The sequence below is a fragment of the Stenella coeruleoalba genome (genome assembly GCF_951394435.1).
Source record: "Stenella coeruleoalba genome assembly, chromosome: 12".
Classification (NCBI taxonomy): Eukaryota; Metazoa; Chordata; class Mammalia; order Artiodactyla; family Delphinidae; genus Stenella; species Stenella coeruleoalba.
Window position 1 is genome coordinate 5,872,762 of NC_137158.1, and position 144,179 is coordinate 6,016,940.

Below are 144,179 nucleotides of genomic sequence, written 5' to 3' on the forward strand. Positions count from 1 at the left end.
CAGTCATTATTATGTTACCAAGCACTTGCCTGGCAAAGTCTAAAATCCTAATTTAAAATTGTTAACATTTTTGTTGCCTCAAGGGAATCATGTTGTAGTCATGTTTACTTAAAGATTCATATAAAGTATTTATCTGCCATGTTTCTTATAGATTCTAGCCAACCAAAAACTAAAATATGTTCCTTGATGAGAAGAAACATGATGCATATTGAATTCATCTAAGTATAATGAGCTAAGATATCAATAATCTAGTTAAAACTGATTTTTAACTAGATAATCTAGTTAAATAATTGTAAATGTTGACATTGTAAAATATTAGTGATACTGTTTGTGTGTGTGTGATAGAAAATATGAAGAATTGTATATGTGCTAATTTAATCATGTTTATTCTTAATATTATGTCAACATATTATGTGTAAATTAGATGAAACAGGACATGGAAGTATGCACATATTCTTGTTATAAAGCTATGTAGGAGACAATATTATTACCAATTCTTCATGAAAAGTTCAGGAAGATAAGATGGGTATGAGATTGGATATGGGAGGAATTGGCTAGCTTTTTTCTTTTTTTATTGTATGTAAAGTTAAGACATAAGACACAGAGGTTTTAAATCAAAAAATCAAGTAGAACTCACACATTTAAAAAAATTGTTAAAGCACTTAAAAACAATTACTATACGCCATTAATTGTTCTAAATGCTTTTCAAATATTGGTCATCTCACTTATGAAAATGAGCAGACATTTTAAGTAAAATACTAACAAATAGAATTTAATGTTGTTGTAGCAGACTATAACTCCACAACCATTTGCAGTTGCTAACATGAATGCAATTTTGCTCATTTTTAATAAAGAACCAAGTAAATTTAAAAAGAAATATTAAGAAATAATCTTGAGTTGCCAAATAAATATTTAACAAAATTCAACATCTATATATATATTGTCAATGTAATCTATCTGTATAATATATATAATATATCAGATATACAACATACAATTTTTACTACATGTATATAGAATAAATTGCATTACCTTAACAAGATTGGTTAACACAAAATGGTAAAAAATGTATGTACTTTAAAGACCTGAACAAATTATGAATGTCAAAAATTTTTAATAAATTTATGAAGGAATAAGCCAATAGAAGATAAATTATTAATATAAACATAATTAAAAATTAAATTATCATTATTTGCAGATGATATATTTGTACATCTGAACTGAAGATAACTGCCTGAAAACTGTGAAATAAAATTCATATTTTATGACAAGATGAGAATCATTTAAAAAGAAAATTTTTTCTGGCTTTTGGCCTCCTCTCTCCTCGCAGTGTACATTGTGTACCTGCATTATGCATCAACCAAACCTCTCCCATCAGCAGAAATATCTGCTTAACCATGAGGAGGAACATTCTCCTAGCATCAATGGAACAACTCCTTAAAAGATAGCTTTCCTTCTTGATCTCACGAGGGGTACATGGTGCTTAGATCTGCATTATGTACACTGCCAAATGTCATTTGATGTATAGCCCTCTGTCTCAAGAAACTTGTATAAACTGTGTCTTGACTTCTAATGAGTGGAACACTTCTCAGAGCTCTCAGAGATGCTCTTCCAGGTTATAGTCCTCAAATTTGACCCAAATAAAATTTTCCAGTTCTTTCTTAAATCAACTGTTTAATTTTTTGTGGACAAAATCTATTAGAAGCAATGAAAGTACTCAGATTTTTCTAAGGTTCAAACATGTTCTTACATCAATTTTGATCTTTGCAAATGTAAGAGCAATCAAAGTGTCCATCAATAGGCAACAAATAAAATAAATAATGGTATACTTAAATTAGGAGATTAATTTTTAAGAATTTTGTGCTAGTGTGAATTTTATTTATTTTTAATAAATTCATTTATTTTATTTTATTTATTTTTGCTGCATTGGGTCTTCGCTGCTGTGCACGAGTTTTTTTCTAGTTGTGGCCATTGTGCATTTGAAATACTATATGATTTGAAGAAAAATGTTTTTATCACCAGAAATTTTAATCTCACTTTTCCAATATCAAATTGAAAAAATGTCTAAATTTTCCTATTTCTTGCCATATTTTTCACTTTTTTCATATATGGTTACTTGAGAAAACAAGTAAATAATCAAATATATTAATTTATTTTATTTTCAGGTATGTTACCAGAAAACTGGGTTTGCCTCTTGTTGGGTGTTGAGACAAAAGACACAGCCAAGCCAAAGAGCAGGAGAAGGAAGTATTGATTACTTGCAGCAAGTAAGGAAAGCACGTGGGATCTTTCCCAAAGCAGTGTCTCCCTTAAGAGAAAAACTGGGGAATTTTTAATCTAAGAGCGTGTGCATATTCATGAGGGGGGGGTTGGGGGTTGGACAGTGGACTGAGTCCTGGCTTTAGCTGATTGAAGTCAGAAGGGTTAGCAAAGGTCAACAGCATCATCCATTAGCTTCCAGGTGATCTGGTGGTTGAACTTCAGGCTAATATTTACCATTGAAACAGAACTGGGAGTCTTTACAACTGATTTGTTATCTTTGCTATTGTTACTTCTCTTGTCTGATAACAGTGTTCCTGTATTCTTTTGTTTCCTTACGATCATTAAGTACTGAGACCTGTTCAAGGGCAAACATTGGAGCCAGGCTTAGATCACAAAATGGCTTAAGCCAAAAATGGTTTCTCTCTTTCTTTCTTTTTTTTTTTTTAATAAATTTACTTATTTATTTGTTTTTTTGTTTGTTTGTTTGTTTGGCTCTGTTGGGTCTTTGCTGCTGCACGTGGGCTTTCTCTAGTTGCAGCGAGCGGGGGCTACTCTTAGTTGCGGTGCACGGGCTTCTCATTGTGGTGGCTTCTCTTGTTGTGGAGCATGGGCTCCAGGCGTGTGGGCTTCAGTAGTTGTGGCATGCAGGCTCAGTAGTTTTTCCTCATGGGCTCTAAAGCACAGGCTCAGTAGTTGTGGTTCACAAGCTTAGTTGCTCCGTGGCATGTGGGATCTCCCCAGACCAGCACTTGAACCTGTGTTCCCTAAATTGGCAGGTGGATTCTTAACCACTGAGCCCCCAGGGAAGCCCCAAAATGACTTCTCTTGTGTGAAGAAAGCCATGCATTGTTCTCTTTCTCCCTGGACTCCCTACCCTATCTGCTTACAAAACAGTCACTTTTTTTTTTTTACAACAGTTAAAATGTATAACAAATGTACAACTTAGACAATGATTCCCAAATTATTTAATTATTCAAGGGAAAATGGAAATCTGCAATTTAGGTGAAAAGCCTTGTTTTTTAAAGAATATAAACTTGGTGCTGGCCAGTAAACCCTTGTTACCACACATACACTTTGTCCCCACTTGTAAAGGGACTGTTATGGAGGTTCAGACCTCAGGTTGTAATTGGCTATGTTATGGGACGTTAGAAGTAATGGAGGCTTAAGAGCAAAATTTTCAAAAGAAGAAAGAGGGGAATGAAGTAGAAGTAAAGGTTAAAGGGAAGCAGAATATGCCACCCCAAAATATACCTCCTTGCCATAAAGATTATTTTGAAAAACTGCAGATTCAGGAGAAGCTCTAAAAACAGAGTAAAATTTACCTTTTTTGAGAGAAATCTACTCTTACAAAGAAAATTTACATTAGAAAGGGGGCCTGTTCCAGGAAGAGAGGTATCACCAGAGATAATATTTTTTTTTCCTGAGAGACTTACCTTCACGGCAGGACAACATTTGTTTATCAAACTTTTCCTCTTCTCATCTTCCTGGGAATTGTCCCCCCACCCCCAAACACACACACCACACACACACACACACACCATACCACACACCACACACGCACCACACACACACCACACACACACACCACACAGATACCACAAACACACCACACACACAGATACCACACACACACACATCACACACCACACACCTACACACACCACACACACACCACACACACACACACACACCCCACACACACCATACACACAGACACCACACACACACACCACACTAACACCATACACACACAACACACCACACACACAGACACTGCACACACACACACCACACACAGATACCACCTACACACAACACACAGACACATACCACACACAAACACACCACATACATATCACCTACACACACACACCACACACACACATACCACACACACACCACACACACACCACACACACATACCACCTACACACACCACACACACTACACACACACATACCACACACATACCACCTACACACAAACACCACACAGACACCACACAAACACCACACAAACACACACACACCACACCACTCACTCACCTCTCAGATACCACACACACACCACAGACACCACACACACACACATACATGCACCACACACAACACACACACAACACAAACACGTACCACCTACACACACACCACATAGACACATACCATACACACACACACCACACACACACATGCACCACACACAACACATACACAACACACACACCACAGACACACCACACAGACACATATCACACACACCACACACATACCACACAGCCACATGCACACCAGACACACACACATACCACCTACACACACCACACACACACATACCACACACACACCACACACACCACACCACACACAAATACCACACACACACCTCACAGATACCACGCACACACCACATACACCACACACCACACACACACACCACACACACACACACCACACACCACACACACACACCACACACCACACACACACACCACACACACACACACCACACACACACACACCACATACCACACACACAACATACGCACACACATACACACACACACACACACACACACCACACACACACCTCATACACACCTCTCTTTAGTCAGTTATATGAAGCTAGTATTCAAGGTAGAGGTTTGGGCCATCTCAGACAGTTTGCTCATTTTCCTTGAGGATCTTCCATATATACATGAGGTAAACATGGATAATAAATCTGTTTGTTTTTCTCTTGTTAATTTGACTTTTATCACAGAGGGTGTCAGCCAGTAATATAGAGGGTGGAGGGAAAATTATTTTCCTCTGCTACAAGGTCAAGGTAAGGAAAACCACATTCTGACATAAAATCCATTCCTACCACCACAGATTTGCACTGTAACCGTTAAAATTGATTATCTCTTGGAATCTCAAGGAAAAGAAATTATCTCTTAAAGTTAAGCCCTTGCCAGTCAAAACAGACTGTGTGGGTTAGTTAGGACTGTGTCCTTCAAGCTTGGGGAATTATCATTAGATTAAAATAAAATAGATAGATCTTTCTCTTTCAGTCTCAACACAAGGTAAAAAAAAAAAAAAAGAACCTGTTCCGGAACTTCCCTTTTCTCTCTCAGTCTCAACATAAGGTAAAATTAAAGAGATCTTGTTCTGGAACTTCCCAATATTAGTTTAGTACATAAGAGCATCTATTTGAGGCTAACAAAACTTGAAATGTGTCTTAACTATTTTAAGTTATTCATTAATTAGAACAATTTCAAAACCCTTACTTTTATACTGGCTTATTTCAATATTATCCTGAATGGAGAAATTCTATTTAAGTTTTACATGAATAAGAAAGGCTTCTGTCTTTTCTCCATACTCCTTCCCATTCTATTTCACTAGCACATTACTCTTGTGAATAATTTATAGATTTTAGTATTCAACACTCTTCCTTTTCATTATCTTCAATGAAAGTGATTACTATTCATGCCAGAACTGAAGCTTAAAGTTTTCTACATTGAAATATATCCTTGGATCTTTATTATGAATTTGTTTTCTTTCATTTATACTATTATCCTCTCACTTTTACTCAGGTGAAAATAGTGACTGAAGCTGAAAACATGTGGTTTTTTAACATATTTTTTATATTTCATGTATTTTAAAATTTCTCAGATTTTGAAGATAAGACTTCTTATAAGACCTCATTTAATGCATCTTAGGAAATGCTTTTGTTTTTTTAAAAAAAATCACAAGTAAAACATATAATTGTCAAACAAATTTCTCTCTATGACAACATGATAGGCTTTGTTGATAGCAAGAAAGAGCAAATATGATACATCTTGTCTCCAATAAAGCAGCTCCGTCTCTTCCAAATGTCACTTTTTAAAAAATTATCAGCACTGAATATGTTTTACATAATATGGTTGTGTAGGTATTCTACTGGTCAGGAACTTAAATTCAGTGATTAGCAATCTGTAATTAGTATTGGTTCAGGGGAAGTTTTCCAGTTCTTCTGCCAATCTTTGCCTGATACAATCTAACATTTTTAGCAATAACTTATAAAGTAGAACTGCAACTTAGTTGGCTAAAATTTGAGAAATTACAAAATAGTGTTGGAATAAAAACAATTTTGAGAAGTCCCTTTCATAATCAATGCAGCCACAATCTCCCCTGATGATCTATTTTGACCTACAATTCTAGATGAGGGGCCTCTCCTAATGTGTTCATCAGAAACCATGTGTTACCCTCTATCTCAGTATTTTATTTAATTTTTTTGAAGGAAACAATCTCAAATTTTTATTGTCTTAATAATAAAACAAAATATGAAGCTCAGAACTGGATCACTTGGTGCTTTCTCTTCTTATCTCCTCCCAGCTCAAAATGCTTGCATCTCTTAATAGCCAGCATTCTCTTAGGTCTGCAGTTGGGTTCAACACATTCAAACCTCAGCACAGTCTTCTTTGTAGTTTTAGCCTTTTTCTGGAAAATCGGCTTAGTCTGCCCACCATAGTCACTCTGCTTCCTGTCATAAAGCCGCTTTCCCTGGGCATACAGAGACTCCTTGCCCTTCTTGTATTGTGTCACTTTGTGGGGTTGGTGCTTGCCCTACTAAGTCTCGTTTACAAATCAGAGGCACGAAGGAACAGCACAGAAGTGGGCTGTAACAGGTTCATTTCTGTCTGAGCTCAGGGAGTTTTAAGTTCCTTAAGCTCCTTACAGAAAGTCCAGCAGGTTTTAGGAATATTCACCGTGTTTGTGAGAGCGCCATCAACACGGAAAGAGAGAGGCCTGGAGGTAAACTGAAGTACCTCAGTATTTTATACACTAGCAGTTCACTTGTCTGTCCCCTTCTTTTGAGTGACAGCTCCTGGAAAGTGGGTAATGTCTTACATATCTGAATCTCCAACAACTTATATGTTTTAACTTAATAATTTTATATTGAATTAATGAAACATACCAAATTTTCATATAATGTTTACCAAGAGGTGTTTATTAGTTTCAGCGGAGGAAGTAATTTAATGAAGGTTAAAGTTTGGAACACTTATGATTTTTATCAGGTCATTAAAAATGAGGTTTCATAGAAATGCAGAGCAATAGGTAGGTGGATATGAATTTTCTGAGTTAGAAATCTCTAAAAAGTGAGGGTACATTATCCATTTATATAGTTGACAAATATTTATTAGACACCTTCCTATGCCAGCCTCTTTCCAAAATGGTAGGGGACAATGTAGAGAACAACAGTTGTCCTGTGATCACAATTTTTATCTTTGAATAGGCAAGAAAGACAATAACAATGTAAAGCACTAAATGGATAGTACTCCAGAAAGTGTTAGAAACTCAAAAAAAACTTGATTTTATTTTAGATTGAGTAGTCAGGGTATTCTCTATATCACTGACATCTAAGAAGAAATATAAATCAAAGAGAAAGTTGTGCAAACATCTCACGAGAGAACATTCTAAGAAGAGGAAACAGAAAATACCAAAAACTTGAGGTGAGAGAATGCCTCACATATTTAAAAAAGAGTAAGGCATCTGACACAGCAAGGAATGGTGACCTCAGAAAAAGTGGGAAGACATTTGATTAGAGATAGCAGGCTCTACAGTAGTTGACCTCTTACAGGGATGGGGGAGGAAAACATTTTCTTCAACTCTTTTATGGTCCTTGTCTGGGACTGAAGATTAAACTGACAAAGACAGAACAAGAGAAAAGCATAAAAATTTAACTGAAGTTTTACATGTACATGGGAAACTTCACAGGAGAATAAGGACTTGGGAAAATGACCAGAACAAGAAGTGTTTATTCCTTTTAGACAAATAAACAACAAAAAAAAACACATTAGTTTGTGCAGAACTGAAAGGCAAAGGGGTAGTAAATGGTGAAGAAGTAACTGGGAGGATAAGGGTTATTTAACAAAATTTGTTTGTATAGATTTCTCATCCCCAAATTCCCTTTCCCTGGTGGCAGAATATATTCCTCCTCAGTATAGGGAAGGTTCTATGACCTGTTTCTCAGAAAAAGTGTGAGGGGAGGGAAGTCAGCGACCTTCCTGCTTCTGGCATTTTCTGAAATTCCTTCCACTCAAGATATTCCACTCAAGATATATTCAAGATATTCAACATGCCATATTTTAAGGAAGTGTGTTCCGAACCCTATCATAGATCATGTAAGCATTTGGGTTTGAATCTAAGCACAGTGTGAAATTTGTCATTGAGGTTTCTGAGCAACAGTTTGACATGCTCTACCTTATGATTTTGAAAAATCTTTACTGTTTTGTGGGAAATGTACATCTCCAAGAGAGGAATCAGAGAGACCAATCAGGAGATGTTTGCCAGAGTCCAGGTGGCTGGACATGAATAGCAAAGTTGAAAGGGATGGGAAACAACCAGATTCTATATGGTTTATGTTGGTAGAGCTGAATAAATTCTGATTGATTGGATAAGAATGTAAACAAGTAAATCACCGATGCTCCCAGATACCTCGGGCTGAAACAACTGGAAACTGTTGTTTCCATTCCCTTTATTAGTCTCATTCTGACTAATAAAGTTACAAACTTAGAGCTGAAGACAAAAATTTATTTAGTTTAATAACAGGAAATGTTTATTTTAATTTCTTACTCTAATTTTGATATCTAGAAATAAATTATATTATTAACTTCCTGTGGAAAGTTATTATGTGATAAATCTAAATTTTAAAACTTGGCAAATTTTAATACTGCAAATGATTTACAGAAAAGTGTCTATCTAATATTTTATAATGCAATAAATAAACTAACACTATTTATCTTTGAATCTTATGATTTGTGATAACTATATATATATATATATATATATATATATATATATATATATATATATTTGATCTTTGCCCACAGTTTCTGACACACAGCTCCAAAAACTTTTGTCATTTTCTATATAAGAGACATAGGGCATCATTTGTTAGAATATTAATTTTTCTTCTCAGTCCTGAAATAGCTCCAGATCAGGCTGATTTTTATACCTATTTTTATTTTTATCAAAATTTCTGATTTTCTTTGCTCACAGTTCAGTGATGAAATTAGACTCATTTCTTATTTTTGTGGTGAACTTTCTTCCTTACTGTATTATTCTTCCTATTCATAATCATGTACTGTTTAGGGAGCCAAATTTTACCTAGAATCCCACCTCCAACTTCCCAGGTTTCAGTGCTCTGTACTTTGAGTTAAGAAGCTTTTAAAGTGAAAACAATTATCTGTGATACCTTATGGTATCAGTAAAATTTGTATTTAAATTACTTTGGTTTTAGTTGTGGATGATAAACACACACCTGCACCTACACACATGTATGCACACATGAACACATGCACACAGAAACGTAGGTAAGAAAGTGGAGGTACAATATGATTTTACTATTAGACTTAAAGATTATCTAGTTTGTACCACTTAAATATGTATACATCATATATTAAATATATATATGTATATAAAACATAAAGTAAATGTATATTTTGTAATGTATTTTTAACAATCAAAGTAATTTTTCACCTTGAAATCTCTTTTTAACTCCAGACAGTAACATTTGTCAGGAATTTGGGGTACTTGTTTAATAAAGATTCTGTATGTTTCAAAGATCTTACTTTCATGAGTAAGATATTTTCCTGAGGGAGTATTTTATCTAAGTTATATACACTGCTACCTTTATTAGGTTGGTCTTACCTTAGGTAGGGTTAGGGAATCATTTCTGTGCAAATAGCAAGGATTTCCCTCTAGGTCTATGTTTTTATCGGTGTATAAGAAGGATTCATTTCCAAAATTAATACACTGCTATGGTATACCTGAAACCCTAGAGAAGGTGAAGTGTCTGTTATAGCACAGAAGTGGTATTCAAACAGAACCTTACTTGACTGATAACAAGCCTAGATTTCTGCTTTGCCTTCCAGAAAGTTCAGAATTCCATTAAATTCTGAAATGCAATAACAAACTCAGGCAGATGTGCCATACACCTAATTCTTCTCTTTGTTCTTTAGATTTGGGTCTCTGTAATTTTTTAAAAATATTCTTATTTTTAAAAAAATTAGTATTGAAAGATGTTTCAAATTGAAACTTGGTAGAATATAAATCATAGTTTTTTAATGATAAAAATATTATTTTACTTTCAGCAAAAAATCTTTCATGTTGTTTTGGCCTTGATTAAGTACTAATAAACATTATTTTGGACTGTTAATACCATTATCTAGTCACAGGCTAATATTTGTGCATTATTTAATAAGAAAGCAAAAGACTATTGAAGCCCATGGTTTCCACCTCATGCTGTAGAGAACTATTAAGTAGCATCATTCTATCATTATCACTAAAAGAAGCTTGGCTAACTTCAAATTCACACCTTTTTGTGAATGCATTAGAACACTGTGGTCACAGAGCACAAGTAATGCTCCCAAATCTAAAGAGAGACACTGCTTTCAGGGAGAGAGGAGCCAAGATCTTGCACTTTTCTTTGAATATAAAATATGTATACATATAGCTGACTCACTTTGTTGTACAACAGAAACTAACACAACATTGTAAATCAATTATACTCCAGTAAAGATATAAAAAAAAGAATATGTAGAAATATAACTTAATTAATTAATTAAATTAAATGAGGCACCAATATGAACAGTTTAAGTAGAATAGTCAACAAACTGGTGAAGGCTCTGTGTGGACTGGTGAGATAGTGTGAAAGTTGGAGGAATCTACCATCTTGCAGTCTCTTTCTCCAGAAACCCTACAAGGCATTCAGAGAAGGAATCTAATAGAGCCCTAAGAAGTGTCTATTATGGTGCAGACCTGAGGAGAAGAGCAGCACCCATGCAGGATGGGTGAGAAACACTGCCTAAATTCTTATCTGCAATCTCCACTGTGGAATAAAAGTTTTAACCTGACATAGGACATGCAATGGCACTCATGCTCTTAAACATTGTTAAACATTTGTTACAAGTGGAAGGAAAAAGAAAGGTTCTAAAAATCCATTCTTGACAGAGGAACAGTGTTACATGATAAGCCTATAACTGTAACCAGGTAGGGGCAAACAAACCGAGGAAGGCATACCTCCAAGTCCCAGATACATGGTACAGGTCTAAGATTGAGCCAGAATAACTGATTGCACATACTAAGAAGCCTCCCATAATAAGTAACAACAGAATACTGATGAGGGAGGGATGGGAGAGGAATAATAGTATGCAGGGAGACTGATTCTGAGGCATAGAAGAAAGGAAAATCCTAAAACTAAGAATTCAACAGGAATTGATCCAATAAGCCTCACTCCACTGTAGAAACAAAGTAATTCTACAGGAATTTGAAAACTTTGGCACACTGTGGGTAACCATAGCAACAACAAATCTTAAGATTAGTTCAACTCTTAACCAGATTAATCATAACCTCCAAGAGTAAAATTTTAGTCAAAGGAAAATGTGCTTATTTTCAGGCAAAAACTCTGTTTTACTGTTCTACAGAAAATATTAAGAAGTATATGAAAAGAAAAGAAAAATGGCCACAACTTCAAGAAAAAAGGCAATCATTATTAAGATCAGTACAAATTGAGATAGGACACAGAACTTGGAACTTTTTAACAGGGCATTTAAAACAAATGTGGTGAGGAATGAAGTCAGTGATATGGCAGACTAGGAGATTTCAGCACTTGTCCTGTTGCAGAAACATCAATTAGAACAACTATCCACAAGTGATGATATCATTACAAAAGCTACAGAATCCAGGTGAGTGATTACAGCAACTAGGTAGAGAACAGAAGTAAGAAAAGATGCACTGAAGAGGGTGGAAAGGATAGTTTCACTATCTCCCAATCCTGGGGAGGGTAGAACTAAGATATTCTTGGCATTTGTGGTAAAAGACTGAAGTGAGTACCTGACTTCACTGTGAACCATGGCATCTTGTCTGGTCTGGTGAACTCCAGTCACAGGCCAGCATCCATAGCCCCAGTTCAGCAAACTGGAAGACAGAATAGTGGAGATTCCCTAAACTGAACAGAAAAAAAAAAGTGAATTTAAAAATTTAGGAGACCACAGGGGCAACATCATGTGTACTAACATTTGCATTTTAAGGGTTCCAGAGGAGACAAGCCATAGAAAGAGGTGGAGAACTTAACTGAAGAAATAATAGCTGAAAACTTTCCTAACACTGGAAAGAAAACAGACATCTAGGTCCAGGAAGCATAGAAACTGCCAAACAAAATCAATCAAAGAGGTCCACATAAAGACATACTGTAATTAAAATGGCAAAATATAAAGATCAACAGAGAATCTTAAAAGCATCAAGGAAAAAGCATCTAGTTATGTACAAGGGAACTCCCATAAGATTATCAGCTGACATTTTCAGCAAAAACTTTGCAGGTCAGAAGAGAGTGGCTCAGTATATTCAAAGCGATGAAAGGAAAAAACCTACAACCAAGAATACCCTACACAACCAGGCTATGATTCAGATCTGAAGAAGAAATAAAGATAAACAATTTTACAGACTATAGAAAATAGTAGAAAATATAGAAAAAATATAGAAGTGTACAGCACCACAAAACCAGCTTTACAATAGATGTTAAAAGGACTTCTTTAAGGGGAAAAGAAGAGACCAAAACTAGAAATATAAAAATTAAAAAGGAAAAATATAATTAATGAAGGCAAACATGCAGTAAAGATTGTGGATCAACCACTTATAAATGTAGTTGGAAAGTTAAATGACAAAAGTATTAAAACCATCTCTATATATATATAATAAGTAGTTAAGGTACACACATGTAAAATATCATGCCCAAAACATTAAATAACAAGGGGAGTCAAAATGCAGCGTTGTTAGAATGCATTTGAACTTAAGAGATCATCATCTTAAAGTAATAATTTTACACACACAAACACACACACACACACACACACACATACTCCACAGATAGAGAGCGAGCGAGTTATATATGAACCTCACAAACCAAAACCTTTTAATAGATACACCCATCATAAAAGAGAAAGGAATCCAAACATGATACCAAACCACAAGGGAAGACAAGAAGGAAGAAAAATGAAAAAAAAAGAAAAAAAGAACTACAAAACTAATTCACAAAGTGTCAATAAAAAGATACCTATCAATAATTACTTTTAATGTAACTGAACTAAATGTTCCAATAAAAAAAATGGAGTAGCTGAATAGGTAAAGAAAATAAGATCTGCATATGTTGTCTGTAAGAGACTCACAAAGACTGAAAGTGAGGGGATAGGAAAAAAGCTTCCTTGCAACTGGAAACAAAAAGAAAGCTGAGGTAGCAATAACTATACAGACAAAACAGACTTTAAAATGGAGAGTATAACAAGGGATAAAGAACGACATTACATAATGATAAAGGGATCAATCCAAGAAGAAAATATAACATTTGTAAATATATATGCACCCAAAATAAGAGCAACTAGATACATAAAGCAAACATTTACAGATATAAAGGGAGAAATTGAAAGTAACACAATAATAGAGTGGGGCTTTAATAGACCACTGATATCCATAGACAGATAATTCAGACAGAAAATCAAAAAGTATACGAGAGCCATAAATGACACAGTAGATCAGAAGGAATTAACAGATAATAGAATTTAATCCAAAAGCAGCAAAATACACCTTTTCAAGTATACATGGAATGTTCCCCAGGATAGATCACAAGCTAGAACACAAAACAAGGTTCAATAAATTTTAGGTTGAATTCATGTCAAGCATCTTTTCTGACTACAGTGCTATATAATACTAGAAATAAACTACAAGAAAAAAACTGCAAAAAACAAAAACATGTGGAGGCTAAACAATATGCTGTTGAACAACCAATGGGTCACTCAGGAAATCTAAGAAGAAAGAAAAAATAATAACTGGAGAAAAATGAAAACAGAAGCACAATGATCCAAAATCTATGGAACACAGTAAAATCAGTTCTAAGAGGCAAGGTTATAGAATTACAAGCCTACCTCAGGAAACAAGAAAAATCTCAAATAAATAACCTAACCTTACACCTAAAGGAACTAGAGAAAGAAGTCCAAATTAAACACAAATTTAGTAGAAAGAAAGACATAATAAAAAACAGAGCAGAAATAAATGAAACAGAGACAAAAAAAACAACAGAAAGTATCAATAAAACTAAGAAATTTTTCTTTGAAAAGATAAACAAAATTGATAAAACCTGAGCCAGATTCATCAGTAAAAGAGAGGACATAATTATATAGAATCAGAAATGTAAGAGAAGTTACAACTGACACCACAGAACTACAAAGGATCATAAGAGATCACTAAAAACAATATATGTCAATAAAACGGACAACCTAGGAAATGGATAAATTCCTAGGAATGTCCAATCTCACATGACTGCATCAGGAAAAAATAGAAAATATGAACAGACCATTTATGACTAATGAAATTAAATCAGTACTAAACAAACCCCCAACAAACAAAAGTCCTAGACCTGATGACTTCACAGGTGAATTCCACCAAATATTTAAAGAAGAGTTAACAACTATCCTTCTCAAACTATCCCACCTCCAAAAAAAAAAAAAAAAAGAAAAGAAAAGAAAGGGAAGGAACACTTCCAGACTTATTCTGCAAGGCCAGCATCATCTTGAATACCAAAACCAGAAAATTATGCCTCAAAAAATGAAAAAAAAAAATATAGGCCAATATCACAGATGCCAATAGGTACAAAAATCCTCAACAAAATATTAACAAATTAAATTCAACAATTACTAAAGTATGATCCATCATAATCAAATAGAATATTTCCTATGGATGCAAGGATAGTTCATTACACACAAATCAATTTGATACACCACATGAACAAAATGAAGACCAAAAATGATATGATCTTTTCATGGATGCAGAAAAAGCTATTGACAAGTTCGATATCCATTTATTATAAAATCTTTTAACAAAGTAGTGGTAGAGAGAACATACCACAACACAATAAAGGACATATATGAGAAACCTATAGCCAACATCATACTCAACAGTGAAAAGCTGAAAGCACTTCCTCTAATATCAAGTATAAGACAAGTTTGCCCACTCATGCCACTTCTATTCAACATCATATTAGAAGTCCTAGCCACAACAATCAGACAAGAAAAAGAAATGAAAGTAATTGGAAAGGAAGATTTAAAACTGTCACTGTTTGTAGATGACATGATACTATATAGAGAAAATCTTAAAGACACCATCAAAAGTCTGTTAGAACTAATAAATGAATTCAGTAGAGTTACAGAGCAAGAGAAATTTAGAAAATGGTCCCATTTACAAATGCATCAAAAAGAATAAAATACCTAGGAATAAATCTAACCAAGAAGGTAAAACAGATGTACTTGGAAAATTATAAGACAGTGATGAAAGAAATAGAAGATGACACAAAAATGAAGAGATATATTGTGCCTCATGTATAAAAAGAATTAACATTGTTAAAATGAGTATATTACCTAAGGTAATCTAGAGATTCTATGCAATGCCTATCAAAATAACAATGGTGTTTTTCACAAAGCTAGTACAAAAATTCTAAAATTTGTATGGGACCACAAATACCATAAATAGTCAAAACAGTCTTGAGAAAGAATAAAGCTGGAGAAATCATGCTCCCTGCTTTGAAACTATACTACAGTTACAGTAATCCAAACAACTTGTTAATGGCACAAAAAAAAGACACATAGATCAATAGAACAGAATGGAAAGCCTACCCACACTTATATGGTCAATTAATCTCCCAGTAAGATAGGCAAGAATGTACAATAGGGAGAAAACAGCCTCTTCAACAAATAGTGTTGGGAAAACTTAAGAGCTACATGTAAACGAATCAAACTGGTCTACTTTCTCACACTGTATACAAAAATAACTCAAAATGACTTAAAGACTTAAATGTAATACCTGAAACCATAAAACTCCCAGAAGAATCCTAAGTAGCATGCTCTTTGACATTGGTTTTAGCAATATTTTTTTGGCTATGTCTCTTCAGACAAGGGAAACAAAGTTAAAAGTAAACAAATGAGACTACAGCAAAGATTTATGCAGCAAAGGAAACTATCAATGAAACAAGAAAGTGACCTACTGAATGGCAAAATACATTTACAAATGATATGTCTGATAAGGAAATATTCAAAATATACAAAGAACTCATACAATTCAACATCAAAACAAACAACCTGATTAAAAAATGGAGAACTTGAATATACATTTTTTCAAAGAAGACAAACAGGTTGTCAACAGACATATGAAAAGATGGTAAACATCATGAATCATCAGGGATTTTAAAACCAAAACTACAATGAGATATCACCTTACACCTGTCAGAATGTCTATTATCAAAAATACAAGAAATTACAAGTGTTGGCAGGGATGTGAAGAAAAGTTTACCCTGTGCACTGTTTGTAGGAATGTAAATTTGTGCAACCACTGTGGAAAACAATACAGAGGTTCCTCAAAAAGTTAAAAATAGAACTACTATATGTTCCACTTCTGAGTATTTTTCTGAAGAAAACAAAAATACTAAATTGAAAACATATCTACATCCCTATGTTCATTGCAGCATTATTTACAATACTCAAGATATGGAAGAAGCCAAAGTTTCCACTGATATTGAGTAGATAAATATGATAAGGTATATAAATAAAATATAATATTACTCAGCTGTAAAAAGAATGAAAATGCCATGGATGGCCCTAGAGGATACTACACTAAATGAAATAAGCCAGACAGAGAATGAAGAGTACCATATGATTTCACATATATGTAGAATCTAAATACAAGACAAATGTACAAATATAACAAAACAGAAACAGATTCATAGATACAGAGAACAAACTGGTGGATTTCAAAGGGAGGCAGGTGGGGATATGAATAAATTAGGTGACGGAGATTAAAAGGTACAAACTTCTAGTTATAAAATAAATAATTCATGGTGACGTAACATACAACACAGTGAATATAGTCAATAATATTATAATAATTTTGTATGGTAACAGATTGTATGTAGACTTATTTGGTGATTATTTTGTAATATAGAAAAATATTGAATCACTATGCTATATACCTGAAATGAATATGATATTGTAGGTCACTTACATGTCAATTAAAAGAGGACAGAAGCTACTTAAAAAAAGAAATTGAGATCTATGAACACTCTGATGAAGATTTTAAAATAATCACTCAGCAACCTTTAATTTTCAACCTTTTGTAGCTCTCTTGACTCAATTAATATAGGTGTTGGTGGTGTTTTTGAAGTGTCTTGCTGGAGTCGTGGCAAGTCTAGGGATACTGTGGTGGAAGAGGCCATGAAAGTGTTGGAAATAGTCATTATACATGGGATTGTAGTTGTGTTGTAGTGGAAGAACTTCAGGTGAGTACAGTGGATGTGTGACCAAAAATGTTAACTGAAACCACCAGTGTAACCAGAAAAGCAGATGTCCAGCAGAAGTCATGGGTGGACATGTAAGTACACAAAATCAGAAAGTCATAGGGAATAGGCAAGGGCGAGCAATATAATTGGGGAGTATTTCTAAGCAGGGTTGCTGTCTGGTTCTGACTGCACATTTTGCCTGCTGTAGTGGGGAAACACGATGCAAAACTGCAGTCAGCAGAGGACATACAGTTTGACAGACATCTTGGTATAGGAAATATCAGCAGAAAAACAGAGGATTCCAGTGGAATCTCGTATTCCATTAAGGCAGTACATTTAATCCATTGTTCCTGGGTAGTCTCAGTCCCCATTGTGTTGTCTCACTGAGTTTGCTGTGAACTCAGTAGTAAGGCTATCTGGGTGAGTGGCTAGGTCTCTGACTGGTGATATGTCTCTGGGGAGTCATCTCTGGTGTAGGGACATAAGTCACCTTCATTGATGAACTCTTGGGCTGGGGTGATGCTGTCTGGAAGAGCATTCTCTCCAGTGATGAGTCCATCTCACTCAGGGGTGAGGATCTCTAGAGCATTGGCCCCTTAGGGGGTGGGGTCCTCTCATGTAGCTATCCAGTTGGGGTAGTGGTCATGGGCTGAGGGTAAGCTTGTCTTATGTAACTTGAAGTCACCTCTGAGGACAGAAATTTTTTAGAGCTTCCTGTAGTCATCAGCGGCAAATTTATCAAAGGAATGGGTGACTGCCCTTTCACCCTCCAATGAGCTCATTACAAGCATATATTCAGATTCTGGGTACATGTATCCAGGCTAAGGGAGACCTCATGGATGCTATTTAGACATCTCTTGGACCAGACTGTGAGGACGATGGATAAATCATGGGAACAAAGTACCTGTAACTAGCTGAGTTTTAGGTATGGGCAATCAGAGGGCCAGTTAGTTTGTAGAAATATTTGATGTAAAGAAATTGGGGGGTGCCAAGTATCATTTAAATAGCATGTCCAGAAGAAGCCCTGTGTGTGAAGTGATTTAATCCTTTTGCCACTCAGATTTAGTGGCACACCTTCCTGAGCCCTTCCAAAAGGGCTTGCCAACATTTCCTGCTTTTCTACCCTATAGTGCAATTGCATTCTGAAGTGGCATTGTTCCAACGTTGATCCTGGGTGATGATTAGTCCCAAGGAATCTACCAGTAACCCAATCACCCAGGCAGCACACATCAGTAAGAATAGCCATAGCTGTACAGAGCACTGCCATTAGATGAGCTTAGGCCAGGCTCCTTCTAGATGAGTTACGTGTAAGTTGACTAGTGACTGAGTGTGATTGTTCCTGGCAAGAAAGTCATGGATTACCTCATCCAGCATGCGGTAAGGATAAGACTTGTACTTTTCTTGCCATGCTCTCATCTTCAATATGGCTCATGTCTACCAATAGTTTCTTTCCCTCTTTTAGACACCCAAACTGTGCAACTGGTTGGTCTTGAGGCAATGGTTTCCACTTCCCATACATTAGTAGAGAGATTTAGTTTCATTAGCCAGTCCTTGTAGCCACTACACTGAAGACAAGCAGTTACCATAGAGGTGGCTCCTTTTGGAGAGTCCTTAAAGTTGCCAGGGTTTCCAAAGACATGTTTTTGGACTAATGTGTAGGCTTTGGTACTGAGGGACATTCAATGATGAGAAGATAGTATTGGACTATCTGGTCTGATCAGGTGACCAGTGTGAAGTAGTTTGTAAACTGATCCAAAAATCATAAGAAGGGTAAGTCAAATCAGAGAATAAAATAAAAACAACATTGCCTTGGATAGTAAAAGCTTAAGGTTTGTCAGAGATGACAAAAAGTAGAATTTTAGGGGGTGTGTAATAGTTGGTATGTGTGGTATGAAGGCCCTGGGGGACAAGAATTAAGCAAGAGCAAACTGGGGCAAAAGTTTGGTCCAGGGGCTTCCCTGGTGGTGCAGTGGTTGAGAATCTGCCTGCCAATGCAGAGGACACGGGTTCGAGTCCTGGTCTGGGAAGATCCCACAGGCCGCGGAGCAACTAGGCCCGTGAGCCACAACTACTGAGCCTGCGCATCTGGAGCCTGTGCTCCGCAACAAAAGAGGCCACGATAGTGAGAGGCCCACACACCACGATGAAGAGTGGCCTTCGCTTGCCGCAACTAGAGAAAGCCCTCGCACAGAAACGAAGACCCAACACAGCCAAAAATAAATAAATAAGTTATAGTATCTTTGATTGATAGTCCAGCCTCACTCTTGGGGAAAAAAAAAAAAAAGTTTGGTCCATTTTGAGGTCCCCTTGGTGGAAAGTAATTTAAGTAGTGTGTCTTTAAGAAGGCCATTATGATGCTCAATGAGGCCAGCCATCTGGGGGCTGTAGCTGAAATTGAAGTTCCAAAGAGAGTCCACTGTTCACTGTTGAGTGTCCTGAGATGAAGTGCGTACCTTGGTCAAAATCTGATCTCCAATATCTGGAGATCAAAAGAAAGAGAATAAATTTAATAAGAACAGAGATTTACTATTTTGAAGAGGAATTCCAAGTGCGAGTTTCCCAAAAAGAGTTCTGTGTAGGTATTGATTATTATGCTGGTCAGCAGTGTACCTGGAATCCAGCAGGGGGAGAGTGGGTCAGTGAAGTCAATCTTCTGGTGGGAGTATTGTCAGTCTACCCAGGGAATGTGTCCCCATCTGGGTACCCTCTGTTGTTTGGTTTGGGAGCAGAGAGTACATTCCTCTATCACAACTTTGGCTGCTACAGAGGAGAGAGGGATGCCCTTCACAGGAGCCCAAATTGTTAAGGCATGGATTCTCCTGTGACCTGTGACTCAGAGGTTGTGTGGGCCAATTTAATGACCTGGTAGGAAGGGTCAGGACCTTTAGGAGCTTGTACCAGGCAGAGTGTGGACGACTTAGTGAGCGAGTTTGCAATGTTGTTGAAAATAAGGTTAGTAAGAGCAGAAGTTTGGGTAACAAACTAGGAATCAGGGACTCTGCTAGTTCCTTCCTTATATAGGTACCTCAAATGAGCTTGCCTTGTATGAGAAAATTGTCCTTCAGCCATTGGTTAAATAAACTGCAAGACCCTTAGCAATAGCCTAGGAGTTTGTGAAAATGTGGATCTGTGAAAGGCCTCTTTTAAAGGCCTCCTTGAGGACTAGTAAACAGCTACAAGTTCCACCAATCAGGCAGAGTCAACAGTGTCCTCTTCAACTAAACATTCCACCTGAGCTCAGGTGGAATGCTGTGGCCCTCCAAGGACCTGCCAGAGAAAGGAACATTTACTCCCTGACCAGCTCAGACAGTTGGCCCCAAGGCACTCCTCAAATACCCAGAGGAGAAGAAAGCAGGGGTGCTGATATCAATTCTCCAAGGCTCTCAGCAGGGGACTGAACATGGGGGAAGCCACAGTCTCTGTAATTGGAGAGGCCTTCAGTGTTAGATTTAGCCTTCTTCCATTTTGCCAAAGATGCACCAGTGGCTGTGCTGACCTTCTGTGCTGAGGCATCTCTAACATAGAGCATTATAGGAACTTAGGTATGGGGTAGTATTGTGTGGGGTCTGGTTAGGGCCTTGATTTGTAGAAGACTCACATAAGATGCCAAAAGTTGGAGCTCAAGGGAATATATTGGGCTGGCACAGGGTGTAGGCACTTAGTCCAAAACCACAGAGGAAGCCAGGTAGATTCATGTTTGGTCCAGAGAGTCCAGGGAGGCACAGCTGGGTGTGGCCAGGGCTCAGTTCTCAATGTGGAGCCAGGTGAGACTAAAGGTAAGTCTTGTTGGACTGCCTATTTGCAACTTCTAAAGAGCACTGTTGGGCCTTGCCCAGTGGGAGGTTGCAGACATGCATGTGGTTTCATGGGCAAGGGATTAGTGAGACATGAAGGGTATGCTGCCTTCATAATATGAAAAGGCCTAATATGTGTGGTGCCCACTGAGTGTAGTGTAGTATACTGGGTTTGATAGTGAAAAGTTGATGTTGGTGGCTGGGGGGATCTCTTGGTCCTTGGAGGGTCAGGTGATGCTCAGAAAGGTGGCAGATGAAGCTGGGCCTTGGATCTTGCCAAGGGGGATTGGCTAACCACATTGGTGAACATGATGTGTGAATGTGTGCAAATCTGCCTGTACTGCTCCCTCAGAGATCCCTCTGCATAATGCCATCAATATATTGTCAAAAATGGCAATTTTCTGATTGTAAAGTGTTTATATCAAGGCAACAGATATTATGTGTGATTGCAGTGCTGTTTAAGTATCCCATTGGGAGCCATTTAAATGTGTACCAAACCCCTTCAAAAGTGAAAGCAAATCGGACCTGAGATTTCTCCACGATGGGAACAGCATAGAACATACTAGCTAGGTCAGTGACTGTGAAGTCTCCTTGGGCCAGTTTTGTGTCCTCAATCTATTCTATAATTTTAGATATTGGAGCCTTAATAGCAGGAACTGTGCATTGAAGTTTCTATAGTCAGTGAGGAAATGCCTCTAGTTGGTGGCTGGCTTAAGTTCTGGGCAAATGGGGCTTTTGAAAGGGGACATTGTGGGTTTAATCACTCTTGTCCCAAGCATATCTTTAAACACAGGTGTAGACCTTCAGTGCCCTATTTAAGTCAGTATTAGGGGGTATTTATCATCTTGGCCAGAGGAGGAAGAGTCACCATTGTCCATCTGCAAGGCCCACCATGAAGGCCAAGCACTTGGTCTTGTTCAATTCAGGATGGTGTCACACAAATACATCTATGATCTATGCCTATATGATAAAGAGAAAGCCAAGTCAATCACCACCAGCAGAGGCTCTTTAATGAAAGCATGTACCCAGATCCTACCCCTCTCTATGTCTACACTCTGCCTTGACCTCCCTGTGTAGACCCTTGAGGTATGTGGCTCTTTGAGGCCTCTTGGGGCCCTGTACTTTATTCAGGACCTGTGAGCAACAAACTTCCCTATTTCAATTTCTCCTGTGGTCTTTAGTTGAATAATTGCTCACCATTCAGCACCCTGTGTTCCACTTAACAAAAACTAGTGAATATTACAAAAAATAAACAGATATAGAGAAAATACTAGTGGTTACCATGGGGAGAGGTGTGGAGGAGAGGGGCAAAAGAAGAGTAGGGAATTAAGAGGTACAAACTACTATGTATAAAATAAATAAGCTACAAGGATATATTGTACATCCCAGAGAATATAGCTGATATTTTACAGTAATATAAATGGAGTATAACCTTTGAAAATTGTGAATCTCTATACTGTACATCTAAAACATATAATATTGTACATCAGCTATACCTCAATAAAAAGAAAATTAAACTACAACAACAGAAGCCAAATGTTAATTTGGCAGTCATAACAGTGGCATGTAGTTTGATTAGATCAGCCACAATCTTTGTTCTTTGTTATGTCCCTTTGTCTCATAAGAAAACAACATTTGCCTGGAATGCTACTTTTGATAACAGATTGTGTGAGTTTCCATGCCTTTAAGTGATCTGTATTTACTTTTGAAATCTTTTTTTCACCTTAGCTCAAGAAATAATTGTTTCACAGTGACCTATGATTCCATCTGACTGGGTGTTTTAAAACTTCTTGAAATTTTTGACAGACTTCCCAAATACCAAATTCTAATTAAAGTTCTTTTGACCTCCAGCTAACTTTGGGGTGCTTCAAAGGGCCCTTGGAAAATCCCAAAGAGAGATCCTAAACTAATTGGATTCGTATGTTAAATGATATGGGAAACACTATCCAAACTCGCTGTTGCCTATGTCAGATGGAATCATCAGGCTTTCCCCAAATTTATCACAGCCACCAAACAGATAAGGGAAAGGATTTTGGGTTCTTCTGCTGTCTAGTCTTTCACCTTACTCTACGTTCAAAAAATCCCCTGTGGGAATACTCCCATCTCTAGGCCCTCAGGTTCTGATGCCCATGGCATTTTCCAAATTACCCAACTCCAATTCCTCCAAGAGTCCCTTTTTGCACCTCCAGGACCCTCTTGCCATCAGGCCTTGGCAGCCCATACCTTTTCTACAGACTACCTATTGGGCTGGCCACTTCCAAGCAGCCCACATCCTAGACTTTATAGGGGCTCAATCTCGAGAAATACAACCGAACATCAGGAAATTTTTTTTTAAATTTTTTTTTCTTTTTTTTTTCTTTTTTTTTTTTTTTTGCTGTACGCAGGCCTCTCACTGTTGTGGCCTCTCCCATTGCGGAGCACAGGCTCTGGACGCACAGTCTCAGTGGCAATGGCTCATGGGCCCAGCTGCTCCGTGGCATATGGGATCCTCCTGGACCAGGGCACGAACCCGCGTCCCCTGCATCAGCAGGCAGACTCTCAAGAACTGCGCCAGCAGGGAAGCCCCAGGAAAATTTTTATAGGACATAAGCATTATAGATATCAGATCGACCTCACAGAAAGTCTTGGCAACACACTGGCACTGGTTCAAACGTTCACTAATGGGGACCTCTTGCACAAGGGAGGGGGGTGACCAGAGATGTCTGGTTAAGCAATGGGAGAGTAGAAGATGCTCAAAATCCCATTAGGTGAGAAAGAAATTCAGAGGACAATCCAGCCCCCTTCTGACAAAAGCCTCCTGGTAAAACGTCTCTGGGATGCTGGTGGACCAGGTGGTCCTTGATGTGGCAGGTAAGAAAATCTTTTTTTTTTTTTTTTTTTTTTTGCGGTATGTGGGCCTCTCACTGTCGTGGCCTCTCCCGTTGCGGAGCACAGGCTCCGGACGCGCAGGCTCAGCGGCCACGGCTCACGGGCCCAGCCGCTCCGCGGCACGCGGGATCCTCCCGGACCGGAGCACGAACCGGTGTCCCCTGCATCGGCAGGCGGACTCCCAACCACTGCGCCACCAGGGAAGCCCCCAATCATTTTTTTAATTGATATGGGAGCCAGTTACTCTGTCCTGATTTCTCACACTGAGTCTCTTTCTTTCAAAAGCTGTACTGTGACTGATGTTGATGGAAAGCCTCACACCCGTTACTTCACTGGAACTCTCACTTGTCAATTTGAACAGCGTTTGATCTCACATGCCGTTTTAGTTGTGCCTAAGTGTCCTACCCTATTTCTGGGGAGAGACCTTCTGGGCTCCCTTGGAGCCATATCATGGTTAGGAGGCCCCAAGCAGCCCCTTTTCTTGACTCTGGACTCTGACTAGGACAAAGCAGCTGGAAGGACAAGGGCCTATTCCTAGCCATATTCTACATGCAGTAAACCCTGCAGTTTTGGACAAAGGAATCCCTGGGAAGGCTTTCACATGCCCAACATGTAAAAATTAGCCTTAAGCCAGAAGTCACTTATCCTAAGAAGAGAAAATACCCCATAAAGTTGGAAGCAAATAAAGGTTGACAACTCCTCATAGATAAATTCTTAAAACATGGCCTCTTAGTGACCTGACAGTCTCCATGCAATACCCCTATTCTGCCAGTTGTTAAGCTAAACGTGGAATATTGAATGGTACAAGACCTTAGAGTAGTATATGAGGCAGTGGTCCCTGTACATCCCCTTGTGGCCAATCCTTATATTAGTCCAGATTCCTGGAGATGCCAAATGGTTTACTGCGCTTGACCTCAAGGATGACTTCTTTTGCATCCCAGTTCATCTCTCATTTCAGCATCTGTTTGCCTTTGAGTGGACTAACCTCTACTCGGGACAGATGCAAGAATATACCTGGAGAGTATTGCCTCAGGTGTTTTGGGAAAGTCCACAATTGTTCGCCCAGGCCCTAGGGAAATAACTAAGGGAAATACACTTAAAAGAAGGGGCCATTCTACAGTATGTAGATGACATATTAATATGTAGTCCCACCATGGAGGCCTCAGATCAGAATACCATTGAAGACATTAATTTCTTTGGTGCCTAAGGCTACAGGATCTCCCAGAAAGAAAAAAAAAAAAAAAAAAAAAAGCACAAATCTCAAAGCAACAAGTTAAATATCTGGGATAAATTATAAACCCTGGAAGCAGCCAGTTATCTCCAGATAGAAAACAAGCTATATTAGGTTAAATACCCCAAAGACAAAAAAAAAAAAAAAAAAAAAAAATCTTTGTACTTTCTTATGCATGGCAAGATTTTGCAGAATTTGGATTCCAGGATTCAGACTAATGGCAAAGCCTTTATATGAAGCTACTAAAGTCCTAGATACAGAGCCATCACTTTGGAATGGGGAACAAGAAAGGGCTTTTTATAATATCAAACAGGCGCTCACCAGAGCTCCTGCTTTGGGTCTCTGCAGTTAAAAAGGAAAAAATTATCTTGTATGTGGCTGAAAAATAGGGAACAGCTCTGGGGGTCCTTGTGCAAAAGCTAGGAGAAGTTCCTCAGCCTTAGTCTATTTTTCCAAACAACTAGATTCCTTGGCTCGAGGTTGGCCTGGCTGCCTCTGGGCAGTAGCTGCCACTACTTTATTAGTGGAAGAAGCTAAAAAGCTTACCTTTGGACAGTCACTAGGAGTCCAGACCCTTCATCAAGTACAAGGGATTCTGGAGATTGAAGGCCACTGTTGGCTAACTGGAGGCCACCTAACTAAGTAGCAAACTTTACCCCTTGACTCCCAAGAGGTAACCCTCAAAACTTTCCACACCTTCAACCCAGCTACACTAATGCCTGTGGAAAGCCCAGAACAAACACATTCCTGCCTTGAAACCCTTGACCAGGTTTATGCCTGTAGGCCTGATCTAACAGACCAGGCCATAGAAAACCCTGAGGAAGAATTGTTTACTGATGGCAGTAGTATTCTTAAAGATGGAGTCATGAGGGCAAGGTATGTTATTGTGAGCACTTATACTGTTATAGAAGCAAAACCTTTGCCACCTAACAATTCAGCCCAGAAGACTGAGCTAATAGCCCTAACTTGGACCTTAATCTTGGGGGAAGGAAAAATTATAAATATGTATACAGACTCGAAATATACCTTCCTTGTTTTATATGCCCATGCAGCTATCTGGAAAGAAAGAGGACTGTGAATACAAAAAATTCCCCTGTAAAATATGGGGCTAAGGTTTTACATCTCATAGAAGTGGCTCAAAAACCAAAACTAGTAGCAGTCATTCACTGTCATGGGCACCAAAAGGAAAATTCTCAAATTATCCAAGGGAACAACAGGGCAGATTTGGAAGCAAAAAAGCAGCTGTAATGCCCATAACAGGTAGAAACCAACACTGAGAAAATTCGACTACAAACCACTTGGCTTCAGCAAACAGTTAACCACCAATCCTTGCTATTCAATATGGGCACGGAAAGTGAAAACTGGTTCTCTAGTTTTTCCTCTTGGATTCCATGAGGTATAAAAAACTTTCTGGAAGGAGATTTTCATTTTCTTATAACCCTTTTCTTTTCAGTCATACTGATTTATGCCATATTTTGTCTAGTGCTCCATTGTCTTCCCTACTATTGTAAACCTGTGACTCAGACTTTTTGGTCCAAGAAGGAGAACTGGGACAAACAGGTTCAGGCCTTCCATTCTAAAAATAGAGAAACATGTTAAACTTTAACCCTGATATTAACAAAAATATATACCCAAGGAGAATGGCTTTTTGGCAGGGGCAATGTCACCTCCCTTGTCTGGTCAACAGTTAAGGAAGTCCAAAATTAACCTGGTTCCTTCCCTTTCTAGATCCTTTAATGGCTATTGTTGTTCTCCTTTTTAACCCTTGTTTGTTTAACCTTTTGATTGAGTTTGTGTCTTCTAGTCTACAACAATTTGAAGTAAGGCTCCTGATGGAGTAAGGAATTCAGCCCATTCCAGCGGAAAGTGGCCCAGATCCCTACAGGCCCTTGCAACAGTCAGCAAGTGATGTCTACACCTCTAGGGCAGGCTAGGATCTGCGGTACCTGTCCGGCAGGAAGAATTTTCCGAAGAAGAGGACTTCGGCTCCTTACCCCTTAAGAACAATGGTGTAGAGTCTCTCAGGGGAAATGAGACTGGCCTGGGACCTGGGACACTTTGCTGCAGTTCTGCAAAGCTTGTACCTGGACACAACTCTCCTTGAGCTACAAAATACAAAGAAATTATATGGGACTAAAAACAACTGTGTATGCACACAGTTGGGGCAAATTCTGGACCCATAAGATACAAAAAAAACAGAGTAAAACAAAAAAACAACTGCCATTTCTGAAGAGCCGGGAGAAAAAACAGGGTTTGGGGAGCAAAAGCAGGGAACTGCACACACAACCACCTAAGGGATGGGCAAAACTCCTAAGCCACCCCTCCAGCCCGACCCCTGGACACACCCCTACACTCATCCCATATAAGGAACAAGCTTGCCCCCCTCCACAAGCGAGCAAGCCAGGGAACCTGTTGTTTGCTCTCTCCCACTCCCTCCCTGCTGCAGCAAGGACCCCAATAAAGCCTTGCCTGAATTTCTTGTCTGGCCTCTAGTCAATTCCTATTGATTGGGGAAGGCCAAGAACCCTGTGGGTATCACTAATATGCTGAGTTTTGAGGAAAACACCTAAAACAGTTAGGGGGTATTGCCTGAATTGTCCCTTATGCTTAATTTTTTATAGAATATGGCATGATTTTGGAATGCTGATGAAAAATACGAGGCTTTAAAATAGTTCACTTACTTCCCCTGAGAGGTAAGATTAACACTGTTCAATTATTAAATTTTCTTTAAAATTATTATTTTTTATGAATAAACACGAGTTTAGAAAGCTGAATTAAACTGCAGCCGTACTCTATGTAGTGGGGAAACAAATCGAGGTATTTGCATTCAGACAAAACTTTGAACTTTAGCTCTACCACTTACTATCTTCTGACTTTAAGCTTATTAAATATCTTCTGTTGAAGGTTGATATCTGTGGAATAATTTTAATAATTTACAACTTATTTCAATTCTCCCTCAATTCTTCAAAGTAGTTTAACCGAAGTAAGCAGTTTTAAACATCAGGCAGTTACAAAGGGAAAGAAGCCTATTAATCAGGATAATAGACTCAAAAGAAAAAAAAATAGAAATGACCAGATTCTCCAGACCTTTTTTCTTATTCCACTACCCTAATCCCAGGTTAGAAGATTCCTCTGGAATAGGAGGATAGACCAAAATCCCTTTGGGATGAATAGTTCTTAAAACAGGTGTTTCTTAATGATTCCTCCCAGGCTGGATGTATCTGCTTGTATTTGCATCGTTTGTTTCATGGCAAATATTACTGTCAAAAAGTCTTTAAAATTATATACAAAATTACCTATGTGTGACTAAAATTATATTTATTTCCTATATGTTTTTCCCAACTTCTAAGATCAGATATTCATAAACATAACTTTAAGAAGTGGTCTACCTCATCCTTCACGAGTCTCTATTTCCTCATATATGAGAAAGGAGACCATCATTTATCTTCTTTCAGGAGTTTGTGTGAAGAAGAAATATTACAGGGGAAGTGATACTTACAGAGTCTTCTAGACTTCTGCATATTTTGAATCATTATCCCTAGGGCAGTCTGGAGAATTTCATGTCCTAATCTTCTGGGTTTTGTTTGTTTGTTTTAATATATATACACATTTGGAAACTGTTGCTATATACCAAAGATATGTGCTTCTATAATTACACGAAATTTCACTTTCCTAGATGATTTTATAATGATAAATAAAGGTCTAACTCCTCTTTGATCTTTCTTTAAATTCACTTCTAAATTCTTTTGTTTTTCCCTGTGAACTCATCATATGTGAGAGGATGGAATACTACAATACATGGGCATGTGCTCTTTTCTATTTCAAATAGCAAGTTGAATAAGAAAAAATAATGTAATTTTTAATATTCTATAGCAACTTTTGCATTATATGCAAAGGGGTACCTGATTAATCATATACTATGTAATAATACAATGGCTTTGTTACAAACATTTCTAGAAAACTTACATAAGTGGCTTGTGCTTACTTAAAATTTTAATTGATGTAAGTGAATTCATCCCTTAACGCATGTTAAGAGATTCTCGTTAATTTTCAGTTGTAGGTAAATCTGGGCTAGGAAAACATATAGCTACTTATAGTACAGTAAGTACAGTAAGTATAAAATGACATAAGACACTGAAAATCTGATTTCAATATATTTTTGTATCCCATTTCATGTGTAATCACAAATACTATTTATATTTACTGAGTTTGCAGTCATCACTAGTTCAGTCATTTTATAATGATATTTCCATGATTTTTATATGATTATGGAATGTATAACTAAAATAATGTACTATTAAAAAAAATCCAACTATTGTTCTCTGTGTGTGTGTCCGCACACAAACACACACACACGTGCAGATACTTTTGTAACTGCACAGGAGTTCTCTGATATATGCTTTACAAATGCACACATGGGAAAATTGACTAAAATATATATATTAAAGTATGAAGTGTAATTTATGTTGTGTATGAACTATAATTTTATTTTTAATTGAAGGGGGATATTATAATTGGGTTTTTGTAAAAGCAGCCCCTGATAGTAGCATCTGAGTGTGTGGTTTCTATTTGGGTGGTGATCATAGAAATCATAGTAACAGAACAGGGAAGTGAGAAAAAGACAACTATCCATCAGAAATTGTTAAGAAATTGATTATTCCTGTAGGCAACTGGGGCTCCATCTCACTGGGTACTCTGTAGAAGGCCATGTAGAGTGTACCCAGAATTGTTCCACTGAGGGTTAAAGAAATTGGGACTGTGCTTCACCAACTCTAGAACCTAACTGGCTGAAGGTCGCTCCTGGAATGTTAAATCTTTGCACTTTTATCACTGGGTGGACTAGAAAAGCTCCTGCAGCCAGAGGAAGTCCCTAGGCAGAGAGACAATAAAGTGGGCCAAGGGAAATTGGTGAGACATCAATGGCATCTGCAAAAGATATCACCTCTTGAGCCACTCAGCTCCACTTGCATCCCACGTTAGATTAATAACATCCTTTCACTGATTCTACAGGTTGATGCCTGACCATGATTTCTAATAAAAATAATTATAACAAGGTTAGCAGGGAAAATGACATTCCCGCTTACAGCTTGTGTTCAGCCCAGATTTGATAATCATCACTTCTCTTTCTCATATGCATTCTAGGTCATCCTTATCATTTTCCTGCATGTCTGATTATCTAAGTTGCTTATTTGTTGGGGTCAATCATACCTCTAACTATGGAGTGTCTGAGACTGCTGGATATGATGCCCTTGCCATGCTGTGGTGTTGCCCCAGGCATGTACCAATAAGTATTCCAGTGAAGTCTTGGAACCACAGACTTCCTTTCCACTGCTTCCACTATGTAACAGCAGTACTGATTCTTCATGATATCCAGGATTGACAAGTCCTACCAGCTCTATAACTCCTCCATTTTCCTGCTGACTTCAGCATTAGGAGACCCAAATGATCAGTTATCAGTCCTAAATCTAGATCTGGGTTCTGTGGAACACTCCCTGTGTCCTCTGGAGGAAATATTCCACCTCTAGTTATCTAGACCCCTAAAACTACAGAGACTGATTTGCAAGGGAAACATACATTTCCAAATAAGTCAGTACGGTTTTGGTGAGAGTGACCAGTTTTATTTTCACTATTTGGTTTCTGAACAAAGGCAGAAAATCAAATAAACACTAACTAAGACTATTAGTTTAATGTAGACATTGCATTTGGGCACAACTGCCATAATGCTGTAGATATCCTCAAATTGGAATTTTAACTGATCCTTTAAAAGGCCGTTCTAATGGTTTATCATGAATGTAACTTCTGAGTAATATATAATAGGGCAGGTGAATCCTTTATTGCTGTGTACATTCTTCTAACTCCTACATGACAATGTCAGCCTCTTGTTCTGAGATGTTGTTCCACAGGATAACATTTTAGTTAATCAAACATTCTCTGATCTTTCTAAAAGTAGTAGTGGTAGAGCAAATGTTGCCAAGGAAAGAGAAATGCATAACTATAACACATACTGATCCCAGTCAAGACAAATCATTAACATCTTAAGTTGGAAGTGGTCTTACATATAAAAAATCACTTTCCACAAAGTGCCTGGTGAATTTCCTCAATGGATTGTGTGCTTTTTAGAGCTCAGCATTGGTCTCTGCTTCAGGTGAGTTAGATACTGAGCACCAGTAGTAGCTGGATCATCTCTGAAAAGGGAGAGCCCAGGTTGTTATGCCCATGCATAGTCTCCAACCCTGCCATCATAACCACTTTATTCATGGACCCACTGCGCAGACACTGAAGTGACTGAAGACTGCCTTGCACTGGAAAACTCATTTTGCACACCTGAAGATTAATTAAGCACCTCCTATGGGGTAATTGCTATCTGGAGGGCATTCAAGGCAGACAAAAAGTTCTGCATGCTTTTTCCCCTCCTATAGGTCCTGATCTCATCTAGTAAAGACAGCACATCTGAAACGGAGGCTGCGATTGGGATTAACAGTTGATTATAGTGGTCCACAATCATCCTCTTTGATCTTTATAGTTTTTGGAAGGTCCATTTCTGGGAATGAAATTGGTTGTTGACAGAGATCTTCTTTATGCATCCTTTAAGTTTTGATATTGATAAATGGCATTGCTTCTGATCTAGTATTATGAACTGAAGAAAGAGACCAATTGTTAGGAGATTCCTGCACATTAATATTCTTATTCCACAGAAAGTGCAACTGCAAGGATTTTCTGTTGCTCACCTGAATATTCTTTTCACGTCCTTGATTTTTTTTAGTTGTTAACTATACAAGTCATACAACTTTCTTATTTTAACATCATTAATTTGACCCTAGAAGCATCTTGCTTTCAAGCCTAACCACTACCCATTACCAGTCATCACACAACTTCAGAAATAAAAAGTTTTAACAGTGATTACAGACCCTGCAGGCACCCCTCCAACCATTATATTCCTCTTCTGCACTATCAGGAGAAACTTTATACTGAATTTTGTAGTAGTTTTCCCCTCGAAGTCTGTATTTTAATCTGTTTCTAGAAAATATGTTACTAAGCTTTGCATTTTTTACATAACTACAAACATAGTGAATGTATTTTTCTGTTACTTGATCTTAACTTGTTTGGTTGGAGATTTATTATATTATAAAGATGTAGCACACCTGACTTCAACTTTCTATCGATTTTCACTTTTGTTCCAAGTCTACATTTTTCTCACCTAGAGCTTGTACTATGTTTACTTTTATTCTTCCAGTTTTCTTGAGATATAATAGACATACAGCACTGTATAAATTTAAGGTGTAAGCATCATTAATTGACTTACATACAGCATGAAATGATTACCCCAATAAGTTTAGTGAACATCCATTGTCTCATATAGATACAAAATAAAAGAAAAAAGAAATATTGCTTGTGATGAAAACACTTAGGATTTAATCTCTTTTAAAAAATTATTATTATTATCTTTATTAAAGTATGGTTGATTTACATTATATTAGTTTCAGGTATAAAACACAATGATTCAATATTTTATAGAATATAACCCATTTAAAGTTATTATAAAATATTGGCTATATTCTGTGTGCTGTACAATGTATCCTTGTATCTTACTTTATACATCATATTTCGTACCTCTAAATCCCTTACCCTATTTTGCTCCTTTCCCCATCACTTTCTCCACTGGTAAACAATAGTTTATTCTGTATATCCAAGAGTCTGTTTCTGTTTTGTTATACTTGTTTTAGATTCCACATATACAGGATAATTTACAGTACTTGTCTCTCTCTGTATGACTTATTTTACTAAGCATAATACCCTCCAGCTCTTTCCGTGCTGCTGCAGATGGCAAGATTTTATTCTATTTTTATCCCTAAGAAATATATATACCATATCTTTAACCATTCATATCTGGATAGCTACTTAGGTTGCTTCCATATATTGGCTGTTGTAAATAATGATGGTATGAACATTGGGGTGCGTGTATCTTTTTAATTTAGTAGGTTTTTTAAATTCAAATCTAAACCCAGGAGTGGAATTACTGGATCATATGGTAGTTCTATTTTTAGTTTTTTGAGGAACCTCCATACTGTTCTCCATAGTGGCTACACCAATTTACATTCCCACCAACAGCTTAGGAGGCTTCCCTTTTCTCCACATCCTTGTCAACTTTTGTTATTTGTAGACTTTTTGATGATAGCCATTTCTAACAGCTGTGAGGTGATATCTCCATGTGGTTTTATTTTGCATTTCCCTGATAATTAATAATGTTGAGCATCATTTCACATGTCTGTTGGCCATATGTATGTCTTTGGAAAAAAGTCTGTTCAGGGCTTCTGCCCATTTTTAAAATTGGGTTATTTGTTTTTTGATATTGAGTTATATGAGCTCTTTATATATTTTGGATATTAAGTCCTTATTGGACATATCATTTGCAAATATTTTCTCCCATTCAGTAGATTGTGTTTTCATTTTGTAGATGAGTTCCATCGTGCAAAAGATTTCAAGTTTAATTAGACTCTATTTGCTTATTTTTGCTCTTGTTTCCTTTGCCTATGGAGATAGATCCCCAAAAATATTGCTGTGACTTATGTCAAAGAGTTTTCTGCCTATTTTTTCTTTTACGAGTTTTGTGCCTCTGGTCTTCCACTTAGGGCATTAACTCATTTTGAATTCATTTGTTCATATGATGTGAGAAAATATTCTAATTTCACTGTTTTACATGTAGCTGTCCAGTTTTCACAGCACAACTTATTGAAGAGACTGTCTTTTTTCCATTGTATATTGTTGCCTCCTTTGTCATAGATTAATTGACCATATGTACGTGGGTTTATTTATGGGCTTTCTATACTGTTCCATTGATCTGTGTGTCTGCTTTTGTGCCAATAATAACTATTTTGATTGTTGTAGCTTTGTAGTATAGTCAGAAGTCAGAGAGCATGATTCTTCCAGTTCTGTTCTTCTTTCTCAATATAATTTTGGTCATTTTTGGTCTTCTGTGGTTCCATATACTTTTTAGGACTATTTGTTCTAGTTCTGTGAAAAATGCTATGGGTATTTTGTTAGGGATTGCATTAAATTAGACTGCTTAGGGTAGAATGGGCATTTTAATAATATTAATACTTCTAATCCATGAATATGAGGTATCTTTCCATTTCTTTGTATCGTCTTCAATTCCTTTATCAATGTTTTATAGTTTTCATAGTATAGATCTTTCATCTTCTTGGTTAAGTTTATTTCTAGGTATTTTATTATTTTTGATGCAATTTTAAATTGGATTGTTTTCTTGCTTTTTCTTTCTGATCATTCATTATTAGTGTATAAAAGCAACAGATTTCTGTTTATTCATCTTATATTGTACAAATTTACTGAATTCACTTATTAGTCCTGATAATTTTTTGGTGGAGTCTTTAGGGGTTTTATATACAGTATTTTGTCATCTGCAAATACTGATAGTTTTACCTCTTTCCTTCCAATCTGGATGGGTTTTATTTCTTTTTCTTCTCTGACTTCTCTGCCTTGGACTTCCATACTATGTTACATAGAAATGGTGTGAGTGGGCACCCTTGTCGTATTCCTGATTTTAGAGGAAAATCTTTCCACTTTACATAATTGAGTTTGATGTTAACTGTAAGTGTGTTATAATTGGTCTTTATTATGATGAGATATGTTCCCTCTACACCAACTTTGATGAGAGTTTTTATTAATAATGGATGTTGAATTTTGTCAAATGCTGTTTCTGCATCTATTGAGATGATCATGTTATTTTTTTCTTTCCTATTGTTAATTTCCTAGCACATTGATTGATTTGAGGATATTGAACCATCCTTGCATCTCTGGAATAAATCTCACTGGACCATGGTGTAAGATATTGTTGATATATTGTTGAATTTGGTTTGTTAATATTTTGTTGAATGTTTTTAAAACCTTTTTTTTTCTTAGAGATAATGGCCTTTTCTTTTTCGTGTGTTGTCTTTGTCTGGTTTTGGTATCTGGGTAATGGTGGCTACATAGAATAAACTTGAGAATGTTCCTTCCTCTTCAATATTTTTGGATAGTTTGAGAATGATAAATATTAGTTCTTCTTTATATGGTTGATAGAATTTCCCTGTGAAGCCATCTGAACCTGGAATTTTTTTAGCTGGGAGATTTTTTATGACTGATTAAATTTTACTACTAGTAATCAGTCTGTTCAGATTATCTAGTTCTTCCTGATTCAGTCTTGCCAAGTTGTATGATTTTAGGAATTCACTCATTTCTTCTAGATTGTCCAAGTTGTTGGCATATATCCATTCCTACTGTTCTCTTATGATTTTTTGTACCTCTGTAATGTTGACTGTAATTTATTCTTTTTTATTTCTTATTTTATTTTGGTCTTCCTTTTTTTTCTTAATGAGCCTGGCTAAAGGCTTATCAATTCTCTTTATCTTTTCATAAAAGCAACTCTTATTTGTATTCCTTTTTTCTTTTTTTCTATCTCTATTTTACTTATTTCCATTCTGATCTTTACTGTTTTCTTCCTTCTGCTGGCTTTGAGCTTTGTTTGTTCTTTTTCTAATTTTTTTACATAGTAGGTTAGGTTGTTTGAGATTTTTCTTATTTCTTGAGGTAGGCCTGTAACACTGTAAAATTTCCTCCCTTTTTCTGTGTTCCATAGATTTTGGAAAGTTGTGTTTTAATTTCATTTGTCTCAAGGCATTTTGTAATTTCCTCTTTGATTCTTCATTGACCCATTGTTTTTTTTAATAATATATTGTTTAGTCTCCATGTGTTCTTGTTTTCCCTATTTTTCTTCCTGTAATTGATTTCTGATTTCTTACCATTCTCATTACAAAATATGCTTGATATAATTTCTATCCTGTTAAATTTGTTAAGATTTGTTTTGTCACCTAGCATGTCATCTCTCCTAGAGAATGTGTCACGTGCACTTGTAAAGAATGTATATTCTGCTGCTTCAGGGTGGAATGTTTTCTCCATATCTATAAAGACCGTCTTGCCTAATGAGTCTCTTAAATTCAGTGTTCCCTTATTGCTTTTCTGTCTGGATGATCTGTCCATTGATGTAAATGGGATGTTAAATACCCCTACTGTTATTGTGTTACTGTCAATTTCTCCCTTTATATCTGTTAATATTGGGTTTATGTATTAGGTGCTCCAATTTTGGATGCATATGTATTGACAATTGTTATTATCTTATTGGATTGATAATTTTATCATTATGCAATGTCCTTTATTGTCTCCTGTCATAGTCTTTTTTTAAACATTTTTTTTGTTGACATAAGTATTGCTATTCCAGCTTTTTTTTTTTTTTCATTTTCATGGAATACCTTTTTCTAACCCTTCCCTTTCAGTCTGACTGAGTCTCTTGTAGGCCACATATATATGAGGTTTTTTTTTAACCCATTCATAAAAAAATCCATATTAATAAAAAGACATAGCTTTTCTGTGTCTTTTTATTAGAGCATTTAGGTGACTTACATTAAAGGTAGTTGTTGATAAATATATTTATGACCATTTGTTTATTGCTGTCTTGTTGTTTTTTAGTGTTTTTGGTTGTTGCTGTTTTCTTCTTTTGTGCTCTTCCCATTTGATTTAATAACTCTCTTTAGTGTTATATTTGTATTCCTTCTTTTTTTGTATGTGTATCTATTATAGGTTTATGGTTTGTGGTTAACATGAGGTTCATACATAAATACAGATACAATTATAAATATAAATATGTTAATGATCTCTTAAGTTCAAATGCATTCTAACAAACCTGAATTTTTATTCCCCTTCCCACATCTCTATTTTTGACATCATATTTCACATATCCTTCTTTTGTATATCCTTTACTACTTATTGTGGATATAGATGATTTTATTACTTTTGTCTTTTAACTTTTACAGTAGCATTATAAGTGTTTTGTCTACTATCTTTATATTTTTCTTTACCAATGAGATTTTTCCTTTCATAACTTTTATATTTCAAGTTATGCTTTTTCTTTTCTGCTTAGAGAAGTCCTTAGTGGATGTCTAAGTTGCCTCCTGTCTCTCTGGGATCAACAAGTAGGTCTGGCCCAGGAACATTTATTGCTGACTGTGCACTGGGTCTTGGAAACTGAGATTTTACATGTGCCCTTTAAGACAAGAGTGTTTCTTTCAGCCCTCTAGCTCTTTTGTATACAATCCCTATGGCCTTCAATTACAGACATTCTAAGTATTCATCTTCCCAATGCAGAACCCTTGAGCTGGGGAACCAAGTGTGAGCCTTGGACCTCTTGTTTCTTGGGGATACTCTTCTGTAATTGTAATTACCCTCAGATATGTGGTTTACCTACACAGGGATGTGGACTTTTGACTATCCTTGGCCTCTAGCCTTCCTACACATCTCATTGTGTTTCCTTCTTTGTATTCTTAGTTGTGGAAAATATTTTCTGCTAGTTTTCAAGTATTTCTCATTGATGGTTGCTCTGTAAATAGTTTTAATTTTTGTGTGCTCATGGGAGAAAGTGAGTTCAGAGTCTTCCTACTCTGCCAGCCTGGCCACTTCTTTTTACAGTATTTCTTGGCATCTAATAGAAAATGTCCTCTTGCCTTCTTTTTTTTTTCTCTAGTGTGGTTTATCCTTGACTATCAGCTGTTGCAACAAAAATTGCTGCAATATTAATTAAGATTGCATCAAATCTATAGACAAATTTAGAGGAAATTTTACTCAGTTTCCAATGTGTAAATAGATGTGTGTTTGTATATGTGTGTGTATATATATATATGTATATGTGTATATATATATATACACACATGTATGCTTTTATTAATTAATTAACTTACTAATAAGAAAATCATTTGTTTTGCTGTTTATTTTACAATATGGTTTTATAATATAAAGCTAATTGATAAAAGATTTATAATATTAATATCATATTATAATCAATATTATTTTATAAAATACTAATAACCTGTTATATGTGATATTAATATAACCTTTCAAATAAATGTTTATAATTTATTAAAAAATCATTTTCTGGATTTATTTTTGTGTTGCCTTTTTTAGTAAGTATAAATGATATTTTTAAAAATCACTTTAACTGAATAATTGTTTCTTGTGAATAAAACACAGTAGAGTTTACAAAATATTTTGTATTCATCAAAATTTCTAAAATTCTTTAACTCTAATAATTTATCTGTGGCTTTTTTGCACATTTCTAAACACATAATATGATAACCAATTAATTTATCCCCTTGAGAAGAAGTGGTCATATTGAACACCTCAGGTTGTTCTTGATATTAAGAAATGCTTTCAAAATTTGACCATTCTGTCTGATATTGTCTTAGGGATTTATTTTCTGTCTCTTTGTAAAGGGAATTTATCAGGATAAGTATTTTTTTTTTATTCCTAACTTACAAAACTTTTTTCCTCTTTAGAAAATTTTAAATTAATCTAAATTTTAATTTTTTTCTGGAACTATAGAAAATAAATAACATCGTTCTCTCCTTTAATTTATTAGTGTTAAATCATATAATCTGATTTTCTTATGTAGACACATTTATTAATGCTGGTATAAACTCAAACTTCCAATGAAAATATAGTATATCAAGTGCATTTTTCCCACCAGTGTATTTGTAAACATAAAACGTTACTGCTGAATGGAGTTATATGGGGATACTTTTCTGGAAATTTATTAATAATTTTAGTTTTGTGATCAGTAATATTTAGTTATTGTTTTATGTTTTTAAGTGATAACTAGAAAATTTTGGAATAAATACAAAGGATTTTTATTTCCTTCTGCAGGTTCTTCTAGTGGTTCTCTTTTTGTGATTATCATTCAGCTTATTTTTATTTTTTACTTGAATAAAAGTTACTCTGGCAATAAAGGCAAGTGAGATAGAATAAGGAACTTTTTAATTTAGTTACTTGTCCTCCCCTGAGTGGAATTAAAAAAAAAATTCCCATTTTGTTTCAACTATTTTAAATTGTGTTATTTATCTTCCTCCTAGTTTTATTGAAGCAGAACTGACAAAAATTGTATATATTTAAAATGTGCTACTGAATGATTTGATATGCATTTGTGTTGTGAAATAGCCATCATGACCAAGTTAGTAAACATATGTGTTACCTCACATAATTACCATTTTCTTCCTTCCTTTCTTTCTTTCTTTCAGAACACTTAAGATCTAAGATCTACTCTCTAGCAAATTTAAATATACAACAGTGTTAACTATGGTCACATTTTTGTACATTTGATCTCCAAAACTTAGGTATCTTTCATAAGTAAACACGTTCTTTGACCAAAATTTTCTTATCTATCCCTCCCTCCAGTTCTTGGTAAACACCATTTTACTGTCTGTTTCCATGGGTTTGATTATTTTAGATTCCACATATAAGTAAGATCATGCAGTATTTGTTTTTTAATTTGTGGTCCATTTCTTGCATATTCTTAGTAAGCAGGTGCTTCAATTCCTTTAAAGATAGTATTTATTAAGATTGAAAATATTTGAAAAAGTCTATATAATTATTAATGTGTATCTCTCTGTCTTTATCACTCTCTCTTTATATATGTATATATACTTTATATATATACTTTGTACCCCATCAAAATAAATATGTCTTTCTATATATAAATATACATTCATATAAAAGCTTATTATACTAATATCTGTTGATATAATTTCCCATATGCATGAATGCACATACATCCCTTTAAAAATATTAACAACAGGAAGAGAACATTCAGTACAGTATCAATTAGGTACCATATTCTCTTCTGAATTTGAGGTTAATCATTTATGGCAAGACATATTATACTTGAAAAAATGTTTATAGAATGAAGCAATAAATATTGTACCTCTGTTAAAGTGTCTTGCCAATTACTAAAACATAACTGTTACAAAGTTAAACTTAAACATAAACTGTAAACCTAATAATATTTTAAATTTAGATACATTTCAATTTTATAATTCGGGTTTTATATTATCAAATATATTTTCATGATTGCACTGCTTTACTGAGATATAACTTTCATGTGATAAAACTTTAAGAGTGATTGGTGCAGTAGTGAAATTATTTAAACATCTAACATTGACATTTAAATGAAAAATAAAATTACATATATGTAGTTTATAGATGACTGGATAGGTTATGTAGAAAAACCTACAGAATCTACAAAAATGCTAGATTTAATAAGTAAATTTTTCAAGACAAGAAACTAGTTAAATTTTTAAAAATCCACTCTATTTTTACATCAAAGATATAAGCAATTGGCAAATAAAATTACCAAAACAATCCATCAAAATAGCATCAAACTGTAAAATTGCCCTTACTTTTCTTCTTCTCAAATGGTAAATTCATTATGTTGAGCAGAACATGTGGGCGTCCATTGTAGTGGTGGTGGAAGGGAACCATGATGACTTCAGGAGTGTTGTCAGAGCTGAGGCTTAATCAGGAAACCTCTCCAGGGAGAGGAAATTGTGGTCTATCATGGAATATTAAGAGTCTGACTGGTATAAGGAAGATTTCCCACTCTGGAGTGAAAGAGCCCAAGTAGGGAGAGAAGAGTGTCCATATGGAATGGAACAGCTTGCAGAGAAATAAGGATGTACATGTAAAGTCAAAATCACTGGGTACTCAATGCAAAAACCATAAAAATTCAACCACTATCTCAATTGAAACACATACAAAAATTGAAGTGGGTCATGGACATAATCCTAAAACTATGAATCACAGGGTTTCTGAAGGAAATATAAATGCCTTTGTAACTTTGAGGAAGGCAAAATTTTCATGGACATAACACCAATGTATTAATCATAAAGGAAACAAAATTATAAACTGAAATTTTCTCTTTATTTTTCTTCTAGATTGATTATGGTTTTAACTTTCACATTTTAAAATTAATTTTTGAATATACTATGAGGTAGAGTCAATATTTATGTTTCTTTCAGTAAGAATATCCAGTTGTTCCAGCACAGTCTGGACATTATTTTGTCCATTGAATTGCATTGGTGTCTTTGTTGACAATCGAGTGAGCTCATATGTATGTGTCTGTTTCCATACTCACTATTCTATTCTGACACTACTATTTCAATGCTTCTTGTAATTTCATAGTAAGTCTTAGAATGAGGCAGTATAAATACTCTTATTTCAAGTTAATATAAACCCGTTGCATTTCCATATACATTTTAGGACCATTTTGTCAATTAAAATAAATAGTGTTTTTCACATTTTGATTGGAATGACATTAAACATATGTTAATTTGGAAAGAATTTAAATCTTAATAATATGGTCTTTTCCAATTCACATGAATGAGGTATTTATTCATTTATTTAGGTTTTCTTTATTTTTTCCTAGTGTCCATGACTCTTATGTCTCATGGCTCCTCCTGTCTAATCTCCTGCTTCATTCTTTCTTTTGCTTTATAGATTTTATTTTCTTCCTTCATTTGGTTGCTTTGCATTTTCCATCTATATTAGTTTCCTGTTGATGCTGTTACAAACCACAACCATAGTGACTTAAAAGAGAACAAAGTCTTATCTTATAATTCAGTAAGTCAGTAGTCCAAAATTAATCTCTCTTCCCATGATCTTTGTTTGTTATTTTATCTCCTTCTCTGACTCTGAACTTCCTGCCCGCCTTTTACAAAGGCCCTTGTGATTATGTAGGGTCTATTCAGATAATTCAGGACAATTTCATCTCAAGGCCTTCAACGTAATCATATCTGCATGGTGTCTTTTTCCATCTGAAGTAACTGATCCACAGGTTTTGAGAATCAGGATATGAATATCTTTGGTGGGCCATTATTCTGTCTACCACACCAACCAGTGTTTCCTGGCTGTGGCAGGAAGTGTGGTTGAAATAATAAAAATGATCCATATAATAAAGGAGTCTTATAAATACTCTTCAGGAAATTTGACTATCCAAAGAAATGAGTCACAATTCAAAATTTTTAATAAAGGGAATGACATATTTGTATATGAGGTTTAGCAAGAACACATTTTCCAGTGTGGTAGATGATCTGGCAAGAGAAATATTACAGGCAAAGGAGCAGTTAGGAGACCACTGTAGGGATAAAACAAGAGACGTATGTTCTGTTACAATAGTCACAATCCAGATGGAGAAAAGTAGACAGAATAAAGAGAATGAAAGGTCTTGACAAGTCAACTGTCCTGGTCTATTAGACATTCATTTAATTTGAGAAAAACCTTTATTCTACTGCTTGAATTTTTGATATTATGAATCAAAGGAGTAAAAGCATAAAACAATCCTACAAATCTCAATGTGTATAAATTTTGCAGTGCACCCCTATCTTCTTTCTCCTATTCATTATGGCATAGAATCAGCTATACATAAACCCTGACACCTACCTCTAACTTGACAGATTACTAATAAATGGGCATGTGGTTTCAGTTAAAAAATGAATAATGCTCTAGTCTAGTCTATATATACTTATAATCAACAATGATGTCTAGTACAATTTAAAGTTTAATAGGATAGAACTCACACAAAGTGTTCTTACCACAGTAAAATAAAATATAATTTAATTTAAAAATAGTTTTCTGTGAGTGGCAAACACTAAATAGAAGAGTAAACAATGAAATTATGAGATAGTAAGTAGATATTAGAGAAGAAAGTAAGGGTTTCCTGTTTATATTTTTATTCTTTAGGACAGCAGACTTAATTTGTTCTTAGTAACAAGGCACTTTTGATTTCCTTCTATCAGCTTTAAAGTAACTGGAAAGTCAACCACTAATTTTAGTAATTAGTTCACTCTCAGTTCTCATTTCTTTGTTTCTGGTGTTTTTGTTTCTGAGTGTGTGTGTGTGTGTGTGTGTGTGTGTGTTCCCATAGATATTTTAGTGTGAATTTGAGAAAACCTGAAAGTTGCATCAGAGGCTAGATATTGTTTTAAAATAGAAATGCCTCTTCTTTTTTATGCCAGGTAGAACATTACACATTCTTTTCAAGTTACATTTCATTTAGATCAGAGATTCATTATGGAAACAATTCTTTATAGCACTTTATTTCATAATTCTTATTGGAAAGCCAAAAAACTTCCTCCTAGTGCCCTCGGAAAAAAGACCTGTTAATGTTTTCTTGACTAATGTTGAATTTTCAAGCATCCTAAGCTTACAAATTAAGGCTTAATAACCCCCATTTGGCAGCAGCTAAACTAGAGATTCCAAGGTGTTTACCAGAAATTTCAAATTGTTAATCATATATCCAAATCCACAATAATCCAGCAAAATGCCAACTTTTGCAAATTAACTCTGCAATTTTCCTAAGTAGCTAATGAATCCTCATCCGGCTTTACATATTGCTGTCCACTAATGGTCATAGCCAAAAGAGATGAGGCATGAGCTGGACAAAAGTTGATAAGAAGCGTACAGTAAAAGGACAACACTATTTTTTTCCTATTTATCAAATTTGTTTTTCTCATCTTTCATTATAAATTTATTAGTAAAACATGGAAAGGAAAACATTCTCTACAAGCTAATTTCAGTGTACAGACAGCTCACAAATATCAATATCTACATAAAAGGTTATACTGTCAAAGTTATAAAGGACACTATTTTACTTTCATTTAGGATAAATTTGCATTTTTAGTTAAAAATTAAGACAATAGCATCATTGTACAACACTGATAAAAAATGTCAAATTTCTGGTTTATAATCTCATGGGGCATAATGCAGTCTGATTTATGGAAATTCTTAGCAAATTGCTACACTGTTGTGTTAGTACTAATGTCACCCCAATTAATAAACTTGACAAAAGTTAATGATATCAGCAAATAAGATCATTTTGTTTACAAGAAACTTAATAGGGGATGGTAAAAGAGTTTTGCCAGCACTTTTAGCTTCTTTATGTGATCCTAGAGGATATTTCCATATTACTTTCCATATAAACTCATTAAATGATAGTTTTATTCTCAAAATATCATTATTATAAGATAGGTTAATTATATTCATACTAATTAAACTATATGTTGGTCAAAATATTCATTGTATACTGCTTTACACTGAGGCTAATAACTGAAATAGTCTATATAATATCTTCATAGTATCATATTTCATACTCAGAGACCCCAATAAATAGTTCTCATAAATAAACCTGTAGATTCTACTGGAAAACCACAAGTTATCTTTCATTTCTATCTATAAAATAGGAAAATAACAGACACAAAAAGATGCTCAAAATCATTAAAAATCAGAGAAATGCAAATAAAAATCACAATGAGTTATCGCCTCACACCTGTCAGAATGGCTATCATCAAGCAGAACACAAATAACAAATGTTGGCAAGGACGTGGAGAAAAGAGAACCCTTGTACACTGTTGGTGGGAATGTAAATTAGTGCAACCCCTGTGGGAAACAGTATGGAGGTTTCCCAAAAAACTAAAAATAGAACTACCATGTGATCCAACAAATCCACTCTGGGTATTTATCTGAAAAACATGAAAACACTAATTTGGAAAGATAAATGTATCCCAATGTTCACAGCAGCATTATTTACAATAGCCAAGACATGGAAGCAACCTAAGTGTCCATCAACAGACGAATGGATAAAGAAGATGTGGTATATATATATATACTACTCAGCCATAAAAAATAATAAAATTTTGCCATTTGCAGCAACATGGATACATGGATGAACTTGGAGGGTATTAAGTTAAGTGCAATAAGTCAGATAGAGAAAGACAAATACTGTATGTTATCACTTATCTGTGGAATCTAAAAGAAATAACAAATGAATAAATATAACAAAACAGAAAGAGACTCACAGATATAGAGAAAAAACTAGTGGTTACCAGTGGGGAGAGGGAAGTGGGCAGGGAGAAGAAAGGTGTAGGGGATTAAGATTGTAATAAGTACAAACTATTATGTATAGAATAAATAAACTACAAGAATATATATAGTATAATACAGGGAATACAATCAATATTTTATAATAACTATAAATAGAGTATAACCTTTAAAAATTGTGAATCAGTATGTTGTACACGTGAAACTTATATGATATTATACATCAACTATACCTCAACAAAAAATTAAATAAATAAAAACATAAATAAAATTATCTATCATGTAAAATATATTTGCATATTGCCATGGGTCATCTAATACAGTAAATATTCTTATTATCTAAAAAGCTGATTATAAAGAAAAAATCCAGATTATTAATAAGTATACCTGTACTTTAGTTTTGGTCAATTATCAACATTTAGCAAATCATTTAATCTTCCCTGAGAACATCTTGCTCATCTGTAAGATGAGAAGGGTATATACAGTTCATGACCTCTAGGTTATCACTTTTATTTTGCAATTATTTTAGGTCTGATTTTGTAAAAACCTTTACCTTAATTAACTGTGATGCTCACTGAAGACATTACACATAAAAATTTCACATATGTTTCTAAGGTATAGGGATTTTCATACATTTCAGAAATTATTTCAATATCTGTTATAAAAATAAGATAAATACTTATTTTTATTGGGTACCCACTAACTTTCAGTAACTGAAAAGTATGTACATATATTAAACAATTTAAACCTCAACACATATAATCGTTCCTCTTTTACTATTTGAGGAAATGAGAGCTAAGAATATTTTACTATTTTCCGTGGTAAGGCAGCAAGTAAAAATTTGAAGTTTTATTTATCCAACTCCTTAATTGCAGTGCTACATATTTTTCCAAAACTGAGGAAGGGAGACAGATGTTTGTTCATTGATACAACACAAAAGTTTGATTTATTAAGTTCTTCATGAAGCAGTTTATGGTTTCAGGTTTTCTTAAGAATTGGAGATTTTCCTATAAATAATATAAAATTCTATAATTACTTTTCTTAAATTTTAATTATCAACAATAAAAGTGACTTATTAACAATTTGTTATGTGAAATCCAAATGGATCCATGAGAATTTTAAAGTTTAAATGCCTGTTTAAAACTTATTGCTTACTGCTGAATTGCTCTATAATTCAATCTAATTAGATTTAACAAGTAGAGAAGCTTTTAGTCAGAAAAAAAGAAAATGGGTGAAGTATTTCTGAAACATCATTATTAATGTCAGAGGTAAAAATTTATTTAGTGTAGATCTCATTTATTCTAAGTCAGAAGTAAGTACAAAATTTATTTAATATTGAGATCTCACTTCTAAGAGATAATTGTAATAATAGAAGAAAAAGGAAAGGAAAACTATTTTTAGAACTCATTTGTTATTTATTTTCTAGAAAGTTGTTTAAAAGTCTCCTACTCTGAATAATGCAAATAATAATTGTATGTATTCATTATTCTAGTTTGAAACGAATTAATTTATAGTTTGTCTGTAATTACTTTATGATTGATGAGATTTTTTATGTTATTTGATAATTTATTATTCATCACCAAAGATTGAGAACTATAAAAGTTAATAAAATTTTGCCTAAAATATTTATGTATGTTACTGACTCAATCGACAAGCATTGTAAATTTGAGTAACTCTTAAACTGAAGTTAAAAGCAAGAGCACAATGACATTTAAAATTGTGTGCCATAACTTCAATTTACTTGATTACTGTTAAAAGTTAAATTCTAGGGGCTTCCTCGTGGAGCAGTGGTTAGGAATCCACTTGCCAATGCAGGGGACATGGGTTTGAGCCCTGCTCCAGGATGATTCCACATGCCACGGAGCAACTAAACTCGTGTGCCACAACTACTGAGCCTGTGTGCCACAACTACTGAAGCCTGCACACCTAGAGACCACGTTCCACAGCAAGAGAAGCCACCGCAATGAGAAGCCCTTGCACTGCAATGAAGAGTAGCCCCTGCTCACTGCAACTAGAGAAAGCTTGCATGCAGCAACAAAGACCCAATGCAGCGAAAAATAAATAAATAAATAAATAATTTGCTTTTGAAAAGTTAAATTCTATTTTTTAAGGAAGTAGTCATGAACTGCTGATTATCATTCTAATGAGGAATTTGTGTCAATTTCCCTAAACTTTAAATGTTCTATGAAAACTATAAAACATGATATATGGGACTCTGAAAATAATAATATTGATCATATTAAAAGAGTTTATATGCTCTAGTGTTATCATTAAAAAATAGTCATTCCAACTTAATAAATATGCAGACTACAAAAACAGAACATTTTCATTTACTTAAATTATTCATTATAACCAATGAATGTAAAATTGTGTTTTTTTTATATGTGGTTCCATTAACAAATTGTGCTTGGTTATAAAGTACAAAATTCTCATTTTGAATATCAGTGAAAATTAAATATATAATCCTATCAGAAACTTTTGGGAATTTGGAAGGGTCCATTCTCCAACTCAAACTACATATAACAAATATGTTTCAATGTTTATTCCAGAACAGTTTATTACTATAACCATTTCACTTATGGGAGCAACAATTTTATTAACTACCTATTCTACTTTTGTAAAGACCATGTTGAATATCCTTTACTTAAGACTTAAGTCTGTGCTTATCTTTAGTTATCTCTTAGGATAACTCATAGGAAGAGTTATTGTTTAACATCTGCATATTCAAGTCTTTCAGGACACACTACTAAACTGTCTTCAGAAATGTCAATGTACTCTTTTCACAACTACAAGTCTTGTCTCATCTGATCTTAGACTACACTACCGCACAACACTGGCTTTATTTTAGTCCAATTGACATACTAGGCACCCATTTCCTTTGTAAGCCATTCACACATGCCACTCTTGCTACATGGAGTGCTGGTTCCTCAAATCACTCCATTGCTAATTTCTACTTTTTATGCAGATATTTATTTAAATATACATTCCCAGGGAAGCCTGTGACGGTCTTTCAACTCCCCAAGTTATATGGTAGTATGGTACTCTGTGCTTCTCAACACTTACATTTCTAAATGTAAATATGTATAACTAAAAAGCTTTTGATAGTATTGTGTTTGTGTATAATACTATCAAACATCTTTTCAGAGTCTATATTAATGACTGTATGATACTTTTCTTAGATCCATTAATGTAGTTAATTATATAAAGTGGTTTCCTAATATTTAATAATCCTTACATTCCACTCTATTGTGTGTATTACATATAAGGTGATACAGATTTATAATTTAATGTGATGTTAAAATTTCTGTTCACTAATGTTTTATTTAGGTTTGATTGCATGGATATTTTAAGTGAGATAGAATCTGCTTGTTTATTTATCTGGGGCTATATTTATTAGCTTAAAATTTGAATGTAAGGGGTTTCCCTGGTGGCGCAGTGGTTAAGAATCTGCCTGCCAATGCAGGGGACACAGGTTCGAGCCCTGGTCTGGGAAGATCCCACATGTTGCGGAGCAACTAAGCCCGTGTGCCACAACTACATAGCCTGCACTCTACAGCCCACGAGCCATAACTACTGAGCCTGCGAGCCACAACTACTGAAGACCACACTCTTAGAGCCCATGCTCCACAACAAGAGAAGCCACTGCAATGAGAAGCACACACACCACAGCAAAGAGTAGCCCCATCTCACCACAACTAGAGAAAGCTCACGTGCAGCAATGAGACCCAATGCAGCCATAAATTAATTAATTAATTAAAAACAATTGAATGTCATAATTTCTTCAGAAATGTGGAAATTTTCAAACTTTTTACCTTCTCTGGACCTATTATGAAATATCATGATCTTCTGTCCTTTGAAGGTTTTATAAAATTGCCCTAAAATAATCTGAGCTTGGGGTCTTCTTGTGAGTCAATTCTTCAATAAGTCTATATATTTTCTTTTATGAAATTGCTTTGTATATGCTTTTAGACTTCAAATTGTATAACTTTTTCCCTAGGACTTAATCTGAATCATCTGGTTTTGTAAATATTTTGCATGGAGTTCAAAGTACATGCCAAGCTTAAAACTCATGGGTGAAATAAATGATAATGTTTTAAGCTAGTAAATTTGTGGGTGCTTTCATGCATTACTAGGTAATTCATACAGAATATTTATGGTTACTTCTTAAACAAGATGGAAAAAAGCAACAACACTAGGAAGTAAATGAGAAAGGAAATTTGACCACTGCACAAACTCTGTTCATTGTAATTGTTTCAGTTGCAGACTCTTTCACCAGCAGGCAACATTTAGAGAACTTTGAAATGATTTGACAGTGTAATATTATGACTACTGAATCTCATTTTTAAAATAGTTTTTTTCATTTGGTATATCTTTACTTTTTAATTTTATAGTCTTTTTTCTGCATTAATGTTAAAGTATCCGTTGACAGTGACTGTATTTTTTAATGATGTGTGGTGAGAGAAGTAGTGAAATGGACTATACTAAAATTAAAATACATGTATCTATTCATTAAAATATACTTCAGCAGTAAAACGAGAGCCACAGGATGAGAAATGTTTGCAACATATTAGTTGCCAAGCGGTTTTATGTTAAGAAATCATAAATGTTTGCAAAAAATCAAATCAACTAGAAAAATAGGCAAAAGAAAAGTGCAAATAGACAATTTATGAGGATTCCCAATGCCATGTAACACGAGCATTGCTCTACCTCATGATCATCATGGGAATTCATATTAAAATCACAACAAACACAGCATATGGGCACACATTTTAAAGTCTCATAATCCTAAACATGGGCAAGGACGTTGACCAAGAGGAGCACTTGGAACAAGACTGCTCAACACTCTAGAAAGCTCATAGGCAGAACACAATAAAGTGGAGAACTCGTAGTCTTAGAAATCAACAACATCCTCATGTGCCACCCAAATCAGAGGAAGGGGAAGTTCTTAGCACAATTTGTATGGTTGCACAGTGAAAACATGCAAAGGTCCACATTCACCTCTTTGGATAAAGGAACAATGGTGCATCCAGGCAGTGGCGGAGTGATCAGCAGTGAAGACCATCAAGGCACCATTTCAGCCACCTGGGTGGACTCAGTGCTCAGGACAGCACCCCCTCCTCTCTGGTTCCCCAGGGGATCTGCAGGATGCTAAAGGGACAAACTCCTCTACAAATTCAGTAAGGTTCAGGGCTGGATTAGTTCTTGTCCACAAAGCCATCCTCTTCTTGGTACCCAGATATTATGAAGGACACAGAGAACCTCCCAAGGGGTCTTGGAGTAAGAGTCGCCCTGTGAAGTTAGAATTGCTCAGTGTCTACAAGGGGTCCCAGGCAGGGGCAGGGGCAGCTGCCGCTTCCTGCTGTGCACCCTGCACAGGGACTCCCCAGGCCTGGTCGTGGCAGGAGATGGTGGATTGGCTGCAAGACTCCCAAAGGGCTGCACAGAAGCAGGCTACAGAAACCTAGCCGCACCCCAGGAACACACGACTTCAGGGCACAGAATGAACTCCATGACCTTGTCCAGCCATGCAGTCACTGGTGTTACTGCTGTAGCTGGTTACTTCCTCGAGTGCTTAGCCAATCAGTTCTTCTTCTTTTTTAAAATTTTTATTGGAATATAGTTGCTTTACAATGTTGTGTCAGTTTCTACTGTATAGCAAAGTGAATCAGCTCTACGTATAGATATATCCCATGTTTTTGGATTTCCTTCCATTTAGGTCATCACAGAGCATTGAGTAGAGTTCCCTGGACTACAGAATACATTCTCACTAGGTATCGATTTTATGCATAGTATCAATAGTGTATATAAGTCAATCTCAATTTCCCAATTCATCCCACCCTCCCTTTCCCCCTTGGTATCCATAAGTTTGTTCTCTACATCTGTGTCTCTATTTCTGCTTTGTAAATAAGATCGTCTATACCATTTTTTTCAGATGCCATAATATGAGTTAATATACGGTATTTGTTTTTCTCTTTCTGACTGTATAACAGTCTCTAGTGCATCCACGTCTCTACAAATGACTCAATTTCATTCCTTTTTATGGCTGAGTAATATTCCATTGTACTGCCCATTGGTTCTTGAACCACACCTGCATTTGGTACTCACTCTTCTCAAAGTATTTCTCCAGCTCCCTGCACTGTCCTTGACTGTAGACTGTGTGCCCTCGATGCCTCCACTGCCGCCTGGTGGCACCTGGGGATGGTGCGTGGCCCATGAAATATTTAAGTTCTTGCATGCTCCTTCCTGCCCTGTTTCCTGCAAAGGAGGTTCTATACACAAGGCCCAGGGAATAAACCCTATCCTCCATGCTGTGCATACAAGGTTGGTGCTGGGACCCTCTTTATCACCATAGTTATGTAGATAGACCACTATTGCTTAAGCACACGTAGTAATAAGCAGGAAACTTTGAATATAACTAGAGAATTTAAACCATGTAATTAACAACCTTTATAAATATCTGCAATTTAAACATAATATCATAGATATTTGATTCAACCTTCCACCCCTTCTGCTTTGGAACAACTGCTGTGAGTATAAGTTGGAAATATATAGCAGAAATGAAAATGTTCATCAACAAGTCAATGTTTTTTTTTTTGTTTTTTTGTAGTACGCGGGCCTCTCACTGTTGTGGCCTCTCCCTTTGCGGAGCACAGGCTCCAGACGTGCAGGCTCGGCGGCCATGGCTCACAGGCCCAGCCACTCCACGGCATGTGGGATCTTCCCAGACCAGGGCACGAACCCATGTCCCCTGCATCGGCAGGCAGACTCTTGACCACTGTGCCACCAGGGAAGCCCAACAAGTCAATGTTTTAATTTCATATTTTATCATTCAACTTGTCAAATGCCTAGAACTTTTCCTCGCTATCACAGTGAGAACATGACATTATAAATGCATCACTTATTTTGACATAACATAATTTGGCAGTGCTTTCAGTTCTTCAGAAAGAAAGATTTCCAAAATTGAAACATTATTAATTCTCTTAACTTGTGCATCAATCCCACTTGGATGACATAATGACAAGGGAAATGCTCTAAAGATGTGGGGATAATAACAGAGAAGGATCTCTGAAAGAGACAAAATGCCTCACTTTGACACCCATAATTCTAAGATGGTCCACAAGATTTCCACTCCTCAGTATAATATAATGCTTTCCCCTTGAGTGTCAGTGAGGCATGTAAATACCATGGAATATATCTATGATTAGGCTATGTTATATGGCAAAGTTAAGGGATTTTGCAGATGTAATTGAGTTTCCTAATCAGTTAAGACATAAAAAGGGAATTTATCTTGGGTGAGTCTAAACTAATGACTTGAGCCCTTTGTAAGTAAGTTCTAGAGTCAGAAACAGAAAAATTCATGAAAATTCACAACAGAGGAGACTCCTTGGTTGGCCTTGAAGTATCGAACTTCCCTGTTGTAGTGAGGATCACATGTCATGGAATGGAAGGTGTCCTTTTCAGGCTAGAGACATGGTCATATGGCTGCAAGACACTGAATTATGACAACAACTAGGTGTCAGTCATGAGAGGAAGGGCTGGTAAAGGAGGTCTCAAATTTGTTTCCACAAAATATCTCCATTCAAACACTCTGGGACTCATTCCTTCAAATTTATGTTATAACTTTCAGTTAAGGACGTGGTGAGAATGTGAATTCAAATTACATTGTAATTCTGTAGCCACAGTATCAAATTTTGGGTTTAATTTTTAACTACATTACCTTGGGACTAAAAGAGAAGAAAATGTTTTTAACTGAATCATAGAATCTCTGGGTTCACTGATCTTGCCCTGAGCTGAATTGAAACCCTAAACTGTTAATTTGCTTTCTGAAAATAATCCTCTGAATTTAGAAACACTAAGCCCAACTGAGATATAATACTCAGTATCAATTTTGAAGCCATCTAAACTGTTGGCATACAGTTGTTTATAGCATTACTATGTATCTCCTTTTAGCGAACATTTCCAGAGTACTCTGTACACTTTCCTTTATATGAACCCATAGTCCAATAATTACAAATGTCACTGTTATAATGTAGTTTTTAATCAAAATTTAATTTATTTTTCCAGTTACTTAATCTGTGTGAGGTTTGGATTTAGTATCCTTTTTGATCTCAAGACAATATTATAAGAATGGCTCTGTTGTCTATAGGAATTTCCTCTCCTTTTCTAAAACACTCACTTTTTTTTTTGTTTTACATTTCACCACGCTTTCTCTTCTTGTAACTGTCAATTTTGTGAACCATTGCTGCATTCTCTATCTTACAGAGAAGAGAGACATGGTAAAAGTAAATGAGTTACGAGTTTAAAATGAGTTATTTTTTGGTTCAGTGTACACATGCCTACTATTTAGAGCTAAAGATACAATCACAAAGTCAACAGAACACCACTGGATAAAGCATAATTTACTGTATCCTTCCCTAGTAAAGTCTGGGATAGAAATGCTCACAATACCCATTTCTTCACTTGGTAGAAATGTAAATTATATCGGAGCCAGCTTAGAACAAAATAAAAATTTGCACTTCAGCTGATACAATAAATAAAGTTTGGAAATCCTATTTAAGATGAAGATAATTTTTAATCTTCATTTTAAAAGAATTGAAATTAAATAGAATTGCAACAATTCTATGATGTGTGGGTTTCTCTTTCTTCATACTACCTTTTGACTAAATTTAATAAAGTCTCCTTTAGGTTTTTTCTTTTTTTTTTTCTTTTAAGGCTGAAATACTGCTTTAGAAATTTAGCCAACACTGAGTTTATGAAGATATTCTCATGTTGTTTTGAAGCTTTATTGTTTTACCTTTCACATTTATATCTATATGCCTTTGAATTTTTTACATGGTACAGAAAAATGTTATTATTATTTTTATAAATGCAAATATCCAATAGACTCAGGACAGCTTAATGAAAAGATTATCAGTGCCTATACTTTAGGGCATATTGTTTTTATTAATTACATGACCATAAATACGTGGATTTATTTCTGAATTTTCTGTTCTGTCCCATTTGTCACTTTTCTATGTTTGCATTCTTCTCATTTCCTTTTATATTTTCATATTTCCATTTTTATATCATTTTCGTATTTCCTGAAGAATTTTGTTCAGCTTTTTTTTTTTTCTTTCTCTCTGTTGATGTAAACTTATTTTCAGTTTTAGTGCAGTTTTACTGGAAAAATATTAAAATTTTTTATGGTTGAATATATGTTTATATAGGCATTTTTTTTGGTTTTGTTTTGTTTGTTTGTTTTTTTTGTGGTATGCGGGCCTCTCACTGTTGTGGCCTTTCCCGTTGCGGAGCACAGGCTCCAGACGTGCAGGCTCAGTGGCCAAGGCTCATGGGCCCAGCTGCTCCACGGCATGTGGGATCTTCCCAGACCGGGGCACGAACCCGTGCCCCCTGCATTGGCAGGCAGACTCTCAACCACTGCACCACCAGGGAAGCCCTATAGGCACTGTTTTGAGAATTTTTCTGAATTTAAAATTTGAGATCGTTAGTTGTTATCCCTCCATCTTTTAAAGCATTTTCCTATGATGTTCTGCTTTCACCCTTTATTGTGAGCAGTTCATTGTCAGTTTTATACTTGCTACTTTGTAGTTAAACTGTGGACCCACCAACTGTAACTGATTTTAATATATTTTCACTCCATTTCATTTTCTGGATTTTTAACACAGCATGCTGACATTCTTTTCTCTCTTTCTGGTACTCAAATTTATGTATATTAAGATTTTGCAACATGCCCCAGATTTCTTTTACAAGTTTTACTGTATTTCTCCTTTTTTTCTTTCTGTGTTTCAATCCATATACATTCTCCTAACATATCCTCTAGCTTACTTTTCTTTTCCTCAGCTTTAACATACTATGAAACACATCTATTACATTTTTATTTCTGTGATTGGATTTTTTATTTGTAGCATTTTAATTTGTTGTTTTTAAATTTTTAAAATTATTTTTTATTCGAATTTTATTTATTTTTATACAACAGGTTCTTATTAGTTACCTATTTTATACATATTAATTTATATACACTTAAATTCTCTGGTGAAATTATCTTTCATTCTCTTTTCATCTTTCTATGTTCTGGAGCAATTTAATCATAATTAATTTAAAGTTGCTTTCTGGATGAATTTTTTTTTTTTTTTTTTTTTTTGCAGTACATGGGCCTCTCACTGCTGTGATCTCTCCTGTTGCAGATCACAGGCTCCGGATGCGCAGGCTCAGCGGCCATGGCTCACGGGCCCAGCCGCTCCATGGCATGTGGGATCATCCTGGACCGGGGCATGAACCCATGTCCCCTGCATCGGCAGGTGGACTCTCAACCACTGTACCACCAGGGAAGCCTTCTGGATGAATTTTGTCTCTCTCTCTATTGTCTTTTTTTTTCTCTTGTTTGTCATTTGACCCTGTTTACTTGAATGCCTGGTAACTTTTGAGAAAATGCTAGACATTGAGTATTAAAATATAAGAGGTACTAGGTGATGTTTAGTCTCTTTGAGCAAAGGGACATCACCTTGATCCAGTCCAGGCTAGGATTCAGATTTTGTAGAGATCAGTCATTTCTAGTTTTGCCTTACTGCCATAGCCTTCAGTAATAGCATGGGTATTTACCAGTGTTCCTTTATCTTGTCATGCCCTGAAATTCAACACCTGTCTCCTTTGAGGTTAAAATGAAGTCTGAAAAATGCTGACGTCTTTGGTTACTGATTTAACCTTCTAGCATCTAATTTTGTCTTATTTCTCAAACACTTTTCTCATGCCATATAACTTAGGATTCAGCAAGTTTCTCAAGGAGAAGAGAACATAACAATTTTAGAATCTATGGTTCCATCCTCTATAGCTTGAATCCTCAATACCCAGGTGCCCTGGGAGCCTAGAATTCCAACTTCTATCACCTAAGATCATTGAGGCTAATGTAAGCCTAAAGCTGCTTCTTTCAACCTCTTAGTCCCCTCAACAAGTCAGCAAATGATTCATCGGCAAAGAGGCAAATGTGAAGCCCACCCCATGCCTTCCTCTTTTGAAAAGTATTCTAATATTTTATTAGTGGTAATATAAATTATAACTCATTTGAGATAATTAGAAAATTGCTAATCAAAATTTGAGTTTAATAAAAACCAATACAAATGGACAATACACCAGAGACAATCTATCTCCAGGCTTATACCTTAGGGGTGATTTTGCACATGTGCACAGGGTGATATATGCCATTAAAAGAGAACATTTCTCAAACTCATAAATATCCATCAATAAGAAGATGAATAAATAATAGGGGTTATATTAATATGATAAAATGGTTACCAAGGGATGCACATTTCCAGAATAGCAGCATGCGTATCTCTAAGTAATCTCTCTCCAGCAAAACAACCTTGACAGGTGAAAATTATTTAAAAAAATATATTTAAGACTTTTTTAAAATGCTAGAAATTGTCCAAAGGACAAACGGCAAGTGGATAAATATTTATTCAAAACAGTCTATTAAATAAGGTAAGAACAGCAAGAGTCTGACATCTGAGATGCAAACATCTCTCTCCCTGACCAAACTCAGCAAGATGGAAGTTCTATTCTTGGCAGCTGCAAGCAAGAATATGAGGATCCTTCTTTCCCGGCTACCAGTCAGGAGCTATGGTACCTCCTCAAGAGAGACAGGCTGCCAAGATTTATCATCTTTCCCAGCTCAGTGTCATAGAAGCTTTATTCCAAAGAGAAACTGTGGGATCTGTGGCTCCCTTCCCTTCCCATCTGCAATCCATGGGGTAGAAACTCTACCCTAAGTACAGAAATCTGAGCATCTAATCCTGACATGCCATCTCCTTAGTTTGCTTGTAGGGTGGAGGACCCCATCAGGAGAGGCAAGCCAAGAGAAGCAGGGGCTACCATCTCTGCCTAGCACCCTGCTTGTAGTGTATGGTGTCACTGGGGAGGAATGGGCATTACCCTCTCTCCAGCTCCAAAGCAGTGGTACAGATGTTTTGCTGAGGGGGAAATGTAGGTCTTAAGACAGAGGTAAGTAGCTTTCCCTAGGTGGACTGACTTTTTTGGAACAGAGCTCCAGGAAGTTAAAATCTGAGGGCACTGGTGAAAGCAATGGAGATTTTGGATAAAAGAAACTAAGAGGAGTCAAGTAATTCCATGATAGCACAATGTTAAAGTATAAAAGAACTAAAAGAATGTTAACAAAGAGCATCAGGGAAATAACCAGCCAAGAGGAGTCTTCCTGAGCTCAGAACAAAGCTCAAAGACTGGCCATAAAGGGGCCTAGATTGAATTGGGTCAGACTATAGAACAACATACGTCTCAGGACATTGTCAAAAACAGTAATCAAAAACAGCAGTCATCTGGCATTTATTGAGAGTTAGAGCTGAGTGTAATACCAATGGCAGTGGATCAGCTAAAACTTAAAAGGGAGATCAGGGAGAGACAGCCAATGAGAACCCTTCAAAAATCACTGCCATCTCATGTTGATTGTGACAATACATTCGACTCCACCCTGTAACTGTGACACTTTAGAGGAAATAGACCTCACTGAAATAGTCCATTCAAGTCACTAAACAACTAATTGAGCAAGCAATGTAAATAGCAACAAGAAGCTCCAGAGGAGAGTGGGGTTTCACATGCAGAGTTATTTAGAGATATTCTCTGAAATGCTCAGTTTTTGACAACAACAAAATGAGACATGTAAACAAGCAGAAAAAGGCCACCCATACAAGGAAAAAAAAATATAAGTAAGCTATAGAAACTGCCTTTGAGGGAACCCAGAATAAGCAGCTATTATAAATATCTTCAAAGAGCAAAAGGAATCCATGTTTAAAGCAGTAAAGAATATATTTTAGCAATGTCTCATAGAGAATATCAGTAAAGAAATACAAATTAAAAAACAAACAAAAAGAACGAAATGTAAATGCTGGAGCTGAAAAGTCTAATAATAAGGACGAAAAATTCACTAGAAAGGCTCAATAGTAGATTTAAGCTGAAGAATAAAATATTGGCAAATCATTAAAGATTCTTCGTTCTGAAGAACAGAAAGAGAAAAGAATGAAGAAAGTAAACAGAGACTCATAGAAGTGTTGAACATCAGTATATGCACCAGCATATGCCTAATGGGAGTATCAGAAATTGAAGCTATAAGGGCTTAAATTTTCACAAATTTGACTTAAAAAGCATTAATGTTACTATACATGCATGAAGTTCAACAAACTTCAAATAAGAATAAATTTAATGAGACAGTAAAGATTTGTACACTGACTATCACAATCAGTTGAAAGAGATTAAAAAAGATAACTAATTTGAATGTCGTCCCGTATTATGGATCAGGAGATTGCTCAGTTTTTTAACACAGATAAAATGCTGCTATTCTCCAATATACTCTAGAGATTCAATGTAACCTCCTTCAAAATCCTAGATGTTTTTATGTTTGTTTTTTTCAGAAATTATCAAACTGCCAAAATTGGTATGGAAATTCAGGGAATCCAGAATAACCAAAATAATCTTGAAAAAAGAAAAATAAAGTTGGAGGACTCACACTTCCTGTTTTGAAACTACTACAAAGCTATAGTAATGAAACTAGTGGGGTGATGAATGCCATCAGGCTAGATTTATGGATCAGTGTAATAAAATTGAGAGTGCAGAAATAAGCCCTTAAACCTATGGCCAATTGATTATTAACAAGAGTGCTATACTGTCAGGACACATCTGGATTATTGCTTTCAATTTAGGCATATCAGTGTAACTGGACATACATTTCCAGATTTCATTGAGGGAAGAGGACATGCATCTGGAGAAAGATCATGCAACATTTAGAAACCTAATCATATGAAATGGCTAAAGAAGTTGAAGTTGTGTAGTTTGACCTAAAGAGGAAAATATATGAAAATTTGGGACAGCTTTCTTTAAATATCAGAAAGTTCACCAAACATCTATATTTAATTACATAGAAGGGTAAAAGTAGAGCAAACAAACCTCCATTTGAAGAGTCATTACTTCAGCCTTAAAAAAAAATGTTACAGTAACAGAACTGTACAAGATGAAATAAGCATTTACTAGGAGAATGAACAGGGACAGTCTGGTTGAGAAGCTGCCACAGATATTATAGAGAAGATATAGTTATTTTTCTATTTCTTATTTATTTTTAATTGAAATAAAATTGCCATGCAATATTATGCTAGTTTCAGTTTACTACATAGTGATTCGATATGTACATTACAGAATGATCACCCCAATAAGTCTAGTAGCCCTCTGTCCCATTACAAACCTATTACCATATTATTGACCACATTCTCTATGCAGTATGTTGTATCCCTGTGACTTATTTATTATATTACTGGAGATTTATATGTCTTAACTCCTTTCACTTGTTTTGCCCATCTCCCTGACACCCTACCTTCTAGCAACCTCCAGTTTGTTCTCTTTATCTATGAGTCTGTTTTCATTTTGTTTTTCTTATATAATGTATGTTTTATATTCCATGTATAAGTGAGATCATGCAGTATTTGTCTTTCTCTTTCTGACTTACTTTGCTTAGTATAATAATCTCCATGTCCACCTGTGCTGTCACAAATAGCCATATTTCATTATTTCTTTATGGCTGAGTAGTATTCCATTGTATATATACACTGTACCTTTATCCATTCATCTGTTGATGGACACTTAGTTTGTTTCCATGTTTGGCTATTGTAAATAGTGCTGTATTGAGCACTGAGTTGCATATGTCTTTTTGAATTAGTGTTTTTGTTTTTTTGGGGTGAATACTCAAAAGTGAAATTGGTGTACGATATGACAGTTCTATTTTAATTTTTTAAGGTACCCCATGATATTTACCATAGTGGCTGCACCAATTTATAATCCCAGTAAAATTTCAAGAAGGTTCGCTTTTCTCCACATTTTTGACGTTATTTATTTATTTATTTACTTATTTATTTATTTATTTATTTAGAAAATAGCCATTATAACAGGTGTGAGCGTGTGTCTTATTTTGGTTTTGATTTTCATTTCCCTGAGGATTAATTATGTTAAGCATTTTTCTATGTGCCTTTTGGCTATCTGCATGTCTTTTTTGGAAAAAAATTCATTTCCTCTGCCCATTTTTTAAACTGTTTTGTTAAATTGAGTTGTATGAGTTCTTTGTATATTTTTTTATATTGACCCCATCACATATGTTATTTGCAAATATCTTTCCCCTTTATAGTAAGCTGCCTTTTTGTTTTGTTGATAGTTTCCTTTGCTGTGAAGTCTTCTATTTTTTTTTTTTAAAGGAGATGTTGGGAGTAGGAGTTTATTAATTAATTTATTTATTTTTGCTGTGTTGGGTCTTCATTTCTGTGCGAGGGCTTTCTCTAGTTGTGGCAAGCAGGGGTCACTCTTCATCGCGGTGTGTGGGCCTCTCACTATTGCAGCCTCTCTTGTTGTGGAGCACAGGCTCCAGACGTGCAGGCTCAGTAGTTGTGGCTCACGGGCCCAGTTGCTCCACGGAATGTGGGATCTTCCCAGACCAGGGCTCGAACCCATGTCCCCTGCATTAGCAGGCAGATTTTCAACTACTGTGCCACCAGGGAAGCCCAAAAGCCTTCTATTTTGAGGTAGTCCCACTTATTTAGTTTTGATTTGTTTCCTTTGATTGAAGAGACAGATACAAAAAATATTGCTAAGAGTTCTAATATTGCTAAATATGTCAAAGAGTGTACTGCCTATAATTTCTTCTAGGAATTTTATGTTTTAAGATCTTACATTTAAGTCTTTAATCAATTTTAAGTTTATTTTTCTATATGGTATGAGAAATTAGCTCAGCTTGACTTTTTGCATGTAGCAGTCCAGTTTTCCCAGCATCATTTATTAAAGAGGCTGTTTTTTTTCCCAGTGTATATTCTAGTCTCCTTTGTCATAGATTAACTATATAATTGACTATATAATGTGGGTTCATTTCTAGGTTCTCTATTCGGTTTTACTGATACGTGCGCCTGTTTATGTGGCAGTACCATACTGTTTTGATTGATTACTGTAACTCTGTAGTATAGTTTGAAATTAGGGAGTGTGATAACGCCAGCTTTGTTCTTTTTTCTCAAGATTGTTTTAGCTATTCAAGGTCATTTGTGATTGAATACAAATTTTAGAATTCTTTGTTTTAATTCTGTGAAAATGCCATTAGTATGTTGATACGAACTGATTAAATCTGCAGATTACCTTGAGTAGCATGGCCATTTTTGACAATGTTAATTCTTCTAATCCATAAGCACAATATATCTTTCCATTTGTTTGTGTCATCTTCAGGGTTTTTTGTCAATGTTCTACAGTTTTCAGAGTACAGGTCTTTCAACTCTTTAGTTAGACTTATTCCTATATATTTTTTAAAATATTTGATGCAATTTTTTCTTAATTTCTCTTTCTGATAGTTAATTAATGTATAAAAACACAATTCTGTGTATAATTTTGTATTCTGAAAATTTACTGAATTCATTTATTAGTTTTAATATATTTTTGGTGGACTCTTTAGGATTTTCTATATGTAGCATCATGTCATTTGCAATCAGTAATAGTTTTTCTTTTTCCTTTCCAATTCAGGTTCATTTTATTTCTTTTTTTTCTTATAATGTCACTAGAACTTCCAATAATATGTTGAATAAAAGTAGCAAGAATGGGCATCCTTGTTGTGTTCCTGATTTTAGAAGAAATGTTTTTGGCTTTTCACTGCTGAGTATTGTTGACTGCAGGTTTTTCATGTGATCTTTATTATGCTGAAGTATGTTTCCTTTATACCCACTTAATTGAAAGATTTTTTTAAATAAATGTATGTTGAATTTTGACAAATCTTTTTACATCTAATTATATGATATCATGATTTTTGTCCTTCAGTTTTCTATATTGTGTATCATATTGTTTGATTTGCTGATATTCAACCTTTTGCAGCCCTGGAATAAAACCCACTTTATCATGGTGCATGAAAATTTTAATTGTTGAATTCAGTTTGCTAATATATTGATGAAAAATTTTGCACCTATTTTCATCAGTGATATTGTTCTCTCTCTATATATTTTTTGTGGTATCTTTGTGTGGTTTGGGAATCAGGGCAATACTGGTTGTGTAAAATGAGTTTGGATGCATTCCTTCCTCTTCAACTTTTGGTATATTTATAAAAGGATAGGCATTAACTCTTTGTTAAATGATTTGTAGAATTCACCTGTGAAGCTCTCTGGTCCAACATTTTATTGGGTGGGAGAGTTTTGTTTTTGTTTTTGTTTTGAACTGATTCAATTATATCACTGTTAATTGGTCTGTTCATATTTTCTGTTTCTCCTTGATTCAGTCTTGAGAGATTGTACCTTTCTAGAAACTTATCAATTTCTTATAGATTGTCCATTTTTATTGACATATGATTATTCATAGTAATCTCTTCTGATCATTTGTATTTGAATTGTATCAGTTGTAAAATCTCCTTTTTCATTTCTTATTTTGATAATTTGAGTTCACTATATTTTTTTCTTCATAAGTCTAGCTAAAGGTTTATCAATTTTGTTTATCTTTTCAAAGGACCAGCTTTTAGGTTATTGGTCTTTTGTATCATTTTTAGTCTCTATTTTATTTCTGCTCTGATCTTTACATTTTCTTTTCTTCTACTAACTTTGTTCTTTGTTTGCTCTTTTTCTAATTTCTTTAGGTGTAGTATTTAGTTGCTTATTTGAATTTATTTTTTCCTGAGGTAGGTGTGTATCACTATAACCTTCCCTCTTAGAACTGTGTGTGCTGCAATTGTGTTTGCTGAATTTGGCTCTTTGTGTTTCCATTTTCATTTGTCTCCAGGTATTTTTGAATTCCTCTGTAATTTCTTCAGTGAGTTTGTTTAGTAGCACATTGTGTAACTTCCAAACGTTTGTGGGTTTTTTTTTGTTTTTTGGGGGTTTTTTTTGTGGTATACGGGCCTCTCACTGTTGTGGCTTCTCCCGTTGCCAGAGCACAGGCTCCGGATGTGCAGGCTCAGTGGCCTTGGCTCATGGGCGCAGCCGCTCCATGGCATGTGGGATCTTCCTGGACCGGGGCATGAACCTGTGTCTCCTGCATCGGCAGGTGGACTCTCAACCACTGTGCCACCAGGGAAGCCCACGTTTGTGTTTTTTACTTGTAGTTTATTCCTAGTCTCATAGCACTGTGGCCAGAACAATTGTTTGACATGATTTCAATCCTCCTAAATTGTTGAGATATCAATTTTGCCCTAGTACATGATATATCCTGAAGAATATTTCAGGTGTACTTGTAAAGAATGTGTATTCTGCTCCTTTTGGATAGAATGTTCTCTATATATCTTTTAAGTTCATCTCAACAAATGTGTTATTTAAGACCTGTGTTTCCTTATTGATTTTCTGTCTGAATTATCTATGAATGCAAGTGGAGTGTTAAAAGTCCCCTACTCCTATTGTATTACTGTCAGTTTCTTCCTTTACATCTGTTCATATTCCCTTATGCTTTTAGGTGCCCCTTCTTCTGGTGAAAATATGTTTACAATTGTTACATTTTCTTGCTGGTTTGATTACCTGATTATTTAGTAATGGCATTCTTCTTAACTTATTATGGTCTTTGTCTTAAAGTATGTTTTGCCTGTTATATTTATTGCTACCTCAGCCTTCTTTTTGTTTCCATTTGCAAGAAAACCTATTTTTCTATCCCCTCACTTAAAGTCTCTCTGTATATTGAGACATGAAGTATCTTGCATATATATGGGTCTTATTTTTTTCTTAATACATTCAGCTACTCTGTGTATTTACATTAAAAAATAATTATTGATTGTGGGTACTTTTTGCCATTTTTGTTTTCCTTTTGCTATTGTAGTTCTTTTGTCTCCTTTACTGTTCCTTTGCATTCTTCCCTTGTGAGTGATGGCCATCTGTATTGTCATATTTGGATTCATTCCTCTGTTTGAGTATGAATCTAATAGGTTATTGGTTTGTGGTTATCATGAGGTTCAGATAGAAACATATATATAATTGGCATGTATAATATATGATACATATACATAAATATATATAAAAGAAACATTTATGTATTTTAAATACCTATTTTATATTATGTATCAGATATTACCAATGTAAAATGCATTATAATATATCATACATATATTATTACATATATTATATATAATATATTATGTATAATATATGACTAATATATATAACTTATAATATATAATTCATAATAACTTGTAATAAATATTGTAATATGTATAATATTGTATACCATTATATATTATATAGGAAAATATATATACAAATATAAACATATAAATATACAAATACATAAATATAAATAAATAAAATATGTTATATTATAATATTATATACATTATAATATACTACATAGTATTATTATGTATTATTATTGTATTATTATATATTATATACAATATAATATAATAAAATAAAATTATAATATAATAATATAAACAACATATATTAAATATAATATATAAAATACATAATATATTATAATGCAATATAAAATAAAATATTACAATATATATTAATCTATTCTATATAAATAAACTATTTGTATATTATAATATATAATATTGTATCACATTATAATACATATAATAGATAATATATAAAAATATAATAATATATAACATATAATTTTATTAAACTTATAATAAATATGTATATAATATATAAAATAAACATAATATACTATATATTATATCTTATAATGTAGATGAAATTTTATAATTGTATAATTTTATAATGTATGTATGTATAATTATAAAATACAGATTATAAATTATACACTTTACATTTTAATATAGTAAGGTATACAATACATTATATTATAATTATATTTTTATTTATATATATTTATAAATAGTATATATTATATATAATATATATTAATATATAATAATTTACAATATATATTAATGTATATGTATATAGTATAAATATAATATAAATATAGAAGTAATATAAATTGATATGAAAGAAAATAATATAAACAGTATTGTATATATTATACTATAATACTATATTTATTTATATTATAAATAAAATATTATATTATTATAAAATTTTATATTAGGATCACTATTAATATTATTATATTAATAATAATATATATTATATCAGATATTATGTAATGTATAATATATTCTATTATCTTATATTTTATTATACATTAATATATATTATTATATATTATATACAATATATTCACTAATGTTTATTGTGTATATTTTATATTGTATATATTTTATTGTGTATTATAATTATATATTATACACATTATTATATATATTAAGCAGAATTTCTGCTTTAAATCATCTGACAGCCTTATATATTATTTAAATATTTATATATTATATTTATATATTTACGTATTAAATATATAATATACATTTATACATTTATATAGTTACATTATTAAATTATATAATTACATTATATTTTATATTTGTATTAATTTAGTATATGTTATTATATACTGTATTGTTATATTATTATATAAACTACACATATGAAATTTATACTATAATATGTAATAAAATATAAATATTATATAAATATATTATATAATTTAATATCATATATTATAAGTATATAAATATTTATATTATAATATACTTTTTAATAATAACTATAATATTGTAATTATTGTATTTATATTAAAATATTATATTATAATGAGCAGTATTAATCTATTGTACTATTATATCTTACTTATTTAACATAATTTTATTATATTTGGTTATATATCCATATTATTCATATATATTATATTTTATAATATATTATATTAAATATATTATGCAAATATTTATCAGATATATGCTATATATGTATAGTGAATATATTAATTGTATTAATATAATTAATATATTATATATTAATATATAATTATATATTTTATGTAGTATAATTAATATATTATAGTATAATTATATAGTATATTTAAGGTATTGTTTTATTACATATAAATATATATAATTTATAGAATACATTATATATTATATATAATATATAATTATATATTATATAATATGTTAGTATCAAACATAATATATAACATATCACATATTATATAATAAAATATGTATTTTATTATATATATTACCTCAAATATATGTATTATGTATACTATGCTTTTAATAATATACATATTATATTTCATGTGTATTATATAATATGTTTATAATATATATGTATATAATATATAATATGCATAATATATGTGCATATTTTATACATGCAATATACAGTTATAATTTCTATATAATATATAATATGTGATATATTACATATAATATATATTGTACATAATATATTATGTATAATATATTTTATAATATATATTATATACCTAGTGTACATATTATCTACATATTTATATTTTACATAATTATATATTATATATAATTATATTATATGTATTATATTATGTGTATAATACTTATAATAACTCTGGTTTTGTATATATTAAGGAGAGTTTCTGATTAAAATTCAGCTAACAGCCTTTTAGGAGAATGTGTATATATATGTATATATATACATATATATGTATATATATATTTATATTTTATATACATACTTATTTAAATTTTTGATCTCTGAAATTTGAATGCCTTCTAGCAGCCCTCCATTTTTACTTCCTCCCTTTATGTTTAATATTTTTGACATATGTTACATCCTTTCATTTTGTGTGTATTTAATTACTTTTACCACTTTTGTGTATAATCTTTCCTACTAGCTTTATATGTGATTGATGTATGTTTACTATGTGTTTGCCTTTAGCAGATAGATTATTCCTCTTGTATTTTTTATATTTCTAGTTATGTTCTTTTCTTTTCTGCTTAGAGAAGATCTTTTAACAGTTCTTGTATAATCAGTTTAGTGGTTCTGAACTTTCATAGTTCTTGCCTGCTTATGAAACTTTTTACCTGTCCTTAAAATCTGATGATAGACTTTCCAGGTAGAGTATTCTTGGTTGTAGGTTTTGTTTCTTTTCATCACTTGTGATATATCTTGCCACTTCCTTCTGACCTGCGAGTTCCTGCTTAAAGTTCAGCTGACAGCCATATGGGATTTCCCTATACAGAACTAATTGCTTTTCCCTTGCTGTCTTCAGATTCTCACATGATCTTCAACTTTCACCATTTTAATCATGGTGTATCTTGTTGCGGGCCTGTTTTTATTCATTTTAACTGGGACTCTCTGTTTCCTCTACCTGGTTAGGTAAGTCTGTTTCCTTTACCAGTTTAGGAAAGTTTTGAGCTATTAGTTTTTCAGATAAATTCTCTGTCCCTTTCTCTCTCTCTTTTCCTTCTCCATCCCTATAATGTGAACATTAGAATGTGCATGATATTTTCCCATAAGTCTGTTAAACTTTTCTCATTGTTTTTTCTCTTTTCAGCTTCGGAGATTTTCACTACTCTGTTTTCCAATTTTCTAATTTGTTCTGCTATATATCAGTTAATCTCTTTTGATTCCATCTACTGTATTTTTAAAAAGTTTTAGTTATTGTGTTCTTAAGCTCTGTTTGTTTCTCTTCATATATTCTATTTCTTTGTTAAACTTTTCCCTGTGTTCATCCATTCTTCTCCTGAGGTCATTGACACCTTTATGATCATTACCTTGAACTGCTTGTCAGGTAGATTGCTTATCTCCAGTTTGTTTATTTCTTTTTCAGAAGTTACATAAGCTTTTTCTTCCCCCTTCATTTGGAACTCAGTCCTCTGTCTCCTCATTTTGCCAAATCATGTGTGTTTGTTTTATATATTAGGCAGGTCAGTTATGTTTCCCAATATTGCAGAAGTATCCTTATATAAGAGATATTATGGGGCCAAGCAGCACACTCTCCTCTGGTCTCCTCTAGAGCTTTGTGCTTTAAGTGTGCTCCCAAATTGCCTGCATGAGCCTTTCTGCTATGGAGGGGCTGACTCCTGTGCATGTGGTGATGGGTGAGGATAGCCCTTGGTCTGGTTGGCTCCAAGCTGTGAGTCGTCCTTTGAATTCTGGCCTGCTAGTGGGTGGGTCCATGTCTTGGCATAGCTGCTAGCTGACCTGGAACATTCCAGAGCTGGTGCTGGCCCATGGATGGCAGGGCTGGGTCCCAGTACTGCTGACTGCATGGCCTGGAGGGAATTAGGGCAGATGCCAGCCTCCTGCTGAGTTGGCAATCCCCTGAGGTAATATGCTAGTGGGCAGGCCTCAAACTATCACTTGCCTCTCCTTCGTCCTCATGGTAACAACTCCCTAAGATGGTTGCCTCCAACCTTTATATCCCCAGTAGGGTCAGTTGCCTCTTGCCTCTCTGACAGGCTGACCAAAATCAGCATGTGTGTCTCCCCAGGTCCCTTTCAGTCTACTGACTCTGCACTGGGACTCAGAGAGTGTGAGATTTTGCAATTTAAAGGCAAAGTGTCATATATGGCCTTTATTATGTTGAGGTAGTCTTCCTCTATGCCTACCTTCTGGAGGGTTTTTATCATAAATCGGTGTTAAATTTTGTTGAAAGTTTTTCTGCATCTATTGAGATGATCACATGTTTTTTTATCATTCAGTTTGTTAATGAGGTGTATCACATTGATTGATTTGCATACATTGAAGAATCCTTGCATCTCTGGGATAAACCCCAATTGATCATGCTGTATGACCCTTATAATGTGCTGTTGGATTCTGTTTGCTAGTATTTTGTTGATAATTTTTGCATCTATGTTTAGATGCATGCAATATCACTGACCTGATATTAGATTTATGCATCTAATATCAGGTCAGTGATATTGGTCTGGAGTTTTCTGGAAGACCTAAATAGACATTTCTCCAAAGAAGACATACAGATTGCCAACAAACACATGAAAGGATGCTCAACATCACTAATCATTATACAAATGCAAATCAAAACCACAGTGAGGTATCACCTCACACTGGTCAGACTGGCCATCAACAAAAAATCTACAAAGAATAAATGCTGGAGAGGGTATGGAGAAAAGGGAACACTTTTGCACTGTTGGAGGGAATGTAAATACAGCCAACATGGAGAACAGTATGGAGGTTCCTTAAAAAACTAAAAATAGAACTACCATATGACCCAGCAATACCACTGCTGAACATATACCCTTAGAAAACCATAATTCAAAAAGAGACACATACCACAATGTTCACTACAGTAGTATTTTCCACAGCCAGGACATGGAAGCAGCCTAAGTGTCCATTGACAGATGAATGGGTAAAGAAGATGTGACACATATATACAATGGAATATTACTCAGGCATAAAAAGAAATGAAGTTGAGTTATTTGTAGTGAGGTAGATGGACCTAGAGTCTGTCATACAGGATGAAGTAAGTCAGAAAGAGAACAACAAATACTGTATGCTAACACACATATATGGAATCTAAAAAAAAAAAAAAAAAAAGGTTCTGATGAACCTAAGGGAAGGACAGGAATAAAAACACAGATGTAGAGAATGGACTTGAGGACATGGGGAGGGGGAAGGGTAAACTGGGATGAAGTGACAGAGTAGCACTGACATATATACACTATCAAATGTAAAATAACTAACTAGTGGGAAGCAGCCGCATAGCACAGGGAGATCAGCTCGGTGCTTTGTGACCATCTAGAGGGGTGGGATAGGGAGGGTGGGAGGGAGACGCAAGAGGGAGGAGATATGAGGATATATGTATATGTGTAGCTGATTCACTTTGTTATACAGCAGAAACTAACACACCATTGTAAAACAATTATACTCTGAGAAAGATGTTAAGAAAAAAAAAAAAAAGAACAAAGTCTGTGTTTCCTACAGCCCTCTGGTTCTCCCATATGCAAACCTCACTGGCATTTAGTGCTAGAATTCTGGGGACTTGTCTTCCCACTGCAGGACTCCCGGCCTGAGGAGCCTAATGGGAGGCTCTGACTCCTCACTCCCATTGTGCCTCATCTACTCAGGAGTGTAGATGCTGACTGTACTTCATCTCTGCCTCTCCTACCCATCTCAGTGTTGTTACTTTTATATATATTTAGTCATGGAAAATATTTTCTGCTAGTTTTCAGATTGTTTCATCAATAGTTGCTCTGTTAACAGTTGTAATTTTTGTGTCCTGTGGGAGGAGCTGAGCTCAGGGTCTTCCTACTCTACCATCTTGGCCACATCTGTAGAGGAGATATATTTATATAAAATAGAAATCTACAGCTATTCTGCATGTTCCTTCTGAGTATAAATGTCAAAGACTATCATTCAGGTAAATTTTAATAGCTATACCCATACTGGTAAATACGTACTTTGAACTAGAGCATTATAATACTAGAGTATTATAAGAAAGAATGTATTAATTTGCCTTTCCAATATTTTGCATAATAAATAATTCCTTGAAAAAAATTTCAACAGCAATCCCTACTAACAATAATCAAAGTAAACCAATTCAATTTCCAGGTAAGGAAATGTTTTTACAGAGTTGTCTATTTAAGGAAAATTCAAGACTAGAAGAATTTGATTATCCTGCTGTCTTTTGTCATCTCTTTTTTTCTAGATAATTTCCCTTTTGGTTTTCTTTACAGATTAGGTTTTTCTGAATGATATTTGAATTATGCTATTTAACTAATTTTGGCTCATGCCAAAGCCAGTGAATATATGATTACAGTATTATTTAGAAAGGAATCTATATGTTTCATTTTTTTTTTTTGCAATTTAGAGAAAATTAAAAACATACGTATGAGAGAAAAATGGGATAAAGACTACTTCGCCCCCTTTATCCTTAGATAGATACTTCCTACTGATCTTACTTTGAATTTAAAAAAAAATAAAAATTTAAAAAATTACTTTGAATTTTAAAAAAATTCTCCATCATGAAAGAAAAAGTTTTGTTTTGATAGCCTACACAGTTTGAAATGAAGTAAGAATGTATCTTGTCACGACAAGGCTTGTGTTTGATTGTAAATGCTTATTTGCATACATGTTCCAAAAAAAACCCTACCACTACCAACATGGGAGTTAGGTAGAAGAGTAAGGAGGAGGAAAATTATCTTAACTCAGTTCTCCATAGCCCACTTACAGAGAACAATCGATTAAAGGCTATTAATTCAGTCTATAAAGAAAAATGCAAGCCACATGTTAAGTATGTTGGACAAAAGAAGAAATAGAGATATACACCACATTTCTTTTTAACCCTCAACTACTTGTCCCAAGACAATGTATGGCTATGGTCCTGAGAATATCCTTCAGGAACAGTGTGAGCAGTAACAGTTGTTATGTTTAGGATTCCTTTTAAATGTCTTGATGGACAGTTGGTTTCTTATACATTCACTTGTTTACAAAGATAAAATCAAAGTAGCATGTTGGTATTCAGTGGGTTATGAAAGAAACAGGGTAAACTCTCAACAAGTTTCATTCGAGGATTACAAAATCTCAAGAGAAGCACTCTCCTCTTGGGTTAGGATATTTTACATTTTAAAATTAGGTAATAAGACAGAAATTTCATTTTCTAGGTGATATAGATACCCGTGTTATTCTGCTGCTTTTTAATTTATGGATTCAAATCAATCTAACACACTAATTATATTATATCAGCACATTGCTTGTGAAACATATTTCTTATTTTACATATATTATTGTTTATTTTTTGTATGGAATTCCTAATATTTGATTTTGCTTTCAAGAAGGGAGCGGAGTTTTTAACATTTCCTATAAACTTTCATAGGGGAAAATTATTTGACAGTTATTACACTCAATCCTAATGGTCTTATTTTATTCGAGGCAGATTTAATAGGAAGGTCCACCATGTTCTTTTATAGCATTAAGCAGCAACTTGGAGCAATTTTGGAGAAACTTGATTAGTAGAAACTTTGCAAGTATTACAGGATCCATTTGTTGAACTAAAGTAAAATGCATTATATTGCATTGTGACTTACCTGAGAACTATCATCAACGATACCATTGCTAATTTTATGCTGATGGGGAGAGAATAAATTACTAAATGTATAGCTTGAGCTCAATATTCTTGAGGCAAATATAGCTCAACCCCAATTCCTAGAGTGCTTACCTCACTGGAGGGACCTATTTTTTGCCCAAGTTTGTTACAGTGGAAGCAGAAACTTAGTTTCCTTTGATTCACTACTTTATCTCACTGATGGGAATAAAGTAAGATGAGAAACTATTTTTTGTATTTGTATCAGCAATGGCAAATTCACTTTTGTTACACCTTGGTTTTCTATCATAAAACTTGAATATCAGAAATGAACCTTTCTTTCCTCATATCCAAGGTGCTCTAAGAAATGTCCTGTAGTTCTTGACATTGTACATGCATTACATCAGATGACTATGGGAGACATAGCTTTTCATGGGCGTTTAGTAAAAATAAAATAAAACAGAATAAAGAAATTAACCAAGTTAGAAAGATCAAGCACAATTCTTTGTGAATAGGTAGTCTCGGCTACCTTCAGAACCAGGGGCCATGGTCCCACACTGAGAAAATGGCTGCCACCATCAAGAATGATGCTGAGCTGGGGTCCAGGGTTTCTGGAGAAGAGTAAGTTAAAATGCCACAATTCTTCGCCACAAATTTTTTTTTTTTTTTTTTTTTGAGGTACGCAGGCCTCTCACTGTTGTGGCCTCTCCCGTTGCGGAGCACAGGCTCTGGACGTGCAGGCTCAGTGGCCATGGCTCACAGGCCTAGCTGCTCCACGGCATGTGGGATCTTCTCAGACCGGGGCCCGAACCCGTGTCCCCTGCATCAGCAGGCGGACTCTCAACCACTGAGCCACCAGGGAAGCCCTCCCCACAATTTTTAAGTTGTCTTTTTCTCTGTTCAGCTATTTTTGCTTGGGTTTTGCAAAGTTTTGCCTCTTTTCAGAGTTGGGGCAAAGTTGGTTTTGACAGTTTCTGCTTGTATGTCCATGTTTCTGTGGAGGGATGAGCATTGGGAACTACTGACTCCATCTTTTTGCTGATATTACTTTCTCTCTTTCCAAATCATTTTATTTGCATTTCCTATGTGTGTGTGTGTGTGTGTGTGTGTGTGTGTGTGTGTGTGTATTCTTTCTGTTTCATATTTAATTTTAGTAACAATTTATTTTTTATTATTCAGTTAAAGTTACTTACCAATATAACTTCTAACAGTTTTTTCTAGGTCATATCATCTTACAAAGCTTGGGCGCAGACACTCCCACTTTGGAGGTTAATAAAAAAAAATATTGAAACTCACTTTGTTCAAACAAATAATTACCATAGAAGTTTTTCCTTTCATTTTGTGATTCTCAAAATCTGCCAGTATGTAAATATACTCAGATATTTAAAATATTTCAAATGGTCCAAACTGGAAAAAATTATTTTGACAACAAACTGTGGTATGATGTCAGATCATACTTATAGCTATATCCTATTTTTTTAAAATTCTTCAAAATATGCTAGACTACACATAAAAGGTATAATGATATTATTATAAGCCACTACATGAAGGTTCAGAAGCATAAAAAATCTCACATCATGAAAGCTCATAAAGATAAATTTCTGGGAGGAGAATTTTAACTCTGGAATGTTATATAGAATGTCATATTGAGTCCCATAATCCTACAGGTAGAAACTGGAAACATGTAAGACAACAAGGAAAACAAGATGAAAAATTGTAGTCCAGTTAAAATTTATATAATAAACTAAAGCATCTAGATATATTCTAATGTCAACTAATCAAATTATGTAATTTTACTACATAGAATTAAAAGTTTATAACATATACAATTATAAATTCCGCAAACTTTGCTAAAATGGAAAAAAAAATCAAATAAGTTGCTAACCTTTACTTAGGATTCTTTAGTTTGTCTTTAGAGCATCATTTGTAACACTATTCATTGTCAGTGGTTGACTTCTTAGTGTTCTCCATGGTGCCTTTTGTTCACAGAAAAAATTTGTCAATTTTATGATGGTTTTAAAATTAATATTTTAAAATTTAGTGCATTAAAATTACAAATTCCAAAGCATACTTTTTTGTTAAGATTTTCTTTTTAGTTTAAAAATCTAGTTAGCTATGTAAAAACATAGAAAAATTTTAATAATCATCTTTAATTGGGGTGTTTATAATTTAACTAATTTTCCTTAAACTTTGACTTACACTTAAAAAATCAAGCATTTGACTTCCTTTTTAAGAACTCAGATATGTGTCTTGGAAATAAAATCTTCCAAAATACTGAAAAATTTTGTAAATCTAATAAATTTAACATAAATAAAATGAATATGATGACTCAAGATCTCCTATATATTCCAATAGTGTGTATGATCATAGTAAGGAAACAACTTAAAATTTTAAGTCCATTACATAAGAATTTATTTTAAATTTGCATGACAAGATAGTTTATTACTCTAATAAGGCAATATTTTAAAAAATTAGTACAAACTAAACATGCACAGATTATTTTTCTTCTCAAAATACTAAACTACAGGTTTCATTAACATTAATATCTATATAGTAAATTCAAAACCTCCTTAACTTAAAAAAAATACCTCCCAGGAAAACAATTATCTTCTTATTTACTGAGTATATTATTATCTGCTCTATATGCTGTGATATGTGATAGAAAGATGTAGACATCTAGGATAACACCTAAGATAATATTTTTCAGGGTCTTAACTCTCAGATCCCATTTTTAGGACCATTATGTCAAAAACTGTCAAACATGAAGAAAGTGTTTTTTATATCCTTTAAAGGCATTGTTTTCTTCACTAATAAAGAATTTTAATTTGGTTTTGCTCTTTTTGGTTTTGTAGATTTTTACCTTTTGAAGATATTTAATTCTTTTCATATTTTGTAATGATACATTCAAACCATTCCACTCAGTCCTCTGTACACTTATGTATATTTTATAATCCTTTCAACTGGAACCTCCCAGCCATTTTCTTATTATCTGGTAGGATTGCAACATTTTATTCAAGTGACATCTGATTGGATTCTATAAATTGCAAGATTGCCTGAATCTGTCGTTACAGCTTCCCAAATCATCCAGTGACATCTTTTTATGGTTAATACAATTATACTACACAAAGCTTTATGATCCTGTAACACTGGCCTGGGTGCTTGATCCAATATCTGGTTTTAAGCCCAATCATTTCAAGTAAAATTCTGTAGTTGAAATATTTAAAATATTTGATAAATGAACGTCTTTATTGAATTCTTCTTTATTTCTCTTATACCCCTTTTTTTTTTGCTTCTTGTTGGATGATTATTGTATAATTCTTAAAATTAAAAATATTAAATTATTACTGTGATACAGATACAATAAACAGGTGTTACAATTTTATTTAACTTATTATTAATAATGCCATAACCAGTTCAAAGGAGAATACAGTTGATTACTGACTTACAATGATTTGACTTATGATTTTTTTACTCTATGATAGTACAAAAGCAATATGCATTCAGTACAAACCATACTTCGAATTTTGAATTTTGATCTTTCCCTGATTAGTGATATGTAGTATGATACTTTCTAGTGATGTGGACACAGGCAGCAAACTTCAGCTTCTGGTCAGCCACGTGAGCACCAGGGTAAACAACCAATGCACTTATAACCATTCTATACCCATAAAAACATTCTATTTTTCATTTTCTTTACAGTATTCAGTAAATTATATGAGATATTCAACACTTCACTATAAAATAGGCTTTGTGTTAGATGATTTTGCCCAACTTTAGACTAATGTAAGTGTTCTGAGCATGTTTATGTTAGTCTGGGCTAAGCTATGATGTTTGGTTGGTTAGGTGTATAAAACATATTTTCGACTTACAATGTTTTCAGCTTATGACGGGTTTATTGGGACATAGCTGCATCATAAGTCGAGGAAGATCTGTACATAAATGAGACACTTAGAGCTCAGGGATATTAAAATGGACTTGCTAATGGACATGAAACTTTTTCACAATGGGAAAGGCTGTCTTTCTACTGACCAGGGCTCATTTACATATCTATAGTGCAATTATTACTTTGCATTGTTCTAAATTATCTACAATTTACAGAATTGTGAAATAGTTTATATGCAAAAGGCTATTATCAGATAGCCAGAAAGAAGTTGTTCTAAATGATGAATATTTTCCACTGGAGATTTCTAGGAATCTATTCTTTTCTCCTACATTGATCTTTATTCAAAACATTCCTGTAAACTAAGTATAATTATCTTTCGTTCTGAGTAAGACAACATGGATGGTACAATGGTTGTAATAGTTGAATTTTCTTACATCACCCTAGCTAGATGCATCAAAGAATGAAAATTTAAAGCATTATTCTATGAAATTATACTAAACATGGATTTTTAGGTTGAAATTCTTATTGAGATAATTATAGATTAATATGAAGTAATAAAATATAATACCAGAGATCACATACATACTTTAACAAGTTCTCCCCAATGGTAATATTTTACAAAGCCATAGTATAATATCAAAAGCAGGATATTGCTATTGACATAATCTACTCATATTACTTATTTGAAATTTCTCTACATCATCTATTTAATTAAGTATATATCTAATTGACATATAATATTGTAGGGAAAGATTCTTAAAATTATGACCCTTAAGTGTAGAAAACATGGAAGAAATGAGTACTAGACATAGCACATGGAAAAAATTTTAAATCATTTTAATGATTGTTTTGCAATCCAGATATCTTTTATGTATCAAAGGAAGAGTAAAAAAAGTTATCAAGAATAAAATATTTCTCTTTTTTGTGCTACTTTTATCTAAACTTTAATTTATTAAATTTATCATATTTGCCTGTCTATTCATTTATTCAATTTTCAATAATGAGTTTTTCTTCTTATTTAAAAAATAACACTTTTTTTTTGGTCTTTTGTATTTTATGTTTGTAACTCTTGCGGTTAATTATTATCAGTGAAAAAATATTGGACAGACCATCTTACTTTAGAAATAATATTACTCCCTTTCAAAGCACACTACTTGGCATAGTTAGAAAAATCAATCTATAACAACTTATATGTAGAAATATGGTCATGTTATAGTTTTTCTAGCCTTTCAAAACATTGTAGCCATTAGCTCTGAAGAATATGTGAAATATGTTTTCTAATTGATAATTTCTGTTTTGTTCTTACTTTATTTTTATTATTATTATTTTTTGCAGTATGCGGGCCTCTCACTGTTGTGGCCTCTCCCATTGTGGAGCACAGGCTCCGGACAAGCAGGCTCAGCAGCCATGGCTCACAAGCCTAGCCGCTCCGCGGCACATGGGATCTTCCTGGACCGGGGCACGAACTCGTGTCCCCTGCATCGGCAGGTAGACTCTCAACAACTGCACCACCAGGGAAGCCCTGTTTTGTTCTTACTTTAAATTAATTTAAGCAATCTTTTAAAAATCAAAATGTCATAAAGATTATTAGACTCAATTCATGATTTTAATTATTTTGCTTTGAATCAGGTGAAAGTATACACTAAGTAATTATTGAAAATGTGTTAAAATTTTATTTCTTATTCCAAGTTTTTTTAATGTTCATCTATTTTAAACAGATATAAGGTGAATTGGTATTTCCAAATAACTCAAAAATAACCATCTTAACATACACTCCATAATCATCATTCCCCATGTAGCTAGAAAAAGTAGATGAAATAGGGATGTCACACTCAAACAAAACCTGTTTGAAGTTTCTCTCTTGGGAATATATAAAACTTCAACTTTGCATTACATACCATAGTAATTTTATATATAATAATTGATTAAGAATTATAATAAACAATAATAATTTGTATCATAATCAATTATATATAAATAAAAATAAGTTTAAAAATTAAATTTTTATGGACATGAGAATTATTTTGACCACCTATATTCAGTGGTCTGTTAGTTATTAATTTGTTCATTCATTCAAAAATAATATCAAAAATACCTATGGGTAAAATTTATATTCAAGAAATGTAGGCATTACAATAACTGAAAAGTTAATATTTCATTTATCTTTTCAGTTAATTCATATTTTCTTATTGATCAGAAAATTAACCTCAGAGGAAAATCATGTCTTGATGTGCTAAAGAATCTGAGGATGTTGAATATTTCACTTCATGCCTTATTCACCACTGGGTATGAAAGAGGATGAGCTGCCTGATTAGATGTCAATAGGGTGGCTATGTTAGAATCTGCTCTCATTTTCAGAATGAATCAACACGTGTACCATTATACAGAAAGAACCACAGATACTGAGTGCAAAACTACTTTTGTTCCAAGACCTGTGAATTTAACACTTTTTGAGAAATTTATTGCAAAATAACAAAAAGTTAATGACTTGAAATGCAATGTATTCTAGAATCAAAGCTAGATTAAGACATATACTAAAGTTATTTTATTGGCTGTATAAAAGATCCACTGATAATAAAAAGGTAAGATCAGGAGAAATCAGTGGAGGAAAATCTAAACAATTTTTACTCTGGTCTTCTATTTCTCAGATTGTATTGTATATATATTCCCCACAAGGAAAATTCAAATGATAAGAGTGTCATGTGGTATGAAAATAGTTAGATGTTGACCCATTAATATGTAAATAGAGTGTAGATCATGTACTGGGCATCAAAACTGTGCTGAGTACAGTAAGTCCCCTATATACGAACCTTCAAGTTGTGAACTTTCAAAGATGTGAAAGTGAGTTTGCACGTCCAATCACGTAAGTTAGTTCACGTGTCTGGTGCACACTGTCACGTGCATGAATCCTCTACAAGTGGTTGTGCTTTTGTGCACTTTACGGTACTGAATAGAGTGCAGTAGTACAGTACTAGTAAAAAATAGAAGCATTCATTTCTTTGGTACTAGTGCAGAACTTATTAGAATATGCAACCTTAGAAAAAAATATTATAAAAAATCATATTTCAAACCCATAAAATAATTTCACTCTGAAGAGCTTTAAATAGGAATGTACATTACATAATTATAGATATAGGATTGATAGATAAAAATTAGATGTCATTTTTTTAATCCAATTACTTCACTGTAAACACATTTGTTAAAATTGAGTTCAATATTATGTGTGGTCTTTATGATTTCTTTGGATCCCTAGTACCAATATTTTTTTCAGTAGACATAATATACTTGTGTGAAAAGTGTTATAAACCTATTACAATACAGTACTATCTAGATGATTATGTAAGTTGGGTACCTAGGCTAACTTTGTTGGACTTACTAACAAATTGGACTTATGAACATGCTCTCGGAATGGAACTCATTCATACATAGGGGTCTTGCTGTATATCGCCCCATGGAAAAGCACAAAGAGGCAATATGTGAGTTGGAACATAAACTCCAAGTTGCAAGTCAGTATAAGAACATCTTATTTATGTGTGTGTATATATATATATATATATATATATATATATATATATATATATGATTTTAAAAAACAAAATGAAAGTTTATTTAGCATTTTAAATAAATGTGTATTTATACTATTTCAGAGTTTAGTATATATATATATATATATATATATATATATATATATATGTAAGTATAAATATATTTGACACATAAAGCATATAATGAGGGTTGAGGTGACACTTCCACAATTTTGGGGAGTAACTTTAAATGACTTTATGAGCATATTCACTGATTCTTTCAGTTTTAAGAACATTGGAGGATAAAACAAAAAAACTTTCATAATGCCTATATCCCATGTTGTTTGATAATTTCAAAAAACTATAAAAATTTCTCTTCTTTAGTATCTGACATTTCTTTCACGTAGTTTTCTACTGTAAAATGTCTAGAATGTGTTGCTTAATTTTAAGGTTTGGGATTTGAATTTGGGTGCATTTTCCTAATAGATATACTCTTGTTCCCCCAAACCTAAATATTTAACATTCAATTCATGAAGATTTAAATATTAGAAATGATGTCAACTTTTATTGCCAAAGATGGTATTACATTTAATATAGTTAAAAAAAAATGAAAGTTTATTTAACATTCTAAATAAGTGTGTTTCTATAATATTTCAGAGTTTAATATACCAACTTTTGTTTTATATATGGACCATTTTTAAAGTCTTTATTGAATTTGTTACAATATTGCTTCTGTTTTATGTTTTGGGTTCTGGCCCCGAGGCATGTGAGATCTTAGCTCCCCGACCAGGGATCAAATCCACACTCCCTGCATTGGAAGGCGAAGTCTTAACTGCTGGACCACCAGGGAAGTCCCAATATACCAACTTTTTATGGAGATTCCTTTGGACAATTTAATGATGTTTGTTAGGAGGTTCTATCTTCGAATAAAATATTACAATCTTACACATTAAAAAAGAAAAGGCCAACGTCAGACAAAAAAGGAAAGCATGATATTGTGTTATGTGTCTCTGTGTGTGTATATATGTGTGTACATGCTAATGCTTACAAATTACAATGCATGATAAAATATCATAAAATAATATGATAGCATAGAACAACATAGCATTTTTTATACCTCTAAAGCAAAAAACTCAATATATTAAAATTTGCATTTATAATTCATTAATTATAATGTCATTAGTTCCTCTTTAAAACCTTTTATAGTCAATAAAAATCCCAATAAACCAGGAAATATGTTATTCACAATTCTATATATTTACATGTTGAGATGTTCACAACAAATAATCTTCTACTTTATCTTTTTATTTTTTCTTCTACTTTACCTTTGAACTTTATTTATTGCTCCCTTTTATTAGAGCCTCGTAGTAGACAAATTCAAGTGCTGTGATCTGATTAGTCCTGGGCATACAGATAGATAGATAGATAGATAGATAGATAGAAATAGATAAAATAGAAAAATAGAGAAGTAATTAATAAAATATTAATAAACTTACTATGTACACTTAAAAATATAAAAGTAAAATAAATTTAAAAAACATAAGAGGGCTTCCCTGGTGGCACAGTGGTTGAGAGTCCACCTGCCAATGCAGGGGACACGGGTTCGTGACCCGGTCTGGGAAGACCCCATATGCCGCTGAGCGGCTGGGCCCATGAGCCATGGCCACTTGAGCCTGTGCATCTGGAGCCTGTGATCCACAATGGGAGAGGTCACAACAGTGAGAGGCCCACGTACCACAAAAAAAATAAAAATAAAAAAAAAATAAGAGCAAGGGAAGGCTTTATTGTCAGACATGTCATATTACTACTAGGCCACAGCAACTGAAGTAGAGTAGTACTATCACCAGAAAAGGCAAAACTCAATGGAACAAAATAGAAGGCCTAGAAACAGAGCCAAGCACAAGTATATATTCAGTATATAATATAGGGTCATTTCAAATCAACAGCAACACAATAAATGCTATGATAAATGGTGCAGAAATAATTTATTGACTACTTGGGGAAAAAATGTAGTCAGGGTCATATCTCACAGAATGTAATACAGTAAATTCCAGAACAACTTATTATACTATAAATAAACCAAAGTTATCTATCTATTTATCTATATAGATATAGATATACTACATGTATATATATGATGCAGCAAGTATTTTTAAGCATAGCAAAAGCAAAATAAATAAAAAATAAAAATAATGCAGGTTAATGCATTAAATATCTAGATACTATATATCCAACTACTAAACATATTTAAAAAACAAATTTTACTGGAAAATCATCCCAAATATCCATCTCAAGTAAATAGTGCCCATTTTTTATGGAAATTAATTAGGAAAAAATCTGTTATTTAGTGTTAAAAGTGGCAATTGCCATTTATATGGAAGTTACAAAAGATAAAATACAGAAAGACAATACAAATAGCTGTCAAAAATCAATTGAAAAACATTAAAACAAATGATTACACAATGATTTAATTGCTCTCCTGTAATTATTTTCTTAAACTTTGAGCATAAGGAAGAGAGTTCTAGAGATGTGATTAATCTGGGGAATTTCCCACGTAATATACATACCATGTTCTTTTTTTAGGTAAAAGGTAAAATGCATGTGATATTGAATATATTTAAGATTAGACTGAGAATAGTTTATATTAAAATGTATAGTGAATAAGAGATAACTGTGTAGAAACCAGAAACTCGGCCATCAAACATTTTGTATTTCTGCTATTACTAAACTTTGACTCTTAACCACTTTAATCAATCGAACCACTGATACTCAAAGTCCAACTGACTGTTTTAATATTAAGCCAATTAGATGTAAGTCCCTACTTATGCTGTTGAAACTTTGAGGAATTGGACGGATGGGAAGTTCACCTCTGTTCTGAAGGTAGGAAGACCAGCAGATGGAAGCACTGAAAGATCCTAAACATAATGTGTAGATAGGTCTAGGGAACACGTGATTACTCAGAAAGATGAACTGGCTGGAAAAATACAAGCCCTTGTATTCTTGAGAAAATGAAGCAAAAATGGCCCACCTGGTAAACAAGAAGCAGATAATTTGTGAACCAAGAAAAGAGAACTGACAATTAAAGTGCACAGTTATAAACATTTATTGGCCAAATATTGCACTGAGATATAAAATACATCATGTCTTAGATTAAATAGAAAAAAAAAAAGAAGGCCTGTGTCTCCAAGGAAATGATTCACAGTAAATTTGATGCCAGATTCAAAATAAAATTTAATTAAACTTCTCACAGACTTCATCTTTTAATTTATCATTTCCTGATTCAGTGAGAAATATTACTGCCATTTACTACTCTGTTATCTAATAAAAATGAATAGCTTTTTGATTTCAACCTGTATTTCCTACTATAAGCAAGACTCCCAGTTCATCACTAGAAGTGAGCACAAGTGGAAACAAAATATCTAACCTGAAAAAGTTTTACAACTTATTTAGAAGGCTAAAATAGAAAAATGCAATAGCATAAATTTTGGCCTAACATTCTGCTCAGAACTTACATTATCCTTGAAAATTTCCTTTACATATAAATAATGATATTAAAAAAGCATGTCTATTCAATTATTCCTTCTTTTCACCTAAGAACAAGAACAGAGTACAAATTTTACGTTTCTGAGAAATACACATGGATGGGATAGAAATTTAAATTTTAAAAAACTCAATTAAAATATAATATGTATTTCAGATTTCTATACTATTATTTTCCTAAAATATTTAACAAATTTAAAACATTTATTTAGGTCCTCTGTAGTTAATGATCATGGATTATTGTAAAAGACTTGGCAAAATATCACAAAATTTAAGTTATATTGGCATTTAAAATTTCAGAAGTCTAAACCAATTTGATACAATTATTTCATACTGACATTTCTAATGGTTAGTGGTTAATCTAAAGTTCATGACATATTTGATTAAACTAAAATTGTAGATGAATAGCCCTTTCAAATTGTAATAACTGATTAAGACCTGTGCCTGTGTAGCAAAAGAATATAGGTCTACTAGAGGGTATAGAAGGGATAAAAAGCAGTAAGTGAATTCTAATTAGAAAAAGTGTAAGAGTAACACATCAAATATATTCTATCATTTTTGTTACACAGAACCTGCTGAGGTCCTAAAAATGAAGATTCAGTTAATTAAGTCAAAGCCTTAACAGATATAGAAATTGTTAGCAAGGATGAAGAAAAGATAATATAGAATGAACTGTTTTACCAGTAAAAGGAGATTTTTGTAGTAAAATGTCTACAGGTAGCTGGTACTTTAATTGTTCAATAAGTATATAACTCAGATCATTGGATTAAAAATATTCCTATACTTAATTTAATGAGGTGTTCAGGGGTTACAAGTAATTACTTTTGTTCTCATAATTCTTCATAAAATTTAGGGTCTTCATACAATATAGGGTTTTCTGTCACTGAAAAGTGAGGAAAATGTTAAATATAAAGCTACACATACCCATTTGGCTTAGAAAATTATGGATTTATGTCAGCTAGCTTCCATATTTTTATGCATTTATTTCTCAATAATTCAACAGTTCAAAGTCCAGTTTAATAACTTCTCAAGTGCTATGTGTCTTTTGTCTTATCTCATGTCCACTTTCAGTTTTGTATTAATTTTGTGTTTTACAAAACATTACTTTGTGTTCATTACAAAATATTAGTAAATGTAGATGAGTGAAAATAAATATTGTAATTTTATATCACTAATTGTTAGAAAAATGCAAATCAAAACAACGAGGAGGGTGAATATGTTGTTCAATAAAGTTCTTAGTAAAAATGAAAAAACAAACAAACACACACACACAAAGTACAATGAGATATCACCTCACACCGGACAGAATGGCCATCATCAAAAAGTCTACAAACAATAAATGCTGGAGACGGTGTGGAGAAAAGGGAACCCTCTTGCACTGTTGGTGGGAATGTAAATTGGTGCAGCCACTATGGAAAACCGTATGGAGGTTCCTCAAAAAACTAAAACTAAAGTTGCCATATGATCCAGCAATCCCACTCCTGGTCATATACCTGTACAAAACTGTAATTCAAAAAGATACACACACCCCAATGTTCAGAGCAGCACTACTCACAATAGCCAAGATATGGAAACAACCTAAATGTCCATCAACAGATGAATGGATAAAGATGTGGTACATATATACAATGGAATACTACTCAGCCATAAAAAAGAATGAAATATTGCCACTTGGAGCAACATGGATGCAACTAGAGATTATCATACTAAGTGAAGTAAGTCAGAAAGAGAAAGAAAAATATCATATGATATCACTTATATGTGGAATCTAAAATATGGCACAATGAACATCTACAAAACAGAAATAGACTCACAGACATAGAGAACAGACTTGTGGTTGCCCAGGGTGATGGGGGGGAGGGAGAGGGATGGACTGGGAGTTTTGGTTTAGTAGATGCAAACTATGACATTTAGAATGGGTATACAACAAGGCCTTACTATGTAACACAGGGAACTGTATCTAATCTCCTAGAATAAACTATAATGGAAAGAATATTAAAAAAAGAAAGTATGTATGTGTATAGCTGAGTCACTTAGCTGTACAGCAGTAATTAGTACAACATTGTAAATCAACTATACTTTAATTTAAAAAAATTTAGATTTAAAATAAAAACATTATGAAAAATATATTAAAATGTAGTTGTTCTTTATATATTAAAGGATTATAAAATTTGGTAAGAAAAACAAAAAATATATCTAAATATAAATAACAAACAGATAATTTCAGTGAAAATACAAACAGCAAATTACCACTTTAAAGAATCCAATACCTACAGTAATCAAGAAGACAAATTCAAATGAAATGCATTTCTAACTTTTCAAATTTGGGGGAAAAATTACATTTTATTGATTTTTGGAGGTGATCACTATGTATACAGAAGTCAAATTATGAAGTGCAGCTGAAACATATAATTAAAAAGTTACAGTTTATTATAAAAATTGTAGTTTTAAAATAAAGTTAAATAATTTAATAATTCTGATATCCAAACATAAACACCATTAATATTTTGGTATATAATCTTCATATTTTACATTTCAAAACATAAGTATGTTTATATAAATAATTATATACAATATATAAATACATACATAGGAAGATGCCTTCATAAACCATTATATTTTATGAAATTATTTAAGGCCTTCTTTTCATTCAGTGATAGATAGTTGATAAACATGAAACTTTGGGGATCATATAGAAATGTGTTCTTATCTTGGCTCTCTCCTTTACCAACTATGCAACATAGAGTAAGTTAATACACCTATGAAATGGGAATAATAGCATTTTCTCATACTGATGTTGTGAGAATCTAATGAGAAAATGCCTAAAAGTACTTTACACCATACCTAGTACTTCCAATAAAGATCACCGTCCTCTTCCTTGACTTCTTTCCTTTCTTCTTCTTCTTCAAGAAATCTAAACATCCCCAATTATTTAATCATAATTATTTCATCAAACTAATTCTAATTTGATATTGGCTATTCTGTTTATGTGCAACATATTTCTAAAAAATTGGGAAGTTTTTAATGTATGAAATGGAAAATGTTATAGCATAGTAATGATCTCTTTTTTTAAGATCCAGCAGAAAGTTCCCAGAACAGTGCCTTAAACTTATATTGGAGTGTTATTTTGGGGTAGCTTATTTTTTTTCATTTTAGCTATTGTTGATTATACATATTTTCTGCTCTTGAGTTTATTTGGACATTTTGTATTTCATAGAAAAAATTCCATTTCAATTATTTTTTCAAAAGTTAGTATAGACATACTCATAGACCTTCCTCATAAGTTTAATGTCTTCTGTGTATAAAACAAGAATATTTTTATTAGTCGTGGTATCTTCTACTTGTATAATAACAGTGTGCTAAAAAATATGACTCCAATTTTTTCATATCTGATTGCATACAACTTTTAAGCCTCATTTCCTCCTCTACCCTTCCTGCCCCAAATCTGAGCCAACGATAAGGAAGACCTGAAACTCCCTCTTTTGGGGTGTCCAGGAGATGCAAACCATGCAAGGCCCTTCCTGTTCATGAGAACCCTAACTCTGTTCCCACTGCCTAATCTCCATAAAAACTTCGATCCAGTGGTCACTTATGGCTGTTTCTCAAGATATTTTCAGATCAGCCTGGAAGGTATGTCCTGATCTCCCAGGAAATCTCATTATGTAAGTAAGAAACTTTTTTATATAGTCTTGGTGTGCATGTGTGTGTGTGTGTGTGTGTGTGTGTGTGTGTGTGTGTGTGTGTGATATAGTCAGTCTTAACATCCAAACCAAATTGGAGGTGGAGTCTATCTTCTTTCTTCAGGATAGCTAAAATAAATGCAGATATGATCGTATTCTTATGAGTAACCTCTTAATGTCTCATAGATAGGTTAGAAAAGAAGAAATAAATTTACTGAAACCTCTTCAAAATTAAGTTCACTCTACAGAGTTTAGGAAACCAGACTAATTTTACTGGATTTTTTGTGGGATAAAAAGAATAGTGTGTTCACATATGTGCTATTGACACAAAAATAAGTTCCCTATCGCTCATTTTTGTTTTCATTCCAAGTTTTTCTATAGTGACAGATGGTGAATCTACACAATTTCACTGATTTTTTTCTAGACTTAAAATTTATTCACCTTCCTTGTGTACATCAGTTTAACAAGATCCCATCCCTCTAGACCTTCATTTATAATCAATCTTAAGGCAAAGGAGTGCCTGAATATATGTAAAAACTTGGGCTAACTAAAATGTAGATCTCTCCATAATAGGATTGTGTGTCTAAAAGAAACATTATTTTTATAATATTATGCTACTTCTGATATTCACATATACAACTACACTTTCAAGTCTATTTTTTTTTTTCTTTCCTCCAAGTTTTTATCAGTAAAGTTTCCCACAGACTTTACTTCAAGTTTTTATCAGTAAACTTTCCCACAGACTTTACTTGAGACACCTGACTCTCTTCTGGTATAAATTTGTGGTGTCTTCTTTGTTCAACCAGAATTTTTGCATCCTGGGAATAAGGAACCTATACTGACCATGGCACTCTTCCTATCCAAGCTTGCTCTTATGGAAAGTTGGGTTGGGGATGCCTTTGGCACAAACACAAGAACATTCCGATTCAAAGAGACCTGAGACAACAAGTTTTGTGAAGTTAGGGGCCCTGGACACACTTGCTCCAGCCTCAGAAACAGAGCCTTCCTGATAGCTCAGACTATACCAGAGGGATGAAGCATTTAAATGATTTGCTGCTTACTTCAGGCTTTCCTTCCAGAGCCTCTGCCCTTGTGGACAGATAAACCTTATCTTTTTGGACCTTCTTTTTCACATGGCCAAAATGCTTCATCACCTGCACTTTTCCTATCTCTTAAAAGTGGCAGATCTGGAGACATATAAAGAATGCACATTTGCGTTACCCAGGCCTACCATATGGAAATCACTAACTAAACAAGGAATATACACAGAAGAATGTAGAATCAAACATTGAGAGAGCAAAAACCAAATACCATGTTTTTATTTCAAACTCTGCATTCAAATGTGCTCAAACCAGTCTACCACTAGATAATATATAAATCAGAAATGCTGAAAACTGGCTTCACCTTGAGATTAAATGTTTTCCCAATAAAATCAATGCCTTAAATTTACTTTTAAAACAAATTAAAGACTTCCACATATAGCAGAAATATATTTTTTACATATAAATCAGTAGTACATCTTTAAAGAATATGTATTGAATTAATTAGTTATATTTTGAAACTTAAAAATAATTATGGGTGACATTTAAAAAATTATATGGAAACAGTTGGAGTCGTGTAAATTTATAAATAATTTTCTAATTTTGTTTATTTCCTCACTATTTCACTAATAAATAAATAAGGTGACAACTGATTGCATTATTGTCGTTCATTCAAAATTCATTAGTGGAATTTTTTCACCAAAATGTTTGATGATGGAGAAATAAACATGACTAAACAACTAAGTATAACATAACACTTTACTTTTATGATCAAAGAGTACTTGAGAGGCTATACACTTAACAGTGGTCTTCAAAAACTTTCTGAAAAATATGTAATTGACTTCTCTTTCTAATATGTTTAATACTCTACTTGTAATTTTACCTGTATAAAATTAAAAGTCTGGCTTCCTTGGTGGCGCAGTGGTTGAGAGTCCGCCTGCCGATGCAGGGGACATGGGTGCGTGCCCCGGTCCGGGAAGATCCCACATGCCGTGGAGCGGCTGGGCCCGTGAGCCATGGCCACTGAGCCTGCACGTCCGGAGCCTCTGCTCCGCAACGGGAGAGGCCACAACAGTGAGAGGCCCGCATACCGCAAAAAAAAAAAAAAAAGTCAAATGGCTTCTTAGAGGAAAGGTTTGAGTTCATTTTAATATGGTGTTATTATTATTTCCTTTCTTTTAATAATTCCTACAGGTGCCATGCAGCAAATTGCAGTTAGTCAAATAGTGAGACAGGCTGGGACCTGGGGCCTTTTGCTGCAGTACTGCAAAGCTTGCACCTGGACACAACTCTCCTCAAGCAACAAAATACACAGAAACTATATGGGGCAAAAAATAACTGTGTGCATGTGCAAATTCTAGACAACAGACACAAAGAGAACAAAAAAACCCAGCTGGCACTTTTGAAGAGTCCAGGGCAAAAGCAAGGTCCTGTGCATGCCCCCTGCACAAAATGCCACTTAAGGGGTGGGCAAAACACCTAAGCCACTTCTCTGTCCAAGCCCTGGAATCATGCCTACCCTCAACCCATACAAGGAGCAAACTTACCCCCCTTAGGGAGCGAAAGAGCAGGGGAATCTGTTACTTGCTCTCACTACCCCCTGCTGCAGCAGGGCTCCCAATAAAGCCTTGCCTGAATTTCTTGTCTGGCATCTAGTCAATTTCTGTTGATTGGAGAAGGCCAAGAACCCTTGGTTGGTATCAGTAGGAGCCACTTCTTCATGCATCAGTCAGAAACAGAAAAAAAAACAAAATAAAATAAAACACCCCAAATATTTTAAGGTGTAAGTATGGGAATCAGGTAATTAAAAACATGCCACCCCAAACAAGAAAAGTTCAAGATGAAATAGCTTTCTTGGTAAACCCTATTGTATATTTAATCCCATATTTAAAGAAGAATTTACACAATTCTTTACAAACTTTTCCAAAAAAAAAAAAAAAAGAGGAAATATCTCCTAGCTTGTTCTTTGAGTCTACCATTACCCTGAGAGCAAAGCTAGATAAAGACATCATAAGAAAATGAAATCACAGACCAATATGCCTTATGATATAGATGTAGAAATTCTCAAAAAAATACTAGAAAACTAAATCCAAAGCATTAAAAGCATTATACACCATTAACAACTGGGGTTTATCCCAGGAACGCAATGGTGGTTAAACATAAGCTAATTAGTCAATGTCATCATATTAGTAGAAGGAAAAAAAATCATGTGATAATCTCAGTTGATGCAAAGAAGGGTATGTGACAAATGCAAACACTTTTTCATGATAATAACACTCAGAAAACTAGCAAAAGAAAGAAAATTCATTGATATAATAAATGACATTCATGAAAAATTCGCAGCTAACATCATACTCAAGGGGAAGATTAAAATTTTCTTACTAAGGAAGGAACAAGAAAAATGTGTTCACTTTTACCACTGCTGTTCAACATTGTACTGGAAGTTCTGGCCAGACCTATTAGGCAAGAGAAAGAAATAAAAGATATCCAAATTGGGAATGTAGAAGTAAAACTATCTCTATTTGCAAATGACATGATACTATTTTTAGGTTTTCACAAATAATGGACAAGAAATCTTCTAGAACTAATAAATAAATTCAACCGAGTTGCATCTCTAATGTAATCAACCTGCTTCTAGAAGGCAGGCCCGTTCCTGTGGGAAAGGTTTCACATTGAGTCCTTCACTTTGATTTCTGCTGTTAGAGGTAGAATGGTCATCAACAAGAGTAGGATCTGTTTTGGTGAGGAGGAGACGACATGTTCAAGCTCATGCATAACCTTCATCTTCCTTGAGACCATTGAGTAATCTTTGGGGTGGCTGGGGAAGGAATCTGACAGACATTATCAACATAAAGAGTTTTCTTGTCCATCTGTTTATTGAAAATCCCTTCTATTACATTGGTGAGCATTTTCATAAAACACAAATACTTGCATACCCTTGGCCCATTCATGGGAGTCTATTCACATGATTCTCCTTCACATGTCCTGTTAATAATCTTTCCATTTGTTCCTTCCTAGTGCTTTATTATTAAGTCAAGCCACTAGCAACTGCTTATGAATAAATCCTTCTAGCTATATCTCTTTCAGTGCAGATTTGACAGGCATATTCACTAATAAAATATCTGCTTATTACTGTATTTCATTTCCTCGCTGTTCTTTAGGGCCACACATGCTGTGGATGTGAGTCTTCCACAGTCAGTTTCTACTAGGTGTCAAATATTGGAAAGAACCAATTATAAATCAAGCCATGTTTTTCTTCTTGTCTTGTTAATTCTCCATAGGAAAAGTGTGTGTGTGTGTGTGTGTGTGTGTGTGTGTGTGTACAGGCACACAAGGGTATGCCCATGTGTGCATAAAAAAACAAATGTGATTTTTTTTTCATCTAAGGTTTTAGATTTGAGCACTTTGGTCTACACTAAGACAGATTCGCTAGGTTTTCAAAGCACAAAAACAGTGCCCAAAACTCAACATGTGATTACAAATATGTGGCAGAGATACAAATTCCCCTTCCAGAGGATTAGGGGGAAAAGTAACAGCTGGCTGAGGTTGAAAATATACACCTTACTTTACCTCATTAAAAAAAGAAGAAAAAAAAGAAATTTCTACCTTCTATTTAATTCTATGTATGTCAGAGTAAAATCTGCAGAATTAAAGAAGTCCAATTTAGTAGTTTCAATTTTACTTCACAGTTGAGAGTAGATTGTGCAATGTAAAATTCCTATTGAAAATAATACCTTGATAAGTCATTTCTTTCCAAGTGACAAAGATTGAGTTAATTAATTTGGAAACCATGCTGTATATATGTTACCATGTCCAAGCTCACACTGCTTGCAGCACAACAAGCCAATAAATGGAGAGATGAGGTGTTGGGGCAAGGAATAGTGACTTCATTCAAAAAGCCAGCAGATCGAGAAGATGATGGACTAGTGTCCCAAAGAACCATCTTACCCGAGTTAGAATTCAGGCTTATTTTATACTAAAAGGGGAGGATGCGTGGCTGGTTGTTGCAGAATTCTTGGGACAGGAATCCTTTGTTCTTATAGCTGTCCACTTAAGTCTGGTCACAATGCTCCTATGAACTTCCAACAAGAAAATTGTTATTTTCTGTTCTGCAACTTTTTATCTCTATATGAATGAAAAACCTTTAAAGGTAAGAGCCTTGAGAAAGGACTAGCCCGTATGTTTTAGGCTATGGGCAACGTACTTTTACAAAGGTGCAGAGCCAGCATGACAAAGCATAGGCAACAGAGTACGAGGGTTAGAGCTAAAGGAATAAATCCAACATGGAGTCATGTTTGTTCTTCTCTTTTACATATATATAATATTTCCTGAGCAAAATAATTCTTTCTTGTATTTTAACAACAAAAAAGTGTTTTTTGAAAAGTTGGTAAAGGAGGGAGAAAAAAGGATATTTCAAAGCTTGAATTAATTTGGCTTTAATTTTAAGCCTCTTTAAAACTGTTAAAGTTCAACTACTCTTTGCCTCTGTAACATGGTTATGTGACAAAAACCTTGATCCACTGCATGACCGTAGCTATGAGTTAAACTAAATATTCCTGTCCTGATTCACAGCATAGCTGGTCCTTAGATTAAAAGTGAGCTGCATAAATCTTTTTTTTTTTTAATCTGGCTTTAGTAGAACTATCATTAATAGAATAAGATTAGAATAAGCAGTCTTTTCAAATATCTTTAAAAACTTAAATAATGCTAGTGATTTTACTGTGGGGATACAAAATCTATTTAATTTTTTGTTGTTGCTTCTTGAGAAAATAAAGATAATTCCTATTGAAAACACTGAGAGGCAACAAAAGAAAATGGGTGAGAGCTCTGGAGTCAGGATGCCTATGCTAGTTATCTTGAATATTGCACCTACCAGCAGTTTTGCTCCATTTGCAAAATAAGGATAATGTTACACATACTCCAAAAGGTTGTTTTCAGTATTAAATGATTTTACATATATAATATTAAGAAATTAGAATTGCCTGGTACATATTAAAACTCACTAAATGTTAGGTCATAATATTATTATGAGAAATTTTGTCAGATTGAACATAGTTGTATGTATAAACATAAAAATATAAGTCCTAGTAAAGAATCAAAATGAATGTATCAAGCAGGCCATTTCTTGTCCTCTATAATGTCAGTCAAAATAAATTATGTTGCTTTTAAACTAAAGTCAAAAGAAACACAAACCCCTTTTATAGAGCTGCATTTATATGCAAAATCTGGGCCTTTAGAGATTTTTGTGGTATGGTTTAAACTAGATAAATGACACTTTATGAAGTCACAAAATGTGCCTTTAAACAGCATAATGGTTTTAATGCATTTTAATTAGCTATCTGGCAAATCAACAGATGTACATGACCAAGCTTGCATAATTTTTCTACTAACAATACTGTCGGACCTTTCTAAGAGCTTGTAACATTGTTTGCATTAACAATCTTAATACATCTTTGATTTCTGGCTTCACAATTTGCAATAGAGTTTTTAAAGCAGTACCACTTTGAAAATGTCAATAAAATACACATTTTCCTTAATCAATTCAGATGCACAGTATGATACAAGTAATTTCTCAGAACTGTTGTTAGGGTCTGTCAGAAGCTATGTCACAGCTTAGAGTTTTCATAGACACATGTGTCCATATTAAAGTCAAAATATCCCAATTTATGTTATCTTTTCTTAAGGATCCATGGAGACAAAAATTACTTTTCTCAAGGAAACAGTTTTATTCATGAGGCTGTGTAGCATATTGGTTTAAGGTTCACACATACTCTGGAAGCAGATTACCCACAATTAATTTCAGCTTCTAGCACCTCCTGGCTGTGTGACCTTGGATAACTTACTTAACCTCATCAAGGCTCTACTTCTTCCTGTGTAAAGTTATGTAAATAAAAATAGTTTCTTCATTGGATTGTTATGAAAAAGGAAGAAAAAAATGTATCGTCATGTGTCAGTTCTTCATTTAAGCATTGGATTTTAAATGTGTTTATCTAATGAAAAGTGAAATCAAGAATTTTAATCTTCTCTTTTTCAAATATAAGAAAAAGGACTATCGTTTCCAAGAAGTACCTATTGCTATTCTTGGTATTCTATTCTTGTATCTTGGAAACATCTACTGTTGCCTTGTTGCATTCACAAGGAAGAGGAACTACTTTCTGGATATGTATGTATATTCTCCCTAATGTGTGCTATAGTGGCAGGTAGCAAATACCTCTGCATGGGATTCAAATGTCCTCTCTGGATACAAAGTATAGAAGGTCATTCCATGCCTCTGCTTGCCTTTCCTCCAACCAGCCTTTTATCAAGGTAAGAAGATACTGCAAGATCTTCTCAGTGGCTGGAATGCACATGCTTGAGAATTGGGGAGGTAACGCATGGACAAATATTTGACCAGTGGAAGAGAGAAGCCATTCTCTAGCTTTTCTCTTTTCTTCTCTCTAAGTGGAAAGTACACAATAGAAATTGAGATAAAGAGTTTAGGAAAGGATAGGAAAGAAAGAAACCTCAATAAGACCTGGTGACTGGTGATGTCACGGTTGCAAATACCTTTAAAGAATTTTTAAAAATGCAACAACATTCCAGATTCTATTCTCTGAGAAGGAAGACACTCTACATAGAAGGATTTCTTCTAGTTAATATCAGTACATAGAGTCAAAATTAATTTCTACTGGAATATTTCCCCCAATTGAAAGTATTCTCTAAGGACATGGAGTGTGAACAATGACTAAAACGTTTGTCATCTGTCAAGTGTAAAACTGAGTTCTCCACTGAGGGTCTTTCCTTAGATACCACTAAATATGTGCATTCATCGTAGGCAATACTTAATATTATATGATAGGAAATAAACTGGAATAAGTTCTAAAAGACCAGGCATTAACTTGCTCTCTAAGAGCAATAGGTGAACAGACAGGGGTGGGATACTATTGTGTTTCCTAGCACACTTTCATGCTTACTTAAAATGAGACACCTCAGAGACATGGCATTGAACTAATTTACCTTCAGAGGTCCTGAAGGATACACCTTCATGCACCTGGTGGGCAATGCTGGGGAAATTTCAATCCACTCTGGAAGAGAAAGGTCAGAAAGAGAAGACTGAGCAGAACTGAAGGGGAGGGGCTGATTTTAATTCCTTTGGAATTTTAACTCACAAGATGAAAGTACTTTGATTTTGTCTTTTAATTTCTTCATCTTTGGAGTTTGACTTGTGAGAGAATTTAATTTGGGGACATTAGACATTTGATAACAGAATGTTTTAAGAAAATGTACGCCCTCTCTATGCTTCTGGCATTTTCAATTTTGACTTGACTTTAACATTTGGTTATTGGAGTATATTTATGATTGCATTTGATTTCATTATGTATAGAATATGTGTTTGACTGTGTTGGACAATGAAGTTAGATATCTTTTGGGAAGTAAATTAAAATAGGGAGTGAAATTTCAAGTTCAACGTGAACATTCCCTTACAGAAGATACAACTCTTTCATTGTTTGATCCATGAGGACAAAAATCTCGCTGCTCAAAACAGCGCTGTGAATATTCACATAGAGAGGACAGTGTGTAAAGTGTGAAAACATTATGAAGGTGGGACACTTATAGACTGCCATTCCCCTAGCCAGGATGACAGCCATATTCCTGCCTGAACATCAGTTCAAGATGTAATACAAAAAGTTGAAAGAACAAAGACCTGGTAATATGAGGAAAAAAAAATCTTTAAGGCAATTCCTTACAGAGAGTTGGTCTTAAGACATGGGAGCTTATTAAACCATCTCTGAAAGGTTCTTGACTCTGCATCTGTTGCTGAATCTTCCAATCCACAGTGCAGGCAGACAGGCAGTCAAGTGGAGTAGATCAAGGCCAGGATGAATGCCACATACAAGGGCTGGAAATCCACAATGAAGGAGTGAAACCTGTGTCAATGTTTGTTGTTTCTGACCTTGGTGACTACTGTATCCTACAGAAGTCAGGGTCCTTTATCACAGAACTAAATACTCTCTTTTGATTCAGTAGTGGGAAAAGCTGAAGGGGAATCTGGAGGAAAGTAGGGCAGCTACAAGCTCAGCCACTGATTCAAGCAGGTTAGCAACAATATGTTGTTCACTGAAAAAATGCACAACCTAAAATTTGAGAACTATGTTTATCCAGTGGACCTTATTAGGACTCAAGCCTGGGAAGCAGCTTCTCCAATAGCTCTGAGGGACCCCTCAGAAGACGTAAGGGAGGAGCCAGGATATATAGGAATTTTGCAACAAAAACCAGGTAGTTGGGACATCAAAAGATAACTGTTAATTAAAGAAAACCAGACAACTCAAGTTAGGGAATTTAGTATTTTCTATGTATGAGAAAATGCAAGAGTCTGGGCTCATTGAAATAATTCCTTTGATATGTGCCTTAACTATCTAGGACCAGCACCCTGCTTCTCTCCATCTTGAATCCCCTCAGGGTGCGCATTTGAGTGTGGCTGCAGTGGCTGCTGTCTCCATGGCCACAGCATCCTTTGTTTACTGATAGGGCAGGCAAAATTCTATGTTCACAGTGTTCAGTGAGCTACACAATGCTGCTGCTACCCTTCACACTCCAAATCTCCTGAGAATCTCTCTTCTGTCCCACTCTTAATAGAAGCATAGTAGGTAATTCTGGGAAGTACAGTATGGCCTAGCAAGTTTCCACATTACAAATCCACCACACTGCTCTTTCCCCTCTCAAAGAGGAGGAATTCTGTCCTTGGCTACTGACAAAATCCCTCTACTCTTCCCATAGTGGTGAATCAAGTTACCTGATTATGGTGGGGGCACTTATTTATGCTTTTTGATTTAGGGAAACTAACCTGTATAAGTTTGAAACATTGAAAATGTTGACCCATTGGAGGCAATGGCCTAGAAGATAATACCTTCTTTACTGTCTCAATCTATCCATTGGAAGGCTATCCTAAGGTCTAGACAGGAGAGTAGATATTAGCAAGCTCACTGGGCTCTAATACACAAGCCAAATTCTCCAATATACTTTACATCAATAATAATAAAGCTTATATTTTATTTCTACATTTTTAGAGTCAAATATATTATTTCTTCAGTTAGAAATTGGGAGGGGAGGAAAGAGGATATTTTTGAGTCTTTAATGTTATGAGGGAAATATGAAAAAATATATATGTCAAACTATAACATGAGATGCACCAAAACATAATTAATCTCTTTAAAATAACATTTTCTAAAGATAAAATTTGTCTATTGTGACTATTTGGCATTAGAAACCTGCCTTGAATAGACCTACACAGTTCAGGTTTCTACAATACCCAGAGGGATTAAACTAAAGTCTTTGCCAAAATACTAAAATAACCTGAAATTAGATCTTTGCAAATTATATCATATGTGTGTATGTGTGTGTGTATGTGTATATATATATATATATATATACACATATATATACATACACACACATTATATATATATATATATACATACACACACATTTTATATATATATATATATATATATATAAAATGCCAAATGTTGTGTATGTTGAAGAGTTTTTCATTCCTGTGATTAATACTACCCCATGATATGCACTGTTTCAGGATAAGGTTGTGGCTGTTAAAATAATAGAGAATAACAGTGTCACGTTATTGCTGTTTGTGCTGCAAAAGCCAAGATTCTGGTATATTTAGTGATATCTTTAAGAAAACTCTTATAAAAGTTTATTTTGCTCCTGATCTAAATTCCCTCAATCATGGGGTATATGAGACGGTATGGAAGTACAGTGCCACTCACAAGGGTCTACACTTTGCTCTTTTAAAACTGAGCCCCAGGAACTATGATGTGAGCATGAAGTACATTAGTTTTCCAACAGGTGAGGAATATGCCTGTGCCCTCCTTCACATCTGGGCTTCTGGATGTAGCATAATCGCAATGTGAGGATACTAATGTGATTGTGAACTTAACAACTACAACAGTATGAAATAATAGCCAAAGATGCTCATAATGACTGTAGAACGTCACAAAATAGTATTTCTTTACTTTATTTAATTGAATTAGCTAAATAAGCTAATATGATCACTTAATTAACTTTAATGAGAATTATCTTTTACCCTTACATAGTAATCAGGTAGAAAGTTTTACTATAATCAGGGCATGCTTAGAAAAAGGGAAATAGAAGGGGAAATAGAAGTTAAAGTGTGTGACAGGGGAAGGAGTAAATGCCCTAAAAGACTTGGAAGAGCTGGCAAAGGAGATTTTTAAGATGATTGGACTTATGTATAATCATTGTACATCATGGATGTAGCATCATCATGAAAAAAAAAAGTATCCAAAACCTGAGCTTGCTTGTAAGAGCATACCAGAAAACTAGCTATGCATGACACTCCACTTCCCTGGCTAGTCTACTGTGTGAGGAGGATGGAGCAGCATTGGTAGAGGGCTGTATCTAGATGAAAGGACTGAAGTGGGCTACAGGTTGGCATAGGACCTGTGGCAGATCCAGACATTTCTACATGTCTGGTTTTGAAACACAGAAATGCCAACACCAGGGTGGTAAGTGGTCCTCAATGGCCCTTGGTTTGTCTAGAATGTCCAGCTGACCAAATGTAACCATTCTGCCTTCAGCTGATCCTACATTATTATATATGATCCTACACGATTGATACATTGCTACATAATTGCAAATGGGAATAAATAAGTGATATGGGTGTCTCCGTGGAAATTGAGAAAACCCTGAAGACATCAAGTGGACCAGATGATACTCTAAAGAGTCATTTCATGATTATGAAAGTCCAGAAACTACTCTAATTACACTTTTGCTTAAAATAATAATGTTCAAGACTTCTTTCAGTTTTCTGAATTTCTTAGTAACATTTTAATATAACATTATTATTATTACTTTGTTATCTACAACTTGTTTCTATTGCTTGCTAGTGAAAAAAAAGACACTACTTGAGAAACTGATCCTGAAATGATGTCAGCAGAAAATAGAAAAATGTAAAATACTTGGCATTTGTTATTGTGTTATGATGTTATAAAAAACCTTGAAATACCCATTCACAGTCTGAAGCAAAACAAATATTAGAAGTACATGGTTTTCAGAGAGGGAGAAACAAAACAAAACAAAAGTAAGCCACATCCTCTGATTATCAGAGGCCTTGTACTTGCTCAAATTAAAACTCTGGGGTTTATATATCTGCTACATTAGGCTATTAATAAAGTATTTGGTGCTTAAACTTTAAGCAAGTGAAATTTTGAGTTACATCTGTCCTAAGCAACACTCCCTTGAACCCCCAAATATCCCTTTTCCCCATGCCATGAAGAATAAATTAGTAGAGAAATGCCATCATTTTAAAAACGATAAAATCATCTTTGTAGCTTTTTCTACTCAACTTAGGAATACGCGAGAGAAGCATTGTTTTCATAAAGAGTCTCTGATATCCCAGAAATGGAAAGAGCCTGAGACACCAGAGTTCACGTGGTGCATTTGATGGATCCAGGCAAATGTGTACAAAGTTAACAGGGTGGGAAGTAGAGTCAGCTGACAATCAGAAGTCAGCAAGTGGCATACAGGCTCTTATCTCTGGATATGATTAATTAATCATGGAGCTGCTAGGAAAGAGATCAACAGGCAACACTTTCACACAACTATCACAAAATGTGTATACACTGAGAAAAGGATAAGGCATCCATCCCTTTGGAAAAGAAATATAATTTAACTACAACCATAGATAGTTGTGGCATCTCACCCAGGTCCATGTCACAGACACAGACCCCCTTGAATGAATTCTGTACCTTTGAAGGAAGGGCTGCTATAATACTACACATAGTTACTGTTGAAAGTTTTTATAGTAATTTCCAGTACACTTTGTGGTCAGTATCTGAGGTGAGTGTAAACTAGGAAAAGCAAAATATCCAAATATCTCAGGAATTATTAAATTCTGGAGCTAACAATAATTTTAGGGACCATAAAATGATCTCGCCAAATGTCTCTGGAATGTATTCAGGAATATCATGTGATAATTAAATGTGTAACCAATTTTGCATCATGTTAGAACTAGAGAAACTCTAAACATAACCATTGCTTTCTATTTTGGGAATTGTGTAGAATTGCAATTATTTCTTTCTTAAAGATCTGTTGGAATTTGCCAGTGAAATCATCAGGGGATGGAGTTTTCTTTTTTGGAAAGTTTTTAATACAGGTTAAATTCATTTATTAGATTATTTGTGTTATCTATTTCCTTTTGAATAATTTCGGTAGGTTTCTCTTTCAGAAACAGGTCAATTTCATCTAAATTATCAAATGTATTTGTAGAAAACATTTCACAGTTGTAACTTACTATCCTTTCACTGTCTGTGGGATCTGTGTAATAACCCATCTTCATTCCAGATATTGGTAAGCTGTCTTCATACTTGTTTTTCTTTTTACTTTGTTTTTTGGATAGAGTTTTATCAATTGTTTCTAACCTTAGGGAAAAAGCATTCAGTCTTTTATCATTAAGTAAAATATTAGTATAGGTTTTATATAGATGTCCTTTATCATTTTAAGAAATTTTCCTCTTATTCCTTTTTTATTTGTGTTTATTCCAAATGAGTGCTACATTTTGCCAAATGTTTTTCCTGTATCTATTGAGATGGTAATGTGTTTTTTTTTTCTTTTTCTGGTATATTATGTTAATTGATATTCAAAAGTTTACTCACTCTTGCATTTGTGAGATAAATCTCACTGTTTAAAATGTTGAAAAAAAATGGAAATGTGTTATTATTTATTCTTTAAATGTTTGGTAAGATTCTCCAGTTAAGACATCTGGGTCTGGGATTTTGCTTTTTGGAAGATTTTAAATTATGCTTCACTTCTCTTGCTACTCTGTCTCACCCTCTTTCTCTTGCTATAAAAGATCATTTGATTAATCTTTTATTTAATCATACCTTAAGGATAAAACCTCTTCTTAGGGTTTTGGGAAACTCATATGTGCTTTTAATAGCCACTTTCCTTATTTAAATCTACATGTAACAATATTTTCTGGGTGTTTTTTAAAGACTTTTTGTTAAAATTCCTGATTGTATTTTTCATGTCTTGTTTTTGTTTACTTCAAGCAAGACATCATCATCTATAAACAGAAGTACTTGAGAATTGTTTTACAGTAAGCTTTTTATTTTACAATACTATTATACTTACCGAAAAAACAAATTAAATAATACAGAGTTTCTGTATAAACCATTATCACCATGTTATATTAGTATAGTATGTTTGTCACATATAATGAATAAATATTGACACATTATCACTAACTGAAGCATATACTTTATCCAGATTTCCTTAGTTTTTACCTAATGCCCTTTTTCTGTCTCTGGATCTCACCTAGGATATTACACTGCATCTAGTTTTATGTCTTCTTGGGTTTTTCTTGGCCAGGACAGTTTCTTAGACCTTCCTTATTTCTGTAAGCTTGAGGATTCTGAATAGTGCTGGTCAAGTGATTTATAAAATATCCCTCAGTTGGGATTTCGTCTGATTTCTTTCCTCATGATTAGTTTGGGGAGGATGACCCCAAAAGTAAAGTCTTTTTCACTGTATCAAGGGTACAAGCTATAATCATGACTTATCCCTGTTGATATCCACGATTATTACCAGAAAGATAGAGTGATTTGCAGACTTCTCCACTGTAAAATTATTATTTTTCTCTCTTTATACAGTATCTTCTCAGAAGGAAGTCACTATGTAATACCCACAGTGAGGAAGTGGAGAATTATGTCCCACCATTTTGAGGGCAGAATGCTACATAAATAATTTGGAACTCTTCTGTGTGGGACTTTTGTCTATTTCCCTCATTGGTTCATTTATTCAATTATTTAATTAGATAATTCTAGATTCAATATATTTATTTTGTAATTTCATTTATTTTGTTTTTAAAATTGTGCCAGCTTTGTCCATTGGGAACTTTCATTTGGTTTTTTTCTCCCTTTGACATATCCCTCTCATTGTGGCTTTTTGTTTGTTTTTGAGAACATTTTTTTTTAACTTTTGATGTTACAAAAATACTCCAGGTTCATCTTGTATCTTCCTTGACACAGTCCAAAAATCATCTATTTCTCCAAGGATTTCTGAATGATTTTATTGAAGAACAGTATTAGAAATGAAGATCTGGAGGGTGGGGGATAGGTGTGTTTCTTGCTACTGCGGTATAGTTGCTTCTAGGCCATCTCCGCTTACAGAGTAAAAATGTGTGTGTGGGTGTGTGTGTGTGCCTATGTGTGGGCGTGTGTGTGTGTACCACCCCATATGTGTACACATAGCTATAAATATTTCTGTGTATAAGCTTCTATATCTATATTGTCAGAATTACTTTCAAAGGACAGAAATATGGTACTATTTTAATTGAAAGTGATAACTTTTCATGTGTGAGATAGAATGGCATGCAAAGACAACACATAAAGATTACAGTACAGATGATAAGAATTGTCTCTATTTAAAATACATTAAGATAGTTTAAAACTAGTGATTGTAGATAGTGAAATGGGATAACAAGGAAAGGTAATTCTCAATTTTCCAACTTTGGATAACTGTGTTGGTAGCAAACTTTAGAATAAAAAGAACAAAATTTTAAAAGGAAGATTGCATTGTATATTTGTTTCTTATATAATGACCAGAAAAGCTGCCTATCACTGAAGCAAATATATCCAGAAAAGAAGTGGGTATAACTAGGAGTGTGGGTAAAACTGGAAAATTATTTTGAATTCCCTTGATTATTAAGTACATCATGTGAGCAAGGGCAAAATCTTTTGAAATGAAGATATGAGAAGCAGAATAAAAACTGAATAATTAATATATTCCATCTTTTAATTTTCTTTAATAGAAGATTATATCAATGCTGAAAAAGAAACATTCCCAAGCTTACTTGGTTTGATATTATTAATACAATCTTTTGGCACAATATGTGCGAAAAAGATAAATAGAACACAAAGGTCAACTGCAGTCTCCTCTGTCCTTGAAATTAAGCCACTTTGTGCTGCATCACTACTTGTTCTCCTGTAGGTGAGCAATCTCAGCTGAAGAGGTCTATTCCTGTCGTCAGCTTTAAATTGTGGCTACAGCTGCCCTGAGTTCAGTCGTTGGGCTACATGGCAGTGTAGAATATTGCCCTTCTCTGATTTACCTCTAAATTTATCATCTCTTAATTTATTAAATGTAACTGAACATACTGTGGGGTTACCTGGAAAGCAGGTGTATTTCAGCATTGGAAGTAATTTTGAATGATAAGTCAGCATCTCTACACTTAAAACTGATACTTGAAGATTCGTTTGAATAATTAAATTCACTCACAAAATGCCCCCTTGATAGATTTAAATGTATGCCCAGAAACTTCCTTGGTGGCGCAGTGTTAAGAATCCACCTGCCAATGCAGGGGACACAGGTTCGAGCCCTGGTCTGGGAAGATCCCACATGTTGGGGAGCAATTAAGCCAGCGAGCCAAAATTACTGAGCCCATGTGCCACAACTATTGAAGCCTGCAGGCCTAGAGCCTGTGCTCTGCAGCAGGAGAAGCCACCACAATAAGTCTGTGCACCGAAATGAAGAATAGCCCACTCTCTCTGCAACTAGAGAAAGCCCACATGCAGCAACGAAGACCCAACGTATCCAAAGGTGAAGAACCCAGACTCAGCATCCAGACTATTCAGTTTGAATCCTAGTTCTAGCACTTAATGGCTTGTTATCTTTGACAGATTACTTAGTTACTACCTGCTTCAATTTCCTGGTCTATAAATATGAGATTATAATAGTATCTACCTCATAGGTGTTGTTTTGAATATATAATGTGCTAATGTATGTACAACACTTAAAGCAGAACTTGGTGTGTAATAACACTCAAAAAGTGTTAGTGATGAAGTTGTCATGTAACACAAACCAAGCTTTCATTTTGGGCTATTCATGGAGTCAGATGCTTGTACATACCATCACTCTTCTTCTTTTTTTTTTTTTTTGGTAAATATTCTAATATAGCTTATTTATCTTTGGCCATTGATATTAGTTCCACTTGATCTTATTTGAAATAAAGATACTCTAATATAGTTTAGATATCTTATTCTCAGTAAAAGATACACTATAGAAAGCCAATAATTTATAATCATAGACAAAGTAGTCAATCAAATGGCTAAGAAAGGGTAAGCAATATTTCAATGCAGTCATTATAGACTGAATTAGCTTATAGGTGCTTTCCAGAATTATATAATGTTTGCTAAAGAAGTATCAATTTTCTGATTTTTTTTCTGCAAACCAATACAGTAGAATTTTTTTTAAAACACTAAAATTTAAATTGTATTCATGGTGAATATGACCCATGATTGTCTAATAATTTATTTTTATTAATTCAAACTTATATAAGTTTGCTTTAACCAAAAAGATACTTTCAAAGGGAAACTGATGAATATGTAAACATCTATGTTCATTGAATATTAAAGCTTATAATACCTAGTTGTCACTAATAAATTAAGTCATACTAATAAGAGACATTTATGCATTAATATCTTTTTAAAATATGTTCAGTTTTGTGCCTTATAAAGTTCCATAGTTTTCCAAGATAGATTAATTTTCTCTCAAGTACAAAATCTTTCACCATTTACATAGAGAAAATGAGTACTTTTAAATTGTACTGGTTGCCCTCCTAAAATTCCTCACATCATTGAAACCTATTTTCATGAAGTGTGTTCTTACATAAAATTTCTTTATATCAGGTTACTAATAGCAATATACCTAACACAATATTTTTTTCCACTTAAACTGGATATGGAGCTGCCATAAACAAATAACATAAATCAGAGAATATGTCTTAGTGTAATGCATGTACCTTGCATTTTGAAGTCATATCATCTATGCTTTGAAGTACATAGAATTATAAAAATAGTTGTAAGTGAAATAAGTTTTATTTGGAACCAATACCATTCATTGGTATATTCATAATAAGAGTTTTGCTATTATAGTAGCTTTCCCTTGGTTTAATGGAAGGTGTATATGAAGTGTTCATATAAATTACATACAGGTATAATCCAAATGCTTTTTTCTTCCCAAAATCCATATGTTGAATTTTTAATGACTGATGTGATGGTATTAGAAGGTGAGGCCTATTGGGAGGTGCTTAGGTCATGAGGATGGAGCCCTCATGAATGCAATTAGTGTCCTTATAAAAGAGGCCCTACAGAGAATCCTTACTTCCTCTATCAAGTGAGGAACCAGAGAGAAGGGACAGACTGTGAAACAGGAAGAGGGTCCTTCCCAGAATATGACCATGCAGGTGACTTGATCTTGGAATTTTCAATCTCTGGAAATGTGGGGAAAAAATGCCTGTTGTTTATAAACGACCCAGTCTGTGGTATTTTGCCAAAGCTCCCCGGATAGTCTAAGAAATATGTTTATATGATATATTTGTATGGAGACTATTTCTTGGGTGGCTATAAACCATGAAAATAAAGAGATTTGGGATAATTAATTTGTAAATTATCAAATGTACTTTCATAAAAATACTGATTTTATAGCACAATTAAATAATTATAATTTACCCTATATTATCATTACAGAAAGAAAGCTTAGATTAGACTCTTGTGAGAAGAGCAGATTCTTATGGATTTTTGGTTGGATTTAGGCAACAAAAAAATAAGCATGCTGTTTTGCAATAGATTTTCATGTGTACTTATATTTTTTAAACTATTAGTAAAATAATTTATATTTCTTTTGTGAAATAAAGTACAGTCAGTGTTTAGGAGGTAAGAAGATTGTCTTTGCTAGATGATGGGGTAAAATATGTACTTGACACAAATTGTATTCAAACTTATTTTCTGAGTAAAATAGAAAGCTAATCTTTCTTAAAGATAACTCTAGAATTTGCAGTGTCTTGATTCAGAGTGCTACAAAAAGCAGATGACTCTTCTCAGCTATGCTTGTCTAAAAGGAAAAGTCTTCTATTTGAAGAAAATTAAGATGGTAGACACACATCAAATTGTCTTTCTCCTCAAGGAGTAATGTAAAGCAGAAGTTTGTTGAGAAAACAGTGCTTGGTGTGTTATCTACTTCAACTCACTCAAAATCCAATAATTCAAAGCAGAATAGCTTGCTAGGAAATATCATTATCCAAAAAAAATGTTAACATCTCATCTAGGCAACAGATGTCTAGCTATATTTAAAGAGTTGTTTAAGAAAGTTATAACTTTTTGAAATATTGAATCATTTTGTAAGAACTGGTTATATCTAAGTTACTAACATCTATTTTTGCTTATATGTATTTTTGTCTTTGTATATATAACTGAAAATGAAAAGTACCAAAAATAAATTCTTCTTTGTACATGAAGGTTTATATTTTTCCTTTTCTATTTTTTGTTCCATTTTCTATCAAGGTGTTTTTGTCTGAACAGTATTATACCATTCTTCTTCTTTTGCAAAGAAGCCCAAGTGAACTTTTCTGTTTCTTAAAACTCCAAATAATGAAATATTATTTATATAAGAATCTCCATAAATACTTCTAATCATTGTGTATAATATTTAGGTAAATTAGAATTAATACTATGATACATGTGCAGGGGCACATTCACTGCCTCTGGCACAATGAGTTCTTTTTTTTTTTTTTAATGCAATTGATACTAGACCTCATTGCTCTCTGCTAAAATATTGAGGATAGGGACATCCTTGGTAGTCCAGTGATAGAATCTGCCTTCCAATGCAGGGGACGTGGGTTCGATCCCTGGTCAGGGAATTAAGATCCCACATGCCGTGGGGCAACCAAGTCCGTGTGCCACAACTACTGAGCTCACGTGCCTCAATGAGAGAGCCCATGTGCCACAAACTACAGAGCACCCTGGAGCCTGGAGGCCACAACTAGAGAAGAGGAACCCCACATGCCACAGCTAGAGAGAAGCCCACGAGCCACAACAAAGTATCCCGCGTGCCTCAATGAAGATCCTGCATGCCACAATTAAGACCTGATGCAACCAAAAAGAATAAGGAAAAATAAGTAAATGAAATAAATAAATATTAAAATATATATAGATGCTATTTCAATGAGTGGCATATACTCACATCCTTGAATTTTTGTAGTAAATACACATAGGGTTTTTGTTGCATTGTAATAAAAATATTCTGCAAGTAATCCTAATCCCATCCCTGATCTATCTTTTTCGCTGTTCCTTTATATTCTAGAGAATAATGAAACTGAAATATTCAGAAAGTCACAGGTATATTAGGGACTAAGTGAGGGGTAAAGATATTCCTTTTCTTTGAGGCACAAAGAGAATGGAAGATTCAATACTGCCATGAATTTGAATTGGGATAATCATGCTCTGCTATGAATTATAGATATTGTCAATTTAGGAAGCAAAATAGAGAATTTTACTCCTAATAGAAACAAAGAAGGATATTTCCTGCATGGAAAACACTTAGAGTGGGAGACCTGACTATATTTACCAGTAAGTTCCTAAATCTAAATATTCATAATAAAAGTCATACTAAGAAAGCACTTTTTCAATTTAACAATTTAAAAATATTGATGCAGAACATTATTAGTAACAACCTTTGTCCTATAGATAAATGCAGAGCCCAGTCTCATCATTCAATAACCCTTGGACCTAGAGATATTTAAGTACCAAGAAAAAGAAGGAATTAGAAACTCAAAACAATAAATTGACTGCATACAGCCAAGAAGAGTCTTTATCCAAGTTAATATTTAGAAAAATAAAAGTGTTAAGAAAACCCAAGTGGCTTGTTGAAGAGGAGTTTAGTGGCAGAGAGATTATTGTTATTAAGATAATACAAAAAAAAAAGCATGATTTCTATGAACATGAATGAGAAAGTAGCTTTCCTTGAGTGAATTTATAGTTTTAGTGGAAGAGAAAAGCAATTAAATTATAATTGTGGTTCAATTAATCTGTAAAATATCAGTGGGGTGCAAACAGCAGAAAGGGCAGGGGAGTTGGAATTAGAAAGGGGTTGGTTTTCCTTCCAACCCTTATTCTGCTACTCCAATTCCACTCTGCTGCTTAACTAGTTGTATACATAATACCAAATTTCTTTGTGCTTTGAACTCAATGACTGTACCAGCTTTCTGTGACTGTTGTAACAAATTACCACAAACTCGTGCGGTTAAACAACAGAAATTTATTCTCTCACAGCTCTGGAGACCACAAATCCTAAATCAAGATGTTGGCAGGGCATCAATCCCTCTGAAGGCTCAAAGGGAGAATCCTTCCCTGCTCTTACCAGCTTCCTGTGGCTCCAGACATTCTTTGGCTTATGACTGCATAAATCTAATTTCTGCCTCCATCTACACAGGCTTTTTCCTCTTCCTCTGTGTCTTTTCCTCTTCTGTCATTTATAAGGACACATTATTGAATTCAATAATTATTAATATTAGTGTGAGATCACTAAAGTTAGTATGATTGGATTTTACCAGATAATCAAAATAATCTCATCTTGAGATCTTTAACTGAATTACATCTGTGAAGATCCTTTGCCCAAATTAGTTAACACTCACATATTCTGGAGGGTTAGAATGTGGAGATATCTTTTGGGAGCCTCCATTCAACCCACTACACTGACATATAGTAGTCTCCCTAATCTGAGGTGTTTTTTTTCCCCATGGTTTCAGTTACCCTCAATCAACCATGGTCTGAAAATATTAAATGAAAAATTCCAGAAATAAACAATTCATAAATTTTAGATTGTCTGCCTTAGTAGCATGATAAAGTCTTGCACCCTCCTGCTCTGTCCTGGCCTGGACATGAACCCTCCCTTTGTCTAGCATACCCTGCTAGTTAGATGCTTAGTAGCCAGATTGGTGCTCAGATCAATGGTGGTGGTATCGCAGGGCTTGTGCTCAAGTAACCATTATTTTACTTATCAATGACCCCAAAAGCACAAGAGTAGTGATGCTAACAAGTTTTTTCAGATATGCCAAAGAGAAGCTGTATAGTGCTTCCTTTAAGAGAAAAGCTGAAAGTTCATGACTTAATAATTTAAAAATATATATATATTTTTTGAGGTTACTAAGATCTACAGTAAGAACAAGTCTTCTGTGCTTGAAATTGTGAAGAAGGAAAAAGAAATCTGTGCTAGTTTTGATTTGGCACCTCAAACTGCAAAAGTTACAGCCACAGTGTGTGATAAGTGCTTAGTTAAGATGGAAAAGGCATTAAATTTAACTTTTGCATTAATTTGCAAAAGTTACATCCACAGTGTGTGATAAGTGCTTAGTTAAGATGGAAAAGGCATGAAATTTGTACAAGATAATTTGAGAGAAAGATAGAGACTACTTTCACATAATTTCTATTACAGTATATTGTTATAGTTGTTCTATTTTATTATTAGTTGTTGTTATTCTCTTACTGTGACTAATTTATAAATCAAAGCTTATCATATGTATGCATATATAGGAAGTGTGCCCATTTGCATTCACATATCTTAATTTCTTACAGTTTCTTCCAGAGTGAAATAAGATCAAAAGCAAAGACTGTTTGTTTGTTTGTTTGTCTCTATGCTTTTAATGACTAATATAAATGACTAGAATACAGAGGAGAGGAGATTTCTGAGAAGCGATACTAATCTACTAAACAACTCATTGGCTTGGACTACCTTTTTCTGTAGAGAATTTTCCTGCTGGTTTGGTTTAGTGTAGTAAATCTCAAAACTTTATTTGGCTACAAAGAGCAACTGTCTCTAAGAGTGTGAAATCCAGACCTGACAGAGCTGGAGCTTTCTTGCTTGAAGTGGGAATAGGAGCTGACCCCTCCATCTACTTATTCCTTTCATTAAACACCTGTCAGTAAAAACGACTGAAGTGAGGCACTTCTCCCTTAATGCACTTGGCACAAAGTGTATTGTTCTTTATCAATCTACAGTAATTGATGTGTATATTTGTGTCTGTTTTGTACACAACAAAATCTACCTGGCTAGCAGGAAAATTTATTGCTAGAACAAATACTTTTGAAACCACAATATCATGCTGGGATACATCAAACACTCTCAGTTTTTCTTAATTCTGTCCAGATCAGCAATAGGTATAGAATCCTTATCTTATATTGGCCATCCAAACAATTTGCATATTCACATGGAAATCATTTCAAAATATAGCTTATCTACACATGCTTCTTATTTCCTCTAACGTGAGGAATCTTTAGTGGCTTATTTGTAGAAGATGACATGATTATGTGTAATTAATTGATTATATGGCCAAATTGTGACCATGCCTTATATGTATATACTTTCCATAGAAGCCTTTAATCCAAGATGTAATTCTCTCTAACTAATGATCAAACAAACATTGGCCTATAAAATTTAGCAATGCATTACCTAAAATAGAGAAAAGCAGTTAAAACTTATTAATCTCATACATAAAGTATATGCAAATCCTATTATACTGAGTTCCAATTAACCATTGATCTAAAGTTACAACATACAATTATTAGATTTAGTAAAAAATTATCTATAATCCTTAAACAAATGTATTACTTGTATGAATCCTAGTTCTTGCAGCACACACAAATTAATAAAGAATTCTAGATATGACTGTGACTGTTCAGGAACATTTTATGATGCCTTTTGAGTCCTTTACATTTAAAAATTCTTAATTAGTTTTAATCAACTGAGTCATCAATAAGGGTACAGAAATGAATGTTTTAACATTTTCTACCATTTTATGCAGCTTGGAATGAAAATCTATCTGGCTGATTGAAACGTAAACCACATACCTGTGGCAGAAAAATGAAACATAATTCTATAGCAACTTGTAAAGGATCACTTTAGAAAACTGCTAAACCCTAGTCTGTGTAGTATTAAACTGATTCACTAAGACTGTTAGAGAAAATAGTGAGTCCTATGTTTTCTTGACACTGAGGCTGATGGTTAAAATGTAGAGGCAGAATTTTTTTTAAATGTCATTAACCTGAAAAAAAACATCCAGGGAATTATTTTTTTAATTAGTAAACTTTATTCTTCTGAGTGGCTTTAGATTTAAAGAAGAAATTGAGCAAAAAATATAGAATCATCACATATCCTGCACTGTACTCCCCAATTTCCCCTATTTTTAACATCTTGCATTAATTAGTGAAGTAATTTGTTATAATTGATTAACTAACATCAATTCATTAGTATTAACTAAAGGGTGTAGTTTACATTGGGGTTAACTCTCTATGTTGTTCATTCCATTAGTTTTGACAAGAATAAAATGACACTTATACACCATTACATAGCATACCATATAATAGTTTCACTCTCCTAAAAATTTCATGTTTTCTTCTTATTCATCCCTCCTTCCACCCCCTGAACCCTGTCAAACACTGATCTTTTCAACATCTCCATAGTTCTGCTTTTTTCAGAAAATCATGTAGTTAGAATCATACACATGTAACCTTCTAATATTAGCAGCTTCTTTCACTTGGTAATACACAGTAAATGTTCTTCCATGACTTTTCACTGATAGTTCATCCCTTTTTATGCTCAATAATATTCCATTGTATAGATTACCACAGTTTGTTTATCCATTTACTTACTGGAGGACAACTTGGTTGCTTTCACGCTTTGGCAATTATGGATAAAGTTGCTGTAAACCTATATGTACATGTTTTTGAATATATGTAAATGTTCAACTCATTTGGATAAATACCAAAGGGTGTGATTGTGGGATCATGTGGTAAGAGTATACTTACTTTTGTAAGAAACCACCCAACTGTTTTCCAAAGTGGCTGCAACATTTTGTATTCCCACCGACAATGAAAAACTTTCTGTGGTTCCATATCCTCATCAGAATTTGGTGCAAGGAATAACTTTTAATGTTTCAGGACTTCCCTCGTTGTGCTATGGATAAGAATCCGCCTGCCAGTGCAGGGGACATGGGTTCGAGCCCTGATCCGGGAAGATCCCACATGCCACGGAGCAACTAAGCCCGTGCGCCACATCTACTGAGCCTGCGCTCTAGAGCTCGCAAGCCATAACTACTGAGCCCATATGTCACAGTACTGCAGCCCATGTGCCTAGACCCCACACTCCTCAATAAGAGAAGCCACAGCAATGAGAAGCCTGAGCACTTCAACAAAGAGTAACCCCCTCTCTCTGCAACTAGAGAAAGCCCGTGCAGCAACGAAGACCCAACACAGCCAAAAATAAAGAAATGCATAAATAAATAAATAAAACTAGCACAAATATTGTTTCAATTTAATAAATAATTATTGCGTTACTCTAGGTTCAATACACTATTCTATGCACTGAGGCTATAGCAGTAAACAAAAAGTTTTGGCTACACTGCTTATAGATTCTAGAGGGAGGAGACAAAAAAAGTAGAAATAATAATATAAAACATAAGGTCAGGTAGAGAGGTGCTATTCTAAAAGGATTGTTCAGGAAGGATTCCCTAGTAAGATGATACATGACTAAAAACCCAAGTGAAGTCGGGAGTCTAAATAAGAATATCTGTATGGAGATAATCCCAGGCAAATGGACAAGGCTCCCCAGAGAAGCCTGTTGGGCTCATTCTCAGAACTTGTAGTCAGCTTGTGACGCTGGAGCAGAGGTCCGATCTGAAAATAAGGACAAAAAAGACTGGTAAGAACGACCAGTCTGTAGCAGTCAGAGTGGAAGGAGGGAGACCAGTTAAAAAGTAACTACTATAGCCCAGGCAGGAGATGGATGTGGCTTGGTCTAGGGTATAGTTCTAATTTACGGAAAAGCTCATAGATTTTCAAGATAATGACTCTATGCATTTTTTTACTGATAAGTTATAAGGTGTAAGAGGGAGGTGTAAAGTATGACTCCAAGGTTTTTATCCTAAGCTAAAGGCTACACTGAAGTGTGCTTTGCTGAAGATGGGACCTATGAGGAAATCCACTGATTATCAACAAAAATTAGAAATCTGGACATATTAAACAGGGATGCCTTTTAGACATCCGTGTTGAAATATTTAGCAAATAATTGGATATATGATTAAGAAATTCTGAGGCTATCATTTGGAAGCTATCATTTGGACTGGAAAACATAACCAGGAGCTGCACTGTTTCTTTCTGGTAGACACTAGCTTCATGTACATATAACATCTAAATTTAAAGTAATCCAAGTTAAGTAAAAACTTAAAATGTAGTTCTTCAGGCACACTAACCACATTTCAAACGTTTAATAGCCACAGGTGGCTACTGGCTACCATACTGGTCAGTGCAGAACATTCCCATCATCAAAGTTTGAGTTCTGTATACTAGGAGACTGTATCATTTGACGAAAAAGTTTTGGTTTGTTTCCTCTGTGCTGACATTTGTCACCTGATTAAAAGAGAAAACATTATTTAAAGTTCAGACTTTATTGACACTTAACCTAATACATTCTATCCACAGGTCAATTTAGTTCTATGAATTAACTGATCAAGGGACACAAATATTGTTCTTCATGTTGCCTCACCCACCCAGAGACACATAAATACAGCTCAGTTCACTAAATTGCCTTGTTAGTTGTTGTTATTCTTGTTGTTTTACTAAGGAGATTTTTGGGCAAGGAAAAGTGTGTGTGTGTGTGTGTGTTTTAGAACAAAGTTGTAGCTCTCAAGATATACAATCTAGCTTCAAACCTTAGTTGTGCCTTTCCCAGCTGTTTATACTTAGGCAAATTATTTAAACTCTGTAAGTCCTGCTTTCCCCAGTGGTAAACTGGGCATAACAATGTCTACCTAAAGGGTTATAAGGAATAAAAGAGCTGATAGTGGCTATAAAGTGCTTAGTCCAGCAGCTGGCACACAGTAAGTACAAAATAAATATTAGCTTTAAAACTATCAATAGTAATAATAGTACTATACAATTATGTAAGAGTTTTATAAATTGTTATTACATGTATGTTGGAAAATACCATAACTTTATTAAATGATAAGAAAAAGATGTTACAAATAAATTTACCAAAGCTTATACAAGACTTTTGTCTGTAGCAATAATAAAAATATTTAATTTTTAGGGCATTTAGATAAGCATAGATGCAATTAATAAAACATTGATTTGTATAAGCTCTGGTATGATACATTTAAAAACTGTACATTTTATATGTTCAAATCTTTATTAGAATATTTTCTCTATTTTTAAAATTTTTAATACTAGATTTCAAGATCAGTACACATTTCAGCATAGTTTATCTATGTCAGCAATACAAGAAGTTATAGCTAACAAATAAAAGCAGAATTGAAAAATGGAGGTAAAGAAATAGTACTGAATTAATTATTGGAAAAGGATTCTGATAATCAAAGGATTCTTTCTGAATTAAGCACCACACATGTGCTCTCCAGTTTCATAAGTAAATAATTATCTCACTGAAACTTGGACTTTCCTCACTTGCAATTAGTAGAAACCTAATTAAAATTTAGAAGTTATCTTTGTTTTGAGAGTATATGTATGTAAGTCTTTATCTGACTAGCGAATAATTTTGTGTGTGTGTTACATGTTTGCTTTGATTATTGCTAGAAATTTAGTTGCTAGTTTGATTAATTTTAGAATAAGGTGATTTTTTTTTCAGTTGTGTTCAAAATTCTGAAAAGAAAATAAGAAAACATTTAACAGAGACTATCTGTATAATCCCTTTTGATGTTGCTAGGGAAGCTGATCTAAATGACATAATAGTCATTAAGATGGATATATTTCCTTCCAGTTCTTAGCCATATAATCCTATTTTCATCATCACCAATTTCCCATTTACCCTATAAGCCCAACACCATCTTGAACATTTAAATACTTATGGTGTTATAGAATACAGTCATCTCTCATGTCCATAGGGAATTGGTTTCAGGACACCTCCACCTCCCCCATTGGATAACAAAGTCTGTGGATGCTCAAATCCTTTATACAAATTGGTGTAATACAGTCAGCTTTCCACACTGGTGGTTCCACATCTGAGGATTCAACCAAACTCAGTCATTTATAATGCTTCCAGTGTATGACCCAAATCTTCTATACTATAATAAGATGTTTGTTTCATCTTTGACCTAAGCATTCAATAATATTATATCAATTTTTATATTCCTATTAATGGGATAAAGTTACATATTTTTTAAATGAGATATTTTGGATAAAAATAGTAAAGTTAGAAGAGAAATGGGAAATTTTATATTAGAATGGACTACATTATGTATCTAAATTTCAGCAGCTTACTCCAATAAAATTTATTCTTTGCCCATGCTACATAGTCAGTTTCAGTGTAGTGGGGTTCACTTTATGAAATCATATAGAAATAGGAAATATTGTTTTCCAACAAGACTGAGTTGTTGAGGTAAGATATTTTTATCCAGCACATCATTCTATGCCCAATGCATAGCTGGTATCTGTCACATGGTAGATATTCAATGATTGTTTGTTGGAAGAATAGGTGAGTTATTTATTTAAAATGGAATATAACATAGAAACAGAGTTAAAAGTATGCAAATATTCTCAGAATGGTAAGGACCAAGGAGGGCTGCATATTCTATTAATAGTAAAAAGCAGAAATAAATATAAGATTTAAACATTTACATGTAAAAAATTCCCTGACAGATTATGAATACTTAAAATCCTAAAGAAGATGTTAACTAAGGAATCTGAGTTTAAAAGCAATGAAAATAGATGATGCTTTTATATAAGTAATGACACATATATGTATAGGAGCTCAAAGAAAAATAAAATGTAGAGATATTCAGAATGTATAAAATATATCTTGAGAAAGATTTTATATTTTGAACTCTAGTAGATTAAGTAGTTTTTTGAAATATAATGCATATATTAAATTGTTACACTAAAACACTGATTGTTATAAAAATATCCGTTAAAGAAATATCTATGTGCCTACCATGTGCTTAGCAATAATTACTTACCCTTATGAGACTTACTGTCTAAAGGATCTTGATAAAAGAACTAACCATGTGATAAACATAAATATGTGGTAGGGACCTTCAAGATGGTGGAGGAGTAAGACATGGAGATCACCTTCCTCCCCAGAAATACATCAAAAATACATCTACATGTGGAACAACTACTACAGAACACCTACTGAATGCTGGCAAAAGACCTCAGACCTCCCAGAAAGCAAGAAACTCCCCATGTACCTGGGTAGGGCAAAAGAAAAAATAGAAACAAAAGAATAGGGATGGGACCTGAACCTCTGAGAGGAAGCTGTGAAGGAGGAAAAGTTTCTACACACTAGGAAGACCCTTCACTGGTGGAGATGGGGGATGGGTGGGGGGGAAGCTTCAGCGACAGAGGAGAGCGCAGCAACAGGGGTGCAGAGGGCAAAGTAGAGAGATTCCTGTACAGAGGATCAGTGCTGACCAGCACTCACCTGCCTGAGAGGCTTGACTGCTCACCCACCAGGGTGGGTGGGAGCTGGGAGCTGAGGCTCCAGCTTCAGAGGTCAGATTCCAGCGAAAGGACTGGGGTTGGCTGCATGGACACAGCCTGAAGGGGGCTAGTGTGCCACAGCTAGCTGGGAGAGAGTCCAGGAAAAAGTCTGGAACTGCCAAAGAGGCAAGAGACCATTGTTTTGAGGTGTGAGAGGAGAGGGGTTTCGGAGCACCACCTAAATGAGCTTCAGAGATGGGGAAGGGCCATGGCTATCAGAGCAGATACGAGAGATGGGAATGAGATGCTAAGGCTGCTGTTGCAGCCACCAAGAATCCTGTGTGCAAGCACAGGTCACTAGCCACATCTCTCCTTCCACCACTGCCAGGGTCCTGTGATCCAAGGACAACTTGCCCGGGAGAACACACAGCATACCTCAGGCTGGTGCAACGTCATACCAGCCTCTGCCACCGCAGGCTCGCCCTGCATTCTGTACGCCTCCCTCTACCTGGCCTGAGTGCGCCAGAGGTCCCTAAACAGCTGCTACTTTAACCCTGGCCTGTCTTGGTGGGGAACAGACACCCTCAGGTGACCTACATGGAAAGGTGGGGCCAAATCCAAAGCTGAACACCAGGAGCTGTGTGAACAAAGAACAGAAAGGGAAATCTCTCCCAGCAGCCTCAGGAGTAGTAGATTAAATCTCCAAAATCAACTTGATGTACCCTGCATCTCTGGAATACCTGAATAGATAATGAATCATTCCAAAATTGAGGCAATGGACTTGGGGAGCAAATGTAGAATTGGGATTTACTCACTGCATCTAATTTGTTTCTGGTTTTATGTTTATCTTAATTTAGAATTAAAAGCTTATTATCATTGGTAGATTTGTTTATTGATTTGGGTGCTCTCTTCCTTTTTTTTAATATATATATCTTTCCTTTTCCTCTTTTTGTGAGTATGTATGTGTACTCTTTTTTGTCTGATTTTCTCTGTATACCTTTGCTTTGACCATTTGTCCAAGGGAACTGTCAGCTTTTTTTTTTTTTAGTAGTTTTTAGCACTCATTATCATTGGTGGGTTTATTTTTGGTTTGCTTGCACTCTTCTTTCTTTCTTTCATTTTTTAATTACTTTTTTATTTTTTTAAATTTTTTATTTTAATAAATTTATTTGATATTTATTTTTCTTTCTTCCTTTCTTTCTTCCTTTCTTTCCTTCTTTCTTTCTTTTTTCTTTCTCTTTCTTTCTTTCTTTCTTTTTCTCCCTTTTCTTCTGAGCGATGTGGCTGACAGGATGTTGGTGCTCCACACAGGTGTCAGGTTGGAGCCTCTGAACAGGGAGGGCTGAGATCAGGATATTAGTCCATCAGAGATCTCCCAGCCCCACATAATATCAAACAGCCAAAACTCTCACAGAGATCTCCATCCCAATGCTAAGACCCAGCACCACTGAACGACCAGCAATTTGAACACCCTATGCCAAACAACTAGCAAGACAAGAATGCAACTCTACCCATTAGCAGAGAGGATGCCTAAAATCATAATAAGTTCATAAACACCCCAAAACACACCACCGGATGTGGTCCTGCCCACCAGAAAGACAAGATACATCTTCATCCATCAGAACACAGGCACCAGTCCCCTCCACCAGGAAGGCTACAAAACACACTAAACAAATCTTATTCACTGGGGGTGGACACCAAAAGCAACAGGAACTATGAACCGGCAGCCTGTGAAAAGGAGACCCCCAAACATGGTAAGTTAAGAAAATGAGAAGACAGGAAAATACACAGCAGATGAAGCAGCAAGATAAAAAACCACCAGACCAAACAAATGAAGAAGAAATAGGCAGTCTACCTGAAAAAAAATTCAGAGTAATGATAGTAAAGATGATCTAAAATCTTGTAAATAGTATGGAGAAAATACAAGAAACATTTAACAAGGACTTAGAAGAACTAAAGAGCAAACAAATAATGATGAACAACACAATAAATGAAATTAAAATACTCTAGAAGGGATCAATAGCAGAATAACTGAGGCAGAAGAACAGATAAGTGACCTGGAAAATAAAATAGTAGAAATAACTGCCACAGGGCAGAATAAGGAAAATATAATGAAAAGAATATAGGACAACCTCAGAGACCTCTGAAACAACATTAAACATATGAACATTTGAATTATAGGGGTCACAGAAGAAGAATAGGAAAAGAAAGGCACTGAGAAAATATATGAAGAGAATATAGTTGAAAACTTTCCTAATATGGGAAATGAAATATTCAATCAAGTCCAGGAAGTACAGAGAGTCCCATATAGGTTAAATCCAAGGAGAAACAGGAAAAGACACATATTAATCAAACTATCAAAAATTAAATACAAAGAAAAATATTAAAAGCATCAAGGGAAAAGCAACAAATAACATAAAAGGGAATCCCCATAAAGTTAACAGCTGATCTTTCAGCAGAAACTCTGCAAGCCAGAAGAGAGTGGTCTGACATGCTAAAAGTGATGAAAGGGAAAAACCTACAACCAAGATTACTCTACCCAGCAAGGATCTCATTAAGTTTCAACAAAGAAATTAAAACCTTTACAGACAAGCATAAGTGAAGAGATCTCAGCACCACAAACCACCTTTAAAACCAATGTTAAAGGAATTTCTCTAGGCAGGAAACACAGAGAAGGAAAAGACCTATAATAACAAACACAAAATAAATTAAGAGAATGGTAATAGGAACATACAGATTGATAATTAAATGTAAATGGATTAAATGCTCCAACCAAAAGACATAGACTGGCTGAATGGATACAAAAACAAGACTCATACATATGCTATCTACAAGAGACCCATTTCAAACCTAGGGACACATACAGACTGAAAGTGAGGGGATAGAAAAAGGTATTCCATGCAAATGGAAATCAAAAGAAATCTGGAGTAGCAATTCTCATATCAGAGAAAATAGACATTAAAATAAAGACTATTACAAGAGACAAAAAAAGACACCACATAATAATCAAGGGATTGATCCAAGAAGAAGATATAACAATTGTAAATATTTATGCACCCAACATAGGAGTACCTCAATACATAGAGCAAATGTTAACAGCCATTAAAGGAGAAAATGACAGTAACACAGTCATATTAGGGGATTTTAACACCCCACTTTCACCAATGGACAGATCATCGAAAATGAAAATAAATAAGGAAACACAAGCTTTAAATGATACATTAAATCATGTGGACTTACTTGATATTTATAGGACATTCCATCCAAAAACAACAGAATACACTTTCTTCTCAGGTGCTCATGGAACATTCTCCAGGATAGATCTATCTTTGATCACAAATCAAGCCTTGGTAAATTTAAGAAAACTGAAATTGTATCAAGTATCTTTTCCGACCACAGTGCTATGAGACTAGATATCAATTACAGGAAAAAACTGTAGAAAATACAGACATATGGAAGCTAAACAATATGCTGCTAAATAACCAAGAGATCACTGAAGAAGTCAAAGAGGAAAAAAAAAAATACTTAGAAACAAATGACAATGAAAACACGATGAACAAAAACCTATGGGAGGGGCTTCCCTGGTGGCGCAGTGGTTGAGGGTCCGCCTGCCGATGCAGGGGACACAGGTTCGTACCCCAGTCCGGGAGGATCCCACATGCTGTGGAGTGGCTGGGCTTGTGGGCCATGGCCACTGAGCCTGCACATCCGGAGCCTTGCTCTGCAATGGGAGAGGCCACAACAGTGAGCAGCCCGCGTACCACACAAAAAAACCAAACCAAAACAAAAAAAAACTATGGGATGCAGCAAAAGCAGTTCTAAGAGGGAAATTTACAGCAATACAATCCTACTCCAAGAAACATCTCAAATAAACAACGTAACCTTATTCCTAAAGCAATTAGAGAAAGAAAAAGAACAACAACAACTAAAAACTTACATTGGCATAAGGAAAGAAATCATCAAGATCAGATCAGAAATAAATGAAAAATAAATGAATGAAACAATAGCAAAAATCAATAAAACTAAAAGTTGGTACCTTGAGAAAATAAACAAAATTGATAAACCATTAGCCAGACTCATCAAGAAAAAAAGAATGAAGACTCAAATCAAGAGAATTAGAAATGAAAACAGAGAAGTAACAACTGACGCTGCAGAAATACACAGGATAATGAGAGATTACTACAAGCAACTATATGCCAATAAAATGGACAACCTGGAAGGAATGGACAAATTCTTCAAAAAGCAAAACCTTCTGAGACTGAACCAGGAAGAAATAGAAAATAGAAACAGACCAATCACACGAATGAAAATTGAAACTGTGATTAAAAGTCTTCCAGCAAATAAAAACCCAGTACCAGATATCTTCACAGGCGAATTCTATCAAACATTTACAGAAGAGCTAAGAGCTAGCACCTATCCTTCTCAAACTCTTCCAAAATATAGCAGAGGGAGGAACACCCCCAAATTCATTCTACAATGTCATCATCACCCTGATACCAAAACCAGACAAAGATGTCACAAAGAAAGAAAACGACAGGCCAATAACACTGATGAACATAGATGCAAAAATCCTCAGCATGATACTAGCAAACAGAATCCAACAGCACATTAAAAGGATCATACACCATGATTAAGTGGGGTTTATCCCAGGAACGCAAGGATTCTTTGATATACTCAAATCAAATAATGTGATACACCATATTAACAAATTGAAGGAGAAAAACCATATGATTATCTCAATAGATGCAGAAAAAAACTTTTGACAAAACTCAACACCCATTTATGATAAAAACCCTCCAGAAAGTAGGTATAGAGGGAACTTACCTCAACATAATAAAGACCTTATATGACAACCCCACAGCCAACATCGTTCTCAATGGTGAGGATCTGAAATCATTTCCATTAAGATTAGGAACAAGAGAAAGTTTTTGACTCTCACCACTATTACTCAACATAGTTTTGGTAGTTTCAGCCAAGCAAGCAGAGAAGAAAAAAATAAATAAATAAAAGGAATCCAAACTGGAAAAGAAGAAGTAAAAGTGTTACTGTTTGTGTATGACATGATACTATACATAGAGATTCATAAAGATGTTACCAGAAAACTACTAGAGCTACTTAATGAACTTGGGAAAGTAGCAGGATACAAAAGTAATTCATCAAAATCTTTTGACTTCCTATACACTAATGATGAAAAATCTGAAAGAAAAATTAAGGAAACACTCCCATTAACCAGTGCACCAAAAAGAATAAAATACCTAGGAATAAAACTACCTGAGGAGACAGAAGACCTCTATGTAGAAAATAATAAGACACTGATGAAAGAAATTAAAAATGACACAAACAGATGGAGAAAGAGACCATGTTCTTAGATTGGAAGAATCAACATTGTGAAAATGACTATACTACCCAAAGCAATCTACAGATTCAATGCAATCCCTATCAAACTACTAATGGCATTTTTCACAGAACTAGAACAAAAAAGTTTCACAATTTGTATGGAAACACAAAAGACCCCGAAGAGCTAAACAATCTTAAGGAAGAAAAACGGAGCTGGAGGAATCAGGCTTCCTGGTTTCAGACTATACTACAAAGCTACAGTAATCAATACAGTATAGCACTGACACTAAAACAGAAATATGTATCAGTGGATTAGGATAGAAAGCCCAGAGATAAACCCATGCACATATGGTCACCTTATCTTTGATAAAGGAGACAATAATATACAATGGAGAAAGGATAGCCTCTTCAGTAAATGGTGCTGGGAAAACTGGACAGCTACATGTAAATTAGAACACTCCCTAAAACCATACACAAAAATAAACTCAAAATGGATTAAAGACCTAAATGTAAGTCTAGACACTATAAAACTCTTAGAGGAAAACATAGGCAGAACACTCTATGGCATAAATCACAGCAAGACCCTTTTTGACCCACCTCCTAGAGTAATGGAAATAAAAACAAAAATAAACAAATGGGACCTAATGAAACTTAAAAGCTTTTGCACAGCAAAGGAAACCATAAACAACCATAAACAAGATAACCCTCAGAATGAGAAAATATTTGCAAATGAAGCAACTGACAAAGGATTAATCTCCAAAATTTACAACCAGCTCATGCAGCTCAATATGCAAAAACAAACAACACAATACAAAAATGGGCAGAAGACCTAAATAGATATTTCTCCAAAGAAGATATACAGATTGCCAACAACCACATGAATGGATGCTCAACATCACTAATCATCAGAGAAATGCAAATCAAAACTACAATGAAATATCACCTCACACCAGTCAGAATGGCCATCATCAAAAAATCTACAAACAATAAATGCTGGAGATGGTGTGGAGAAAAATGTACCTTCTTGCGCTGTTGGTGGGAATGTAAATTGATACAGCCACTATGGAGAACAGTATGGAAGTTCCTTAATAAACTAAAATTAGAACTACCGTATGACCCAGCAATCCCACTACTGGGCATATACCCTGAGAAAACCATAATTCAAAAAGAGTCATATACCGCAATATTCATTGCAGCTCTATTTATAATAGCCAGGACATGGATTTCTTATTTTATAATGAACCTATAGACAGAATGTTGGTAATGTTACCCTGGTTACAAACAGAATATGCACAATAACATGAAAAATGTAAAAATAAATTTTGGTTCAGGAAAAATGAGGAGTGGGAGAAACATTGAAAGGAGTGCTGACGTATCATGTTGCATAGTGGTGATCAGATGTGTAGTCTATTGGGGGGAGCAAAAAATTATTGAAGTGTCTAGTGGAGAATGTAAGGACATTGTATAACTTTATTAGGGAAAGGAAAGAAGGGAATTGGCTGTGATTTTCAAGTCAGGTAAAATTACTTATATAAATAATTGCATAAAGACTAATGCTACAAACATACAAGTTTGAAAACAGAAATAATCACCAGAAAAGGCTAAACAGGTAGTCTCTGGTACACCGGGCTGAAGAACGGTCCAACAGTGTTTGTTGCTTTGCATTTTTTAAGTCATTCTCTGCTATTTTCCAAGTGTAAGGATAACTCTCTTTTAAACAAAAAAGCTATATAGACAAATTTAAGGTTAGCATAATTAATTGTTTTTAAAAATAATATGAACAAACCCAACAAATTTTCATTATCTGACCCCCAAATATTTTGATTACTTCTTTCCTTTTATTTGATTCCTTGAGACAGAACACTTAAGCCCTGCTCCTTTGTCTCAGTCTTGGCTTTGAATAAGCCAACAGAATGTTAAGAACTTCAATGATTTTTTATAATTCTTTCATTTTGGAATAATATTAGAGTTACACAAAAGTTGCAAAATACTAGAGAGAGTTTTTGTATATCTTTCACTCAGTGTACCCTAATGTTAACATATAACAATGGCACAGTTGTTAGGACTAAGTGACTTTATATAATTACAAGAGTATTAATTGAACTCCAGACTTTTTTCATGTTTCACAAAAGATTCACAGATATCCTCTTTCTGTTCAAAGATCCAAACCAGGATATTACATTGCACTTACAGACTTTGAATATAATAGTCTTAGAGGAGAAGTAGAAGGTGAGATCTCAGAGGCTTCTGATATATAGGAGTTGAGTGTCAGGGGATGAAGAAGAGAATTGAGCCCCCATAAGAGGGTGATACTACTGAGGTAAATGTATTCTTTCTTCGGATGATAACCATAGACCCAGTATAAATCTTCATGAATTTTTAAAAGAGCATATCAAGCATCAGTAAATAGGGGCAGGGCTTCCCTGGTGGCACAGTGGTTGAGAGTCTGCCTGCCGATGCAGGGGACACGGGTTCGTGCCCTGGTCCGGGAAGATCTCACATGCCGTGGAGCGGCTCGGCCCGTGAGCCATGGCCGCTGAGCCTATGCGTCCGGAGCTTGTGCTCCGCAGCGGGAGAGGCCACAGCAGTGAGAGGCCCGTGTACTGCCAAAAAAAAAAAAAAAAAAAGTTCTTTTAGTTTTAATTTTCACAGAAATAATATATATGATATGCAAAACTAAGACAAAAACCTGCATCACTAAGAGCCATCACACAGGCATGTGATTTAGAATCATTCTTCTGAACAGTTTATGCCAATAGGCCTCACTCTGGTCCCAGATAGGGCAGTGAAAGTTGGATTTCCTCAATTTGCCCATTAGTAAATTATGGAAGGTACTATTCTCTATATTTAAGCATGCCAGTAGAGAAGCAAAAAAAAAAAAAAAAATCTTTAATATACTAATGAGTGCAGCATTTCAAGTCCTTTATAGGACAAAGGATCTAAGTGCTAGATGCACGTTAAACTCATTAATGTAATTAATGTCTCTAATGATTCTTTTTTCATAAAAAAATGTTTGACTCAAACCTTTAAAGTGTATTAAATAAAATACTTTTGCATGACAGATAATAACTGTGGACTTTAGCTTTCCATTTACTATTATTTTAAATAAAATACTTTAAAGTGGGTCTTCCCTGGTGGCGCAGTGGTTGAGAGTCTGCCTGCTGGTGCAGGGGACATGGGTTCAAGCCCTGGTCTGGGGGGGATTCTGCATGCTGCGGAGCGACTGGGCCCGTGAGCAACGGCTACTGAGCCTGCGCTCCGCAACAAGAGAGGCTGCGATAGTGAGAGGCCCGCGCACCTCGATGAAGAGTGGCCCCCGCTTGCCGCAACTGGGGAAAGCCATCACGTAGAAACGAGGACCCAACACAGCCATTAATAAATAAATTTAAAAAGAATAACAACCCAAGGCAAGCTGTAGGATGTTATTTTAAAAAAATACTTTAAAGTGTATTAAATAAAATGCTTTTGCATGACAGATAATAACTGTGGACTTTAGTTTTCTGTTTATTATTATTTTCCTGGCTGCCTCACTGTACTTTACTGGCTTTTTAAATTTGTCAACAGGCGCAAACTATTATTGGCAAATGCTTTAATAAGTTCTGAAAGTTTATTTGTATATTTAGTAACTCTGAAAAATTAATTCAAAACTTAAAGAAATATAGTCATATTGAAGAAAGCATTATAATATCTCTGCTATATCTATGCCAGTTTTTCATATTTTTCAAATGATAAGTTTTTGTCTAATAATTTTGCTAAATTGTGAAAAGGTAATAAAACAATAGCTAAGTGGGAAACTATAACAACAAAATACAATGATAAAATTAGAACTACTATACCAATGCTAACACAAATAACAAAATCTTAGATAGATTAGCTATTTATAGCTTGAATGTAGATTATATGAATGCATATCATGTCTAAAATTACAAATGATGACATAGGGTTTTTTGTGGGTGGGGAGAACACTTAGAAAAAAACTATTCTAGTATGGAACGCCATACCAAATGGGCATAGTTCAACTTTTTATTTTCAATACCATTAATTAACTCTAGTGACACACATTTAAATATTTTAATTTTAACTTTTTTAATTTAAGCCTTATTTTCTAATTCATATGAACACCAGCATCACACATGCTACAACAACAATATGAACACCAGCATCACACATACACACATTATGTTCTATTGACATAAATAAAATATGGTTTATGCAAGTTCAGAAAGATTTATACTAAGCATTTTAATACCACAACACAAATAATTTATTTTACATTTCTTATAATCAAAAGAGTGAGAATTAGCAAGTAGTGCCCTAAAGTGTAGTTGTTTTAGATAATGATTTTCATCATGAGGATAAGAAATTTTACTGAATTATGAGAATACTGTTAATAATATTAAAATAAAAATAATATCAGCAGATGATTAAGATATTGGGGGGCTTTTAGTCTCTTCATGAGACTGAATTATTTCTCATGACTTTATCTTAAAGAATTCTGAACATCCAAAATTCAGAAAGATCAAAATAAAACATATTAAAGCTCATTGTAAAGCAAATATAAATTAATTTGTTGGATCCCACTATTGGATATGATTTTATTCATTAACTATGTATATGTTTCTAATTTCACTATAAGTGATAATTAAGCATTTAGGTGAAACCCCACCAAAGAAGTTGATAGGTAGACTTACCCCAGATACAGGAGTCCAAAAACACGTGATAGAGGAAGACAGGCAACAAATTTGAAGTAAAGTCCTTACGACACAGGGGGATTTCTATCAGATAAATGCCCAAATAGTAAATTATCATTTTTCACAAAAATTCAGTGTGTTCTATATTTCTATCCTTATGGTGACTGTAGCAGACTTTTTAGTGGAATACGCTTGGACAGCATTTGTGGAATACACTTATATAGAGGAAAGTGAGATTCTGGAAGATCCTGCATTTACATAGATCAATACTGTAAAAAAAATCTATATTTATATCTCTATATATCTATATCTAGGTTCATAAAAATATATTACCTTTGGAAAGCATATGAAAGACTCAAACACTTGAGTATTAATACATATGGTGTTAGGCATTTTTACATTTATAATAACATATCTGATATCCAACTGTGACAATGCAAAACAAAAAAGATGAGCAGAGAATTAGAAAGAGGAGTGAATCATTCCTTGATTTAGATGCATCATCATAGAAGACAGAAAATCTGTTGGAGAAAATTTTATCTCCTCTAAATGTTTTCCTGAAAGCATACAACATGTTTCACTGAAACTTCTAGCTGTATATATGTTATCTATTTGCACATTAAGGATAGTACTTCCCATACCTCAATTATTCTAAAGTCTGTTTGTATGTGAATGCTTGCATGTGTACACAAGTGTTTTAATTCAGTTCAAGGTATAACCCCCATTTACTCTGTTAATAAGAAGTCCTTGGATTCATAGGAACAAACTCCATATACTGTATTTTAAAAACGATGCCTACAGGGGAGCATATTCATGTTTTATTCTCCCAGCTCTTATTTATTCAAAGGACAAGCAGGTACTATGAAAAAAATAAAGACTTGAAGGCAGCTGTTAAACAAGTTCAAAGATATAATTTTAAGGAAACCTTCAATATGGTGTGTGAAATCAGTCAGATGCACAGAAAAGATGACAACGATGTTGATTTATGTGTAAATGTGCTGAAAGAACAAATAAGTATTGAGATAGTATTTTGAGAAGTGAGGAATTTAAATGACTGTGCAGTGGGAATTAATATCTTTATATTAATAAATTTAATATCTGTCTACTTCTAGCCATGACAAACCATACAGTACAGCACTAATTATAATAACAATAAACAAATACAAAAATAAACAAAATACACGAAGCAGATACTTTTGGACACTGTATGCCAAGAAGTGCGGGACTGTTATTTCTCAGAGAAGAGAACTCATAAGAAGAGCCCTGCCACCAACATGGCTTCCTGATTCAGTGGCACCCATCCTGCTAAGTTGAAGAAGCAGAGTAAAGGAGGTTACGGCAGCTGAAATTTCTGAGGCACGTTAACAGAGAAGAGGAACTAGACAGAAAAAGAGCTCAGAAACGCAGAGACATGAAAAATGATCTGAGCAGCACACCTCAAGTTTTCAAAAAAAAATTAACCCTCTGGTCAGCCAGAGATAGTGGTAGCAGTGGTCATAAGGAAACTAAGACCTTTCTGGAATTAGCAGAGGTTAAACTAATTGCTTTCAAACAAATCTTAATTTAAGTAATTATATTATCCTCATCCTCATAAGTGTAATGTTATACTACATCCTCATAAGTGTAATGTCTTCGTTCTTAGAACTAACTTCTTTTAAGAATTGCTATCAACTCACACAGGTCGTGTATTAAGGGAGGGTGCACTCAGGCAAATGCCATCTTATTTATGTATTAATTTATTTAAAAAATAAAATTTTGGCTGCACCACACATCTTACAGGATCTTAGTTCCCCCACCAGAGATTGAACCTGTGCCCCTTGCAGTAGAAGTGCAGAGTCCTAACAATTGGACCGCAAGGGAATTCCCCAGACAAATGCCATTTTAAACTGAAAGTTCAGAAAGGTCTCGGAGAGATGGATTTTCATAGTTATACAAAAATTCTGTTTTTAAAGTTCAAACTTTCAGGATCAAACTTCCAAGGGTGTGCCTTACAAGATAATAGGATTGAATAATGAAGACTTGAGCCTGTGCAATTTGCCTCAATAATAATGCCACATTCTAGCATTGTCTTTTTGCTGCAAGGGCTCAGTGATGTCAGTATTTATTATATGCAAGCAGTGTAGGTAAAGACACTTCAGGACCTGCTGAATTAGCTTCCCATCTGAATTCTGTCACTTCTCAATATACCACCAACCACCCCTGACGTCCATACCTGTCAAAGAATGTACACACACACACACACACACAGTCACACACACAGAAAGAGGTCTGATGAGTAAACTTAACATAAGGAAAGGCAATCTTTTCATTTGTGTCTATAGTTGCTGAATCTATTACTGGTTGCCATTTGTAGCTGTTTTTGTCAAATAGTACACTTGGAGAAAAATGAACTTCCATATTCCTAAAGGATGCACGCAGGATTTGTCTTCTTTTCACAGCTGATTTATATCAATCTAAATTGGATTCACTGTAAGATGTTGTGCTTCAGTATTTTCTGTATTTCTTCTCTCCTCCTTGCTTGGGACTGTCCTCTTTTTCTTCTCAGAACAGATCATCTGCTTAGACATTCTGCTGTTCTCAATGTTCTGCATATCCTCCAAGTAAGGCTCTACTTTAGCAAGCACTTCAATGCCAAAAACTGTCTCCTTTACAGAAACTAATTTTAACATTTGAAAAGGTGTGGTATGTAATGATAAAAATGGTAGAAATTTGGGCGGGAGTGTGGCCAACATGACAGAGTAGAAAGAGTGTGATTTCCCCTTCGTTCATGGGTGCATCAAAATAACAACTATCACAGAGCAACTGTCTATGAGAAAAACCTGATAACTAGCAGAAAAAAGATTTTCTACAAATAAAGGTATAAGGAAGGAACCACAGCAAGATAGGTTGGAGGGACACAGACATGGTATAGTCAAGATCAAAATCCCCAGGTAGGAAACTCATAAACAGGATGATAATCACAATTGCAGAGGTTCTCCCTAAGAAGCAAGGGATCCAAACCTTGCATCAGGCTCTCCAGCCTGAGGTTCTGCACTGGGAGGACAAGCACCCAAACATCTGACTTTGAAAGCCATAGGGCTTGCATACAGGAGAGCCAGAGGGCTGTAGAAAACAGAAAATCCTCTCTTAAAGGGCAAATGCAAAATCTCACAAACTTCAAGTCCAAGTGCATGGGCAATAATTTGAAAGGAGTCTGGGTCACTCCCACTTCCTGGTCTTGGAGCATCTCCGAGAGAAGTAGATGGCAACTGGAACTCCCCTTAGGGAAATAGACACTGGTGGCAGCCTTTTGGGGAGCTCATTCCACCATGAGGACCTGGTGCTGAAAAGTGATATTTTGGAGTTCCCCTCTCTAGCCTATAAGTTCTAGGGACTTAACCACCCACCAGCAAGGCAGCCTTAACAGGAGGACCCCCAAAGCCCTACAGCCCAACTCAGCAGTGGGCCAGTACCAGACCCAGGACCCCCTGGGTTATGCAGCATGCTGTGCCAGGACTCAGCACTGCCCAGCAGTGGGCCAGCAGCCAACAGGGCTGAGGGTCAGCCTTACCTAAAAGTATGCCCACAATAGTTGGTAACACCTCAATAGAACGGCCCACAGAGCTCACATAGAAGGCACCACTAGAGTATATACTTCTGGTGACTAGAAGGGCATATACTCCTGGGCCCTGTAGAACATCTTCTACATAAAGTCACTTGTCCACTGTCAAGAAATGTAACTGCCCTTCCTAATACATAGAAATAAACAAATAGAATTAGGCAAAGCAAGGGGACAGAGGGATACATTCTAAATAAAAAATAAAACAAATTCCCAGAAAAACTAAGCACAGTGGAGAAAAACAGCAAGAAAAAAGCAACTAGTTACATACAAGGGAATTCCCCTAAGGCCATCAGCTGAATTTTTTTTTTTTTTTTTGCAGTACACGGGCCTCTCACTGATGGTGCCTCTCCCATTGCAGAGCACAGGCTCTGGATGCACAGGCTCAGCAGCCATAGCTCACGGGCCCAGCTGCTCCTCAGCATGTGGGATCCTCCCAGACCAGGGCACGAACCCGTGTCCCCTGCATTGGCAGGAGGACTCTCAGCCACTGCACCACCAGGGAAGCCCCATAAGCTGACTTTTAATCAGAAACTTTGCAGGCCAGGGGTATTGTCACAGTCTATTTAAAGTGATGAAAGGAAAAAAAAAACTATAAACAAGACTACTCTACCTAGCAAGGCTATCATTCAGACTTGAAGAAGAGAAAAAGTGTCTTACAGACAAGCAAAAGCTATGAGTTAAGCACCCTAAATCAGTTTTATAAGAAAGCTAAAGGGACTTCTCTAAGCAGAAAAATCACAGCTAAAAATATGAAGATTATGATAGGAAAAATCTCATTGGCAAAGGCAAACATATAGTAATGGTAGTAGATCAACCACTTTTAAAACTAGTAGAAAGGTTAAAAGATAAAAATAATAAATTCATCCATATCCCCAATACATACTTAAGGGATACATACAAAAAAAGATGTAAAATATGATGTCAAAAACTTTAACCATGGTAGGTGGTAGTAAAAATACAGGGTTGTTAGAGTGCAATTGAACTTAAGACAATCAACCTAAAAATATTTATGTATATATCTGAACATAGTTATATATGAATGTCATGGCAACCACAAACCAATAATCTGTACACACACAAAAAAAAAAGAAAAAAAAGAAAAATAATCCACACATAGTATTAAAGAATCATGAAATCACAGGGAAGAGAGCAAAAGAAGAAAGTGACAAAAGAAGAACTACAAAACCAACCAGAAAATAATTTTAAAATTGGCAATACCTATCAATAATCATTTTAAAAATAAATGGACTAAATGTTCCACTGAAAAGATATAGAGTGGCTGAACGGATAAAAATTTAAAATATTCATATAAATGTTTCCTATGAGAGACTCATTTGAGATCTAAAGACTCACAGACTGAAAGTGAGGGGATGGGAAAATATATTCCATACAAATAAAGGAAAAGGAAGATGGAGTAGCAATACTTATATCAGACAAAATAGAATTTAAAGCAAAGACAGTAACAAGAGACAAAGTACATTACAAAATATTTAAGAGAACTATATAAGATATCTATATATATATATAGATATATATATATAGATATATAACTGTTGTAAATATATATGCCCCCAACATAGGGGCACATAACTATTCATAGTAAATATCAACCAAAACAAAAGGAGACATTGACACTAACAATATAACAGTAGGAGACTTCAACATCCCACTTACACATTATGCACTTTTCAAGTGCACATGAAATATTCTCTAGGAAAATTTACATACTAGTCCACAAAAAAGACTCAATAAATTTAAGAAGATTAAAATCATATCAAGCATCTTTTCTGACTACAACAATATAAGACTAGAAGTCAACTGTAAAAAAAAGTAACTGAAAAAACATAAACATGTGGAGGCTAAAAAATATACTACACAATGAATGGGTCACTAAAGACACCAAAAAACAAAATTAAAAAATACCTGGAGACAAATGGAAACACAATAATCCAAAATCTATGGTACACAGCAAGTTCAGTTCAAGACGGAAGTTCTTAGCAATACAAGTCTAACTCAGGAAACAAGAAAAAATAAACATCTAAATTTTCCTGTAAAGAACTAGGAGGTAAAAAGGACACTACACAATGTGAGTAGAAGAAAATAAATAATAAAAATCAGAGCAGAAATAAATGAAATAGATACTAAGGAAGAAATAGAAAAGATCAATGAAACTAAGAAATGGTTCTTCAAAAAGATAAAGAATATAGATACACCATTAGCCAGTCTCAACAGGAAAAAAAGAGAGGGAGATCAAATATATAAAATCAGAAATTAAAGATGAAAAGTTGTAATTGTCATCACAGAAATAAAAAAAAAAATCATTAAATTACTATGAACAATTATATGCTAATAAAATGGGCAACTTAGAAGAAATGTACAAGTGTATATGTACAATCTCCCTTTTTTGAATCAGGAAGTAAAAGAAAATGTGAACAGATTGAATACCAATAATGAAATTGAATCAGCAATTTAAAAAACTCCCAACAAACAAAAATCCAGGACCAGATGTTTTCACAGGTGAATTCTACCAAACATTAAAGAAAAGTTAACATTTATTCCTCTCAAACTGTTCCAAAATATTGAAGAGGAAGAAATCATGCTAAACTCATTTTGTGACATCAGCATAACCCTGATATCAAAACCAGACAAAGACAACACGCACAAAAAAAGAAAATTACAGCCAATAACACTGATGAACATAGATGCAAAACTCCTCAAAATATTAGCAAACAAAATTCAAAAAATATTAAAGGAATCATATGCCATGATCAAATGGGGTTTATCCCATGGAATTCAGGATGATTCAATGTGATATACCACATTAACAAAGAAAAGAGTAAAAATCACATGATCATCTAAATGATGCAGAAAACCTTTTGAAAATCTTTAACATCCATTGATGATAAAAATTCTCAACAATGTGGTTATAGAAGGAACCTCTGTCAACATAATAAAGGCTTTAGATGGCACACTTACAGCCAATATCATGCTCAATGTTGAAAAGTTATAAGCTTCTCCTCTAAAGACAAGGATGCTACTCTCACCATTTTTATTTAATATAGTATTGGAAGTCATAGCCACAATAATCAGACCAGAAAAATGATTAAAATTCATCCAAATTGAATAGGAAGAAGTAAAACTGTCACTGTTTGAAGATGACACAATACTATATGTAGAAAATCTTACAGATGCCATAAAAATGTTTTAAACTAATAGATGAAGTCAGTAAAGTTGTAAGATACAAAATTAATATAAAGAAATCTGTTGTGTTTCTATATACTAGTAACAAATTATCAGAAAGAGAAATTAAGAAAACAATTACAAGTGTATCAAAAAGAATAAAATATCTAGGAATAAATGTAACTATGGAGGAAAAAAGTTCTGTACTTGGAAAACTATGACATTAATGAAAGAAATTTAAGATGACATAAACAAATGAAAGATATACTGTGACCTCATAGATTGGAATAATTAATATTGTTAAAATTACCATACTACTCAAGGCAATCTACAAATATAATGCAATCCTTATCAAAATACCAATACCATTTTTCACAGAACAAGAGCAAAGAAGGCTAAAAGTTGTTTGGAAACACAAGACCTCAAATACACAACAAAATCTTGAGAAAGATCAACTCTGGATTTCACACTCCCTGAATCAAATTATACTACAAAGCTACAGTAATCAAAACAGTATGGTACTGTCACAAAAACAGACACATAGATCAATGGCACAGAATAGAGAGCCCAGAAATGAATTCACACTTACTGGGCAATTAATATATGACAAAGGAGGAAAGAATATATAATGAAGAAAATACAACCTCTTTAATAACTGGTGTTGAGATAACTGGACAGCTAAATTCAAAATAATCAAACTGCTCTACTTTCTCATACCATATACAAAAATAAATTCAAAATGGATTAAAGACTTAAATGTAAGACCTGAAACCATAAAACTCCTAGAAGAAAATGTAGGCAATACATTTCCTACAAGGGCAAGGGAAACAAAAGCAAAAATAAACAAATGGGACTACATCAAACTAAAAGGTGTTTGCACAGTGAAGGAGCCTATTAAAATGAAAAGACAGCCTACTGAGTGGGAGAATATATTTGCAAATGACATAATGATAAGTGGTTACTATCCAAAATATACAAAGAACTCATAGAACTCAACACCAAATAACAAACAAGCAGATTTTAAAAAGGGCAGAGGATCTGAATAGACATTTTTCCAAAGAAAAGTCACATACCACCAACCGACAGATGAAAAGATTCTTAAAATCACTAATCATCAGGAAAATACAAGTCAAAACCTCAGTGAGATACCACCTTACACCTTTTAGAATGGTTATCATCAAAAAGAAGACAATGTGTTGATAAGAATGTGGAAAAAAGGGAATCTTTCTGCAATCTTGTTTGGAATGTTAACTGGTTCAACCACTATAGGAAACAGTATGAAGTTTCCTCAAAATATTAAAAACAGAACTGTCATACAATCCAGCAATCCCACTTCTGGGTATTTTTCTGAAGAAAACAAAAAATACTAATGTGAAGATATATATACACCCCTATGTTCAATTGAGGATGATTTACAGTAGCTAAGATATGGAAGCAACCTAAGTGTCCATCAACAGATGAATGATAAAGAAGATGTGATATCTATCTATCATCTATCTATCTATAATGGAATATTACTCAGCCATAAAAAAAGAATGAAACCATGCCATCTGTGGCAACATGAACAGACCTAGAGAGTAGTATGCTATGTGAAATAAGTCAGACAGAGAAAGACAAATATCATATGATTTCACTTACATGTGGGATCTAAAAAAAAACAGAACTAAAGGACAATCATAACAAAAAAGAAACAGACTTATAGGTACAGAGAAATAAGTAGTGTTTGCCAGAGGGGTGGGGATGGGGGAATGAGTGAAATAGATAAGGAAATTAAAAGGTACAAACTTCCATTTTCAAAATAAATATGTCATGGGAATCTAATGTAAAACATAGGGAATATGGTCTATACATTATAACAAATTTTTAGAATGATGGTAATTAAACTTACTGTGGTGATTATTTTGTAATGTATAAATATATCAGTTGACTATTTTCTACACCTGAAACTAGTGTAATATTGTAAGTCAATTACATTTAAATAAAAAAAAAAGAAAAGAAAACTTGTAGAAATTAGGCCTGGAGAAAATCTGATGTCATACAAATATCTTGAAAATTTATAACCCTGCCATCCTTTCTTTCATCCTGCAGATGGCATAATGCACTATTCTTTGAAGCCTCATGTAAAGAAAACACTTTTGATTTCCTTCATTGTATTTTTAATGTGGTTGCATACTTTTTCCAGATATCAACCAGCTAGGTAGGATAATTCCATGGTTCACTTTATTTGAGAAATGACAGAAAATATTTGAAACAGCTCATAGTACTCAACATGAATTCTTGAGTATGACTTCCATTTTCTTTTTCCCATGCTCAGCTATCAAGAATAAACATCAGAATATGGAAGTTTCTTGATGTCTATCTCATGGATATTCAATGATTCCTCCAGTCAATATACCGGATATTTCCCACAGGACTAAACACAAAATCTCACAACCAACTTCTAAATTCTTTCTGGCTTTCTCATGCCAAACAGTCTGGTACAGATTTGTTATCTAAATCTGGAAATAAAGATAAAGAACAGTGTATATTGTTATGTACATATACATTTAAGATTTTTATGTTTCTTCGTGAAATTTATCTTTTTTCACTATGCCATGTTCTTCTTAATTGCTAAGAATATTTATTTTTCTGAAGTCTACTTGCTCTGATATTAATTTGGTCACTTCTCCTGCTTTATTTTGATTATTTTTTGCCCAGTTTAGGTTTTTCCATTCTTTTACATTTAATCTAAGAATCCTCTTTATTTAATTTAATCTTCTTTATTTAAGGATTCTTATAGACTGTATATAGTTTGGACTTGTTTATTTAATATAATCTTCATCTTAAATTGTTGTGCTTATTTCATTTTCATTTTTATTGAGGTATATGTTACATATAGCATTTTTTAAAAAGTGTACAATTCAGGTTTTTAGTTTATTCACAAAGTTGAGGAACGATTACCACTTTTTTATTCCAGAATACTTTCATCACCCTGAAAAGAAACCAGATATTTATGGGCAATCATTCCTCCTTCCCTTTTCCCCAGCCCCTGGGAAATACTTATATACTTCTTGCCTCTATGAATTTTCCTATTTGGACATTTCGTATAAACGGAACCATAAAATCCATGAGCTTTTGTGCCTGCCTTATTTATTCAGTGTGTTTTCCAAGTTTATCCATGTTGTAGCATGTATCAGTACTCCATTCCTATTTTGGACTGGAAAATATCTCATTGTATGGATATTCCACTTTCCGTTTATCCATGCATCTGTTGATGGACGTTGGGGTGCTTCTACTTTGTGGCTAGTATGCATAACTCTTTTGTGAACATTCATGTACAAGTTTTTGTGTAGACACATACTATTTTCTTGGTTACATACCTAGAAGGAGGACTGCTGGATCGTATGGTAATTTTATGTTTAACTTTTTGAGGAGGTGACACACTGCTTTTCAAAGAGGCAGCACCATTTTACATTCCTATCAGCAGTATATGAGGGTTCCAGTTTATCCATAGCCTTGTGAAAATGTGCTATTGTCTATATTTTTTCTGGGAGCCATCCTAGTACGTGTGAAGTGTTATCTCATGATTTTGGTTTGTGTTTCCCTAGTGACTAATTATGTTAAGCAACTATGCATGTGCTTATTGATTATTTGCATATCCTCTTTGAGAATATGTGTATTCAAGTCCTTTGTCCATTTTAAATTGGATTACTTGTCATTTTATTGATGAGCCATAAGAGCTCTATATGTAGTCCAAATATTCATTATTCAATACACACACACATGCACATGCACACATAACACACACATACTTTTTTTGGACTGTTTTACATTTTGAAGCACACTTTAAAAAATGGCACAAATATTTACTCTAAGCTTTCTTCTAAAATTGTATGTAGAATAATAAGTTTATGAGAATTTTATGATAATTCACTTAGATAACTGCAATTAATCTGAGATGTAGCATCCTACATCTGCCTCTTTTTTACAATTCATTGTATGCATATTGTAATTATTTTAGTTTATCATTTTTGTATTTCACAGGTTCTTACACATTATTTTGTACATTGAAGTATAATGTACAGAGCATAATTCTGAATTTAATATGTTATTATATTTATATACCCAATCATATATTAAAATGATATACAATGATAATTGTACATTAATTATAAGGTATCATTTTAGTTCCAAGTAATTTTGTTGTAGAGGTGATAAAAAGTAATTGCACACATGCTTAACTATTATTGTTTTTAAAATTAATATTAGATTTAATATGCTATCATAAAGTAAACTTGGTATTATAATAAATAGAATTTTAAACATTGAAGAAAATGCTGAATTGGAATGATTAAAGGTTGTGTAATATATATGGTATTTTAGTCACATTTTGATTACAGCTACTTAATTGAAAAACCTGGAGAATTAGGTATATTCTTGTATGAACTGTTTTATTGACCATTAGCATCCATCATTATTTTTTATACAGCAGGGTCTTATTAGTTATACATTTTATACATATTAGTGTCTATATGTGAATCTCAATTTCCCAATTCATCCCACCACCACCACCACCTGCCCCCGCTTTCCCCCCTTGGTGTCCATACATTTGTTCTCTACATCTGTGTCTCTATTTCTGTCTTGTAAACCAGTTCATCTGTCCCATTTTTCTAGATTCCACATATATGTGTTAATATACAATATTTGTTTTTCTCTTTCTGACTTACTTCACTCTATATGACAGTCTCTAGGTCCATCCACGTCTCTACAAATGACCCAATTTCATTCCTTTTTATGGCTAATATTCCATTGTAGATATGTACCATATCTGATATTCCTGATTATCTTTCACTATTATCCATATTTTATGACTTATTTAAAGGAGTTTTTATTGCCTTTTTTTTGGTATTTCATATGATTTAAGCACTAATATTCTGATAATTGATAACAAACATAAAGCTCAAATGCTATAATTTAGTTATGTTAAGTTGCAAAAATGAATGTAATATTTTAGCTTCATATATAAATGTTCCCATAATAGTACTATTAATCAGTTAAACAATCTTATTCCTCTCAAAACCTTTCATTTCACATATTTTAAAATCAATTATTTTGAGCATATATCTGATAGAAATGAAAATATTGCACTATTAATTAAAGTCTCCTATTGTTTGAAAGTGTCTATACTGTTGTGAGTCATTTAAGATTAAAATACATTTTACCTATTTTTGAAAAATTTGAAAAGAAACAATATTTCTGTGTAAGAAATAGAACTATTTTATTAGCTAATAATATTGTACTAGACCTTGAGTTTTTACAAATCCCTAAATACATATGATTCTTATGAATAGCTATACACTGACATATTTTATTATGGCAGATTTTATTAGAAAGATATGCAATTCTCAGTGATGCAAACAAGTCAAAATCATAGTTTTGTAGCACATGTTTTTCATACCATTATAGTTTATTATCCTCTTGTCTTAATTATCTATTATCTCTTGCTTTACTGAAACCAAAGAAACTTCATAATACATTTTATTCAACCTGATAGTATCAGACATTATGTCTTATTACAAGGAATAACTTCACTTTCTGCAAAAATTAATCAGATTTATACAAATGATAATATACCATTCAACTGCCTGTGAGATATGTTTCTGTTTATATTGAGAAATTCATTAACTAATTGATCTTTCAATGTAGCATCTATAAAACATATATTGTAAATATTCATTTGAATTGATATTCTACAAAGCATTTTTACATGTTTAAGAATTATGATAGCTAAAGTATCTATTAGCTGTCCACAGATTATTCTTAATCATTGTCTGTGGTCAAAAATGTGTACTTTTTTAAAGCAAATAATGTGCTGGTGGTTAATAATGTCACCAAAAATAGAAAAAGCAGTAAGCAACTCTACAATCACCAAAAGAGAGGATCAATTTTCTCTTTCTATTGGAATTGCCTTTTTCCAGGTGGTCAATGCAATTGTCATCTGTTATTTCGGAGAATGTACAGGATTTAATAGATGAAGTACATAAAACTAACGACATTAGGAATGTACCAGCTGTCAATATGGCTTCAACCCAACATCTTCTTCTGGGAAAAGCAAATTCCAAAATGCAGACAGTAAACTATTAGTCTGATAGAGTGATTGTAAGTTCCACCATCTGTTGCACATTTTACAACTAATTGTGATTTGTTTTCTCTAAAAATGCACATTTTCTTTGTTATACAAGAAACAAGATATCATGGACCATTCATTGTCTAGCAGTGACACACCAGAACTATCAATTAAATGGTATCACCTACTTCACAATAATTATCCCCAAAACTAATTATAGATATTTATTCAAAAATAGTAATTCCATGCCAATTAACTCAATTTAGGTTTTTATATGGTTTAAAATGGTCTCTTCATTTTCTTTCCAAGTATTACTCTTGTGTAATTCACAAAAAATGGAGTCAAACAAATAAAAATCAAATTTTATGCTATAATTTTTATAGATACTAATAGTTTGTTCTTTGACATAGTGTTCATTTTATCATCATATAGTGTTAATGTATCATTCAACTTCAATATTTTAGTTTGTTTATATAGTACATGATATTAAATTGAATATCTAAATTATTTTGTAATTTTTGAAAAAAGTTAGAAAAACTTCTATAAAATTGCTATATGACATGCAAATTAATTACTTACTTAATAATTCTTTATTCCAGTTATATTGGAATCATATTGTAAACACTATTCTGATTTTGATAATTTCCACCATGTTAAAATAAAGGAGGATACATTTTCTTCAAAACTGTTTGATATGTCTTCTGGAACAAAAGGTTAATTTTAATGTCAACTTAATTTCAAGGTTAATTTACAAAAACTGTCATAAATAGTTATGCTCTATGACACTTCTTACTAACCTACTTATTTTTGGTGGACTAATTTCAGATGTTTCTTCTTAAAGGTTGACTAAACTGTATTTCCATTCTGTTTTTTATCCTAGTGTAACTATTTTCTACTTACTTGGAACAATGACAACACAATTAGTGGTTCTCTATTTTAATATTTTAATATTATTTGGCATTGTTCTGGAAACTTCCAAAATACAGAATATCTAGATCTAAACTACCTGTAATTATATATCTAATAATATATGTTCTTGAGTTTTAAAATTACTCTGAATACTTTGTCTGTTGTAAACACAAATATCTCAAATAAAATTTTAGGACTCAGACAGGTGAATAGAAGCATAAATCAAATTAAATAAAGATTTGTTCCATTTCCAAGGATACTGTTTCCTAGTTGTAATTACATTGATGGTGCTTACATTATAACATAAAGAACTCTCTTGTGCTCAAAATTACTAACTTACTGTTCTATGATACTACATTTGGGAAAGTCAACCATACACCATTGGCAAGGTGCCCAGATTTGTGGACATCTTTCATACCATATGTATCACAAGAACAATTACTTTGTGGAAGTTTTCCTAATGTAAGGTAACATTCTTTGTACATTTCTAGAAATAACTATCCATAGTTTTTTCTAAAATGATAAAAGAAGAAAACACAATTACAAAAATTGATCTATGAAACAATTTAAAATAAGTATGTCCAAAATTATTTATTCACTGGCCCAATATTTCCTGGTTTAATACATTGAGCTTTTAGGGTATACTTATCAGATGTTAATCTCCAATGTGGACTTGATTCTATTAGATATTCTGATAGAAAAATAGAATTCATGTGATTTAAACTCAGCTCTGAAAGTGCTTATAATCTACATGCAGATTTAAGAAAGTGACATGTAAAAAAGCATGTTACTAATTTATAAGTACTACATTGATGGCATAAAGAAATGAGAGAGCACAATAGAAAGTGTTATCAAGGAGAACCGCTTTGAATAAGAAATTGGTTGATTAGAATGTCTCAGAATAATGGAAGGAGGGATACAATTTTACAAATACCGAGGACTAACTCTGTGGCAGGTACAATACTAAGCACTTTATGTTCAATCAACTATTTTACTTTGCATAAAGATCTCATGAGGTAGTAATTATGTCATTTTTACAAATAAAAAAATAAATTTCAATGAGGTTAACTAAGTCCCTCTATATAATGATTAAAAACTAACAACATTAGTTTTACATTTCAGAGGTGTTGTAAATATTAAATGAAATTACCTATACAAAAACAATCTAAAGATTTAGGGTATCATTATTTTGAAGAGCCTGGAAATCTTGTATACAGTCTATTTTGGGGAACCGTGAAGGGCCTGAAATTTTACCATACTTGAAAGATGACAAATTATCTTTCCAGTTTCATAGATATTGGGAGAAGATATGAGATTCTTGGGTTGGAGACAAAAGACAATTTATTACTAACAGCAGTGGTAATAGTCAGAGCAACATTACTGTGATGTATCCTTAAACCCCAATCTTCAGTGTTAACGCGATGAGTGCCAAGTGACCTACACATCCAGGAGAATGTGTTACAGAGAAGACACCCTGAGATTAGGAAACCCTGGTCTTATATATGGGGCTGATAGCAAACATGACCAAATTGTCATGGAGGGAGATATCTTATTTCCCTGGACATTATACACATCTGTTCCAGAGAGAGACACTATATGCTGCATGGATGAAATGCTTTTTAAAAGATAGTCCAGAGCAAAATTGTCGCTAATGTGTTCGTACATAAACGTGCTGAACTGTGAGAAAGATTTTTCTCTGGGTACCTATATTTATAATTGTATTTGATACATACTAATACATGAATAACTGCTGAATAGGATTATTCCCAAGGTAATAATACAGGAATCAAACAGTAAGTGAAATAGTAATGCATACAGTCATTGTATAACTAATAAAATAAAGTAGCAAATTGTACAGTATCATGGTGACAATATTTTAAATATATAAAATATTTGTATTATTAAGCTAAGAAAATGTATGAAATCACTTCAATGAAACATCCCAGTTTAGGCTGGAGTTATTAGAAAATAATGTTCTGAAGATCATGACTCAAGATGACCTTCACGAGTAAGGCAAGGATTACGGAATGAGGTCAGCTTTAATACAAATAGGATCCTATACAAGAAAGTACAAACTTCTGGGGAAGAGTTCTGGTCTGCTGGGGAAATACCAGGGCATGGATCAGTAAGCATACTAACAGTGATTGAAGAGCAATTCATTTTTGCACTCTATATCTAGTGAAGGTACTGTTAAGTATACAACCATACAGGTTTAATATTGCTTTAGAGACTGGGTAGAGATAAAAGTTTAAATGGTATAGAACTTCTTGGTAGCAATGTGGCAGGAAAGGAACTGGCAGGAATTAGTCTGAGAACAAAGAGTTATGTCCCCATAAAATCAAAAGGTGGTAAAAATAGTTGAAGAAATAAATCACCTTTGATTTATTTTCCTTACCTTTCCTAATTTTAATATATGTTTTATAAGTTTTATAATTTATGTAAATTTCAGAATGGTGCTCTGCTTGTTACTATAGTAAATGTTTAATTTGAAAGTATTTTCGTAGGAGAGAATTGGGGTGAGGTAGGTAGAGGGATTGACATATAAAGTCATACTCAAAATTGTTTCTTATTTAGAGATGATAATGTATATTAAGTGCACGTTTGTTTCTAATTTCATAGATCAATTCAGAAAATATTTAGAGGAAGTAAAATTCAGGGTTGTAGCATAAAGAAGCAGACCAGGGCTTCCATGGCGGTACAGTGGTTGAGAGTCTGCCTGCCGATACAGGGGACATGGGTTCGTGTCCCGGTCCGGGAAGATCCCACATGCTGCGGAGTGGCTGGGCCCGTGAGCCATGGCCGCCGCTGAGCCTGCGCGTTCGGAGCCTGTGCTCTGCAACGGGAGAGGCCACAACAGTGAGAGGCCCGCGTACTGCAAAAAAAATAAAGCAGCAGACCGAATGTAATAGTCTCAATCAGCAATGTGCTAATGGAAATCTATAAATAAAACACATATTCCAATAAAATAGGGAGACCAAAAAAATAATAATTCATAGAAAAAATATGTAAAATCTAATAATTAATTAAAAGTAAATTCAATCTCACTATTTATAAGAAAACTTGAATTTTAATGTGTTTTATTACAAAATTGCAAAGTTAACAGTTTTAGTAAGAACACAGTGGGAAAAAAAAATGTATTCTCATAGACCACTAATGGAAATGTACACTTCTGCCAACTTTCTGGAAGTTAATTTGTCAAGTCAATACATACTTAGTGCTTTAAACATGTTCATATCCTGTAATGACTTCCTCTCCAGAAATTTACATCCGGGAGATCTCAGTAAAATTAATCAGAATGTGAGTATTAATCATGTAGATCAAAATGGAGTTTGTTGTCCTTTTGTTTACTTATGCTGCTTCTGGATCATCAGTGCTATTCACGAGTGGGTAATTTGTCAAATAGGATGTTATAGTTATGCAGAGAAAAGTGGTTGGTATTGGCTAGACTCATGGTCAAACCTGAAGACTGAAGATCTAGGCAGAGTTTTACTGAGCTTGGCCATATGGTAAATCAATTTGACCTTAAGAGGCAAGAACCATACCCTAGTGCAAGATGTGTGTGAGATTGGGTGAGCGTGGAAATGTAGGAGTGAAGATCAGAGGAAAGAACTTTGGTGCTTCCATCTCTCTGATATAATCATAGAGGCAATCTAATGGTCAAAATCAGCACATATTTTACCTTTAACCCCTAGAACAAAGTGTGACTATATTTCTGCTACAAGTGAGGTTATATTATTTCTGGTTATGGAGTAGCTATGCCACATTTAGACATAAAGTCACTTCTCTCTCTCTGTATTGATATAAATATCTATGGTCAATTCACATTATTTATGGATTCCGTATTTGCCATCTGCTTACTCGTTAAAATTTATTTTAAACCCCAAATCAATATTCAGATACTTTCACAGTAACTCAGACATGTGCTGTAGAGCAAAAAATTTAAGTTGCCTGAAACTCAGGTTCCCAGCTGAGGCAGACAAGACCACATTCTGCCTTCTTGTTTCAGTTCTCATACTGTAAAAATCTATTCTTCTTTTCCTGTGTAGTGTCACCTTTTCACTCTTTTTGCTGGTGATTTTGCTGTTTAAAATAGCTCTCAAGTATAGTGCTGAAGTGCTGTTTATTGTTCCTGAGTGCAAGAGGGCTATGATCTACTTCACTGAGAAAATATGTGTGTTAGACAAGCTTCATTCAAGCGTGAGCAATAGTGCTGTTGAGTTCAATGTTCATGAATCAACAATATATATTAAACAAAATGTCTTTTAAAGAAGCACAGGTAAAACAATATTATGTATTGATCAGTTAATGAAAATGTTATGAA